At 39.3% G+C, this 144179-nt stretch overlaps 1 protein-coding gene across 3 annotated transcripts; it reads right to left on the minus strand.

Annotated features, from left to right (window-relative positions):
- Positions 1-2046: 2046 nt before the first annotated feature.
- Positions 2047-93855, minus strand: fut8b (fucosyltransferase 8b (alpha (1,6) fucosyltransferase)). 3 transcript variants are annotated; one of them, XM_041976298.1, is made up of 11 exons: positions 93665-93855; positions 92985-93074; positions 46491-47090; positions 38999-39117; positions 37934-38096; positions 33842-33956; positions 27756-27993; positions 18263-18509; positions 5397-5573; positions 5160-5310; positions 2047-3846 (listed from the first exon to the last, which is right to left on the minus strand). In XM_041976298.1, exons 3-11 carry the CDS (start codon positions 46691-46693, stop codon positions 3508-3510), a joined length of 1752 nt encoding a protein of 583 aa, XP_041832232.1. In that variant the 5' UTR covers positions 46694-47090; positions 92985-93074; positions 93665-93855; the 3' UTR covers positions 2047-3507. The 3 variants fall into 3 exon arrangements, with proteins under 3 accessions (XP_041832232.1, XP_041832231.1, XP_041832234.1); XM_041976297.1 differs by lacking the exon at positions 92985-93074; XM_041976300.1 differs by lacking the exons at positions 92985-93074; positions 93665-93855 and adding an exon at positions 66698-66773.
- Positions 93856-144179: the final 50324 nt, after the last annotated feature.

The raw sequence follows: 144179 nt of genomic DNA on the forward strand, positions 1-144179 counted from the left end.
TTTATTTCAATATAACAGTTGGCCAACAATTATTTTCAGTACACGTTTTCTGAACTGCTGAACGAGTTTCCAGAATCAGGTTTGGAACAGCAGCTGTATGGGTATTTATCTAAACAATTGACAACAATGTTAACTAGCCAAACTGCTATTTTCTGAAAATAAATCAACATACCATAAATTTACTGTAAACCGAACTGAAATACATAATTCTTAATGACATAATATACTTTTTACAGCCAGTTGAAGTGAAACTCTCTTAATCCCATCAAATTTTATGTCAGTTAATTAACTTTTATTGTGATTTAGAGTCATGGCAAAAAAGAAAGCTGACGTTGTTCTTTAGCTCTTGAATTTAATTTTGAAAGCATGATAAGTCTCCACTATTTGCTCATTTCAGGGTTTCCAGTATGATTAAGAACCTCCTCAGATAAGGTCATAACAGAGCTGAGTCAATATAAGATGTTAAAATAATGCAGCACACAGACTGGTTGGAGAAAAGTGCCACGTGTTAGCACACCCAGCACCAATGAAAGAGACTTTATGAGACGCTGGGAATACCAAGAACTATTCTTCAGCAGCACTGAACCCTGCACACAGTGGAAGCATTTATTTTTCTCTAAAGAAAGTTGTTTGCTAATTGTTGTACTTGTTTTACAAATCTGTGGGCATGGACTGCAAAACCAAGTTGAGCTGCACCATGCACTGGAAAAGAAAATACAGAAATAAAGGGTTTAAAAGAGAAGGTTGCTTCATAATGAGTACGTGCTGACTCTTTCTCCGCATCTATGGCTGTAGATTCCATTAGGACAAACTTTTACAAACATGGAGCCATCATTTAAAGCCAGGCTTTTGAAAGATTTGACCTTTTGCTCCTGAAAAAAACAAGTTTCCCTTTTAAGACAACTCAGTGTGAGTCACAAAAGACCCAACTAGCAGGACATTAATTAAACCACAAATACAAAGACGAGAACCTGCCTTTTGAAGACCAGAATGCTCTCTATTAAGTATGGTGACCAATTAACTGAATAATTAACTGAACTAACAACTCTGTTAAATGACTGTAACAGGACAGTGTGACAGCAACGAGTGTGTTTTAATTAAAGAGCCCTCCAGTTAGCTTGTGCATTTATTAAGCCCACAAGGGACTCTTTTCCAGTAAAAAGAGATGTTCAATGAACTGTCGTATGTTGCAGAGTGCATTGTGAGCATTTTGTGGATGTGGGCTAAATTGGTTGCACATTGTTGTCAAGCATGGGTGAAAAAATAAGATATAAAAGCTGTAAAACTATTATTCTTCCTGGCTGGCACCAAAAAGCTAATCTCTTCTACTAGAGCTGTGGCTTTCCTTATGGGTGTCCAATAAAGCATGCAGATCAGCACTGAAATTAAAGAGGCATCCGTGATGAAATTCCCAAAGCCCCCAGAGAAGGAGAATAACAAGACAGCCTATAAATAAGACACACAGAACAAGATCCTAAATGATTGAGACATGCAGGTAGTAGGGAAATAGGACAGTAGACAAGAGCAGGAAGTCAACCGGTGCCTTAATGACGTACCTAGAGTGTCTCCAGGGGGGGAAATGTTCCGTATGTGGGGCAGGAATATCCTGTAGCTGTCACAAGTCATATTTACTTGAAAGATATCTCGGTTTAAGGTACTGAGCCGAGTCTTCGCTTTGAGATGTAAATCAATCACAGATTTGAGTCTCTCATTTGAACTGATTTGAAAATGAGTTCCCTTTCTAAATGAATGATTTATAAAACAAACCTCTGCTACTTTTTGAAGTTAGGCAGTAGCTCTAATCCTCAGACGCTTAAATGATGTGAGTTTTAAATGCAGAGAACAACCCCCCTCCTTTTTTTATGGAGTTATCAAAAGATGAACTCGGGTAATGACTTTCTGTTAAAAAATTGATGGATACCCTTCAGGAAATGTTCAAATATGAAAAGGCTGTGACTCTCAGTTTGTGATGAAGTTGATTGCATGAGCAGGTGTAACCAGTTAAGAGACAGATGGTGAAGAGGATCACACTGCAGGGAAAATGTGTTGGTTTCTCAAGTTTATTCGATCTGTGGTTATCAAAGACAATGCCCGAGAACATAAGTTACAAAAAAAAAACAAAAAAAAACAAAAACAAACAAAGCCTTCATGATGCGGAGATTCAGTCTGATAGAACATAGTTTTTTTTTTCTTTTTAAAAGAAAAAAAGCATAATTTTCTCAATTATTTTAAAACAGCAAGGTAAAAAAAAAGAAAAGAAAAACAATGATGGACAAAGGAGACAAAAAAAGATGCCAAAAAAGGACATTATCAGAGTAGAGTGCTTCTTTTGGTGAGACTGAGGACGGCTTTCGTGTCTGTGTGTGCGCACTACGAGTTCACCGTACTCCACATAACTTCACCATTGTTTGCAAATGGTCACCAGCACAGTGACTGGAGTTCATCATTTGTTCCGAGTGCTGCAGGGCAGAGGACAGCCCCCTCCCCCCCGTCCCCACACAAACACTTCAGTCAAGTGGGAAAGCAAGACATAAAAACACACTGCTCACCAATAACCAGGCACCTGGTAGTGACATGGCCCCTTAAAACACACAAGCACACCTGATCACACACATAAACATCCTCTTTCTTTCACACACACACACTCACACATACGCTATACAGTATACAATGCACGAGCCCCATACATACAAAATTAAGACTGTAAAAAACACTTAATAAAAGCACAATATGGTTTTATAAAATTAATTGCACATGAAGAGATAAGATGGAGGAAGCACAGTGAGAAGAAGATGAGGGAGAGTTTTTGAGCATGGCAAGAAGAGGATACAGTACATTCAGTAAACAAAATATATGAGAAAAAGGACTAAATAAAAAGGCAAGATTAGAATCTAAACCACTGGAATGAATTAAATAAAAAATTAACCACTTTTTGCCAGTTTGTCTTTAGTTTTTTTTTTTTTTTCTTTGTCATTGATTTGAAGCCCACACCAGGGGGAGGGAGGGGGCGGCAGTCTTAAAGTAGTCCCAGTGCTGTCTCAGGAGCTCAGCCAGTTGTGTAGACTTTAATTGTTTTCTTGCTTTATTTAAAAATCAATGTTTGTGTCTACATCTCTACAGACCCGACGTCCCAACGTCAGGCAGGGAGGGGGGGACGGCGGCGGTAGGGTGAAGTCTTCCATGTCCTGACATACGCAGGGGCATTTACACAAGTGCGCACACATATTCAAACACACACACACACACACACTCACACAGATGCTCTTACACATGAACACACACAGTGCATTCTCATTCTTATCACCCCTGGGTTCAGGCTTTTTCTTTTCTTCTCAGCTTAGCACACCGAGTGTGCCTCTATCTTCTGTACAAAAGCAGCCTCCTTCCCTGGAACCGGAGACTATACGTTTCTCCACACTCTCTCTCTCACTCTCATTTCGTTTCATTTATTATTTTTTTGTTGTTGTTTTTTTGTTTTTTTTGTTTTTTTTCTTATGTTTTCCTTCTTTAGTTATTTTGAGCATTAAGCAGTTTGTCTGCCTCGGGGTACATTGGGTATTTCACGGTTTCGATTTTCTCCTTGACCTTGTAGGAAGGGTAGAGGCCGGTGCGGCCCAGTTTGCGATTGATGCCTTTGGAATATCCATCCCAGTGGTTCCCGGCTACACCGATAACGTCACCAGGCTCCAGGGGGATGTCCTCACTGTTGCGCGGCTGGTGTGGGTAGATGGCGATCTGGTTGTGGGCGTTTTGACCTCCAAAGTAGTAAATGTCATCAAGGGAGTAGAAGGACGAGGAGGCATCTGGATGCAGCATCTGCATTATCTCATAGGCCACACGGCAGACCTGCCAAAGAAACACAAACAGGGAATATTGATAAATGTCCTGATGATGGACGTAAGAAGTATGCTTCATTTCCTCCCTGATGAAATAAGGATAATACATGCTAAGCAACTCACGCCAGTTAGAGCTTTCAAGTGGGTTAATAAGCTGAGAATGTGAACAGGAATTAAGGGGCTCACATTACTTTTACAACTGGAATCTTCCACTCCATGTTCTAGTTTGCAGAAGAGCAGGACTTCAGAAGCTTAAATAATCATTGGAGTGGATGACAAAAGCTTTTACTGCAAAGTCAAAGCTGTTGTAATTTCTGCTGTCACCTTATTTTTTATGACTTAGTCCTTGTAGATGGTGATGTTAATATTACCCAACATAACCAATGATTATGTAGCTTTCGTCCCTGGAAAGGTGGACGTTATTTTAGTTTGTAAACCTGGTATTAGTTTCTGAATGCATGAAGAAATCGGAAACATCTACACATCCTAAGAGATAACTACTTAGAGGCCATATTTATTCCATTTCCCTTCCATGCTTTATCGTCTACAAACAAACACAGACACACACAAAAAAAGCTGATTGTCTGCTTTCATCCAAACAGCAAATCTCATTTCAATGCCGTCAGATAAAGATGTGAATGTCTTTTTGTATCTTATTAATTTTTATTTATAAATGAGAATATGTATTTTCCTATAAGTGTTGCAAATGCAAATTAAAAGACTAACAATATTTAATGAAAAACTACTTTCAACTACTGTGTAAGTAGTAGGTGCAAAAATCTTTATTATCTGCATCTTCCTCTCATCTATTGTTGCTCTTGCTTGTGGCAGCTGTTTTAGCATCCAGGTGTTCACCATGATGCCTTGTCTAGTAAAAACAGACTTGAGTCAAATTTTTCTTCCTAATTTTAGAAAGCAATTTATTTCCAGACATGAGATCTCATGGTGCATTGTATATCGTGTCATTGTTGGTTGTCAGATATGTTTTCTTTTTCACCCTCTGAGGTGTGTTTACACTGCTTTCATGGCTTAAACTGGTGGGGTAAGGTGAGCTGATAATGTTTAAATGGAGTGGAAACTCAGCATGTGCCGGAATAGTAATAGTCCACACACACACACTTTTCTTTTACTCTGTTATTGACACAAAAATCTTGCTTTGACTCTGCAGGAGTTGGAAGAAATAAACAAAAAACAAAAAACAAAAAAACTTATTCAGCCAAATTGTGATGATTCAATCAGACCATAAACCAGACCACACTGAAAATCTCTATCTTTAGTTTGGTGCAGAAACACCAGCATCCTCACTACGGAGCGTGAACTGACCTGTGAGGAGAAGGTGCAGACCAAGAAGTCAGTCTGAGACAGGAAGTGGATGTCCAGGATGACTCCTCTCAGTGAGTTCTCAGTGTAGCGGTTGTGAAGGCCTGCAGACCACGAGATGGAGTTATCACTGATGAACTCGTAGTCTGGATACCTGAGAGGGACATGAACACAGATGGCCCAATGAAGCAAAACCCTAATGGCAACATCACACACACATTCACACTATTGGACACTGACTTAGTCTTAGCTTCTTGAAGCAGGGAGGGATCATCTGTGGCCAAGTAAACTCTCTTCTTGTCAACATGAACTCGTCTGGCTAGAAGTTGGAACTGCTCCTCCACATGCAGCATGTACTCCTCTATAGGGTGGAAGGCCGCTTCGGTCCCCACTTTATCCGTCCTCCTCACATGGACTCTGCACAGACAAATAGAGACAGATTGTTACAGACTAATGCTTCATCATACAACAACTATTCCTGAATAAATTCCTGCTGCATCATCTACTTATTTGCTAGATAAACAGAAACATGGACAATCTGCTTTTCTAGGTTTGCTTTCTAAGCCACAAGAGAGCAATAACAGATATGACGGTGAGGCTCAAAATCATAGAAAATAATGCACAGTTCTTGTGTTTGGATGGTTGAGGGAACACATTCTGCTTCACAGTCTGCTTAACTATTTATTAGTCAACTTGCAGAAAATAAATGAGCATCAAATTTACAAACTGTATTTTGATGAAAGAAAATATTATTAACAAGTTACATCTCCAAAATGAAGTGTTGTTCTTACTCAACTCTAATATAAATTTCATATCTTTTGGTTTCTGACTGCCTATAACTAGGGAAAGCTCAGGAGGGTCGTCTTCCAACTGGAAGGTCGGTGGATCGATTCCAGGCTTTGCCTGACTACATGTCAAAGTGTCCTTGGGCAAGACACTTAACCCCAGATTGCCTCCCCAATGTATGTACTCATCAAGGTATGAGTGTGTGTTTGAATGGGTGAATGTGACAGGTAGTGTGAAGCGCTTTGAGTAGTCAAGCTGACTGGAAAAGCACTATAAGTACAAGTCCATTCACCATTTGAGAAAATGATGCACTGCTTAATTAATGACAACTAGAAGAGGCTAAAAAGAGTGTGTCCTCTTACTGCTTTAGCCTATCCCAGCTATTATTGGGCCACTGGCAAGGTATACTCTGGACAGGGAGTAAGTCTGTTTCAGGACATTTAGAACAGCCAACTTTATATGCACGCTTTAAGACTGTTTTAGTACCTGGAGTGAACCTGCACATGCACAAGCAGGATCATACAAACTCCCTGGAAATGGGAACCTCCTAGCTGTGAAATGACCCTTCATGCCATTACACAGCCCACAATACAAGTATTGATGAAATGAAAAATAAAAGATGAAGATTTATAAAAAGTTTTGGTATAGCAGGTATTGGATGACTCCTTCAAGGCCAGGAGAAGGCAACCCTGGTCCACAAGAGCTGTGCTCCTGCGGGTTTCATACATGTCCCTGCTCTAACACACCTGATCTAAATGAAAAGGAATCAAACATCTTATCAAGTTCTGCTCAGTGACCCATTCATTTGAATTAGCACTGAAACATCTTGTAGACCAGAGATGCAGCTGTGCCTGATTAATAAACTTCAACGTAAATTTCATAATGGCAAAAAAAAAAAAAAACTATTTGTGTCAGGCACAAAGCTTTAGTAAATCTGGGCCTTAGTAGCTACATTTTTATGCAAATTCATTTACAACATCCATCTCGTAATCCTTTTTTTTTTTTAATTTTAAGGTTATTTATTCTTCCCGTCCTCCTCTGTATTTATATTTATAAATCACCTGTTTTAATCAATTAAAATATTTATGTGATAAAGCAGCCTTAGATCCATATGATTCATTTCAAGTGAAAGATTATGCTGATTTGTTCAAACTAGTTCAGATTTAAACCTTTTATAATTTTAATTAAAAAGTGAGATATCAAGTGAACAGAAGAGAAAATCTTTGTATATAATAGAAGGATATATTTTATGGGCTGGGAGTAGTGAAAAAGGAATATATGATTTACAAATTAATCATAATGGAAGTAAATATCATGATGAAAGTTATTGGCCAATAATGATGACACACACACACACACCGCAGTGAAAGTGAAAAGAAATTACACTGATGTGTGTGTGTTGTTTTTTTCCCCTGTAACTCATTCTCAGACCTGATTCTGGTGTTTTCAAAATGACAGTAAACGGTGTTTCTATACAAAAGGACCGAAAAAAACAGTCCTTTAACTTTAAGAAAATAGTTTTGAAATGTTTCCATTGTTGGTGTAACACACAAAAGAAAAAGATGGGCAGAAGATAAAGAAAAAAAGGAAAATAAAATAGAGTTCTAGAGAAAGAAAGAAGGAAAAAGAGAAATAATCAACCTGTGTTTTTTTTATTTTTCATTTTTTTATTTTTTGGTGTCCTTGTCATTGCTTCCAGTAAGAAGCCACAGCTAGAGAGCGTGCCGTCACCAGCAGAACGGGCGAGAAAAAGAGCACAGCGTGGAAGCTGAAGAAAGGATGAGAGAGAACAGGAATTCCTCCTCTGACACAGAAGCATTCCTCAAACCGATGGATGCTGAGAGACCAGACTTTATTCATCCAGAATTATTCAATTACAAATCTTCCCCGCTACTAGATCTCCTGTTTGACTTCTAGCTTCAGGGAGCAAATGAAATTTCTAAATCTTAGGGTGGAATATATATATATATATATATATACCTATTTTTTCAGCCTTCCCTTTTTGAAGGAAAGTGAGTGTTTGCAATGTTTTCCACTTCCTCAATTGGGAGCTCTGAACACCCAGCTGGTCAAAGTTCTGCAGTGGACCATCCAAGGTCAGAAGCTTTTCAGAAGCAACTGAAACTAAAGAATATTAGTCTTTTATTTACACTTATTCAGGATATGTCAGCTGCTTTGAGACTGAAATAGCTCCTTTACCCTCAAGGTTGCCTCACTTTCCTTTGTGAGAATGAGACAGAAGCAGAAAAAGCGTGTCAAAGGCTCAAAGAAAGAGAATAAACAAGCAGTTCCTAATTTCTACCACTGGCACCGGATCCTGTTGCAGGATGCTCGCCTTTATTTACGTGACAGAAACAACCCAAAGAATGGAAGTGAGAGCAGCAGGGCGAGTAGGCGACATGAATCTTGGAGCATTTCATTTGGACAAAGGTCTTGACACCAGGCTTTTCAGGATCCCTCTCTCCAGCTCCTTTCATGTCTGCACTTCTTTGTTCCTGAGAACCCTCTTTTTGTTTTGCCCCCTTCTCTCTCTCTGCCAGAGCAACACAGGCCACAGCGAGGTACCGCATAGCTCTTAGCAATCTCCTCCCTCCTCCAATCCCACCAGCACTCCACCACACTACCGCTACAATAATTCAATTCATTCCCATTTATTCATACTGTATTTGCAAGGCAGGGCAATTCTCATGGTGGGCGTAAGAGCATACATTAAAACCATCAAACACACCCACACTAGACACAGCAAGTGCTGATTCTGGCAGATTGCGACAATAGCATATAGACCGAATAAATTGCTTGTTGGAAAATGACCTCAGGGCTCTGGCTGCTGATCAGATGCTTATGTGGAGGACAACAGCAACTCTGGGCTACTTGGCTTTCCGACAGCAGCCGTCATCAGAATCTTTAAAAAACAACAGCTTATAATTGTATAGACTAAAGTCGTACAATCACTGTTTATGCAACCTATAACATCAAAACACGCCAGAGATGTTACTAAAATTGACTGTTACTGGTCATAATTATGGATGATGACTAATAAAAAGCACGACACAGTGTTTACATAAGCTGTCAGGGCTAAAATGAAACTCAGAAGAGGATCAGTGGTTTACCACTCCAAAGTTCAGGTATATGGTGTCTATAATAGCTGTTTGACAGGATTCAGATCTTATGAAAACAGTCAGCCCTCATGCCCTGTACAGAGGCACCTAGATTCGTTATGTTTTTCTCCCTTGGACCCTTCTTCCCTGAAGCCCTCTGCACTGGGTCTGCTTGTATTTGTTATGGAACCGCAACTGAAGTCATTTTTCAAAGGTGTCCAAGCATGCTACATGCAGTGAAGGGGGCACCTATTCTTGCCATGACTAAAATGGATGTAAGAATTGTTGCGCTTCGTCTGTTTCAACAAATCAGGGACACCTGCAGGGGTGTGAATTTTTCCAAAACATCAGCTTCACCGCCTCATTGCTATGAGGATGTTATTTACTCTTAATAAACAGGTTGATGTAAAGCGATTCTTTTTTAAACCGACTGGTGAAGAGGGCACAGAGAAAATAACAGCTATAACCAGTTAATTTGCCGGAACATTTTTATGGGTAAAAAGCAGTTAAAAGACGGCTGGAAAACTCAGACTTGTAGCAAGTATGCAAATTCAGCTTAATGGAAGTTAAACTTGATGGATGAGAGATTTGAGCTGGAAGGACCATATTAACTATGTAAATTTTAAAATATCCAAATCAATTTTAGTTCTTTATAAAATCAAAGATTTATTTTGTAAATCAGTCATTATTGTACATTTTATATGGCTCCCTCATACCGTCATAAATGACTAACTTTGTCAAAGTGTGGGGAAACACATATAAGACAACAACAAATTCAGTCTTCAGTCAAAAATAAATAAATAAATAAATAAAATGCCACACGAACAATGACCAAATCTACTCATATAAACCAAAAAACTAACTTTATTGGCGGTTTTGATTGTTTTGTAACTTGGTTTGCTGCTGTCTTGGCCAGGACACTCTTGTAAATGAGATTTGTAATCTCAATGAGGTTTTCCTGGTTAAATATAAACAAACAAACAAACAAATAAATAGTGAAATTTGAAGACCTGGTCAATTTTAAAATAATTCAAAATATGTCCAGAGTTAAAAAAAATAAGAAAAATAGAGGCGATCCAGAGCATGGCTACATTTCAGTGACAAACATGATGATGGCACAAGCTCTAATCTCTGTACTGGAAAGACCAATAATACTAACAAATGATAGGACAGACCTATATCCTTGCACGGAGGAGTACGCAGCCTAATCACTACTCAGCTCTGTGTTTTTTACGTGAGTGGAGTAGAGTACTCTCTGAAGGTCTGCTTGATGTGCAGATTCTTTTCATTTTCGTCACATTAATGGAATAACTTCCTGCTTTCTGTGGATGTCGGCGAGTTCATCACTGACCAACTGTGAGTTTTCCTCCTACTAGTGAAAATATTCCTGCTGCATCTGTCTGGAGAATGTTAGCAGCTTGTTAAATGAGCAGTTAGCTCACCTGTAGCCACAGGTGTGTATATGTACTTCATGGAGACTTTAGTAAGCTCTGCGAGGAGCTTTCTGTGTGCGCATCATGTGCAACACAGAGAGCAGAGGGGAAAATCCTAGAAATTCTAGTCACAATTAGGGATGGGACGAAATATCGTTGGACGAAATATCGCGATACAAAGCGTGACGTAATGCATCGAGTTTAAAAAAAATGGATCGTGAAATAAAGGCCAGATGGCACTGCCACATGATTTTTGTAGTATATAATTCAGTGTAAATGTGCGTGTAGTTTATGGTGGCAGGCTGGCAGCACTCTCTGCGGGTCAAGCAGGAGAAAACTAAATGAAAAAAAAAAAAAAAAATCCGTGAATGGTGCAGTCAGTGCGTTATCACGTCAGTCGGTCACGGCGCGTGCTGCAACAACGCTGTAGGCTAAACGAGCTAACGGACGTTAGCACCACCAACTACCTTGCCCCCAAACAGCCGAAAGATGTCGGATGAGGTCGAAATTGAGGACGCTCCGCCTGGATACAGGTCATATGTCTGGCAGTATTTTGGCTTTCTCATTAAAAAAGACAAAGACAGCAACAGAGTAACTGACAAGACTAAGACTGTGTGTAAGCTATGCTATGCTGTCATTCCGTACACCACCTCCAACACAACAAACATGAACCACCACCTTCAACGTCACCATAAAAATGTGAAGACGGCCCCGGAGAAAACGAGCCTACCAAAGGGACAGCTGACCATGAAGCAAGCACTGACACCAATTCTACCCCCATCAAGTCCGCGTGCGAAACAGATAACCAGGCTTATTGGCGAGTTTATAGCGGACTATATGGCTCCATTTAACATTGTAGAGAACAGAAAATTCATCCAAATGTTCAATGTGCTGGAGCCCAAGTTTAAGATGCCATGCCGAGGACATTTTTCAGAGAAGGTAATCCCGGAAATTTACAATGAAATCAAATGGAGCGTGAAAGAGTGTCTCAAAAATGCAGACTGTGTTGCCCTGACCACCGACGGCTGGACTTCGCGTGCAACGCAGAGCTATATCACCATCACGGCACATGTCATCAATGAGAAATGGGAGAGTAAAAGCTTTGTGTTGCAAACTCGTGAACTAAGTGAAAGTCATACTGGTGTTAACATAGCTCACGTGTTGAGAAATGCACTGACAGAGTGGGAGCTAACAAGGCCCCAAAGGACCATTGCTTGTGTCACAGATAACGCGAGCAACATGGACATCGCTGTAAGAGAGAGCGGTCTCCATCCTCACATCAAGTGCTTGGCGCACGTTATAAATCTGGCAAGTAAGCGAGGCTTGGCTGTATCCCGCGTCGCGCGACTTCTTGGCCGTGTGCGAAGGGTAACTACGTTCTTTCACAAGAGCACCACGGCCACCGCCGTCCTGACCAACAAGCAAACCCAGTTGGACCTGCCTCGGCACAAGCTCATCACCGATGTCCAGACCAGGTGGAATAGCACGTACGAAATGCTCGCGCGCTACCTGGAGCAACAAGCAGCTGTCTCAGCAGCGCTGAGCTGCGCAGAAATCCGAAGGAATGCGAGAGAAATCGACACTCTGGATAACGCTGATATATCCGATGTAGAAGACATAGTAAAACTGCTTAAGCCACTGAAGACCGCCACAACAGTTCTTTGTGATGAAAAAGAGCCCACTGTTTCACTTATAATGCCACTTAAGCACATGATCGAGCAAAGCATGTCACCAGATGAAAATGACACACAGACCATCGCCAGCATGAAAAGCGCCATCCTACTTGACATCACGGGCCGTTACTCTGGGGACTGTAATGACATGTTGCAGGAGTGCGCAGCGCTTGACCCACGATTCCGAAGCCTCTCCCACCTGAATGATGAACAACGTGAGTCCGTCTATGCGAGGATACGGGAAAAAGCTTCAGGACTTCATGTGCAACGCAACAAGGTAGACTAACCTTTTTTGAAAAAAATGGAGCTGTGTTGTGCGTGTGTAACTGTATATGTGTAAGCTACAGCCTGAAAACTTATTTCTCATATATAATTAATATAAATTAATTAGTAGTTACAGTGAAAGCGAGAGGGGGCGGGGCGTGTCTGTGACGGAGTGAGAGAGATGGAGAGAGAGAGTGTGTCTGTAAGAAAGAGGAGTGAGGGATTGAAAGAAATGTTTGAGCTAGTTTTTCTCTTTTTTTTTCTTTTTCTTTTGTCTTTTTTTTTTAAGACCAGTGACACTGATGAAAAAACTAGGGCCAGTGCTTCAACATCAGGGTCTGCAGCAGAGCGGGTCTTTGTCATGGCTGAGGCAGCACAGGGAGCAGAGCAGAGCCAGGAAGAGCCAGTAGAACGAGAAAGGCAGATGCAGGACGTGATCCAGCCTCCCCCACCAAAGAAGACAGCGCTAGAAGATCTCCTTGGGAGCTCCTACACCACTGTTGAGGCAGTGCAGTCCAGCAGAGGGATTGAAATGGAGATACTCTCCTACAGAAATGGGATTCCTATCCCACTTAACAGTAGTCCACTTGAGTGGTGGAAAGTGAATGCATATGCTTACCCCATACTTGCCCCTTTTGCCAAAGCCTACCTTTGCATTCCTGCTACGTCAGTGCCCAGCGAGCGTGTCTTTTCTACAGCAGGAGACATTGTGTCTGCTCAAAGATCACTGATTACACCAGAACATGTTGATATGTTAGTTTTTCTGAAGAAGAACCAGTGCTAGGCCAGGGCCATGACTTAAGAGAAGGTGAGAGAGCTTAACCTAGGGTAAGAGCTGCACAAAGGGAGTGTTCTTGTTTTTGTTTGGCATGTAAGGCTGTGTGCTTTCTGTGTGCAACTGAAACAAAAATAAATAAGTTGTAATTACACAATAATATTTTTTATTTTTTTCTCTTTTCATATCGTATCGTGATGTATCGTTTCGTGACCCTGCCATATCGAGATGCATTGTATCGTGAGTTTAAGTGTATCGTCCCATCCCTAGTCACAATATAGCAGTCACACTTCATGTAAACATCTATATTAAGTGATGCATTATTTCCCCTTTTCAGGCCAGATCTGTCGCTTTGGCATCCAGATCAGTTTGAAGATATTGATCCGAGTCCTTTTCTTTACATTGTTTGTGTGGAGTTGAAGAAAATTCTTAACTCAAGAGTTTACTATTTTTAGATATTTAAAAAGTCAGGCAATTTTTTGACAGCATTAATTTGTGTTATAGATACTTGTTTCTGCTTCTTAAACCGGATCGATAGCCAGAATTGATGATGGCATTGATATCAATAAAATCTTATCAATTCCAATCCCTACCTTTAACTGTCTCAACTCTTAGTGTTTTTGACCCCAGTCTCCTGATTTAATCCTGGTTTTAAACCTCTTACCAACCAGATCGCTGATTACTTTAACTTCAGAAGATCAGCCTCTATATCAAATTGGCCAAAAACACAACTTGAAGATCTAAGATGTAGATAAGCAAATTGAAATAATATAATAGTTTACAGTTTCTCACTTTAATAAGTTTCCCAAAAACATTTTGTTTCAATCAATTCAAGCGTCCATCTTTTACTATAAAAAGCCACCACTTAATCAAAAACACTCTTCCTATTATAATTTTAATCAAGAGAGATTAAGTAATCTTAATAATTGTAAAACCAAATTTGTAGCAGATTACTGAAAATATCCTTCAAGTTAGAAGAAAGGCAGTTTTGTATTTCAGACCCCCACCACCCCCTTCACAAAACAACTTATAGAGTACTCTTTGACTTGTGTTTTGCATGAGCTTTGTTATAAATCCGCCTTGTTTCCATTAGCTAATTTGGAGCAAAAAAGGAGACTTAGCGTTATCAAAGTGTAGGTATATCAGCTAATCAACAGAGTAGAGGGTATAACAATTACTAACACATACACAGACACAAAATATTAGTTATCATGCTACCTCTTATTCATTTATTCCTCTCTAGTGGCAGAAACAGATCATTATTCTTGTTGGTAGATTATTTGTTGGTCTTATTTAATAAAATGTTTCAGTTCTTGTTTTTTCAGAAAAGGTGTCACACTAACTGTGCATAAAAATGTGAAATTAATGTCTTTTTTTCTTAAATTTGGCTGTTAACATTCAACTCTTCAGACATTATGATATGGAAAGCAGACTCCATGTTGCCATGGTAATGATGCAGACACACCTGCAATAGAAGCAGCAATTCCACTTTCCTGTTCTCATACTCTCCTGACCACCATTAAGCAGCTTTAAATTGTGGCATGATGGATCTCTCCTGATGGCTGGTTTTGCTTTATGCCTCCCAGCCTTACTGTGACTCGGGTCCAAAGGGAGCGGCAGACAGAGAGAAAGAGAGGTGCTGATGACTGAGGCGACTAGGGGTCGGCTGGCAGCTGTTGGCCGCTCTGGGGACAACCTACCATCTCTCTCGGCAATCTCTAAATCAAATCCCGTCTTTCCCACCACTGCCACCATATTTCTATTTCATTGCTCTACCTCTATTTCTTTCTACCCCACTTTTACATCTCCCTACACACTTTGTATTGTTTCCCTCCACAGTGCTGATAGAAGCGCACTTCACTGCTTAGAAGAGTGGATGTACCAAGAGCTGAGGAGGTAAGAGGAAAAAGAATAAAAACGTTATTCTTCCCAGCTCTTCATTTCAACAACCCTTTCCCTGGTGATATGGAGGGAGACAAATGGTGGGATATAAGCATGTGTACTTAAGAGTGGCAGAGCAATAGTACAGATGTTTGAAAAATATGAGAGTCAGAGAAATGTGGGAATGGGTGTATGCCTGGGGAGATGAGGGAGAATGGAGGAGAAAAAAAAAACCCTGAAAAATCCTGGAACAAAGTGAACAAAGACAAATGATGGGAAGATATAAGAGGAATGAAAGTAGAGAAGATATATAAAAAAGGGGGCTGTAGGGGGTCAAAAGGTGGTAAGAATAGAGGTGTTGAAAGGCAAAGAGAACTAGACAGCAGGTCAGGAAACCAGTGACAATAACTAAAAAAAAAAAGAAAGAAAGAAAAAAGAGAAAAAGAGAAACTAAGAAAAGCAAAACGCTGGCACAGACGGCAACTGGGCGTGAGTTGTTAAGAGGACAGAACTAATTCCTAAATGTCCACCATAGGTTTTTGCATTTGTACCTGAAAATAGTTTCACATACGTTCCCATGACTGACAGCTCACCAGTTAGTATGTATACTGTCCTAATATGGTAAATCCCCTCCCATCCGATGGGCTAAGTGGGTTAAAACAGTTGCTGAGAATTATGTGCAAAGTCCTATTTGATCCAGGTTTGAAGTGGTGCTGGAAAGAATTATTCATGAGTCAAGGGAAGCTGGCAGAAAGAGGATGAATGTTGGTTGACGGAGCGTCTGACGGACTCAACAAGGAAGTAAACACCTTAACAAGTCTAAGCAGGTTCTCAGAAAACTGCTGTCAAAAGTGGCTTATAGTATTCTGATGATTTGTAATTTCAGACAGGAGGCTCTTGTGGGAACTGACCACCTCACACTGGTGAGTAATTATGCTGCATTGGACAATAAGAAATTCCCAAATCAGTTTTAAAGAATGAGAAGGGAATCTTTGGAGACATCACAGCCTGAGCAGTCAGAAAAATTCACACCTAGTTAGAAACATTTAAGATAACATGTACCATACCAGCAATCATTATCTATGCTATGATACAAGAAAAATAATATTTGGACAGATAAGTGTGATATTTGGAAGGCGAGCTGTAGCCTGTAATGAAGACGAGCACCTAAATGTGAATTTTTAATTAAAAATGGCCGCCTGCAGCTTTTATTTGTTAAATACTTAATTGTTATTAATTCTTGCAACAAGTATTTTTTTTAATTTAGTTTTATTTAAAATAAAAAAAAAAGTGGATTTTAAGTCTTTGATTCAGATTGCTCAATTCTGGTCTCCCCCCCCTCTCAACCAAAAATCCTCAAGCTGGACAGAGTGTCTCTGTATGTAGAAAGTCCAACTGAAAGCAAGCTGCAGTATATCCCCCTTTCTCTAACATTAAAGAGAGAAGACGGCTGCTCTTTTCAGCATCCGCTTTGTGGACGACCCCTGTGCACTCGCCTCACAGCCGGCTGGACATGGAGACTGATGCTATTTAACCAGCGTCTCATTTTGATGGAAGTTAGCTCGTAGCTCGATACCTTACTGCACTTGGAACAAGGCACTGTTTGTGCTCTAGGAATATTTGTTTCAGTGGTTATTGAACTGGAAACTTTGAATCTATGAACATATTAGGAGTTAGTGTAGTAATGTCCAGAGGCATAAAATGTCTCTAGTTCGGCCAGCTCTCTGTATATTGAACTATCATTTTGCACTTATAAAAATTTAACAAAAACCTAAAAATAAAAAAAATAAAACAAACAAACAAACAAAAAAGAAAAAACATATTAAAATGTTTGGGATATCTTAAAAGGTTGTGGCATTAATATGTTAATTGCACATATGATAGAGTTGGAAGTGCTGGTTAGTGCCAATATTCATGAGAGTCAATATATTATTTAATAAATATTATAATATCAAATTATTATACAATATCAAATTTATTATACTTTGGTATATATTCTGTTGCTTACATTTTTTACTAGAATTATGTATAATTATTATTGTTTTTTTATTTATTATTATTGTTGTTGTTATTATTATTGTTTTATTAAGTCTATTGGGTGCTACATTACTCATAATTGCCTTTTTTAATAATATCAAAGGAAATTTAATCTATAACTATATTTGCAAATCTATCTAAAAGCTAAATATTACACAAGCTTGTGTAAAAAATGAAAATGTTATTTTAGCTGGAATATGTATAAAATTTATTATTAATATATTTTCTATTATTTTAGATATGTTTTTGATCCCCCAGCTGCCTGAATAAAACAATTCTTGCAAACAAATAAAAAAAAAAAATAAATAAATAAAAATAAAAAAAAGATAACCTGTTGAATGTGCATTTAGTGACCCTTAAAATAAAGCTTATTGTGGATTTATGGATGACAAACAGGAGTCATTGACTCAAAATGAATAAACTACTTTGATAAGAAAAACAATGCTTAATAATAGCACAGAAACATAAATCAATTTTTGTAACTGCAGCTTTTTTTTATCAGGTGTGTTGACAAGAAGAAAATGTAAAATACTGCCAGAGTTAATTAACAAAGACTACTGAAGATAAAGAACAGCTTTCAGGTCACTACTTCAATGCAGGAATAAAGCTTCTCTTTCTTTAGATTGACTGGTTTTAAAATTACTTTTTGTAATTACTTATTGAAGTGCTTTGTAAAAATGATCAAGTGTAAAGGAAGTCTAGGATTAATGAAGGTAACCACAAAAACAAGACACAATCAAATAATTTGTTATAGAAAAAAAAGAGAAACACTTAGCGATGAGCACAGAATGATGAAATTGCTTCAAACCAGTCAATTTGCATGAGCATGAGCTGGGTGAGTGTAAGCAGTAATAAAAAAAAGCAAAAGTCTTACAAGAATAAATAAAGACAAAAAATAAACTAAAAACATTACCATCAAATTACAGTACTTTTAATATTGCTTTTTTAACCTCGCTCAAAATCAATGTTTCTTGTCCACCACTGCCCTTAAAGCTATAAATAAGTTTTCCTCCTCCATGTTTTCAGCTCTTTTTTTTGTAAAGCTCTTGGTAACTTATTCCTTATAGAAACTAATACTTTATAATTAAAGGTTTTATAAGTACAGGAAAAGAAGAAGGTGTGTTTATACACACAAAAGGAAAAACCCAAGTATCCTTACCCAATGATGGGGTGTTTGAAGCCCAGCTTGGCAGTGCTCTGCTGAATCTCCTTCTCTAACCATGCCTGAGGTCGGACAAGGTACTTGACAAATTGGGACACCCACCAGACAGATGGGTCACCATGCAGACGCTGCAGACGTGGGGCAAGGTCCTCAGGGATCGCCAAAGGTAAGTAGGGTGGCCGAGGGTGCAGACTGTCCACTATGGGCAACTCCACAACTTGGACGTCCTTATCATGAGCCTCTCCTAGAGGGACCACAGAGGAATAGGTGGGAAATATGATATTCAAAGTTTAAGTATAACAATTGATTATATAAATGATTATTGAAGAAAAAATATTTTCAAAACGTCAAAAATTCAGCAGCTATACGCTAATTTGGGGGAAAAAAAACAATATTGTTGATATTAGATATAAATTACCCATTAAAAATGCAGTCGAGAAATATAGTTGAAGAAATTGTACATCTTCTATTTATTGATTTTCTATACAGCTTATTCCAATTCAGGGTCGTAGAGAAGCTGGAGCCTATCCCTGTAATTGGCAGGCGAGAGGAAGGTTACACCCTGGACAGGTCGCCAATGTTATCGCAGGGCGAACATAGACAAACAACCACTCACCCCAGCTGAGGCTGGAACCAGTGACCTTTTTGCTCTGAGGCCATGGTGCTGAGCACCACACCACTGTGCAGTCCTGCCCTCTGTACATATAAAACCTGTAATATGACTTTGCACAACTAGATTGAACACAAGTCATCATATTTTCTAGCATGCATTAAACTAGAGTAAGTAGCTGGTGTTGCCAGTAGCAAACAGACTAACTTATGCTTACCAAAGTCTAGAATTTGATGAGTAGACATTCATGAAAAACACAGCAAATACACTAAGTTCACACAGTGAGACATATTTATAAAAAATGCACATCAGAATTACCCAGTTACAAACAAGGCCTTAACATTGCTTGTTTTGTCAGACTAACAACCCAGAAGCCAAATACGTTCCCTTTACACAAGAAAAAGGCACAGCAATAAATGCTCAATTTGAGGAACTGGAACAGTAAATGTTTAGTATTTCTTTGTTCATAAATAGCTACAACAATACATGGTCCATCATAATTGTAGTTTTCCTCCTGTTTGTCTAAAAGTTTCAATGTGAATGAAGCTGCACAATGTTTACAGGCAGCAGGGTGGTCTGGTAGTTGACACAGATGTTCTTCAGTTTAAGCTTTTTTTTGCAACTGGGTTAGAGTTGTTATTCATGTTTTATCAAGAATATAGCAAATTAGTAGTTTTATCCTTTGCAAATAGAAGTCAGCTGACTTATCGTGTATGGGTTGGGTTAAGAATATGCGCTTGCAACTTGTTGATAGGATAACTGACTTGTTATGGAAAGAGTTTGGAGACATACACAAACCTTTCACTATAATACTTAAAAAAAAGTCAGGTAACTTCTGAAGACCTGAAAATGTGGCTACTTTGGAGTGTTTTATTATGGTTTGTGTCCTCTATGTCACAAAATACTACAAAAGTTTACAGTGCTGAATATTTGCAGAATAACATAATTCCCAGGACAGTTATATTAATTCTTTGCTAGTCACCAATGTCAGGTCCAGGATCCAGAGTCAAGCTTTTGAGAATGGCAGCTGCTCTTTACCTGCCCTTGCTTAAAGGCCAAAGTAATCTTTCTGTCAAGCCAAAAAGAGCCAAGAACAGCTGAGGCAGGGACCTGGACTTAAAGAGCATGGGACAGGGTTACTTGTCATCTGAATTCAGCCTCCCTAGAGCTGAGTTCTGCTTGGAGGAAGCCCCAAGCAGAAGATGGAGCATGGCTGATTGTGAAAGACAGCTCTTTGGACAACAGAAGACTCCCGTGCACTGCCAGACCTCCCCAATTGTTTGCACACAATGATGTACATGCACATAATGCACACCTGCACAACACTGGACACAAGATGGTAAACGTGTTGACACATTGAAATGTTAACAGAAACACTTACACATGAACATGTACAGGGTCTTCTAAACACAAAGAAAAAAAGGTGGTCTGACAATGATAACTAATGCGGATCCAAATAAAACAACAATAAAAAGAAACGTGCATTCACACTTTCAAACACACACAAAGAGCTCCAGCTAATCACATCTCTCCAGAAGGGGATATGGCTGGCAGACACAACCTGCAGTCTTTTTCAGTCTTAAAGCCCGAGCAGAGGTTCTCTTTTTTTGTGCATGTATGCATGTGTGTTAAAGAACCCTTGATTTATGAAAAAAAACAAGTTTGAGGCCTATGCTCTGTCTGACTAAAGTGGCTTTTGTAACTGTCACAGGCAGGCTTAATGCAGCTATAAACAGCCACCATAAGACACTTTCAAATAAATGGAATAATGAGTCATTAAAACGGCTTCTCACATAAAGGATACATAAAAAAAAACAAACAAACAAACAAAAAAAAACTTAAAACAAGGGCAGAAACAGGCTAGAATTGTGTGTCTGTGTGTGTGTTTGTGTATGCTGGAGAATGAACTGAATATAAATTGGTTAAAGCATTAAATATTGAACAGAAAAAAATATTCCCAGACCCGTCTTTGCTTATATAACGGCACTGGCATGATTCACATAAAGGGGAATGGGCATATATTGAGGCCAGCACTTTTTGGCACCAATGTACAAGTTTTCCGTACGTCTTCATCCCACTGCTACCTAATTAGATCACAAAGCTCCTCTAAATATTATCTGAACTCAAAAGCCTCAGCATACATTTCCAGTATGCAACATCCCTTTTTTTAGCACACAGGTCTACACCGACATGGGATTCCTGCGTTGCATTTTAAGCCCATGATATATACAGAGCCTAATAAATGTTTCATAACAAGCTCTAAAGCTGAAGAACTGAGACTGACACCACACAGACAAAATACAGAGCCATTGCATTCATAATACATTTGAAATGAGGTTTATTAACTTGTAGGTCTCTTGGTTCTGGCTTTACATGGCGGGAAGCATTATGTTTGTCTTGTTGCACACAGACTCACATATAAGATTGAAATATTTCTACAGAGAACCTCAAATGCATATACAGCAAAGCCTTTGACAAATTAGCTCTTTGATCAACTAGCCATTGTTCCAGAGTGATTTTCCCACTGTGTTATGTTGAAATTGAGTCTGATGGAGCAGGCCTGCGATGGTTCTCTTCTTTGCTGTCCACTAAATACTTACACTTACTTCTAGACAGTAGCGCTGGGAATAAAAACTTATTTTCTTTACACTGCTAACAGAAATGAATCTTGAGCACAGACTCAAAACGAGGCTAGTTCTGAAAATTTAATTTAATGTGTGCTCAAACTTTTCTGGTTTCTAGCTAAAACCACTTTTGACTTTGTTTCCTCTGTCAAAAAAGTAAAACAAGACATCAATCAAGACATAAAAAAAACAACAAAGTATTGTTTTGAGGTAAGAGGTAAAACTCAGGTCGAACAATGTCAAACCAACTTTTACTTTTACAAGTATTCTCATCACCAGTATATAGACTAGAATATGTTGTTAAGACAAGAGTTATATGAAAACCAGCTATTTGTATTTTGGCTTTTAACACAAGTGCACTCTCAGCTCAGTTAATCTGGCCATTTCATAGGACCACCATCCCTGTCCCTGAACTGGCTGATAATTCCTGATTCCAGTGTGGGGAAAAACTGTTCAAGACATTCTGCCACTCCTTACTTTTCCTGTGGAAGATCATTGCAAATGTAAGTATAGCTCATTTAATGCAAAGACATCTTTAAGTTACTTATAAGGAGATTTTTACCAGACACTTCAGTTATAATATCAGGATTTTGTTAGAGCCTGGAAGTGTTTTATGTGATCTCGTGTTGACACAAAGTCTTAATGAGCTCCTTTTCAATCATGATTCCCCACTGGTTTAGTACTCTGATAAAAGAAAGAGGAAAAACTCATGACTTTTTGTAGAAATTCAGCTGTATAAAGGCCCATTTATGCTTTACCCTGAAGACAGATACAGAGCCTTTCTTCCATTTTCTACATCCTATACATGCAGAATTTGGTCTGTTTTCAGAGTTTGTGGATGCGTAGCCTGACATAACAAATGGAGTAGTACTGCCAGAAACAGTGGGGGCAATATTGAGCAGTAAAGCTGATGTGTGATCAGCAGGAGGAACCGTAATGCGTGTAATGGCCATACAAACCACAGCTGCAACTGCGCTGCCTCTTTTTATGTCTCTTTTTAAGAATGTACATTATCACGACTGTCGCCACGTTTGCTGTTGTCTAACACAGACATCAGAACTCAGAGATGAACTCTGCACTGCCCTCTGGTGGATATATTACCTAGCGACCATACCGAAGCAAAAGACGCATGAGAGGTGGAGGACAGTGAAGTTTGAAACAGGTATACCTATTCTTAATTTAGGGAGCATAAATGAGCCTTTAATATGGAGTCACGGCTGATCACAGGCAGATTTATTTTTTCTTTAAAGTTTTATGTAATCAAGCTGTGTCTGTCTGCTCAGATCCAGCCAAATGTAGCCAAGTTGATGGGAAAGAACTTAACTGAAAAGATGAACTTTTCAGTTAAGAAAATATCAAGGAAGGGCAAAGCCAATCTACTGATCTCAACATGACTGACCTGCGTTTCACTCACCATAGACAAAACTAAAGATAGATGAATCCACAAACAGCAAACAAGTGAACAACACTGCAGTACACAATATTCACAATGCTTGACACAGAAGAAGAAAACTCAATCTTTGCTAATATTCATGGGCTCCAGACTACTCCCAGTCACTGCTTGCAAAGGATTCTTGACGAAGCATGAAAATGAATATTACATGAACAGATGAGCTGATATTGGCCCAATTATATTTGTTCCCCTTAAGAAAAGATAGCTCAACATTTTAAACAGCTGCAACTCCTAAACCCTCTCTTCAAACCGCATCCCTCAAATGAATCCTGTGTTTGCTTTAGACAGGTCAAATCACTAAAACTGTCTCAATCTTTCCTGACCTTATTGTATGTATACCTTCCTTGTCATACAACTTGTCTCGCCTTCATAATTTTTATTTTTCAACTTCACACTTTTCTTTACCTCTGCAGAAGAACAAATCATTGAGGCATATCATGTGTGCTATGATTGTGTCATTGTGGATTTTCTGTAATGCTTTGTTTTTCCCATTATGCATTTGAGGGAAGAAAATCAGCAGGTCCCATAATGACTCCATCGCTATCTTTGATGTTCCCCCCGAGCAATACGTTTTCATGACAAAAATACCCTGTCACAGACGCATATACCATGCATCTTCTCTTGGTCTATAAACGTCTCACATCCCAGGAGAAACACTTAACAGAAAGTGGGCTAGCCATGTAAGGATGCAAAAGGAAATGGGAATTTAGTGAAGTCTTCTATATTAAGTATCAGAAAAGTCCATTTTCCATGTAAACAGAACAATACAAAGAAATAATAGTAAAGTAGCGCCAAAGTGCATTTCTATGTAAGTGTGAAGAATTGCTCATGTTTACCATAAGATGTTGCAGCACTGGAAGGATTTTTAAAGTTTTGAAGTTACACAATAATATATATATATATATATAATGTCATCTAGGTGCAGAACTATCTGCCATCCAGGAATTCAGGGACTTGCATTTGCACCTCTTCATGCAATCAGTATTCACAACATTATACACATTATAACACAGTGATTGCACTTGCATAGGCAAACATTCCACTTAATTAGTGAGATATTCAGCATATATCTATTTATTAATCCAAGGCTCCAGCATCCCTTTGTGGTATACTGCCCAAGGAATGTGCTTGCTTGCACTGTTAACACAGCAGGCATGACCACAGGCATAACCAAGTACCAAAAAGCCTTACATTAGCTATGCCCATCTAGTTAGCTGGCTTGATCATAAGAATTTGTTCCTTCTGCAAACTGTGGTATAAAGAAAACAATCAGAATACTAAAAGGCCTGCGGGGGAGACGACATCTGTGGGAAGATGCCTGTTGGGTGTGAGTCGACATATGGACCTATGAGAGGCAGTTTTTAAACACACATTCCAGAGAAATACATTAAATTGTTGAAGAAGGACACATGAAAGGCAAGAAAAAAAGAGAGAGGAAGCAGTGGGAGAGCAGGAGATAAGCAGGGAGAGCCCAGGAGAGCGCAAGTCAAAATGAAGAGAAAAATGAAGAGCTGAGAGGACGCAGCAGTAAAAACAGGAAAGCTATGAGAGAGAAAGTGGTTGAGGGAGACAGGTAACAGTAAAGCCTCCAAGGAATAACCAATCTACATCTTCAAATGCATTTGTTTTATAAGCTCAGTAAATGCAGCTAAACATATGCAGTGGTTATATCCATTAATATAGCAAGAATCAATTTCAATAAATCCCTTAGCGATTTAGTTCCTCTTGCATTATTAGAAGAACCATGTACGTCTAACATGCGCATTGATCTTTAGTTTAATTTTTGTTACCAGTTAAACACATGGACTAAATTAGGCATGGTGTCCAGTATAAATATTTGGTAAAAGGTGAACAATTCCAGTATCAGGCAATATCATCATAAACTACAAGGCGAGAAATCTAAAGCTCTGCTAGCATCAGAAAAATGAAAAGCTCTTTTTTTTTTTTTTTTTGAGATGTTGTGTCAAGAACTACTAAGCCTTCAGTGTCCTACCTGCAGTATATAGCTGTAACTGTCGGAGAGCTTTTTGTTTGGAAAAGCAGGTAAAAAGACAACTTGAAATACTCAGTTACATTATGGATTTCATACTTTTCTTCAACTGCTACAGACACTGGTTTTGTCTTAATATTTTTACTGAAGAATACCCTGGAATGGAAGTGTGTAGCCACCTGTACAAGCAATAACCGGTGTGAGCTCGCTGCACGACACTGAGGTTCTACTGTTAGTCAGATGTAGTCATAAAACAACCATCTGATGCAAAAATGTAAAGACTCACAATACAGCGTGTGTTGGTTTGTGATGAGTTTATAAGTACTGAGTTCTTTAAGACAATGAAGAGTTCTTTGTTCAGCGATGGCTGACAAGTGTAAAAAACGTTTACGTTTAAAAAACACATTAACAAATTTAAAAACAAATTTACATTTTAGGAAACTTCTTGTGTGCAGCTGAACTACAAATAATTTGTTTTTGCTATAAGTTTCACTATCACCTCTGATTTTTAGGGCATTCCCTTTCTATTAATAGCAGTCTTTTGTTATTTGTTTTGGGTTTTGGTTTGTGTTTTACACTTCTCAGCCACCGTACATGTACTCCTGACCTGTTTTGAGTGGCTGCTTGCCTGATTTCCCCATTAGGGGTCCTACTTGCTACTCCAAACAGAGCTCTGACATGAACTTTTCATATGTAGTACCCACATCCGTGAATAATATGAATCACATGTATTATGAGTACGACATGGTGAACCAAAATAACTGTGAGCTCTAAAATCATTGTGGTGATTTTGGGGAGCAAGTCATTAGGCATCAATAAAGGATTGATATTTCAGGTGTGAATTAAGGTAAGAGGCTTGTTCAGAGCTCTAGAAATCTTGACCTTCTGGTTCTCCAATCCATAAAAACTACTCACATCTAAATTACAAACAAAAAGATTCATCGGGGCATGTCTAGCAGCATTTCTCAAATTATTTAGGGTGTCTAACTTTAGTTCACAAGAATGGATAATGGTATGAAATATATGTAGGGAAAATTTTAACTGAAACTTATAATGTGAGACTGATGATGACATAAGCACATTGCACATTTTCAAAGTGAGTCTCCTGTATTTTGTGTCACAAACTGGAGAAAATGGAAAAATGTCAATGAGCAGCTGGCGATCTAAAAGCTTCTGTCTGGCTCACTTTCTGCAACAGATATCATCCTCGCAACCATCAACACTGAAACAGTATACATATATCTCTGCTCTGAACTTCATATAAAGCCTCTTTAACAGATGAGTGTCTCTCCATCATCACATCTCCCTTCAATGCTTTAGAATTTTTAACAGGGTTATGGTTGGCTGTGGAAACGCAATTAGGTTACAGTTTAGAAACCATATACCTAAGACATCCTGACCTGACCCCAACCCGCTGGCAGAAAAGAAGCTTTTGAAAACCTCAGCAACTGTAGGACGCGTATGAAGAATGGCAACTATGGGATTATTCTTGTAGGCTATTTTAGTTGAAGAACATGATTCATTAAGTGGAGAAAAAGCTGGAGGGTTTGCTCCAGCTAAACTCTCTCAACTCAAGAAAAAAAAGATTGTAAAACCCTTTCCATCGATGAAAAGGTCAAACGGAAAGTATACAGTGCTACCCTCTAAAGAGTAGTCACCAACATAGATCAATCAGATGGAAAAGCTTCTCTCACTTTGGCTGATGTCAATGTTTACAAAACCATGGCAGCATGGCAGGTCTGTGAGGGGAAAGCAACTCCTACATTGTGCATTTATAGAATCATTTATGCTCAAACATGATTTATTTGGTGTAAATAAACTGTTTGGATAAAGGACACTGCAACAATCTGGCATTAGTCAAACATGGTGGTAGGGGTATCATGGTTTGGGCTTGTTTTGCTGCACCTAAGCAGGTTTGTCATTATTGATGGGCCAAGGAATTTTAAATCATACATATAAATTTTAAAGAATAATACCAGATTCTCTGTTCATAAAGGGAAACTAAAGAAAAAATGGGTCACGTTGCTGGGTAACCATCCCCAAACTGGAATTATCTTAATTGAGAGTGGTTGGAAGAATTAACAGAGTATTTATGTTGGATTGTGGAAAGTAGAAAGTTCAGAAAATAACAATGACTATCAGCTAAAAGTATGCTGTACAGAGAAATCAAGTAAAATTCATACAACTGACGTGCAAAACTAAGAAGCAGAAATTTCCAAAAACATTTAGTTGCAAGTTATTGCTCTATGTCTGCATACACTGTACTGAATCAGTTTTCACAGTAAATTAAGAAATACATTTGCTTTTGTCTTGTATTGGATTTTTCCTTTATTCAACTTCTACTTGTGTGGAAATCTAAAAATGCATAAATATAGATAAAGTTTCATAAGCTTTTAAACTCCACAATGGACCAACAACATAGCAGAGCAAACACCATAAGGCTGCACATGGGTGTGTTGATTCAGTTTTAAACAATGACAGCCCAGAACCTGCAGTAGCGTTTGCAGTTTGGAGGCTTACCCTGCAGATACGTCTTGTTTGATAAAGGGGACATACAAGGCTAAATACTAGACATAAATTGACATTATTGGCTGGTTGTTTAAATCCAAAGACTCTTGCAAGACTATTGGTGTATCCAGAAAAGCTAATTTTTTATATCCAATATTACATTAAATATTCATGTCAAAGGTGACTTTTGAGGCGAATGTGTAACGGTTAAATGAGAAAAGGATTGATTATTCAGTAACTGATCATCAATGTCAGAACTGAAACTGAGTGAAGCTCATTGGTTCTTTTAACATCCATGTACTCACCTGACCAGTGTCCGGTGGAGGCTCCAGAGCGGTCAGTACAGGTGTTGCTGACGGGCAGAAAAACGGTCTCCCAGCCACCAGGGGCGTAACGCCAGTTATGAGACTCCAGGATGAGTGTGCGCTGGGTGCCGTAAGCAATCATGAAGCAGTAGACGACATGGTGAAGCTGGCAGCCATAACCACAGCCCTTATTGATGTTACACACCAGCTTTCTTGCCTTACTGCAGTCTGGGGGGTTCTAGGAGGAGAAGGGAAGAATGTTTCAACATTTTTTATTGCTTGACTTTCACCTTGTATCTCTCAGAGACCTGCACTCTGACTTGTAATAACACACAACTGATATTGTTTTGTTTCCATTGCCAGTCTCACACTCGGCTTTAATTTTATGTTGCCAGTTTGCTTTTCTATCTTTGTCTGTTATTCTCTTTTCTGTGATGTTCTTTCATCTCTTTTCCAGCTCATTTTTCATCTTTGCTCCTTATTGTTAAAATACAATATATAACTATGTAGACTCTACAAGGAGTGTACATAGTTATATAATTAAAATTTCACACATATTACCCAGTCTCATTTGTATACTCAAAGATGGAGCATTACTGGTGCACTAATACTATTTAGGCCATCTAAATGACTCATGTTGTTCTGTTTTTTTTTAATAAAAATGACACTGTGGATCATTTTCCATCAAATACAGATATACACTATAGTATGTTAATGTTCAGAATATTACAGCGCTCAGGAAATACATGTATGAGTGATATTTGATAAGTTCACATGCTCTTTACCAGCTGTTTTTGAGAAATTAAAGCGCCTTTTAAAAAGGGGCTGAATGCCAAAGACAAAAACAGATGGACTGACTCATTTTTAGGTTTGCTCTTTTCCTTGAATTTATTCCCACAAAGGAAAAATATAGAACACTGCCGCTTTATCCTTTAATATCTCATCCTCCTTAATCTCTTTTGTATCACTTGCATTTGTTTTATTCCCTTTTGAATGCCTGGTTTTGCTTCCTATTCACTTCCCCGTGTTTTCCTTAAGCTCTTTCTCGATATATTTCTCTTGTTCCCCCACTCATTGCTTCCCACTCTTTGTTCCCTCATATTCTCACTCTCCTTTCTCACACAATCATTCCTTAACTTAAAAATTAGCTTCGATATCAGATAGTCTGAGGAGAAGAATACCAAATGAGAGGAGCTGGGAAAGAAACAATAGCTTCTTTATTTTAAGTTAGAAGAAAAAAAAAGAGTGGAAACCAACAGAGTAGCACACGCTGTGTTGCCGATGAGATGCCGGGCGGGTTGTGATCCGCTCTGCAGCCGATCTGAGCGACTCTGCGATGCTGGTGCCAACCAGCTTCCTAAGCAGCAATTACCAGCTGATGGGAGTGTTTTCCTCATTAGGCTGCTGCAGCTGTGGATGGTTCACAGTAATCAGGCCGCCCGACACCCACCGGCTAACACTGCCTATCATGCACCAGCAGGAGAAGAAGGGAAAAAAGAGGGAGGAAAAGGAAAACAGAAAAAAATGAAGTGGAGATGAAATAAAAAAGATGACTAGGGGTAGTTAAGGGAGGGGCAAAAAGAGAAAATTAGAGAAAAAAGAAAGGAAAGATGTAAGCATCCTTTAGGTGGAAAAAACTGATTAACACCACTGCTGTTCAATAACATGAACAGAGTACAACAGCCGCTGAGCTGATGGAACAAGCCACAAAGGTAATTCCTCTGAGTTACAGGCTGCCACTTCACCACTAACCCCACAGGTGTAAGCTGAACCACTAATAATCTACAGCGGCAATGCAAAGAACCTCCGCCAAGCTTGTTTTCTGTGCAAGGACCTCTGTCACTGTATCTGCATGGGATCATTATATGGCACAAGTCGTGTGGAGTGGAGGCCACCATCAGATCCCGGGCTGTTAATGGTGGAGCTGGAATGAGACACAGTTCAAGGATAATGACGCCAGATGCGTGCACAGGCAGCCACTCAGCACCGCTTTGTACTTACTGTAGGTTAAGTGCCTGTTTAAATGATGTTCGTTTTGAATGTGAAATACAAGGGTGGCTGCAGAGAGATTCGGTTCAGAGACAATGCAGAGATGCTGATTTGGAAATTACATCTGAGAACAAGCAAATCTGACTGAATAAATAACCTCAGGTGATTTTTCAGTGTGATCTGTGCATCCACTAACTTAAAGATATTTTAAGAGAGACTCTGGTTCATCAGAAGGCTATTTCTGTGCTGCTACTCTTAGTTAGCAGAAGCCTTTTAGTAATAAATGAATGGTTCAGCTGTACAAAAGCATTTGTCTCATAAAGGTTTTGCAGTTTCCTCATGGATGGGCTGTTGAGGGAAAAACACCTGTAGAGCACAGTGGCGGATTTTACACTTGAAGGTGTGAAAGTGTTTGAAATCAAGGCGACTGCTTAATTTGCATGAGCTCTAACAGCTCCATTAGTTTTAGTGAGCTGCACCTTCAGAAATTTGAATGTTTTTAAAAAATAACATCCAATCAAGAAGATCTCAAAGTTTAAAGCATTTAATTTATTTAATAGAAAATTATACATGAAGCTTTAGAAGAGAAGAAGGACATTTTAAATTCTGAAGAGGACTATCTGTGCTACAAGGGTGTTCATCTCATCCTCTGGTATTAGTGTATATTTCTGTGGGTGTTAAGCACATACTGTATGCATCTCTAATATGTTCAACACCACAGCGGCTCATTTTGATTGTCGGCTGCTTAGGTGGATGTACCTGTAGTGAGCTTTTAAGACTTTTTTTTTTTTTTTTTTTTTACTGCAAACAGCCTCTTTATATGGGGACAACTTCCAGTAGGGAAAAGTAAATACAGTGAGATGAAGTATGTGAACACGACTATAAACAACTCCTTTCACAAAAATTGCAAATGAAGTGTGAAAGATGCAACTGGAAACATGATGGGACTTGCAAATCATCAAATCCTGCATTCAAATAAATGCCACAAATATATCAAATCTTATAATTAGGTGTTTTTTTTTGCAAATTTATTCTCATTTGGATTTGATGCCTGCCACACATTTTAAAATGAAAGTTCCGACTGAGGCATGCTTACCCTTGGTTGCATCACCTTTTCGTTTAACAACACTCCTTGTGTGTTGGGAAACTGAAGCGACTAATTGATTTAGTTTCAAAGCAAAATGTTTTCCTTTTCCTTGCTTGGTGTAAAGATTTCAGCAGCTTGACACTGCAGGGAATATTTTGTCCAATTTTTTTTCTTTCCTAATGCACCATTTGTGTTCAGCCAGCTTTGCATTGCCGGCAGGTCACTTGTAGCAGCGACTCATGACCTGCAGGTTCAGGTTTAATTTAAAGGTGCAGAAAAATGTAATATATCAATAAATACTAATTCTATTTATGGCATCTGTCATATTTGTGCAACATTTTTATTACAGTGTCTCTGAATGGACAAAAAACTCTGTGTAAAGTAAAAATGCTGTAGTAATATTTGCTTAATGTGGCACAGTCTTTCTGAAATAAGTAAAACTTATACAAAAATGCATTTTTGAACGACTGCACAAGTTGCTTCAAAACCAAATATACAATTTAGTAATAATGTTACCCTCACGCCATGTTTATTCACAAAGTGACATGACCATCACAAAATGTTCCATTTCACCTCAGTCATATTTTATGAGCTTTTTTTTGGTAGCTGTGTTTCTAGATCTAAGTCATCCAGGTCGAGGTAATCTAAAGTGCTTTTTGCTAACATTACACCTCTCATCCAAAAGGTTTTAACACACACTCATCCCAGAGCGGTTTCCCAAACATTCACACCTTGAATCCTGTAACCACAACATCTCACATGCTTGTCAGGCAGGTAAACAACTAACAGGTGATAATGACCTAAATGACCCTTAGACAGTCAGTGTCCTCAAAAACACTTAAAGTGTGAACGTGTCAACAACAGCTTACAAGCCTGAAACTCCCCACTGGTCAGTCAGAACTGAAGAACCCGTTTGGGTCAGAGACAAAAACAAAGAACAATGAAAAGGAATAAAGCTGCCTCCAACTCAAACAATTAGGACTGGCTTACTAAAGGTTTTCAGAAAAAAGCAGGGATTTTCATAATAATAATATATAAAACTAAATGTCACACCTCTTAATATTGTTTTTGATCTTGTCCTTTGTCTATAGATTTCTTTTTCCTGAATATCTAATGACATACATCCTGATTGATGAAATGATCAAATATTGTGCAAACAACCTGTGCTGTTAAGATAACAGCAGCAGCATATTCACTGTCTACTTTCAGCTCTGCTGTGTGTGGCATTCAATGTGGAGACCAATAATACTGAGGATGTTGCAAGCTCTTAACATATTTCATTGTTGAAATATTTCTTAAAAGATCTGGCATAAATGAGGGGTGACCGATAGCGTTGATGTTTAAATGACTGGCAAATCACTGCAATATTCTTATTAATGTTACACACAGCTTTGCAGCATGTTTGGTTCCAGCTTTAATATTGTGGGCTCAGTTTAGTTTTTTTCCCGTTTTTGTTTTGGTTTTAACCAACACTTCAGCCCATAATATGCTTAACATTAATATCACTGGTGTCGCTATGTCAGAAATCAACAGGTGTTGGGACTTTGACATTGGATTATAAGAATTTCCGAAGCTGAAAAACACAAGCTGTTATATGACACTTCTTAAATAAAGGAGCAGAGGGGGCAAGGAGTGAAAACTAACTAAAGGGGCTCTGAGGATACAACATAAGTGACCGAATTATTAAATACTACGGTAATATGTGATTTTCAGCAAACAATACACTATGTTTCTGAAAGGTGTGAAACGAAAACCACAGAACAAAACTGTGTTAGAACAGGATGAAACCATAGAAAGCAGAAACCAGGGGTCAGTCATGTGATCTGTTTTTCATTTAAGAACATCTTTAATTATAAGTTTAAACCTTGCAACTACTGAACACGTTTCTGAGGTGATGCATAATCTGGAAAATTCACAGCAAAAAACCACCAAAGATTAAATATGTAATCTTGCTCACTTCCAATTTATTACTGCTATAAAAAGCTTAAAAATAGATGAAAGCTCGTCTAACAGAGCTCCATGTGAGGGAACCATGGTTACAGAATGTTGTGAGTGGACAGATGGAGTAGATGCCGAGATGGAGCTGGTTAAACCAGGAAGGACGGGAGAAGCTGGTGCGGGTGGCAGAAACAGGAGGACAGGAGGGAGGAATCTGTCTCTGTGTACATATAGACGTATGAGTATGTGTGACATAGCAAGACACGCACACACACACACATATATATACAGGCCGCCTCTTTACGTGTAAGCCTGTGCACCGATCTTGTGGCTGAACGCGAACATTTGTGTGCGGCTGTTGCTTGCATAGGTATGGGTGAATCCATCTGTGCACAGCCGTGTGTGTGTGTGATGAATTAGTGATGGCAGCTGGTAGAGCGGTGTGATCCCTCAGCGCTGGTGACAGCAGCTGTAAGTGGTGCTGTCTCCGCCCAGCCAGACTGACTGGGTCCTCTTCATCAAATACACTGGCTCATTAATGCTGCAGGCCCCGCTGCAGCACCGCACCGCCCCACCAGAGAACACAGCAGCAACAGAGCCAGGGAGGGGGAGCAGCGGGGAGGTTGGGGTGAGTGAATGTGCCTTACGTGCATGGTTGCGTATGTGTGTATCCGTCTAAGCATCAGTGAGCATGCGAGTGTTTGTTTTTCACTGCACAGACATTTTTGCATCCCTGCATATGCGTGTCTGCAGATCTGTCATTTTGTGGCTCTTGTCTATGCGTTTTGCCGTATGCGTGTGGCGTTTGACTCTCAACACGCTGACAAATAACAAGTATCTTGCTTGTCAGATCCGACTGCTGAAAACGGCTGCTATCATTCCCCTCACCTGCTACTTGTGGAAATTGATGCTGACAGTTACAGATGGTGCAAATGAGACAAGCAGGTGTGAAAGATGCCCTCAAAAATACATATGTGTGATTATCCGTGTGAGGGAAACACTTGGATGAGTGCTCACAGTGTAGTTGTGTCGAAATGCATTTGTGTGGGTCAGAGTGGAGGCCTGCAGATACCTGTAGGTAAGTGATTCTGTTCTGGACCAGATCCGACAGGTCTTTAGCCTCCTTCATTCTCCATTCACCAACTCCATCCGCCTGACTGAGGTAGTACAAGTCTGTCATGATGGACCTACAGATGTGAACACAGCCAAAAAAAAAAAAAAAAAAGATCAAAACCCTCAGGATTGATATTTAGACAGCAATGTTTTAATCAAATCAGCAACAAATTTATCAAAATACTTATTGCTAATGTATAAAGCAATATCAATAATCTGTTTATATATATATATATATATATACTTATCACTTCTAATGTTATAATTTAAATTTTGGTACACTCAACATGAAGCTGAAGCTAAATAAGCAACACATAGACAAGGATGGATTATATGACAGCACCAGAGTTGCAGATTGCTTCATTAGTGAAGCTAAATGTGAGTATATTTACCAGGCTTCGTGTTTATCTGTTCAGCCATTTATTCACGAAGAGCACATTTTGTGTTGTGTAGATAATGGCGGTAAAAAAAAAATATATACATATATAGATTGTTAAACAGTTCAGAGACAGCATCAGTGAAATTCATGTGTAAACGGAAATGGCAGATAGTTTGGTTGTTATTACAATAAGAAGCTATAAAGGCTGAAGTCTGGGGTATTTGTCCTTGGTGGTAAAACATGTTAGTTTGATGCTGTTTTTAAATTAAACTGAAAATGCTGAAAAGGCAGTGGGTGCAAACCCTCACAAGTTCCACTGATTTTCATCATTTATTAAAAGATCTTGTTGGCTCTTATTGATGGTGCTGAGTTTAATGTTGAGGTCACTATTAACTGTAATTTTATTTCAGTTATATTTATATGTAGGTTAATGGCTACAATATCTTGTTTCTCTCAGTCTGCAAAGCCTCTGTATGAGCAGCCACAAGAATACAATACTTCCTGTTCTTCTTCTTCTCTGCCTCTGAGAAGCGCAGACACAGAAAGACCTTTGCGGTTTCCCACATCTGCAGAACAAAGTCACCGGTTGAGAGCAGCTGAAGTGAGACATTCATATCTCAGGAGAAAAAGCTGAGACTGTACACGTTCACACATGAATACTATTACATGAAACTAAATTTAGCATCTGCTTTTCAGTTCCTGTACAGAAACTGACAAAAATGACCATCATGTTAACACCTCATTTCTGTGAAGATCCTCTTAAATAGCTACGAGATAACATGCTAACTGTAAACTGTGTCTTAAGCGTTCTAAGACTCAACATTCTTTCACATTATTTATAGAAAAGTGTTGTTTCTGCATTGCTGACTGACGACAGCAGCTTCTCCCTGGTTGTTAAGCTGTTATTTTTTCCAGTTTAAATCTTCCATTTACATCCCACTGACAGCAAATCTGTGTACATGTCACACACTGCCTCGGATTGTGACCATCCACTCACAAACATGCCCAAGGGTCCTGATATATGCGGCTAACGGCAGATGCAAACACATCACACACTCGCACACACTTATGCAAGCTTAATTTATTACTCACTACTCGACCCAAATCAGTCACATCCTGTGTGACTGAAAGCTCCTATACATGTATTCAGTAGCCCATGCAAACACATCCACACAGGAACACACACACAAAAGGAGATGAACGCTCATTTCAGCATGGTGGCATGGTGAAAAGTGCCTTTCTAAGTTAACGTAGACAGTATCATTACTCATTGTCACATTTTGAAGCAGGAAACAGTGTGTGTGAATGGATCTGAATTTCTCCTCACAGGGGAGCCATCACTGACCCTCTGTGGGAAGGAAAAGCACACCTGGCTGGCTGTAAAACATAGTAAGAAAGAATGAGACAAGCCCCAGGAGATCTGGCTGTAAGACGGGAACACCAGACCAACAAAACTCCTGACTATTTATTGTACATGTCTAAATAAACATGTGTGGTCTTTTGCATATGAGAAGCTTACAGGCATCCCCGCACCTTGTCACTGGCTCAATTTGCAGATGTTGAGGCTGCAGCTGCACAGCTCTTTTTTCCACAGATGTTGCACAGGTAGGACAGCAATCAGTGTTTCAAGATCAGATTATAGTTTGACTATAAAAAAGGTCAGGTGAGAGTGTTTCTCTACCACCGATGGATGGGCAAAAACAAAGGAGGGACAAGACGAAGAATATTAAGTTTGAAATTCAGCATGGACTCGGTGGAAACTGGGTGCTGTGGATGAAAGCTGGTGAATGTTTGGGACTAAAATGATTTCATTCTCATCTCTCTGCCATCAGATATGATCCCCTACTGTGATCAGAAGGGTCTGCACTCTTCAGATCAGGGCACTGTGACTGTGATCAGAAGTTTTTAATCCCAGAAACTGCTGAACACAAGCTCACCTTCATCTGAAGCAGTTCGTTTTCATGGCAGAATGCTTACATTTTCGCCTATATCGTCATGGTTATCTCAAAATTTGTCTTTAAAAATTTCAGACATTTAAGATCAATAATTACAACGAGGTTTAGGTTTAGTTTATGTCATGAGTTTTAAGTCATGAATGAAAATGTGCTGTGATATGCCTGAAGACATCATATCCGATACTGAGCTACTGAGACAAGAACAGTACGGATCTTTATTTGCTTTGTTTTCTAACTGAAGTTCTGAGAATTTTTTAAAAAAACTCATGTTTTCTGGTAGCTCCTTATAAACATTATTTCCTAAATATCAGAAACTGGAAGCACTTCATAATGCAGTGATTATTTTTTACTGGGCGAGCAGGTTAGTGGTTGCTTACTTTAAGTGCTCCATTTTTATTTTACTTGGGAAATATTCAAGACAAGAACTGTTCCTCCCCCTCCTTGTGAGCAGAATGTAAATGAAGAAGCTGTGCATCCATTCAAGTCAAACATTTCATTGCTTTTTCCACCTCTACCCCTATTTGTGCCAGCTCGCTCAGCCAATGTCTGCAGCATATACAAATTAATCTGGGAAAAAGAGATGGGAATAGAAAGGGAATGCATATGAAAATCTGTCATATGTGTGTATCTATATATATATATATATATACACACACTGTATATATATGTGTGTGTGTGTGTGTGTGTGTGTAAATGTGTGCTGGGGTGGGGGGGCTAAGGAATCAGTTTTTGGAAAGCTACTTAGGCAGCAATGACTAAGACAATAGGTCTTGTAAGGCACCTTAGGAGGATTACAATGGAGCCACTTGGCTAAGACACACCAGGCTTTTCTCCATTTAGCTTTGTGCAAAGCTGCCATCAGGATAATAGAGAGGGTGTGTCTGTGATCTTTGTCCTTTGCTTCTAAGAAACCTGCACAAAAGCTGTTTTAAAGGACTACTAGCCTTCTGAACTACATATTAGACGTTTTACACTCATTTCAACTATTAACCGTAATGTAAATATGGTAAACTTCATCATTCATCCTTCCAAAGATTGCATTATATCCACATCCTGTTAAAGCAGAGGATTATTCCACTCTGGGTTTTTTTTCACAACCCAAAAATTATGGTTCTTCATTGAGTTGTGCTGGAGCTTGTGTTGCCATATTGTGTGACATTAACGAACAACTTGATCTTAGACAAAAGTCAAAAACAAGTCACAGTGTTGTGGCTAAAAAGAATCTAGCCCCAAGTTGCTCATAATAAAATAATTATACCTGGTGACTCTGGAGTCTAAAATAGGTGCTAAGGAGCAGCTATGTGTGTTGCCAGATTTGTGAACGGCAATAATGTGATTATGTTGCATGCCTGCATAATGTGACTAAGACTGACAAAACTCCACATAGCTTGAGTGGAATATTAATTACTTATCTTATGTTATTTGGGTTGGGCTAATTAGTTACAGGGTGATAACTTATTCATGAACTCTAGGAACCTATAAGCTGAAGAAGATGTTCATTCACTGGTATTAAATTGACCAGTCAGTGGTCCTAATGGCTGATGGTTATGTTAATGACCACCATCTCTTGGATAAAGTAACTGGACATGATTTGGTGACTCTCTGATACAGATTATTTTTTTATTATTAAAAAGGATCATCACAAATAAATAGGAAACATAATATTCATCAACATAATATTTGCTTCACTACCACTGTTTACCACGGACATCCTCACCTTTCCTGGTGTCCCAGGTCCTGCAGGAGTGTGTCAGCATACTTCTGCCTCTCGCTGGGCTCCACATTAGCTAATTTCTTCACCTCGCTGCGCACAAAATACCAAAACTCCTTAACGCCATTCTCCACCTTCCTCCGCAGCTCCTCCTGAGTGGGCCCGGGGCCTGCAATGGAAGTAGAGCAGGGTTTAAAAAATAAAAAAATAAAATAAAAAAATGAGGATGAATGCCGTATGATGAAAACAATGAGTTGATGATGACCACAATGCCCATTGGAAGAAGCAAGGTGGGAAGTTATGTCAGGAAATTTTCCACAATATCTGAGGATTACAGTACAGAATATGTAGTACAGAAAAAACTACTGAAAAATGCATAATTTTGGAAAATAAACTTTAAACTTAACTTCTTTCAAAATGTGTCCCTGGGTATTACTTTGACCTGATTAGGAAACACTTGCTTTTGTGTATCATCTCGCATGTTTTTCACACACAGGAACTCTACACCCTGGCTGAGCCAAACAATGTGGACTAACCCACATGGATAACACAGCTGCCTGTTCTTGTTTCTGTAAAGAGTGAGAGATGAAAAAGAAATCCAAGGAAGGAAAGGATAGCCTTTTTTTCACTTCCTGCCCTACTCTCTCTTCACACCCCCCTGTGTGGAAAAAAGCTGGAGGGTATTTTTAGCTTTTTCTTTCCCTGCGGCTTGATGGAAAGAGTGACCCTATGCTGCCCTCCAAGCATGTCCTTTTTTATTTTCCCTCTGTTCCTTTTCTTTTCTCTCACTCTCTCCTGCTGCCAATGGGGCATTCACACTGCTTCCACTTCATTCACACATTTCCCCGCTCACCTGACAGCTTTCCTGCCCTTTTAGAGTATCAAATACACATAACCCTGCCCATTTACAATAAAGCTCTGTCGTCATCACTGTTGAGCTACATATTGCCAAGTTCTCACTTTAGGCAAAAGCTCAAAAAGGGTGTAAACTTTCAGCATGCAATATAGTATCATATTTTAAAATATCTATGCCTAAATCTTTCCTGTAACCTTGTACCTGGTCCTGCTTACCATCTCCGGTGAGTTTCTGGAAGCTGTGGATCTTCTGTTTGGCTCTGGTTAGCTGGTCCTCCAGGGAGCGTAGCCTTCCTACTGCCAAAGATCCAGCTTCTGCCTGGCCCTCTGGTATCCTAGAGGACAAAAAGAGATGATGTGATTGGTGAGCATGACAGCGTGAGCACATCGATAAAATGAAGAGAGTCCAAAAATGAAGTTCAATGAAAAAAATGAGTGCATCACAAAATGCATGGATAATCAGGTTCTACACCAAATTAACATGGCTGTTTTTTGTCTCCACTTTTTTTCCTAGTTGTGATGATAATGGCTGCTTTGGAAATACTGTCAAACTCTCCTCACAGTATAAAATAGAATTAGTTTGAGAAGAAAAAACACTGCAAGTCAACCACTTTCACAACAACTTTGTTCTCAGGAGCTTGATGAACACCAGCTGGTTAATCTGAAACACATGGGCTGTTCTCATTTTTAAAAAGTTGTGGAGACAAATCCAGATGTGAAGACTTGTATAGTGTGCACTACTGAAAATACTCATTTGCAGGGAAAAAACAAAACAAAACAACAAAGCGCAGCCTTCCAGAACTGGGCCTTTGTGTCTTAGTTCTGAGCTCAATATTATAGTATGTTCAGAATACTGAATCACTTTGTGTTTGTTAGTTTCAGCTTAACTTCTCCAAAATCCAATCGAGCAGCAACTAAGTCTGAACTGAATGCCAAATTAGTGAAACACTAAGTTTTTTTAAATAATAATAAGAAATAAAAATCAAACATAAAGCGAGATTATAATTCGGTTTTGACTTTGGTCCGCTGAAGAGTTTCTGATGCACTACCTATAGAGTTAAAAAGCTTAGTTCATGTAACAGAAACAAATTTAATTTAGTCAGTAGAACTATTTAAAATGAGTAAACTACACTGATTACGATTTTTTGCTGTACCAGCTACCCATAATATAAACTAAACTAAACTAAAGTAGAGGCCAGTTGTTTTGTTGATGTGTGAAATGGACCAGAAATAACTGGATTACATGTAATCAATTATTCCCTAATACACGTGTTTGCCATTAAGGTGGTATTCACACCTAATAGTCTGCTAGACTCAGTTCGATTAATTTTTTTTTTTTTTTCTCACATTGCAGTCAAACAAACCAAACATTCTTAATAACATATTCCCATCCTCGCCTGAGGTGGTGCTGCATCTACAATTGCTGAAGGAGACAGTGAACAAGAAAACTTGCTTAATGCAGCCTGTTGAGAGAGTACCAAGTTAACTGGATTTATTTTATAGCTGGAACACAAGGCCAGGAAGGGGGGGTGTGACTCAAATAAGGGACAAGCACTCTCCAGTCTGAGATAAAACGTGCAAATTAGACTCATGCGTTTCTCTTTATCTCCCTTTGAAGGAGGAAAAAAAGGCATCAAATGACTTGAAAGGATGACATGACAAGATGTCTTTAACAACGATTCCCGTGTGTGTGGATGTGTGGATTTAAATTGGAAGAAAAAAAAAAAAAAAGAAAGAAAAAAAAAAAAAAAAATATATATATATATATATATATATATATATGTGTGTGTGTGTAAAAGCAGACACCATCAGCAACATCACAAGGGTGCCCGACTAAATGATAAACAGTCGTGCTCAAAAGTGTCATATAGAAGTGAGAACATTTCCAAATGAAAGTCTTGGGGGAGATTTGCTGCTTGTTAACTTTGAAATGTTGTTTGGACAGCAGCTGAGGGTAATTAATCAAGTGCAGTAACATATTTTGTGTGCATGTATGTAAATTGATCTGTGATACAACAGCATATTTTATTTTAAGTGTTTAGTCAATTATCTCACACAGATAAATGCAAAAATATAAATTAGCATATTAACTGCTCTATGTCAGTGAACCATGAATGACTACAATAACTACGGAAAACACAAATGAGTCCTCCGACATCCTCTGAACACCAAGTTCACGTCAGTCTGGGGAGAAAGAAAAAAAAAACCCAATGACATGCAAGAGAAGAAAAAAGTATTTAAAACTAAATATGTCCAAATGCCCATGTGCATTCACCATAATGAGTCATCAAGGCATGCAAACTCAATTTGCTCCTTAAGTAAGGAACATCAGTCGCTGGCAGGCATAAAGATGAGACTTTTAAAGTTGCTGCAGCCTCTCTTGCCACACAACTCCCCTTCAATGTGTGAGCCTTGGTCCCTGAGAAGGCTTTGCCTCCCACTCCACTGAGCACTAACTGAGCAAACTGCTTTAAAGCCATGAAAACTTGAGAAAAGGGCTTTTTTTCAACATTATGTAACCCTGTGATGGACAATAGTAAACCTTTGTATAATTACATGGAACAACATTTGCCCTAAATTTAGTTGTGTTTTTTTTTTCTTCCTTTTCATGAAATCTATGGTGTGACCATTACCTGACACAGATCTTTGAAATAAAACCCAGCAACATTGCTTCTTTGAGTATCAGCTATTATCTCTTCTCCAATTGTATTCAACTAGCTTTTCCCATAGGCCACACCTTTATCTTTTAGTTACACTGCTGCACAGGATGTAGGACTCTTTATAAAGTTACATCATTTCCCAGGGGTTATAAGTGCTGCTATAACCGTGACATACAAAAAAAATATATTTCCTTGAACAAGGATGAAAACAAAAGGCTAAATCAGCTCAGGCTAATGAATGGGAACATGGTACAGAGGTTATCTAGAATATAAACTGCAAGTGCAATTATTACAAGTGTGTGAGAGTTGAAAAAAAAAACATAATAATCCTCACCCAAGATATGTTGAGATAACATATACACACACATTCAGCCACACACACACACACACACACACACACACACACACACACACACACACACACACACACACACACACACACACACACACAGGAGAAATACAGCTTTGCACAGAAGCAGAAATGATCCTTTATAGCACCTCTAGAGAAACTGCAGCAGAGACAAAGCAGTTGGATTCAGCAGCATCTTAAACGATACAGGAAAGGTAACAGATGAGAAAACTGAGTTGGGGGGCGGGGTAAAAGCAGGGGATGATGAGCCCCACGGGCACTGTGTACTCAGTTGGAAAGCAGGTGAGGAGCAGCATATAGCTCAGTTTCCTCTGAAATGCCGTCCCAGCTGTCGCGCCGCTCACAGGGTGATCAGAGTTGGCTGAAGCAGTTTTAACTGCAGGGACCGGTGTAACGGTATGGCTTACGCATAACTCTGAGGGAAGATTTAACACAGTCTGGCTGATTTCAAATGAAAACTCGTGCATTGACCTGGAAAGCTATACATACGGAAGGAAATGTAAAGCGTTCTCTGAGGTGTAGATGAAAGACAGCTGCAGGATGCAATTTGCCTTTACATTAAGCTGTAGCTTACATGAGTTTAAACAAGTGTATCCGTGTATCGTTCTGGTGTGATGCGTCAAGGGCTGAAGTGATATTTTCCAGGCTTTTCTGAGAACTCAGTGCCTCTAACCACTTGACTCCAATAAGTCAAGCTGATAAACAGCAGGAATGTGGTAGTCGGAAACAAATAGGTGGAAAAATACATTATTACCATGAAAACCTGAAACTGCTGCTTAGAAACCATTTTAAATACTGCTATGGGATTCTTAAAGAGATAAATACAAAGACTATTTATTGTACTATACTTTGTGTGTGTGTATGATGCTTTTGTACAAATATTCCTACTTGTGTCCAATCAGTTTATGCCCCCTTCCTTTGCTGTGTCTGTGTTATATCCACTGATACAGTGTAAATCCCATGTAAACTGATTCTGAATAGTGCATTCTTGCTTCCGCACATCCACAGCAAGCCGGCTCTACTCTGAGCCCCGTTTGACAGAGATGTCCCGACCACAGACAGCTCCAATAATAGGGCTTGTGTTTGTGGAAGCAGACCTTCATGTGCAGGGCCTGAGCGATGACCAGGTCGATGGGAGTTCAGGTCTGCAAGCGGCAACCGTTTCTGTCTCTATGAATGTCTCCTTAAACATGAGTCAGTGGCCTCATACATCAAACTACACAGACTGTTTTTTTAAATTTCTATTATAACTTGAATTGAAAGATAGGGACCCAAATGAGGGACAAAAGTTAAATTTTACAAGCTATAGCTAGAGGCAAGCCAAGGGACACGTTACAAGGTGAGAATTGAGGTCTAATGGTCAACAATCAACACCATTACAAGACTATTCCACTGAAGCATACAAAAACAATTTGCTTCAGTGCTGCCCCTCTCTCCTTCTGTCCTACATCCTGAGTCACATGTTTCTGTGCATGCAAATAATTCTTTGCCTCTGCTTTAACTTGCAGAACAAATTACATGGGTTTACAGCATGTTGTCAAATGAAAACTACAAACTTCTAGGTAGCCCATTAATCTTTTTTTATGGCTCAGATTTTGATTGTGGTGCACAATAGCAAACACCCTGTTGGCACTGAAGTAGGCTGAAATAATATATAAAGCAGATTAGCACAGTGGCTGTGGTCTCTGCAACTCTTCTCATCCCCTTGGTCCTCATTTTTCATTTCCTCCTTGCTGCTTTTTACTTAGTGCGGTCCTCATGCCATCCATCATGCTCCCACCCCGTTCTCCTCTGCATCATTCCCTCCCTCCCTGCTTCCGTCCTCCTGTTGGCATACTGGGGGGTTTGGGGAGGGGGGATCGATCAGGTCTTCATTGCTCAGCCCAGCTGTCACTTTTGCCCCTGCTTCCCCCCAGTGTCACACCATCAGGCTGGCACGTGTCGTTGTCTCCACAGGAGCAGTGGCTCCGTGCCCGAGGTGACTGACAGCTGCAGTGAGGGCGGAGTAATACGGGCCGAGCAACTCGACCTCGTGCTTACCTCTCGTTAGTGCTGCAGGGTGATTGGTGTGTTGGCGCAATGCCTGCCACTCAAATCAATCAAGAATAGCCTGAATCACTGGACTGCATCTGTAGGCCTGGCCAGGTGATACTAATTTGAATCCAAGTGTTTGACTGATATATTGATTAACTACACATGGCGACTCTAAAAGAGTTCAGAAAAACTGGTTAAATGTGTGTGTGAGGCATCTAGCGGCTTCGACACATAAATGTTTGTCTTCAGCAATTGTGCTAATTTGTGATCAACAAAAATCAATGCTCCACGCAAACTCGCTGTCATAAAGCAAATAAGAGCCTGTCAGATATGTAATGAGTGCACCTCCCTGTCTGATAATGCATCTCTCTAGTACTGCTGCAGTGTAATGACACTAACCAAGTTAAATTTTACTCTGATCTATAAATCTGTCTGAATAGAGCGAGTTTGCAGGGCAAGGACTCAACATGATGTGTAATAATGTCAGTTTTATGGGTTTCAATCTCTCTGAGGCCACTCATAAAAAATGAAGGCACTTGTGTGCTGGTTAAGGCACTTTGAAGGTGGTGAATTGCGTTAGGCTTGTGTTGTACTAGTCGATGAGTGAAGCTAGTAAGTTGTTACATAGTCATTCTGTGACAGTGGAGTCTGGCTAGGTGCCATGCCTGTCAGCAGTTTGCTTGTTGAATGAGAGTAGAATGAGGCAGAGGTGGAGGGGAAAGATGGAGGTTAGGAAGGAGGGAAAGTGGGAGTTGGGGTAGGTGATGAGCAGAGAAGGGAGGAATTGTAGGGGGGGATGATGGGCAGCTCACTAACAGCCTCTTTGCATCTATTAGGGCTCTAATGTAAGGATAAGAGACACTACAGGAGTTCTCTCCTGAGCTTGTATGTAGTCTTATTACACACACTCACATATGCACAAATATACAGAATTAAACAAAGCAACTATTGTCAATAGCTCCTAAAGCTTAATATCAGTTGGCTGCATGCTTACATGTTTTGCTGGATACTTCTTTGAAGCTTAGAGGGACTTGAGAAGGCACTGCCCCAGTAAACAACTGAGGAGACCTCAGTCCCAGATCAACAACTGAACTCAATAACAAGAAACAAGCGTGCAGTGTGTCAGGGACCCATCTGGACATCGGCTGAACATCGAGTGAAAGATGCACTTGCTTTTTTTCATGCCATGAATTCCACCTTTGTTTTTGAGCCAATTTTAAATAATTACAAAAGCAAGGGATTTAATCAGAGACCAGCTGTTTGAAGCAATGCATGTGTGTGTTTTTATGTTTGTGTGCACTGATGAGGGGGCCCCGCATCAAAGTGAATTGGAATATCACAGAGGAACAGCAATGGCAACATCTGAAGCGCTCCGTTAATATGACACACATCCTCTGTGCAGGAAGGCGAACACACACATCCATGTGCAGAGCTACTGTTGGGAGTGTGAGGAGAAACAGCATGCAGAGATAAGAGCAGAACCATCTGTCTTGCTATTACGAATAGTGTGAATGTGTGAAAAATGCTGTGTGGTTAATGGACTCAAGCAATGTGATGTTGTTTTTCAAAACAACAATGAAATCTGTTGAGGTGTGTGACAGACCATCCATCTGTCACACGCAGCATCTATGACACTACTGATCAGCTTTTGGAACTGGAGAAGGGTCAGCTGATAAAATCTTGTTTAACCACGTTTAGCGACGAAGCATGCAGTTTCAGTCATTTCACTGCCACATTGCAGCATTGGAATTATTATTCTCATTGGACTGACAGGAAGCTAAAGGCTGTACTTGTTGGGCTAAGGATTTTTCTAAAATGAGAAGTTTACTGACCAGACAGAGCTCATCAGGTGGATTACATTTGCGGTCAACTGTGTTTTCGTTAAAACGTCAGTTCAAGAGTTACAAGACTAACAAAATTCTGGGAACTGATGCAGTTTAGCAAAGCACTTAAAATTTTGGCATAGTATTGAGTGGTGCAAGAAATTTCCAGTATACACCAAAAATGCAAGCTACTCTACCACACCACTTTTCCAGATGTCCAGAAAAGATCTGGATTTCTTACCAGAGTAAAAAGTCATACATGGAGTTTGTAACATGTCTGCGAACCCTTGTTAATATACAGTGGATTTTTTTTTTGCTTCAAGCCACATGCCAAGAAGAACGAACACAAACTGCCGGATGTCCGCCATTCTTGTCCTTTGCTTACATGCTGCATTTTTCTTTGCGCAGCTTTACTTTTCATACTGCACTTTAAAGCGCTGCTGTAAATGGTAGAACAGATCAGTCATGCTTTATCCTTTAGACGAAATCTCTTTTAAATATTCTCTACACAAAACATTATTTTGCTGCTCATCTGCAGCTTTGAATATGAACCATCTGCAAATAACCGAGCCACCGGCTAACCAAGAGTGATGAAAGGGGAAAGAGTGCTCAGACTTCGGGAGAAAGGTGGACCTGCAAAGTTGTGTTATAGTCAAGAAAAGAAAAAATGGAACACAGCAGACTATAATGATAATTATATTGATATAATTTTAAAACTCAAGATATCGCCCTGCCCTATTGTAAGGCAAGATGGTAAACGCAAAAGAAGGATGACTTAGCTCAAGAAACTCGCTTCTGCTCATTACAAGCAGGTCATTTACCTGAGAGATTCGGCCATGCGCCGCAGGTCTTCATTCTGTTGCTTGAGCCGCTCCAGCTTGGCCAGGATCTTGGAGAGCTCCCGACTGGACCGCTCCGGATGCTCACTGTCTCTCACCAAGTGACCGCCAATGTAGAAGAGGAGTGTGCCCCAGGCCAACAGCACAAGGGTAATCCAACGCCATGAACCCGCCCAAGGCCGCATGGTTCAACCACGCCCACCCAAAAAAGCCTTGTGGGTGTGCTTGTACGCCCACCGGCCCACCGGCCTGCCTGCCGGATGCGCACACGCACTCTGCCCCGTCACCACAAATGCCACAGTGCTAACCGTGGTACTGGCATCTTTGCAAGGATGGTTAATGACAGATGAGATGGAGATGTTGTGCGTTTTGTGACTCAGGAGTGTTTACAAAAAGGCAAAAGGTGCTACTCCAGTGATCAGCCTGTCTTTTCTGTGTGCTAAAGCATGGCTAGCACACTCAGTAGCTTTTTGGCGGTCTGATTGGTGTTTTCACCCTCCACCCAACTCCGTGCTGACAAGCTTATCCAACACTGCGCCGTGTCTTTCCTTTCCCACAGGAATCTGTTATTGAAGTTGCATCCTGTAAAAAGATAGAAAAATATGAGTTAGTTGAGCTTTTGCAAGACAATTTTGATTTAGCAAATACTCCCTGAGCTTGCTGGTCAAAAAGAAGTAATTCTGAAGAGGAAAGCAAAGCATGAGACAGACAGTGCCACATAGAAACAGTGCAAAGAACAGTCAAGATGCTGCTGACTGATCTTGACATAACCCTGTCTCAGCAGCCTACAGGATTGATCAGTATGACACTGCAATTTGCATTTACACAGTGATGCGCAGTCCCTGAGCTGTGCTGCACTGCTGTCGAGACAGCACACACATGTTCCACTTTCAGCATTGTGCCTGTTTGTACATTACATACACACTTGGAGTCACACATGATGAAGTCTCTCAAAATCCAGCCAACCCAGCGCATATTTACAGAAGCAGCCACACCACAAAAGAATCTCTTATTTTCTTCACACCAGACAATGCAACCTCACCCACAGCCAACCAAGACCTAAAAGACCACCAGTTAGTCGATAAAGTCCCACATATGTTCTCCCTGAGTATTTTCCTCCTTTCCGGATGACCACGACCATCCCTGGTAAGCTCTCTGATAGAATGCACTGTCAAGGTGATGCAGTGAACAGAAGGGGGGGAAAAAAACCCTGGATCATCACTCCTTTTCACCCCAAAGCAGCAGGGGAGATGGTGATGGACACATGCTGGATTTATGAAGCAACCTTCGCTGTCAATTCCCAAACAAAGTCCTGCCACACAGCCGAGGCTAGACCTGTGATGGGATGAAGACTGGCAGATGTGTGCAAGCGCATGAGTGTGTGCGCCATCATCTCTGATTCTGTATCACAGTATGCTGGAACAATGCCAAGCATCTCAGACTTTATGCGAGTAGCTCTGGTTAGATAGGTTTGATTGGCATGTCACAAAGTTTTTGCTGTTCATGTCTACAAATGTTCACGACAGAGGTAAATGTTCCTACTGGGGTTTGCCCGACAGCTCACAAGTAGGCTAACAGTGGCTCATGTTCACCATGCCGGCATACTTGATATGTGGGGCATAAATGCTGCCATGCTTCAATACTGTAGAGATGGCTCATGTATCAGTTGTGCACATTGTCCAGAACGCTGCAGTAGAAAATCATTAAAACAATTATCTCTACTTTTTCAATAATTTCTAACTGAATGCTGGGGGATACCTGGAATTTATGCAGATGTTCACTCCTTACTGGTGCCCCTGTTGCAACTAACCAAGGGTGACACACCAGTGGCTCCTCTTTATGCATGAAGCACGACAATGTGCTGAGCTGTGTTTTATTATGGAAAATAAGAGGTGCAGAAGAATAGCACTCCACTAGTTAATGCATGATTGAGACTTCACTAAAAGCCAGGCTGAATAAACCCTTGTCATGGTGTTTGATGAACCATAATGAGGTCTGAGTGCAATAGACTAAAACAGATATAACTGCCCAATAAGACAGCCAATTGCTGTCAGATGAGACTTGGAAAAGAGTTGGAGGTAAAATTTCAAACTTATGCATGAATTTTAAGCCAGCTGTTAGAAAACCAATTGGCAAAAAAAAAAAAAAAAAAAAAAAAAAAAAAACCTCCCTTAAAGTTGTATAACAGTGGCCCCATATCTTTTTATATGCCACCAATTGGTAACGTGAACCTTGTCACAACCTGGCCTGTGAGAGCATAACAACAGTGGAAATGCACCAATTTCACAGGATAATTATTTTATTTAAAAATTTATTTATTAATATTTATTTCAGTGAATCTGTAGTGTAGGATGTGACTGGTAATGAAAGTGGTGCAAAGGAACAAACTAGAAGAAACATCACCTAAAGCTGTTTGTTCTATAGGGAAGAGGGTAGGGCTGGGCGATTAATCGATAAAATCGATAAATCGAATTTTCCATTTCTGGAGATTTATTTTTATGCAAATCTGGATTTTTTCCCCAAAGTTAGTTAGCAGCAGCTCTCCCTCTACACCAGAACGGTGTTTATCTGACAGATTTTCAGTGAAGTGACCTTTCACTCATTCCTGGGATTTAGCTGTGCGTATATTTGCAGTGAGAAATGCTGCTCTCTACGAGATGCAGAAGTCAACTTAACCCACAAACACTAGTTAAGAGACAACCTTCATCAGGGGAATTATTTCTGCAGTGGATCCGGTATGATAAGGATCCAGATGGAAAGAGATCCTGGATGCATTGTGTCACATATTTCTATGTAAGATATGACGTCGTTTATATGGTGGAAAAGTTATGACATTATATGCTTTATTTTTGCTGGCATTCATTTATATAAATAAATAAATGTTTTTAATAAGTTTTTTTATGTTTTGTAAAAGAAATGAAAAAAAATCTATTAAAATCAGAAATCGGATTTGGTTATAAAAAATCTGAGATTTTATTTTTAGGCCATATCGCCCAGCCCTAGAAGAGAGGGTGAAATGTCAGTAGCAGGTATGTTTTAAAGACTTTAAACACGGGGTCCAGATGTTCTTAGTAACCAGTTAATGAACCACTACCAACAAGGTAAGAAGAGCAACAATCAAAAGTAATAATTACTACAAATAGAAAAGAAAGGGGCCATCACAACCAACACCAATATAAATAAAAATCAGGACAGCCTCAATCTGTGTTGGACTAAAATATGTTCTTGTGGCAACTGTTAGAGCCTTAAAAAAATCATGATGAATATTATAATGTGTGTGTGAGTAAAGTTATAAATATTCAGAAAATATAAGACCACAGTACACGAAAAAGCCAAAATATTATGTGCCTACATGCTGCTGATTTTACACAGGAGACACTTGTGAGCCTATTTTCAAAGCAATTCTTTAGTGACCACCTGAGGGTGAAAGGCTCAAATCCATTTCCTGATTTTGACTGATCAGTGAAACATAACAATATTAAAGTCAAAATCCTCAAAGTTGAACAATTTTCAAACCAAAGATATACAAGTCGAAGGGCCGGGACTGTGTATTGAGAATGCCTTTGCACAGAGGACATTGTACATTTTTAATCTTCAGTGTCACAGGATGCATACAATGCTGCCATCACACTTGTAGCAAAATGTTAGACAAACTACTAAATGATAACTGCAAAATTATTTCAACATAAACTGTAGGACAGCATGAGATAATCTAATTAGAGTACTAGAAGCGCACACTGGGTAGAGGTCAGGCAGCTAAATCTGATATTAACCACTTGCAATGAAATAATGAAAACAGCCAATAATCATTATTAAAGAAATGTAGCTCACCTCTGAATGTACAAAACCTGCAGGCTTATAGGCCGACTCTGTTTTAAAAGAAAAGCCTCCTTCGCTAGCAGCACATTATGACCATTATCAAATCCTGTCAATGGCTTCAGAAAATGAGTAAAGATGCTTTTACAGTCCCTTTTCATCATGGCTTTGAGCTTAGCTTTGATGAAGTGGCACAGGAGAGGAGAAACACATTATAGTTTCAGATAGCTGGGTTTTATAATTACAAAAATGAGGAGACATCTATTGAGTCCTGCGTCCGCAGAAAGTGGCCTGATTAAAGACAGAATGTTACTCTGCTATGATACTCTACTAAAATTTGTTCCACTGATGAAGATCTGTCAGTGTAATGTTGCAGTAGAAATACAGTCAAGCGGAGCACTGGAGCTTTTTGCCTTTTCTAAAACCTCGCACATTTTCCCTCAACTCACAGGAGAGCAATTGGGTACATAAATTATGGAAATTATAATAATGCCAGTTAAATAAATAAAAGTTCCCCACTGTGGCACAATCGTTTCTACATTGGACTGCGTGACAGAGATGCTGACAGCGGGATTTTAGAAAAGTTGGCCTTATGGTGCTTCTTTTCTTTTCCGCTTTCTTCCTCCTTGCCTCTCTTTCCTCCATCCTTAAAGTAAAGTTAAAAAGCCTGCTTGCTGGGTTATTGCTACTATATACAACATGAAATATGTGGTTTCATTTGAATGTGCAAACCTGCTACTTTATATATGACTGTAAAACAAACGTTATTCAGCAATTCTTGTCTGCACCACCCACTCACTCACTCACCAAACCCTCCTTATGACCTTGCGTATCAACCCGCATCATTCTCTCTCAATGTAAAGGTCGGTAAGGTGTATGGAGCCCTGCAGGGTGGACTGTCAGCACTGTCACAAAATGTCCCTGTGCTGCAGCGGCATGCAGCAGCCAGAGGGGTCAGCTGGAATGACCCGTTTTTCAGTCCTATTGGTGATTTTTCAGTGTGACTAAGGTTGCATTAGGGGTCATCTATCAGCAGCCTCCGGTCTCCAGACAATAAGCACTGCGATGAGGTTCACTACTGAATTATGCATGCAGCTCAGCTAAGGACAGCTTATATTACACCATTACCGCGCAACTTAGAGGACAACTGGAAGGGAGCATCGCCTACACATACAGTACACCAACATATCAATCTATCTATGTGTAGAGAATACACTGCCACTTCTCATCTATGTTGGTGCAGAGGACTATATTAATGTGTGTTGCTAGGGGCAACCCTAAGGGGATATGTAGAACGATGTTGTACATGTCATGGTACGTAGTGTGGTGGCAGAGACATGTGATGCATGTACTTGGAAAACAGGCAAGAGAGGATTGAGAACAAATGAAAAACAACACTGCAAGAATGCTGATGAAAAAAAAATAAAAGTGGGAAAACATGTAAATATTCATGTCTGTGAACTGTATTCCATTCAGTTTAAAGCCTTCCATCCCAGTATATCATCAGTTTGAGACATTTGATTTTCCATTTCAGGTTATGAACACAATGCAAAGGGGGTTTCTGTTTGGGCTACAAGGATGAAGCATAAGAAACATCAACACCAAGTCTGCCGGCACTTTTAACTGTAATTTACCCAAGGAGGGTCTTGCTGAGCAAGCGGTTCTTAAAAAAAACAGACTTCTTTGTAGCTGTAAAGCTATATTCCTTTCCTACAGAATTCTACGACTGACTGCCGAGCAGCTTTTCTGGTTATTTACTCAGCTGGCCTGGAGGTTAAGTGCAGCGACACTTTTCTTTAGAGCCTCCCTTAAGAGAAGGGTGAATCTAGTTTCAAAGGCACAGAGATGACAAGGCAGTTGATGATGGATTTAACATAAATTAGTAAGCAAGTAAAATAAAATAAATAAAATAAAAAAAGACCCTAAAAACAGATCAGAAAGGAAACAGGGATATTGTAGGAAACAGCATTAGACCCATATATATTTTTTCTCCTGATTGCTGTCATTTGCATCAAAAACATTCAGGTTAAATTCAGTGTAATGCCCCCCCCGCAAGAATACCAGTCTGACTCACCCAGTAGTAGAATGCTCCCACTCCTGGTTCTCCCTCTCCCTATTTAGCTGGCACAATGCCGAAATGCAGAGACACCCTCAGTTTTTCTGGGTGCCCCTGGTGTTTCATATGCATGTGTGCACCAGAGAGATGGTGTGTGGGAGTCGCATGGCTTGTTACAGCTGACTGCATCCACAGACACGCACATACCGGCATACACCCTCACACACAGAAGAGTGGTAAATATTTCATGAGCCGCTGTTTACTTCACAACATTTCTGAGCCGAATGTGCAGGAGTCCATTAACTTAAGCTAAAAGGCAGAGAGAAAGCCAGGCATAAGGACAAGCTTGGGGAAACAGAAGAAAATAGATAGATGGAAAGCCGGGAGAGTAAAGGGCATGATGGCCAAATAAATGAAAAGGGTTTTAATACATAAACATAGAAAGAGAGGCTCACAGCCAACAAATTATACACCGCAATCATGTCCTCTGCGAGAGCTTATTATAAAATAATTCTGTAATTACAGAGAAATTACACATGGTGGGTGTTTAAAGATTGATTGTGATATTGTAGGATGTTTTAAGCAACGCAATTAAAGATCATTTTTTGTCTTTTTTCAGATGATCCTTTGGCCAAAAATACTATGCAGGACAAGCATGGGGGGCCACAAAGTTTCACATTAATTAGAATTTCGTCCAGCTGTTTATTTAACTAATTAAAGCATGCAAATTTGCCCAAATAAACCCAAAAATCAATAAACTTGGCTCATGAATTATTAGCCTGTCTGGATGCTAAGTCGAAATGTGATTTGAAAAGCTTCATTACATTTTAGTTTTATAATGTTTTCACATGATGCATTTTCCCCAACTGTGTTCAATTTATTTTTAATAATTAACTGCAAAGTTCCTAATAAAATTCTAATTTCAGGCAAGCAGAAACTCATTATCCTCCAGTGCTTCCATAAATCAGAACTGCAACATCTGAAGTGTTTAGAAGTACAAGGTGTCAAGTGCTAGGTGGTCAAGGTGAAGAAAGTAACAAAACTACCTCTGAAGGCGTTTACCAACTTCAAGATTCAAATTTGAGAAAAGAAAAATAAATAAATTGCTAAATCTGCTGTTAGTCTCTGCAAGATATGTCTTTCATGATGGTCCAGATCTCAATCCAGAGCAATTCTCAATAACATGCACTCAAAGATTAGTGCTTAGGTAGCAAGCACTGGCCTTTTTGATGATAAAGGACCAACCCCAGTCCCTCCTCCATAGCTCATCCCCTGCATTATGCAGGAATAATGTACCAGTATTCTTTTGGGAGCTGAAGGAATTGTGTTCATCTAGCAATCCGAATGGCTCCTAGTGACCAAGTTGAAGTGCTGGATTAGGACTAATCAGATGACCACCACTCCTAGAAAAGTAACCCCTTATATTTGCAAAATGGAAAGGGAAGAGGTAATTGTAAGGGCAATTGATTTAGATCATAATCAGATATTATGCACACCTGTCAAATGGGATATTTAAGAAACCAGAGAACTGATAGACCCCATGGTTGGTAGTTGAACAGGACCTACAAACATATTTAATTGTTAATTATTTATTTGCTTCTGAGAAAATGAGAATTATCAAGTGAGATGGGAAAAAATATTCAACATATTCCTTACATATAAATGTTGCCAAAGAATTGAAGACTCCCCTGGAAGTTTCCACACTTTTATTATTTAATTGAGACAGGCAGAAATCAGACAAGGAGCTCCATGTGTTCAAAAAGAGACTGTTTCATTTTCCTTAACTATCTGTTCAAGCACCTTAGGCAGCGCACCTCATCTCAACTTCTGGATTAAGTCTCACAGAAGTGTCTGAAGGTCTCAGAGAAGTTCCAGCAATGGCACCGCTGAGCCCGCTGCAGCTTGGCATTCAGTATCACAGCCAAGCCCACAGCCTCTCCTTCAAGGTTATCTCTGCGGAGAATTCGCTGACAGCAGGATGTACACGCACACGCCTTCAAAACATGCACATGCAGTCACAGGGTGTCGCAAAGATAGGTGCACATGCACACTCACACACCTCACTGGCCAAGTTGGGTGTGTGGCGTGACTTGTTTGCATATGCACTGAAAACAAACAACTTTTTAATTGCGACAGAGGAGCATATGATAGCAATAGCAATAAAACATACTCATTAGCCTTCTGTTTTATTACTTTTTATATCCAAATAAAAATGCGGACCTGGGTGGGAGGGCCCCCCGCTGCCACCCCAAACTGTCTACTGACAAGTGATGGTAAATCTCAGGGCTCAAACATGGTCAAGGTCAGCTTTGTAAATTCCTCGTGTCAGTGAAGGTGATGAACTGGCTCTGCAATGGCATGTTTGTGTGTGTTGGAGTAGAAGGAGAAAAGAACAGGAGTTAACGCTGCTCAAGCAGCTGCATGTATCATGCCTGCAGCAATGGAGAGGGCCTTGAATGTCAGTGTTGATGTGCAAAAGCTTAAGTGAATGTTTATGTGGTGATAGATGGGTTGCAGAGAAATTACACAGTGATCACTTACTTTTTATGCACAGCACTGTGTAAAAAAGAAAAAAAAGAAAAAAACAAAACCAAAAAACAATACAGCCCTCTGTGAGAGGCAGAGCGACAAAGAACCTTGACCGTCATTGCATGCGAGCAAAAAAGCAGAAACTCAAGGCCTGTGTTATCCCTCTGCCTTGAGCTTTATTGCTGCTGGGATCCACACACACACACACACACATTTACTGTCTGTTCCAGTTTCTGTTCCACATAATGAGTCCCAATGACAACTGACCTTTCACAGCCTGGTGTGCTAGGGACGGGCTAGAGATGGGGAGGGTGGATGGGACTGTAGTGACCCCATACAGCGGGTGCCAACCTTCATTCGGTCACTTTAAAGCAGTGTAATAAGTGGCTGAATACACAAGAGAGAAGAAAGTATGAAAGGAAGGGAAAATATAAGAAAATCAGTAGGAGAGAGACAAGGAGAGAAGGACAAAAAAAAAGTACAGAGGCTGAACAGCTACTGTTACACTGTCCTTGCCGTGGGATTTTATCCTCTAAATATGCACAGACGTGTTATGTGATACCCATGGATCCACTGAATATGAATTTTGCTAAGATTACAATCAGACGTTTGAAGACAGACTTAGAAGTTGTCAGACTAATACTGTGATTGCAGTCTACCATCTAGTCTGAGCGATATGAAAAAGATGGAAGAATTTGTTCTAAACAGTGTTCAGTTGAAGACCTCGCAATCTGCTCACTTATTTTATTTTAGTACATTTTTCTAGTACTAAGATCTAGCAATAGACCTCATAATGGTAAGCAAAATAACTAGCCAAGGGGAACAAAAAACAACAACAAACCTTCAGCATCATTTTTAAGGGCTTTGTTCTTAGTAATGTTCTGTTCAATCTGCAACAGGCCACACCAGGCTGTCTTTATTATGCCTTCCAGGTCAGAAGTGATGTGTCTTCATTGCGCATTTGTGTCATGAGTGAAAGTACAGCAGCAGATGATTTGCCTCTGGCCCAGTAGAGGCAGCTGTTACAGAGGCAAAAAAGGTACGAAGCATAAGAGTTTTCACAAACCAAAGACCAAACTCCAAGCTCACCTGACCCTTGCTTGCTACGGAAGCGCTGGGCATAAACAAGCCTCGCTCCTGCTTTCTTAGCATGGCTCACCAAACGTAGGAAATTCTTCCTTAACCTTTGCTTCTGCTTTTTCCTAAGAGTTCACTCGACAAGCTTCTAAGGTATACCACTTCCTGACCTTTTCTAGCCCAGTGCTCTCAGTATCTTCAATAATTAGCTCCAATTTGCCCTAAAGTAAGCATGCCTCTCATAGCTTGCCAAAATCTACACCTCTTTGCTTGACGTGTTCTCCTTCTAGTGTTGAAGTTTGCAATTCCTCTTTTTACAAATTCCTGACAGCACATGAAATTAGCTGTATAACCAGGATTGGGTAGTGTATGTTTCAAATAGTCTATGTAGACCAGCGGCTCCCAAACTTTTTGAGCCATGACCCCCAAGATAAAATACGTTGGTGTTTGAAACCAAATATGGATTTTTAATATGGCATGAGTATTATTGTGTTAACAAATTACTGCGTTTTCACAAATCTATTTGCATTAATGTTTTCACTCTGACAGCCTTAATAAAAATCCCAAATTTATGTGATAAAGGTTGGCTATTTTTTTTTGTTTATTTATTTATTTTTTTAAACAATGAACTGGCGACCCTCTGAAATGGTCTTGTCTTGGGACCACCATGGGGGTCGGGACCTCCAGTTTAGGAAAGGCTGATGTAGACCATGCATGCTGTCCGACTTCACCTTTCTCAGAGAGTCGGTGGTACTCTGTAGATTCAGAGCAAATATTCTCAGTCGTAGCATTGATTTTCTTCATGACATGATTTATTTCTTTTATTTATTTTTATTATTTACACAACAAAAAAATCCTTTGAGGGAATGTTAAAAAGCTTAAAAACTTGATTTTTAGTGGGATGGGACTTAAAATGGACCTTAACACATTTAGCCAGTTTGACTGGTTAAAAATGGTAGAATCCAAAATGGCTACTTAGAGCACATTTACACCAAGATAGTTCAGAGGACTCTGGGAATTAGGAAAAAACTTTGCACCTTCCTTTGGCTTGGTTTGCGTTCACAATGCACCATAGGGGCAGTATTTTCCAAAACAACCACTGACCAAGAAGAAATAAAAGCCAGAGGAAGAAGAAAACCTGGTTCATCGACTGGCCGGGACTGAAAACAGCTCTTTTACCCCAAGTAAACAGTGGAGCAACAATAAATGTATGCAGTCTTGGAGCTTCTGTTTTTACTTTGTTGTTCAAACTGAATACAAATTTCACAAGAATCTGTCCAGTATGAGCAGCAGGAGAAGCAGCAAGCTTTGCACAATGTTGCTCTATGGTCTGTTATAAGTCACTTCCTCTCTTTGGTTCACTAGATGATCTCACACTGTAGGCAAGCTGCAGCAGTGTTCACTTACACGTAAACCAAGACCCCCAGTTTTCAAGCTGTTCAAGTTGTTTCTTTGATCCATACCAGAGCATAAATGAGCATTCACACCAGTTAAAAAGAACTGTACTATCCATGAAAGCAGACCAGGGCTTGTTTAAAGCAGACCACACACCAGTGTGAATGCACCCTTAATCTTGGTCTGAGATGTGGCGAAGTAGCCACAAGGCAGGCGCAATGCAAGTTTATTTCAATGTGAAGTAATTAAATGTGTAAAGAAAGGCCTGGATAGCAAAAAAATTTGTTTTTAGTCAGTTCAAGAGCAATCCCTTCTGTAGCAGAGACCAGCTACGTTTAATGTGCTCTAAAAGATTTGATGCTTTGCAGAGCTTCTTAAGACACAAAAAAGACAATAGTCAAAAGAGGCTGAGCGGGGATTCCAGGTCAAGTGTGGCTACACAGCTATGTGAACCAATGTGTGAACATTTTGAGATTATCCATAAAAATTAAATAAAATAAATGAATAAAAAAATGACACTATGATGTCTTGATGTTTAACCTAGCCACAATGAAAGGGGGGCAGTTAAGCAAAAGGTGAGAATAGACAGAGAAAGAATGTGTCTGGGGTGGAAGCGGGGGGTTCGGGAAGACCAGTCCCAGAGGCAGACTATGAGAAAAATCGCTGTGATATTCTATTGCAATTTCCCAATAAAAGTAAGGATTGACAAGAACAGTGGCCTCTTGTGCAATAACTTAAATTTCCAACACAATAAGCAGTACACTCCACTGCAGAACATTTCCTAGCTCTCACATGTTCTGCGACCAAATTTACAGCCAGCAGTTAACTTCCATTATATCCAGTCTTAGGGCAAACACAGCCCCACCCAGCCACAATTTAAAGCATACTCTCTGAGGCCAAGGCCTGAGTCATAAAGCAATGGCAGGGGGAAAAAGAAAAAACAGAAAGGAGAGCTTTAACAGAAGAGACCTAGGGCGGCAGCAGAAAAATAAGACAACTAAAAACAAATAAGTGTGAAAAGGACACAGCTCAACAATGCACAGACAGACCAAGGGAAAAAATGTTCTGGATAAAGGCAAGAAGGGGAAAATGAAAGAAGGAGCATGGCAGGAAAAGTGGAAGCTACAGAGGTGGTAATCAGAAGAAAGATGGCAGCAGTAGACACAAAGACAGAGAGGGAGATGAACATGTTCCCTGAGGGGCCGAAGTCCCAACTAACAGAATGAGACTTCTATAAACAGCAGAAACACACAGCTCCCACAGATTCATCACTCTTTGCTGCATTACCTCCTTTCACTTGTCTTCAAGTCAGCTCCTTAGCTCTGTGACCCTAAATCCCTTTACCCGAAAACACGTCAGCAGTAGCAAGTGACATATTTATCCATCTACTGTTTAGCCTTAAAGTTTTGCTTTTACCTGGATGCAAGAAAGATAAATATCTGCCACCTGCAGGAGACAGTAGCACTATAATGTTCTTGACATTTGCTCAAATGCCTTCCCTCTAAAACAAAGCAGTTTCATGCATTTTAAAATGTCACCACCTCAAAGAAAATTTTCTCAGCATAAGACAAGGCAAATGCATTTTGAGAAGTTCCAAGATTCTCTCTATTTTACTGTATCCAGTTCACACTTCATGTTTCTCCATATGCTCTAAATTTCCTCCAGCAGTTCAAAAAGAAATCCATGTGAGATTAAATTAAACTTTCAACTTTGCCCAAACTTGCATGCATTGGTGTGTCTGTGGTTTAGTGATGGACTGGCAACAAGCATGAATACATGTTAAAGCAGGCTACAAAGTGAATAATTTACTAGTTGAGATGGGGTGTTTTGTGCCTTGCCCCTGCCTGAATGCATCTTTGAGGGTGTTCTACTGCCTTCCTCTCCACTAACTTGTGCTCTACTTCGGTCTCTGGCTTCCTCTTAACTCGGTTTCTTCTTCATCTTTACAGACTTTTGTTAGAGCTTGCCATTTAAATCCAAACCCACTGGGACATGAAGAGAACCGACTTAGGGAGGCCAGTGCTAGATTTTCCCTTTAATTGCAGTACTTTTTGGTTAAGATTGTTTGAAAATCTTAAAATGCTCTTACCCTTCCTTAACAATGTGAAAGGCTTGGATGCAGCTGAGTTTCAGACAAGTATTAGCAGCTTAAGCACAATTCCAGACAAATACCTTGTTTACAAAGTCATCTTTTCCATCTCTCAGCCACCACAGTCTGCAGACATCACAAGCCGTATTGACAGAACTTCTCGTACCCGTCAGGTTGTGTTTTCTGCTTCGAAACCGTACTCATACTTGGCGTTCGCCTGACTTCCCTTCCATCTCTTCCACCCCTGCTTCACGTCTGGAATTGTGTACGTCTGCTCAGCCCATCAGCTTCCACTCGAATGCTCCTTCCACTTGATGTGACCTGTTTGTAAGTCTTTTGTAGTTAATGTCTAGATTGTGTAACTATTTCCATGTGTTTTTTTCTTTTTTGGGGGGCGGTCTAAGATGTTGCACGACAGCAAATTGGCATGATTTCCTTTGACTGGTTCAAGAGGAGTTTATTCAACAACCCTGTCATCATATTATGTCATTTCTGCTTGACTGGAGACATTAATCAGATTCACTACATCTGGCCTTAACCTTCATGAACTGGATACACTTTTGGCTGTTAGTGTAATGAATCGGACAATTACGGGCCACAGTGCAAACATTTCCTCAGCTGCTTCGTATAACTAACACCTCTTTCAGTGTATTTACTCGTGCGTGGCCCTAAATGATTAAATAAATAAATAATTTTTTAAAATGACTAAAATAGAAAAAAAAATTTAATAAAGAAATAAAAAATATATAAAATATAAAAATAAAACATTTAAATAAAACTAAAATAAAATAAAAATTAATTTTAAAACGAAATACCTAAGGGAAACAAAATAAACACTAAACAAAAATAAAAATAAAATAAAATAAAAAAACAGATCCAAGATTCATTGTATGCAAAAAAACGATAAAGATCCCTGTTTAGCTTCTAAGGGAAAATGTTTTAAATGGAAATATTGTCCTACTGTCTACACTTACTCTATTAACAAAGCCACAACCCTTCTCTCCTCCACTAAGCAGAAACTGTTTCTCAAAACTCAAGACTTGGTCCTTCAGATGCAATTGAATCTACAAACACCTACCTGTCTTACCTACTAGAAAGCAGAAAAATAAAAAAAATAAATAAATAAAAAAAATAAATCACATGTTGCTGCAAACAGAAGTATTATTTCTGGTCCCTCCATCCAGCAGGCACCACTGAGGCCTTATTAGTACTTGGAAAAGCCAGAGCAGGAGTTTACACAACGTAACTTGGTAAAAGCTCAAAGTGAGGAGAGAGACTAAACATTTCTTCCACTGCTGGCGGAACATTGTGATCCAACTAGGAGCAGCTGCATTCTTGTTTCAATAATCCACCAACAGCACACCAGCGGCCTTACAGTGGAGAGGATCAGACGAGAGACGTCCTGCGGGGGGACAAAGACTGAGACGCTCTCCTTTGTGATGCTTTAGGACGCCACGGGTCAGCCTATACTGCACATCAGACATCACAGAGACGCTGCACATATGTTGTGCTACATGTGCATCAGTGTTGACTGTTGTCTAAACAACATGTCCATCAATCTTCCTCCAGGGAGGCTACTGGTTGTTGCTTATTTAGTTTCCTCATGCACCAATTGGGTTTTCACTACCCCCATTTCCTTGCAGCTACTATTCTCTGAGTGTATAACCAGTCATTGCGCACAGCTGTCATGTGTCTGATGAAAGTGGTGTGACTGACACTTATTGTTCAAGACTGAATATGTATTTCTCCCTCCAGGACTGACGCATGCCAAGCGAAGGACATTTCCCCTGATTGATGACATCTATTTATAATGGCGCTCTCCCATTTCACTCTCATGCAGACTCCCACTCTATTTCCCTCAATCAGCCATACTGACCGCTGATAGGGCAAGCTAGAGCAACAAACTGCTACTGGAAGGAGATGAACTTCAAATGCCAAATCAAGAGGCATTTAAAATCTGTTATAATTCACCTAACTTCCCACTAAAGAGTGAAAAAAAAACTCTCTCTTGCTGCAGAAACTACTGGAATAGGTGTGTATATTTTTTGCATGAGGGGGTAACTCTTGAGCATCCAGGTTAGATCGCGAACACGATCAATATTGCACAGGCAATTATGTTTCAGCACTGCAGTCCGCTCTGTTCAGTTCCATTCAAGTGAATCCACTCTGAGGGTTTGGCTGAACCTGTGCTAAGTCAACAAGTCTGCATGAAAGATGGGTCTTCCCAAAGGCACTGACAGAAGCAGCAGCAAGGAAGGGGGAAGAAGGGATGATGGCCTGAGCAGATGAGAGGGAACAAGGGCAGACTTAGCAGGAAAACGAGGCATCTGGTTGCCACTGCTGCAGATGTTATGTGTCTTTACAGTTTTTTATAAGGTCTGCAATAGAGATGAGGAACTAGAGTGCCTGTCTTAATTCTTTTCCTAGTTTTTTTTTTTTTTTTTTTTGCCCTGGTTCTCAACAACTTCCCCACAGTAACCTATTGAAACTAACCAAACTGAGTGACAAAGAAAAAATCCTTCCTACTCTCAAGCAGCATCAGCAACTTTATTTTAAAAGTATTTTAATGTAATTTATTATTTTATTGTGATTATGTGTTGATGCCTTTTACTATTCTAAATATCTGTAATGTCTTTGTTTTATGTAAAACACTTTGAATTGTCCTCTACATGAAATGTGCTATACAAATAAACTGCCTTGCCTAAACTCTGCAAACCTAAAACACTGATAGTTAACCGCTTCTGAGTCTGATCTGATTCTGTTTCTCAAACTGATCATTGTTTATGGGTTCTTTGAGTGCATTAAAATACATTTTCTGTGTAAACATGTATCAGCACATGAATTATTCTCATTGCTTTTGCTGATAATCATTCAGTGAGCATAATGAGAAGCAGTTGTTTCCATGTTATTGTTGTGTAGTGAATTGTAATGCAGATGACTCAGGTGTAAGCCTCTGAATGATGGATCTGGTCACTTGTGACATGAATGCAATAAGAAGATATGATAAAACCTTCATGTAGAACCTACTAAACAGAAAACAAAGCTTTGAAATGCATTTTTAAATTGCTTTTATGTTAAATGCCACGGGCAGCGTTTGTTTCTATTTTGTTTTGCAAGTTGAGATAAAACTGAGTCCGATTTGATTGTGTTGGACAATCCTCAGCTGCAATGTTCCCCAATTCAAACAGCTACTTGCCTTGGAAATTATGATTATATCCTTCCAAACACATGATACCAGAGAAAAAAAACATAAATCTAAAAGGCTTTTTCTGTGCAAATTATGAATTGATCTTAGCTCTGCTCAACTAGCACTGATATAATGCCAGGCATGAACAGCAAGCATGCTGCGCTCCGTGTGCTTGTCTCTGTTCTCAGTCTGTCCGGAGGTAAAAATCTCCCCCTCCTCTACAATCCCTTTTTTCGTCCTCAGTCTGTTGGATTTGATCCTCCCAGTGTGTCGTCCATGGTGTCTGCTTCTGTTCCCCTTTCTGTCGGTGAGCTGAGGGCCAGCAGAGGGAAACGTGCTGCCAGCATCTTGGCCTGGTTGCCTGGCTCTCCACAGCCTAGTCATTACTGCTGGCTAACAAGCAGAGAGTGAGGGACGTCTGCGGCTGCTCTTCCCCTTAACTAACAAAGAGAAAGACCTCACGGGTAACTGGTAGCAGCAGCAGCACAGAGGCTCAGGTTCCTGCTGGACACATAATGGGGCTTTCTCATTATAGGCTGTCTTCTGGGGGAAAAAAAAAAAAAAAAGTTGTGCACGCTGGGTTACAGGTCCTTTCAACTATGCACAGTGAGACTGCAGGGGTAGAGAGGAAGGAACATTATGTACACGACCTGTCACATGCCACTGCTTTGAATTATCTGATACTTGAGTGTGTGTGTGTTCTGTGTCATTGTCACATGGCTTCAGCTAAAAATGTTTACACGCTTCCTTAATGTAATTTTTGTGGTGATATGGATGTGAAGGCAAAGGCAAGGAAGTGGAAATACATGGACTCACACAGCCCTAAATATACAGCATATTATACTAAACACAGACACACAATGTGGATAAACTTACAGTACATGCAAGTGTGTATCTTGAGCAATGTAGGGATTCAGGAAGTACATATTTATTAATGACTTTATACGCATAAATCCTCAGTCCACAACTTGTTTCATGCTTGTTTTATCAATTTTCAGTAGTTTGTCTGAACTGAGTCGGCTGCGTTTGGCAGCTCTTTTGTTCACATTTCATTGAGTCAGCTCAATATCTCATCTTTGCAGAAGCACAAAAGCCTCTCGCTTTAATATAAGCTAACGAGGCTGATGTTGTCCAACTTGGTCATGCAAATTTACAAGACTATTATGCTTCCAGCTGATGGTAGGCAGCCCTACAAAGCAAATACAATATACAGTCAATTATGTCTGCAGCTTCTTGTACAAGTCATGGTTCAAGCACTGCCACTAAAATGAGTTTCTAGAGTAAAGTTGTGTCACTAAACTGGAAGTAAAACAAATACCACAATATCTGTAAATCCTAACGCAATCTAGTGCAACAGTCCTGTAACATGCTGGTTTCATAAAGAACGTAACGCTTTCTTCTTTGTTGACTGTGTAGGAGAGTGTTATGATTCCTCAGCCTGTAGTTTGTGCTGATGTTTTACAGGGTCACATTATGCTGTCAGGGTTTTTATTAATCGTTCAGTACAACACAGAGACAACATCATTGTTTTGCTATATGGGAGATGAAGTTGCTGACTGCTACTGAGCAAAGTATTATGATCAGTGTAGTTTTACAGGGCATTTTTACAGCATCCAGGTTTTGAATCTGATAAGGAAATTGGCAACAGGACAACTAGACATGCATTCAATTTATTCTGTTTAAATATCATGTGAATATGTGAAACAGTTTCCATATATATTGGGGCTTTAAAGCTCTGGTGAGAAATATCTGCCAATGTTTTCATATCACAGAAAACCACAGCTGGATGTTCAATGTTATCTCCATGTAATTTGAGACCACACACTGCATGCAGGTGCTTCACTGTTCTCAGTTTCATTGCTGCTAATGTTACACGAGAGCTGTGATATACCAGGATGCAGATGCAGAGTCAATAAGGTAGAATTGCTAAGCTTATTTCATGGTGTGTTTGGGACTTTTTAAAATAAAAAAAATATTTGTAGTATTTTAAAGTGTTGATTACTTTTATATAGAAGTAGGGCTGGGCGATATGGCCTAAAAATAAAATCTCTGATTTTTTATTACCAAATCCGATTTCCGATTTTAATCGATTTTTTTTCCTTTTCTTTTACAAAACATAAATAAACTTATTAAAAACATTCATTTGTTTATATAGATGAATGCTAGCAAAAATGAAGCATATAATGTCATAGTTCTTCCACCATATAACCTCATATCTTAAATTGAAATATGTGACACAATGCATCCGTGATCTCTTTCCATCTGGATCCTTATCATACAGGATCCACTGCAGAAATAATTCCCCTGATGAAGGTTGTCGCTTAACTAGTGTTTGTGGGTTAAGTTGATTTCTGCATCCCATAGAGAGCAGCATTTCTCACTGCAGTTATACGCACAGCTAAATCCCAGGCGTGAGTGAAGGGTCACTTTACTGAAAATCTGTCAGACAAACACCGTTCTGGTGTAGAGGGAGGGCTAAGTCTGCTGCTAACTAACTATGGAAAAAAATCCCGATTTTCAAAAAAATTAATCTCCAGAAAATTCGATTTATCGATTTTATCGATTAATCGCCCAGCCCTATATAGAAGGAACCTGTTTCATCCAGTGGTCTCAAACTCTTGGCTGCACCTGAAACAATCCAATTATAGTTCTCAATTTCCTTGTATGGTCAAATTCTCCAGTTCCTAGCTAGAGTGTTCAATTTATCCATCGCAACCATTTCTGGAAGTTTCTCTACCCCAAAAAGCAATTACTGACAAGGATGGGACTGTATTGCTTTAGACGAGGAGCTTTTGCAAGCCACAAGGAAGATGCTAGCGAGGGAAAAGCAGCAGCACCTGGTTCACCATCACATTTTTGCCTGCACTATTTGACCAATCGGAAAACAATGCCTCAATATACTTTCATTTTCAGGAGAAAGAAAGTCGAGAAGAAAGTTGTCCCTCATCCTGAAGTAACTACAACATATTTAGAGTTATGATGAGTGTAAAAGTAATCTGGTGAGACCAAAGATTAAGAATTAAATAAGTGAAAAAGATAGCTTTAAGTGTTTCCTGTTGCACTATGGTCATTATAAATTTTAATTGCCAATAATATCCTCTAACCAGCTTCCCCACAACCCTGAAGTGGAATAAGCAGTGTAGAGAATGAATGAATGAATGAATGAATGAATGAATGAATGAATCCTCACTCACCCATGCAGCTGCCAACTGAAATGTCTACACGTGCAACAAATAAATAAATAAATTAGGAAAAATGGCAGGCATAATCATATTTCAGTGCAATCACATGTGAATTCAGGCTAATGTGTCAGGTTACCCACAGAGGCCTCAGCAGTGCCGCTGCCCAGAGACCAAGGTTCTGACCCCTAGTAATAGGTCTCCTGTGGTTGAGGTTCAGGCAAGTCTATGATGCTCAATATACTTGTAAACCGGCTCACTCCTCCCCTGGGACTGACTGACTCCTCCATGCTGCAACATCCCAGCACCTTCCCTTCCTCCTCCATCACAATGAAATGAAGTGACGCTGTTGCCAAGGTTACTAAGGAATGGAGGGGGGAGAGGTAAGGTGATATGGATGACATGGTTTGTTATCAGCCTACATTGTTGATGTGAGAAAAAATGTGATGAAAGGTTGTAGAAAGTACAGGAATTTTATGCAAGGAGGGCACGGAGGAAGAGTAAATCTATATTTTTAAGGAGTTGCAAATATATCAGCATATTTAGTGTGCATGTGGTTGCACACACACGTGTTAGCAGAACAGAGGTTGGTGAGGCTGAGCCGACTCTATGGAATGTAAACTAGGCAATGCCGCACTCCTGCATGGCCTCAGTCACACTCCCCACTGGGAACCAGCATGCTGCTGGAAGCCCACATACATTTACACACCCACATTCATCCCCCAGTACACATCCCGCATCATACCTGATAAACTTGGTACCGTCAAGCATTCCAACTGCCACAGTGATTCACTTGCCTTATTTCTATCTCAAAGCACATGCAGATAAGTTGAGTTCAAGCAGAAGCAAGCAGTTACTTACCATACAGTATCATTTCACAGCTATTTGATACTCACAGCGCCGCAGCTATCTCCCCATGACTGCCCGAGGAAGGTTCAATGCTTTAATCTAATCTGATGACAAATGCCTTGATTAGCCTCACCACTGATTAACCTCTTCCTCATCTGCTCACCTATAACTGAGCATGTCTCGTTTCACAGCCCCTCCTCTCACTGAATGCGGCTCGACAATAGCCAGAGTTGGCCGAGTGTGTCGCTGGCTTGCTGCATCGTGTGTGTGTGTGTGTGGCGCGGTGGCCATCCTGTACCCATGCCTCACCAACCATCTGCAGCCCACTGAGGGACACATGATGATGATGGCTGAGTCACCCATTAGCCAAAATTAGACCCATTCTTCCACCGTTCAAGAGAGGGCTGCAGGCGATGTCATGCAGTCAAAGCCATTACAAAAAAACAAGAGCTAAACTGATTTTGCTCTGCAAATACCATTAGCTGGTGCCCTGAGATTATAAATATCCGAACTTCCAAGCTGAAGAAGAAAATGGACTCCAATAGGGAATCATGTTAAGAAAATCCTACATTAGTGTCATGGACTTCTCTGATTGCCAAAGGGCTGCGAGGCAGGCAAAGGCTACAACTAAGAACAAAGAAACAACAGCATTGCTGAGAGGACATGGATGCTGGGCGACTTCTGTGAGAAAGATGTGCTAAAGATACAAAAAAACAACAATATTTTAGCCTTCAGAACAGTTAAATGCTTACATCGCTTTAACAACCAAAGGTAACTGCTATGAAAGAGTTTAGAAATGTAGAGGTCTAAGTAGCTGCTATAATGGTGATCCATGCTGATCAAAGATGGGTGATCCCCATCTTTCACCACACACTCACACAAGCCTGGTTGTCTCCTTTTCACAATCTTTTCCTGAGGATTCCTGTCAAATGCCGAAAACTGTTGCCTAGCAACTAAATATTCACCCTGCAGAAATCCACCAGATTATTTCTTTCCAAGTTTCACATTTCTGAGACAAAAAGAGAAAGAAAAAGCAAAAAAAAAAAAAAAAAAGAAAGGATATCTTTGTGATGGAACGTTTACAAATCCCACTTGTGCACCTGTAGTGGAATGCACTTCAAACCCTGGCAAATGCAGGCAAATTCACAAAGCCAAAGACCTGCGGAAGCATCACACATATTCCAGGTTGAATGTGTTAATTTGGCCAGTCTTACAAAGCAGTATAACCATCTAACCAAAAGCTACAAGGTACACTCCGCTAACTTAAATTCTTCATGCCCTTTGGTTAAATCAGGTCTTTTATCCAAATATCCTTGTGAAAATTTTCCTCTGTTATGGCTGTTGTGTGGCTTTTTTTCTCTGTCTCTGAATGTTTTCAAAACCTTCTAGATTTATGAATATTGAAATAAAAGTCAAAGTCATATATCTACTGACTAGTGAAGTTCCAATGCAAACGCTCAAGAAGTGAACATATTTCTCCTTTGAAGACTAAGTGTGTGCCTGTGGCTTGCCGGCAGTGTGGGCTGAACTCTGGACTCCAAGTAATATCTCTATTTATTCAAGACAACAAAGGCCCTCTTTGATAAATGCCATGAGGTGGGGGCTAACATTGTGGTAATGCATCATTTCCAGTCCATATTTGTGTCTGATTGGATACTGAATGCTAAATATTTCATGTTAAAATATCCCATACTTATTAGAATATATCTGATGCTAATTGTTGTCTGAAGATCTTTTACTCTTGTGTTCAGCTAGTTTTTTTTGTTGCTATATAATGTGCCTGTTAATAAAAGCTGGTGAAGGTTTATTTACTTTAATCATAGGTACAGCAGTTACTCCACTTCATACAAAGAAAAGAAACCATAATGCACCACAGATAATGAAGCCTAATCACAGCTCTCATGTGTATTTGTGCTTCATACAGTCCCAAATGCATGTGTAATAATAGATCTATCAAGTCATACACAGACAAGATGGAAAAGGAGAAGCAAACAACAAAGATTACCAATTTGAAACTATGAATCATTAATTTGATGGAATTAATTAAAAATAAGAAAAAGAAAATGATCAAATCAGTTTCACAATTTGGTGAAGCCCTTTTGATCTCTAAAAAATGTGACTAAAATGTTGGCAAATTCAAGTTATAAAAATATGGACAGGAACTGAAAACCCACCAGCTTTAGTTGGAATCTATCAGCAACACTTATGATCTGATCAAACATCCAATCAGAATAAAAATGAGTCATGTAAACACCTCAGCTTATTCAATCAGCCTCCATCTATCGTATCAGCAGGAATAAATAACCATGTATACACTCATCCTGATAGTTTCTGTGGTGTATGTTTTTTCTGCGCTTGCTTGAACCACGTGGGGGTTAGGGGATGGCGGCAGCAAAACAGAACTGAACTGTGGTGGATACAACATTTTTTTGGATTATGGAGCATTGACGGTCAAAAGTCTTTGTCTTCTAATCCACTATTGTGTTTGACCTATCATGTAAACATGAAACTGACCGGATCAGAAAGTAACTTAATGACACTATGAATCAGTAATAATGAATCACTCTCCCTCCTTTTCCCCATGGGGATGTACTTGAATGTGTCATATCAGAAAAACTGATTGATCAACTTCTGCAAAAAAAAAAAAAAAAAAGAATTAATGAAGAGTATTGATGCTTTCAGTGGATGTATTTGCACATCCACCATCACAACCATGCACTCTGAGAAGTCAGGGAATAAGTGTACCAACACTGACAACTCGAGAGGCTTGTTCTCTTTAATAATTAATAATGTTCTTCTAAGACATAAAATGAGCTCTCTTATCTGATGTATCCTCCATGCAAGGCTACTTATTAGGATCACAACATTTTCAATTTCATGTGGAAATATGAGAACAGAGCAAAAGGATGTGAGAACGCAGGTTTGCCATAGGTAAGCAGATAAGAACTAAAATAATTGTACCACAAGTTCATTTTTAGGTCTCTAGTGATGATCCCATCAACAGAATCCAGCAGATACTCAATCTGGAGGTTATAACCCCATCGGGTACGGCTAGCGTAATGCTCCTTGGGTCCTGGATCTATGTGGATATCAGTAACTTAAAGCCACAGAGGGTAAGAACAAAAATGCAAACTGATCTCTACAGTAGCTGTCACCAAAGCCCACATTGTGCACTCATGCTTATGCAAATATTTATCCGAATTCACACTTCCCTTAATTTGACAAGAGCAACCCAGTCTTGAATGGCTTTGGATGCAAAATGGTAATTACTCTTAAACCGTGCTGCAATAATGAACTCGTTAGCATGCTCAGCCTCCTGGAATTCATTACTCTGCTCGATGCTGCACTCCTGATGGAGCAAAACCTGATCTGTTTTCATTCCCAACTGCTCAAAGGGATGCACTCTGAAGGGAGCTGTAAGACACACTGCAATGTTGCCTGCTACATGCCCAACAGCCACTACAAACTGCTTGTACAGTAAACTCGGATCAGATGTATCAGCTCCTCTAATAAGATTGATCAGTGTTGTCTCTGGCTCCTACTGTCGCACATGATCACATACTTAATGGAAAAGTGTGAGGATGGCAGTAGAGGTAAAACTTGTGCAGCTTACATGGCTCTAAATGTGGTTAAAGGACAGTTTTAAACCAACAGTGACTAATTAAGATTAATAAAATTTTCATTGGAAGCCTTTTCTTTCCACAAAACAAGGAGAAATCCAGCTATTCAACTAGAACTGAAATATCGGCAACATCTCAAAACAAGCCCAGAACAATTTGACTGTTTGCACATACATATCTTTGATTTTCAGTCCTGTTAATCTTGCAAAATTATTACTGACATTTAATTTCAAACGTCAAATAGCACTTGAGTTTAAGCAATCCTTTCTGTAAAACTACATTAAGTAGAAACTAGTTTCTCTTCCTCTTTTACAACTGAAACCAGTACATGAGCAAACATTAAACTAGAGGAATTTCTTTCCTTTTTAAAAGAAAAAAAAGCTGTTTGTGGTTCTGTCGAGAGAAAAAGAATCTGCCGTGCTTTCAGCAACCAAAGTTTGATTTTATAGTTGTTAATCTCAAAATATAGTAGCCATGCAGTTTCCAGTGCGGTACGGTGTACCCTTACCAGGCCGAAACAATTTATTATTTTTAATGTCAATACTATTAAAAAAAAAAAAAAAAAAAACTAACATCAATAGTCTAATTAATTGCTTTGGGGTGCTAATTGCTCTGTGCTGTCCACCCACACAGGGTGAGAAAAAAAAGTTTAATTTGTAACTACTCTGTGCATTTGTTTCAACTTTGTGCTTTTGAGTCTATGTTTTGGTGTCATCTGTTCTCTGTTGCATGCATGAAACAATGTAACAGGTAAAGTGAAGCTATATTGTTGCACTTGTGATTAAAAACTTCCGAACAAGTGTCAATATCTAACAAAAGCAGTAAAGAAAGTGAGGCCAAACTATGTGAAACTGGCAACAGAGGCGAGAATGCACGGCCATAAACTCTGCTGCTGATGAAAGCAATATTGTGGCCAGAGCACCGGCAGCTCTCCTGCTGATAGTTATACAGCTGCACCACAAAATAAAAAGTGGTGACAAGGAAAAGGGACTTGCTTTGCGCCAACCCTGCCCCTTTAAAGATTTCTGTAAAAAAAAAAAGATCCCTGCATCCAGGCGATTATCTGGACCACCCCCAAAATCGAATCACTTGCTTCCTTAATCCATTTAGAAGATTTCCTAAAAATTCATCAAGATCCATCTATTACTTTTGGAGTTATGACAGACAAACCAATGCCACCAAAAACATAAAAATGTAAGAACTCCAGTCAGCATTTGGCCTCTTTATCTAAGAAAAATGCTTGCAGGCACTCTGCCTGTTAGTCCGTTTGAGTCACTCACACCATCAAACTGGTTTACAATCATTGCACATATTGCTTATTACATTTCAGATGGGTGTTTGGGAGGTAAACATTTGAATGGCAGTACAAACAACAGAGTACTGTGACAGACACTCTTCTGTTATTGCCAAGTCTGTCACACAACAGAAACTGTAAAATGATCACACTCTGCCAAATGGAGCTAGACCATTTCCTGGAAGAGGCAGACATTTATGCAATGTTAGCAAATATGACATATAACTAATAATATAACTGCACTTCCTGGAACTTTGGATAAAATTGTTGGCTAAATGGCTGATATCCGTAGAAGAGACCAGCTTTTTACTGCTTTGATTCCACACCTGGAAGTGGGGATGCTTTAATAGGGTTGTAGTGTATCTACTAAAACGATTCAAGGATTAAAGCATTTAATGGAAACAGCTGGGTAGCATGTGGGTTAATGTAATGGATTTGCATGTTGAACAGAAGTGGCTCTAAGCCCAATTTATCACACAGTCATCAACAGGGCAGAGCAGCCGCTCCATCTCTCTGATGCTCAGGCTTGCTGGCCCAGCATCTCCAGCTCTTCCGTTTCACTCCCTTCTAAGTGCCTATCAATTGAGGCAGTAAAGCCATCAGTGCCCGCACTTAGCCTGCTTGTATCATTGCTTAGATGGTTGTATATGTGTAAGAGAAGCTTCAGTCTTTGAGGGTGCTTGTATGGAACCCTCTTGATATGACTCTGCAGCAGAGGTTGGAGCATTAATGAACGTCTACCACAGCCCTGGTTCGTGTTTGTGCATCCCTCACCTGTTGCTCTGGGCATCAGATCAACATGGCCTGAACTAAATGGGCTCTACCTTCACTATTTCCTGTCCCCACGCTTCATACTCTGCTGAATAGAGATCAAGAAATTAGTGGAGGTATCTAATCCTGATTCCAAGGAGCTTCTACAACAATCCACCCACAAGTGATTTCAACAACTGTCCAGGCAGAACTCAAGTCAGAATGTGAAAATCAGAAATAACTCCAGGAAAATGGGTCAAGACAAACTGAACAAAGTAGATTGGATAAGTCCAGGACAATTTTGTTTATTGTTCAGCTGATCATAATGATCTTGCAGTCATAAAAATAAAAAAAAAAGAATGGAAATAGAACAATTAGAAATAAGAAAAAAAATGCTGGCATCAGCTCCACTACTTGCCATAAAAAGAGCACTCAATTATCTGCCAGGAGCATTCCCAGTTTATTTGTTTTCTTGTCTGTTTTTCTAATCAAAGCTCATAAGGATGCTCAGTCACTTGGATGCCAGGATGTACATTTTCACCAATGGTTTTACCAGAATGTGCATCCTGACCCACAGGTGTCTTCTGTAGTGTTCAAATAAACCCAGCATTGTGCAAGTACAGGCAGTCTTTGCAATTGTTTTATGAGGATGGAAAAGCATGCAACGCCTTTACTGCACATACTGCGGTTTTATTGTTAAAACTCTGTAAATAACTTCTGTTTGCTTATTATTGGGTAACTTGTGGTGCACTTGTTCTCCCATGTTTAACTTATAAAGAAGGACAACTCTTCTCCTAACATTTCTAACCTGCTCAAACTCACACTTTTTCATTTGCTCAACTAAGACATTTAGGTATATTAATATTGATTTAGCACCATGTACAGTACGTATCAGGGTTTCTTTCTGCAGTCGAAACTTGAAAGGTGTTTTCTAACTTTGAATAAAAGCTTTTGCTACATGACATAATCTAAATGTATATGTGAATGTAAAAAAAAAATAAAAATTAGGATTTTGCTGCAGGTTTACAACTTAGAACACCAATGTGACTTAGGAATATGCTACCTGTAAGTTTTATATCTTACAAAAGTCCAGGAGGGAGTGTTAGCAGGTGTGTGTAAAAAAGAAAATGAGTGAAGAATGAAGAGCAAACATGAGGCTCTCGCTCGACCCTGCGAGCCATCTGTTCGTCTTACACAAGCAAACTTCATCCAGACTTCAAATGTCCTAAATATCAGACGACTATAAGGCATGAAATCCGGAGATGATATTGGGTTTAAACTAGGCGGACCTATTCATTTTAGACAGAAATGGCCTATGGAGTTTATCTGGCTGCAGTATTGCAAAGAAAATAACACTGTGAATTCTATACAACTCTTAACAGCGTGGCCTGACATGACCGTGAACTTTAACCATGCAACACTCGTAAGTCACAGCTGCTGCATTACCTCTACTGGGACAGATGTGCTCACCAAGCAGCAGTGTGTCCACAAAAGAGGCTCAAAAGAAACTAACATTTTAAACTAAAAGGACTTATTATGAAGGAAGAGATGTCATTAGGAAAATTCACATTTAATTGTTTAAAAGAGGAAAAAAGTTTTTATTTTATTTTGTTTATTTTTTTTTATTTTTAATTGTAAAAAGAAAATAAGAAAGAAAGAAAGAGACAGACTGCAAGTGCAATCGACAAACGACTGCAAGTCATTGGAAGTGACACCAATATGGCAGCCAATGAACCTAAATGGACTTCCAACAATACCATCTATATTTAGTCCATCTTAATTTCATTACTGTTAAATAATTGGGTAAAAAACAAAGTGCTGGTTTATTCTGAAGGAAGGGAGCAAAATTATTGGATTAACTTGTTTTGTCTGTTCAAAAAAACACTTCTTTCTTTTTCTCATGAATCATCTTTTTCCTTTTGAATAAAACAATTTTAGTTGTTTTTACGCATGTCTGTAATTTGTAAATTTAATTTGTGCATTATGGTTAAACTAAGCCTATTTAGGTGCTCAAGGAGGAAAAGTTCATCTAGAGCCTTGATGAATCAGATATGTGATTCACAGGTTAAGTAGAAACAGTTAAATTGGCATTTCCCTGAACAGCTACTAACATACGTGCAATCATTAACGGATTATAACCTTGAATGCAACCCTCGCCGATCTTGACTGCAGCCACGTTTGAGCTTTCGTCTGTGAAATTACTCCATATTATTAAGTCCTTTTGCGTGTTGCATGCTACAATCTACAATAACCTAAACTGCCACATGAAAATCCTCAGGTTTGCTTTAAAACTTTAAAGAGCAAATGTGTGAGAGCTACTGCTAATGTGTGTTTACTTCACAGCATCAACACTGTAGAAGCATTTCAGCCAAAGACTCAGCTCAGGTCAATCTGAACACAAAAATCGCCTCACATTACGCTGTGATCGGGAGTCTACATGACAACAGCACAGACCCGAGACTCAGACATTCGCATAATGTCAACCTGCGTTACATCTTTCCACTCCACATTAGGGAAGAGCACTCTAAATGAATATGCAAGGCTGCAGCAGACACAGCTTTTGTCCTTACTCCCATGTTTTATTTAATGAGCCTGGGGTTGGTTTTGACTTGATTTGCATGTGCTTGTTATGGAATCACATTCACTGCTTGCCCCCCCTCCCCTCCCCCCCTCCGCGCAATATAAGGGCATTTTGATTCCATTTTTCGCTTGGCTTGTCTGTCAGTTTACGAGAGCAGAAGGACCATGACTCAATTTTCCACCAAGGAGGATTCTGCGGGCTTTCATTTGTGTGCACTTTCGCATCAAGGCTGGAGGTTCAGCTGTTCAAAAAGTGTATGTGCGCATGTGAGCATATGTGCCTGTGTGATGTGAGGTGTGTTGTTTGAAGCAGAGTTGTGGGAAAGTGGTTGCTCCCCTTCTGAAGCGAATAGTGCTGATGTGGTCCCTCTCACAGAAAACAGCCTGAGAATACCAAGTAAGGAAGCTACAGGATAGGAATGAAAAGGCCTTGAAAATATCTGCGGCCAGTTACAGTCTGGTTTTGATGGCACACTAAAAAGACAAAGATATCAAAAATCCCTTTTCTGCTCCCCGCTCTGATCTGAAAACGAGGATGAAAGCTGCTCATTGCAGAGTTGGCAATTATTAGCACCGGCGGCAGGGATGTGTCCCATTTTGATGATGTCAATGCTTTGTGAGTGAGGGATGGGTCAGCAGTGGCGTCACGGACATCTGATGCCGATAGCGCTGCGGCGAGATGTCAGTCAAGCTCGCGCCATCGTTGTGTGATGAGGCCTGGACAGACACGCATGGGGGGCCAGATGTGACAAGGCAAACAAAATGGGGATGATTCAACCCTGCAGTAAGGATGGAGGCAGGCGTGGAGAAAAAGAGGTGGGAGGGGGTGTGTGGGGGGGGGGTTACACAAAGCACATGGTGAAGAGAGAAAAAATTGAAAGAAGGGAGGAGAAAAAGAAGAGGTGGAGAGGACAGCGCGAGAGATGATCATGATAGGGACAACAAATGGGATTTTATATACACAGCACAGAGGAATTCACCAGGGGGGTGAAAGGAGGGATGTATTAACAGGGAAGAGCACGGTGTGAATGAGGCTCGTTAATGAAAAGGGGGGGTGCCGCTGAGACGGAGAGCGATCGGGAATACATCTTTTGAATAGTTGAACCTTGTTGTAATAATGACTGAATGGCGAGGCGATGGAAACAGAATTAAACAAGTGGCCCGAATCAAAGTTGAGAAGTGGCAACCAAGTCAAAGAGATGCAGCGTGACTGAGTAGGGCACATGACCTTTTTCTCCACTGTCTCAGCACACACACACACACACACACACACACACACACACACACACACACACACACACACACTCAGTCCAGTCAGCTTCGGCGTAGCTGCTCTGTACTGTAGCATAAGGAGGAAGCAAACGTGCCGTTTCTCCTGCAGAATTCCCCGAGCGAATCCAAGACGCTGCTGTATGCATGCGAAACAGGGCATTACAAAACAAGAGAGCACATCCTCTGCAGACTTTCACTGAATAATTTACTGATCGGTGTTAAAAAATAAATAAATAAATAAAAAATACACGGTTTGTTTATATATTTTCTGTAAGCAGACATCTGGCACAGTTCCATCTACAGACAGCTTATGTGAACTTTTTTACTTTTGATCTTAGATAAAGTGTGTGTGTGCTGATGTTTCCTCTGACAAAATCTGGTGATGACTTCCTTTATTCAGTGAGCTTTGAATCTGCCTCTGAATTAAGTTTGGATGTAGAAATACTAAACGCTGCCCAGCATGAAGCTTTGACCTTTTCAGACTCACTTCAATCAATTCAAGATTAATGTTAATGATGAATGTTGTGGTAAGACATCTTTCACTTCATTTGTACAGCAGAGGGGGTTAGCGATGGGGTGAATGTTAAAAGTATCATGTGAATAAAAGGTGTGAGGCTGACACTGAGGCCATCTGGAAAGGCTAGTGGGAGCTGGGGACCTGACAGAGAGAGCAGACTGTCACCTCAAATGAAAACCTGAGCTTCGGCAAGTGTCTGGCTGTGTGCACGTGGAAAAGAAATGCACAGATGGATCGAGTACAAGGAATTTTACAATTATCATGAGAGCACTGGGATTTAACATTCTAATATAGCTGTACATATTTATCAGCTGCTTGTGTTTATATAACAGGCCATGTGAAAGAAAATGGGTGGAAAGGAAAGGAAGCAAGAGAGACGGTGACAGATGGAGAGAAAATTATATTGTAACTGTGACAGATCATTTTGAAGGGGTAACTCGTGACAGAGCTACTGATGCTTTGATGTTATTCACATGACTTCAGCGTTATGCATTTACAAGCAAAAGAAAAATCTGGATGAATGATTAATCTGATTAGAGGGAAGAAACCCCATGATGAGAGAATACACGCAAAAATTCAAAATCTTGATTCTGCATTAAGAGGCTTTAAAGCCAATAGTAAACCTGTTGTAAAATCAATTTCAGTGGCTTCCTGCAGATGCAAAGAGGTATTTACAGCAAAAGAAAGGGAACAAATCCCTGTGTTGGTTTGAGTCCACATTGTGGATGGGCAGACAGGCAGGCTAGACCAGTCAAATCCCCACGGAAAGCCACGGGAAAACTTCAAAGGAGCACTGGACGTAACCTGAGAACTGGTGCTCATAAAGAAAATCTTAATACTCAAACTTCAGTCTAGCAATTACGTTTTTTTTAGCATTCAACCTTTTTCTGACAATCAGCATAATGCTGGGTGGGAGATGTGGGGAAAGAGAAGCATGGTGCAATGGGAGGAGATAATATACCTTTTACCCTCTGGGAAGGTTCCTTATAGGCAGTGCAGAGAATAATAAAATGAATGAATTAAGGTTTACAATATGGAATAACTTTAATTTAACTAGCTGATCCATTTAACCTGTTAAATTAGATGCAACATCTGAGTATTGCAGTTTCCATCTTTGCATTTAAAGACATGATTTATATGCACCACCAGAAAATGTCTTTTTTTTTTTTTTTTTAAACAAAATTGCTGTTTTGCTTTGCACAGCAGCTTTAAAGGTTCAGCATTTTTATCCCTTTTTCTCCAACATCCTGCGCTCAGCTTTTCCACATTTAATTATTTGGAGGCATTATTTGCTTAGCTTGTTAAGTGTGTATCCTCACCTTCATGGTCAACCACCACCCCACATAGAGAGTCACTAATGGGATATTTAGTTAGTTTTCATTTTTCTTTTTGAAGTAAAATTGTGTGAAGTAGCGTCTTATCTGCAGTAGACAGCGCTCATTTTGGAAAATCGGTATGGATTCCTGATGGAGGAGCCAACCTAACTGCAGCTCAAAAGAGGCACAACACAAGAGCAAATTATCACCAAATAAAACAAGCAGAGGCTCAAACCATTTGTAGCATTTTAGCAAACACAGTGATTTTTCTTTCTATCCTGTATCTTTTTGCATCAGTTATTTACCTCATTTTCTCAAATAAAGAACATTTGTATTGTAATAATAGTACAGTCTGTGGTGCAGGTATTTTGAAAATAACTAACGCATGAGCGAAAAGTGTATAAAAATGTCCTTATCTAAGAATTTGTTTGAGGAAACCTTTTGAAAATCTTAGCTATTTAAATGGCAAAAATGAACTTTTCTTTTGCCCATCATCCAAGCAGCAATCAGTTGGCTCACCTGTAAGGAAACCTCCCTAAAACTCTAAAATGAGAGCTCTCTCAGTATACTGACTACTTATTCTTCAAGTATACTTTGCACAACCCCACTTCCAAAACACAAAACAGCAGCTTTAAGCTGTTATGTTTTTCTTTAGCTGTTACTGACAAAAAAAATATAAACTGTTTCCTATATTTCTATCTTTGAATTGCTTATTTTGTGTGACACACACGTCATTTGAGGCATTGACTAAATTATTGTCACTTCCAAATGAATATATTCAATAACGTGACAAAAAGATGAGGTTTTCAAAACATCTGCTACCAACTGCAGTTGCTTTTCTAAATGTACTAATTATTTTTATTTTCCAGTTTCCAAGAGTCATCCCAGGTATTCTGACCACTGCCACAGGCTGCACATAAACAAACCACACTAAACAGCATGCAGAGCACGTACACAGATCTGCTGTGGCAAGTTCAGCTTTGATTTTATTACACCACTGCCTTGAGCCTGGTTAGAGCTGGTCTGCAACAGTTTGGGTCTACTGCTTCTTGCAGTGCAGCCTAACATAGTAGGTCAATGCACACGTTACGCAATAGTGTCTGAAAACGGGCTAGTATGCAAGCAAACACACACATGCATTGCCGCCCCTTGGCTAGATAACTACTCTCCCTGCTTTCAGCATAATATATGTTGTTTGTTTGCTGAAACTGTCCTAGCAGGCAGCATTAACCTGATGCAGCCAAGCGAAGCTTGCACTGGACACACCCTCTGTCAACAACGGTAAGCAAGTAGTGCGCTGCACTGCCAGAGATATGGCACAACAAATCTATGCCTCTCACAGAAAGTGAGGCTGGATACAGTATGTGGTAGAATTTGATAAAAAGCAAAGGTCAGGAGGCAGGTGAGCGCACCATTTACTTATTCTGACAATCCCGATCCATTGCGGGCCGGGACCGGGCCAATGGCCGTCACCTGAGAGGAGCAGGGGGAGAAAAAAAATGAAGGGTAAAAGGAAAAACTGGCAGGCAGCTTATAACAAACAAAAGTCATCTTTACTGCAGAAGATGAGAAGATATAAGAAATGTCAGAGGTACAGTCTTCTTATCAGCATGCAAAGGACAACCAGGAGGAGAAATGTACTGCCTTCAAGGAGAGCGGAGGAGAATGGACAGGCAATATGGAGAGGCAGAGTCACATATAAGGAAAATTAAAGAATAATACATTTTGACTTATGGCAGCAATCTTGAGCTTCTGGTGTGGAATTAATGTGGGTGCACTATACTGGACAGTGGTGTGGGGAATAAAACTGAGGCAAATAAATGGAGTGGGGTTTTTCTCTTTACCATATTTGTTGGTCTTCATATCAGTGAGGTGAGTATGGGACTCAGTAGAGGGAAACTAAGGCCTTTGTTTTAATTAACAGTCCAATTATCAAGTAGTTAATAGCTTTGTAAATATAATGGGTTAATAACTCTGCAGGCATGATCAATCATCTGATTGGAGAAAGCTCCAATTTAGGCACATGTGAAGAATGTGTGTGCTGTTGTATTAATGTTAAGCATAAAGTAGACGTCCTTCCTGACAAGTTTTACCTTGGTTTGGGGAGGAACGCACACTGATGGAACAATCATATAAAAAGCTTGACTTCCTGTGACCTGATTATCTAAGTTTTAGTAGTTTGTCACGCTTTCTCATAGTTTATGAATTGGTGCACGAGTACACATTTCTTCTTTGAGTTTGAAAGAACAGAGAGAGTTGTTAAGGGAGAGTTAAATGAAGTCTGTCATCATCACAACAAAGATGGGTGGGTTGAAATCTACCTGGCTCTGGTCAATAAAACAGCCTACTCCCACTTCCCTTATTGTGGTATGTGGGAAGCTCAAAGGCTTTGAAGAGTGGGTTAATTAACACATAATAATAATAAAAAAGTACAGTTAGTCCTGAATTTTTGATAAAGATAATATGTGGAATCAGCTGGTGATCCCAGTCTAAAAAAAGGATAGATCCTCCATTTCTCAGGGCATGAAATTCTTGTGCAGTATACTAATCCAGGCAAACACCAGGCGTAGACCCTCCGCCATTGCTGAGGTGGCATTTCTCTACATGTCAAAGTAAAGACAATTGGACTATTTTCTTAAGAATGTCAAGGAAATCTGGAAGGACAGGCACGTTTCTTAGCTGTTTTAATGGCAGTGGAAAACTTTGTAGTTAAAAAAAAGAAAAAGTAAACGTAAAAACTCTGAGCTTTACTTGAAGATTGCTGGTGTCTGTGAGACATTGAAGGGGGCAGTGGTTGACGCCGTTTGTCCACCGATGGCAGTGTGTTCACATCGGGGAGGAACTTCAGACACAGACAGCAGAGGAGAAATGACCTGCTGCCATGGCCGAAGAAACACTGGATTTTATTCCCAAAAACACGAAAAATTTCAGTCATCAATCTGACACTAAACTGTATGTATCCATGTTACCGTCAGGTCTAATGTGACACAAGGAGTAATGTTTGTTATGCTAGTTAATGCTAAAGACTAAGAGACTGGGATGTGGTGTTGAGTAAAGGACTAATGTGGGAGATATTGTGAAATGTAACCTTATTTGCTCTTATCAGGGCAACGTTGTGACAAACGTATAATAATGAGATTTGCTTGTTATATTCTAATGCGGATTGTCAGTTATTAAAATCTGTTTCTATCAGATGAATCATAGTTTACATTGATGCACTGATGTCTAACTAATATGAAAAACAGAATAACTTTTAGGTCTTCAGATAGATCAGTAAACGTAGACCCCTGTCTAGCCTCGTCAAGTCCAAATATCCATGCTGCTGTCCATACCAACAGATATGAGGTAATTAGAGCACAAAACGGCTGCTGGATTATTCTATATGAAGGGAAAAAATAAGAAAAAGTGCCAAGCATTTTAAGCATTTGTTAGAAAAACTGTTTGTCAACTTGACCACAACTCTGAAATGTGCAATACAATTGTGATACATTAACAATGGGTTGAATGGATGTGAAGGAAACGCAGCTCATTTGGCAGAGGAATCTTTAAAGAGGCAAAAAGCTAAATCCTGTCATGCACTGCATGCAGACCAAAACAAAGTGTGCAATGAACCACACCTCCGTCTACCTCTTCCCCCCCAACTCGCCCCCCAACGAAAGCAACACAACATTGATCAAAACAATCTCAACATTTTGTGGAACATTTCAAACTAACTTATAACATTTATGCTATTACGTACTGCCTAGGAGAAGAGCGCCTTCAGTACTATCCTCTATGGAAATACAAGCCCAGTGTTAATCCGGGTTTTGTCCCTTTCTTTATCCAACAACTTCTTCGCCAATGACTGTTGTTTTTTCAGGTTATGTCAGATCCTGGTTGTCTTCTGGTAAATGTTAGTTCTGCTCTCTGCCATTTCACTTAGAAAATAGCGCTGCCATTGCTGGCTGGCTGAAGCCTTTTATAGACGGCGATCCACATGAATGCGCGGCTGGACCGGCTGGTAAACACGAGTCTGGAGATCAACACAGAGAGACATTGTGTGGCGTCATGCTATACTCCAGATAAAATTACACCATTAGTTCTTGTTATAGCCACTTTTTACTCTCATCAATCTAGAAATTATGAATTTATGCTTAATGCCCCTTTAAAGCAAGAATCAATAAAATTCAGTCCATCACAATGCATTGAAGGCATTAAGAGCTGAAAATATAATATTTGGGTCATGTTTGAAAAGCTGGATTCTCAGAAAAGACATGTGTAGCATGTAATACATGTGTGTAAAGGCTTTGAAAGTAAAGTTGACTGAAGCAGTCCTCCTAAATTTTCTGTTAGAAAAAATGTCTAAAGTCCTGTAGAGTTTGGTCAAAAGAGGAAAATTCTCTGTATAAGATAAAGAGGCCAAACGGGGCTAACTAAAAAGTGTTTTTAAAATGAAAATGATGTTGAATCGCTTTAATTTCTAAATACATTAATTCAGACATATTTTTAAATGTGTGGGTCTGTAAGTGTTTGGGGATATGTGTGTGTATGTGTGCGGGCATGAGCCCAATGAGGCAGAAACAGTGCCAGTAGCCTTTGAGGAAGGAGCATGTGTCCAGCATCCACCACTGTTGTGCTGGGTCACAGATGTCACCTGCTCCAGCAGCCTGCCTCACCCCAGTCGCCCTTCCCCACCACTCCCTGCTTGTAAACAGCTCTACACCGAAGGCGACAACAAGAGGCTTGAAGTTTAAATGTTTATTTGGATTCTATTATATTTAGAAAAAAACAGTCATTTAAATCTGGGTCATTAAAAGTTCACGAGAGTCGACAAAAGTCTCTCAGATTAACAAGAGAAATGCTATCTGGAGCCACTGGCTATGTTGTGTTGCCACGACCCTGCCAAGGACTGAAAGTGCAACCTACAGTGAATTAAACACTGCTGGCTGGTGGGTTGGTCGCCTTAAACACAGCTAATCAGCCTGGAAAAAAAAAGTCCTGGCAAAGAATAATGAATGAATGATGGAAAAATACTTTATTTATCCCAGAGGGAAATTTCAAAATTCTCAGATAATGTCAGCCACAAGAAGGAGTGTGAAAAACCACCATCCCATAGAGAAAAAAAGGACATAGAATTATGTGTGTTTGTTTCTGAGAGCATAAAGGCTCTGCTAATCGTTCAAAGGACTTCCCTTGCAATTGTGCGGTCATCTTTTTGAGAGGGCCTGAAATTCCTTTTTGCATGCCTCACCACTTGTTTGCTCACGAAGGCGAGCACGGGTTACCACAGGAATCCTCCGTGGAGATTGCTGATGTGTGCATCTCCCTCCTTCTCTCTCTCTCTCTTTCTCACACACACACACGCGCAGAATGTGCCCACCCACACATCACTGACATTTCTTTTTGGAGAGTCTTTAAATTACCACGCATATTAGTGATGCACTGTGAAGGCAGCTTTTTATTATTCCTCTTAATCTCGTGTGCTTTCAGGGTCAGAGGCTGCCCCTGATCTCCCTGCTTTCACCTTCCTTTTCTCCTTAACTCCTCCGCCACTGCGTTGTGTATCCCCGTCCACCCCTCTGCCAGCAGGAAGAGACAAGTGATTACACCCAGTGTCTCAGAGGAGCCCCCTTCTGCTCTGCTCTACTGTGCACAAATAGATCAGGATAGGTCAGCACACTCCTGTTACATGCCTCCTTCTCTACCCTCACTTGCAACCAACTGCCCACTTGCTCACTTCAAAAAGGCTCACTTCAAATTGTGACTCACTAGGACAGTTTTGCAAATGTTAATGAAAAGAAATATAAAAGAACTACCTTTCTGTCATCACAATCACCTATGTTCCTCTAGACTTATTTGCTAAAGCTGAACAGCCAATCAGGCACCTCCCAATGTTTCTGGCTTTCACTCAGTGTTCATGAGTAGCTAGTAGTAGTAGTAGTAGTTGTAGGATGCCAAAAAAAAATTATATTCTTGTAAGAATCAACCAAGGGTGAAGCAATAGTTCACACAAGCTAGAAAGTAGGGGCATGAGTGCAAGTTGGAGGCCTATGCTTTCTAATCCCAGTTAAGACAAGCTCGGCAGGCTAGCTGACACAAAGGAGCTCAGTCCACTGTTAGTGGAATTAAGGCAAAGCCTCCTCTCTGTTGTAATGCTAATCCACAAGACAATGATTATCTGTGGGGCAACATCACCCCGGTGATAAACATGGCTCAAGAGTGTCTCAATTAGGGCACCAATTACCAGAGGAGAGCAAAGACCGAATGAGGTGGGTGATGCTGCTATATGACTGAGAAAGACGTTTTGTTATTTCAGTGGATGGATCAGCTTTCAAACGGAGGGGTGAGCTTACAGATGATGTGAAGACTTGCCCACTTATTTTGGCAAGAAGTTCAATAGTGTATATGTACTCTCGAATGAGGATGACAGCCATAGGTACCAGAATGACTCAATAGCGTGATCTCTGTGTATGTGAGATGATAATGAGTAAGTGTGACATCAGGGTTGCAGCTTGCCTCATTGATCCTCTGATGTGACAGCACAGCAGTTCAGGTAGTTGCACTGTTTTAGTTTTTGTTTAAACATCAAAAGTTTCAAGACAACATAACAGTGGATTCAATCCTTCATTTGCAGCTCAAATCAAAGTGAGGAGGAAAAGCTCTGGATGGGTGTTTAAAGCTCCTCTCTAAGTTGACGTGCCAACTTCAATTCTTTGCACTTGTCGCAACATCAAAGTAAAGTAAAAGAAAAAAAAAAACAGCGAAGGAGAGGCTGTTTTCTTGAGCAGCTTGTCACACAGTTATTTCAGAGATGCGTGTTTGAAAACCTGGTAGCATCGCCGGCATCACACAAGCATCTCCTCCATCCTCGTCACAGCTAGCTCTGGGCGACTGACACAAACAGAATACATCCCACTGGTTCGGACCAACTCCACGCTGTCTTTCCAGTCCTCTGTCACACTTTCCTGCTGTTTGTGTGAACAATGTTTCATCCTTTATTTTTCTTTTTAGGAATTTGGTCAGTCACTTGCGTTTCCACTTCTCCCTCTTTTCTCATCTGACTTACAGCTCCAAACAGCACAACAGGGCTTGGACTGCTGTGTCATCACACCAAGTCCTATTAGGAGCTTTTATATTCGACTGGCATGTTGTTGTTGCTCTCCTGACCGCAGATTAAACCGAGGACTGGATCTGCCAAACTGGCCCCTTTAAAGTCCGTCCTGCACTGATGGTGCTGGCAATGTGGAGTAGTGGGGTTGCAGGGGATGTTGTACTACATCAGCATGAAAAGAGAGAAGTAGGAGGTGGTACCGTGTGATGTGCCTCAGGCTATCTGACAAGCATGTCGGACGCAAGTAGCTTTGTGCTGGTTTACTCAGGGCTTTGTTTTTTGGTAATTGCCAGTGCTACCACTCTAAATGCTGAGGAAGGACTGAGGGGCTTCAATGAGCTTTTACCAGCAATAAATAAGATGTGCTGATTAGGTGAAAAGAAGATGGTCTCGGAGCCAAAGTGAAAGACTTTATATCCAATAGATGAATTATTAAAAGTTAAATCAGTGTAATACGACCTAAATGGGAAAAAGCTGATGGCTCAGTTCACCCTCAACATTATAGCTTTTGTTTGAACAACAACATGCTGCCTCTTTCACTTCTGTAGTTATTTATTTTAGGAGTGAAATGGAAATTGAACAAACTCCCCCCCTCCAGTTACACAGAAAACCATTGCAACAATGCTTTGCTGTAAGAGTCATTTCATTGAAAACTACAAACAGCTGCAACCTGCACTGCACAACGATCAAACTGCATCTCTAAAATGATATTCATACCTCCACCATGAGCATTATAACTCATTTTATAATGCAATAAATAGCAGAAAATTGGGAATGAGACTTTTCTGGCCAACAGAACTCCTTAATACCCAGAAATATCATTAAGTAACAAAGGACTGAACATCACAGAGAGGTCCAATAAGAGATATTCCAACTGCATTCTAAAGGGAAAGCTCCTGGAAATATTTCAGAATACATCTAAGTTAATTTCACCTTAAATTTATTCTGCAAATGCACTGCAATTGCAATGAGTGTCAAAATATGCTGATGTAATGTTTTCTTTCTGTTTTGCAGATCTAGTAGCTCTGCTATTCAGACTATTTTAGTAACTTGCATAGAAGTATAAATTAAAGTCAACTAGCTTTAAGGAACACTGCAATTTGTTACCTGACACCTCTTGTCCTCAAGCTGCAGAATGAACACATAAATTAGTCAATTTCCAAAGTTTCTGCACTAAGTTGAGAATACTAAAAAAAAAAATCTATCAAAGCAGACTACATTAGCTGCATTTACTTGTGTTGACTGTACATTTGTTAGAAAGATGTTTCATGGCTATCAAATAGGAAACTGTGAAGGTTTAGTAGTCTGTATCCTAAAAGAAGAACAGATGTCTTATTTTTTACTTCCTAAAAAGAAGAAAAAAACAACCGGTAAACAGTTGTCAAGCAGCAAAATGTGTTCAGAAAAATTTACAACATAATGGGGACTATTTGCAATTCCATCACCATGGAGTCACTTGTTGAACGTCAAAGAATAAAAATTGTTTTCATGTTTAATAAAAACAGCTTGATTATGGACCATTTTAAATCTGTAACACAAAACCTGAAATGTTAGGACTCAGGAGTTACACACCTTCAGCAGTCATCCATTCAACATTCTTTTCCTATTTTTATTACCACAATAATCTTTTGCTGATGTCCTCAATTAAATCCACTTCAGTCCAGCTGTATAGTTATGAAAAAAGGACCTAGAAAATAATCTATTCACAGATACTCCCACACTGTTGAAAACCATTAATATCTGATGAACAATGCATTCCAGTAGTGATTGTTATAATTACTATTTGGTTGTACCCACTTTCCTTCAGCTTTCTTCACCTAATTTGACTTCAGTTAGTGATTTCCTATATTTCCCAGAGTGCTTTTCAACAACCACTGGAGAAAGAAGATCTATCAAGCTGAATGGAAGAGGATGTTTTATTCAGCGCTTAGTTTTTAAAAGAATATGTTGGAAAGTAAAGACTGTAAGTACATCATATCTTCATGTACCTACGTCAGAACAAAAAACAAGATCTTTCTCTTTAGTTCTGAAGAGTTGAAATCAGAACTTTGTAGTAAGGGGAGGGGGGTTGTCAAAAAGAGTTCGATCTGACGGGACAACAGTGAATGCTTGCATCAGCAGTGCCTGAATACGGATTTTGCTGTTTATTCACAGCATGACTGCTGTCTGATTGCCACCCCACTGTCTTCCAGGACATCGAGCTGTGCCAGGTGACAAGACTCCTACGACGGAAATCCAATCAGGCCAATCCTCTACGATCCCTTTCAATCCTCTCAGCCGCCGCCCAACACTAACGCACCATCAGTTACACACAATGCAAATGCCACAGTCACTAACAATGAACTCTGTAATAGATATGGAGATGGATACGTGTTTATTAACCACCTCACCTCTTGTGAATTTGGCTTAGGTGGAGGGGGGGGGGGGGGGGGGGGGGGGGGGTTAAACAAAACCCTGAATTTGTTTCAGCTACAATGACGGCACAGAGTAGCTGATCTTACATTATGGCCTCTCTCAGAAGGGGTCATGGAGATGAATTTTCCCTTCAGGATCAATAGTGTAACACCAATAATCCACAAACACTTCCCCAACCACAAACAAAGCCTCCAGGAAGCACAGCAGGAATGACTGGCACAAACAGCCCCTGCCCATGAGCAGGATAATGCACACCTTTCATCATCATCCAGGTCCCACTTTCCAAGGGCCTGGGGTTGAACCCTTACTGGACCAGTAGAGAGGTCATACACGGGCCACTCGATACTGCCTAGCACCGGATCGGATACCCCCGGCTAAATGGAGGGCATTCAGCATACGTGTGGGTAGAGGTTGAGTGGCTGCTGGGAATTTTGGCTCTGTGTTGAAAACAGAATATCAACCCCCCCTTCATGTAGAGGCAGGCTTGTCAAACAACCTTTTTAACCGTGTGAGTAAATGTACCCATTCTGTCAGATGAGCTCATAGTTCTTTTCTGTTCCCCTGTGTGTGTGTGTGTGTGTGTGTGTGTGTGTGTGTGTGTGTGTGTGTGTGTGTGTGTGTGTGTGTGTGTGTGTGTGTGTGTTTGTGGGCCTGTGCATTCTGTGTTCTGATCCCAGAATGAATTTGGGCAATTGTCACTGTGATCCTAATGCCCAGCATCTGGCTCGCTGGCCCTCTTTTTTCATGTTTTGGAGTGGGGAGAGAGGAGATGATGTGGGTGATCTGAGTGCTTGCGCCTCAAGATGCACAGCTGTCTCAATTACAACCACTCTCATCTCTCCTAACCCCCCCTACCAATCTGCTTTGCCTTTTCTCCAAACCTTTGTCCCACGTATCCACAACTGTGGGTTGCACTTTCAAGTTGACTGATTCTGGAGAGAACTCATACCTAAGCAGATTCAAATGCAGCTTTTAGTAAGACACTGTAGGGTGCCACCGCCTAAGACCCAGGCAACATAGTATCTTGTCAGGCAGCTGAGATTTTTTAGCAACATCTCTGAATCCCTCCAGCCCTCCATGCTTGCTCTGATCCTGGCCTGAGCCATGGACTCTCAGGGGCTAAAAGGCTCTTTGAAGGACCATGGATACTGAGTATCAGGGGATTTTGTGGCTATGTGGGAAGCTTTGGGGTGCTGTTTGTGTCCCACAGAGAATCCTTGAGCAACTTCTGACGAGCTAAATATTTTCACTGTGTGTCATTCCGGCATGAATTCAGTTCTCTGTGCAAAGGAGGTGCTAAAAACTTCCATTCTTCACAATTCTCTGCATTTATTGTTGCAAAAGTAGAATAAATACATATTTAAATAAATATAGTGAGACTCAAATTAATGCAAAGCCACACAGGAGACAGTGCAACAACAGAGAGTTTAAAGAACAGAAAGGGAAGAGAAAAAAGAAAAGAAAACTAAGCGCTGCATGTTGATGGGTACATGCCTATTTCTGGACAGCTCCAATGAGCCAAAAAGACCCACTTCCCAACTGAGGCTGCAGTAGCTATAACTCCCTGAGATATGCACAAAATTACACATCTTCTCTGATGTGTGTGCACAGCATGCTGGGCAGCCTGGCTGCAGGGCCAAACAGAGCTGGGGCAGCAGACTGTTTGAGGTGGAATCTGGGTCAGGATCTATAACCGGTCAACAGAAGCAGAGGCAGAACACACTCAGAGTTACCCCACAACCCAAAAATCAACAAACATTCAAACACCCTCCAAATCCCTGCAAAGACAGAAGCAGCTTAGGCATTATGATGTCTAGATACAGTTTCTACACTAATCTGATGCTACATGTCTGGTGGGCAAAGTTTCTATTGTGCCCATCTCACAGATTTCCTATTCAGAACTTCCCATCTTCAATCCTGTTTTTAAACTCTGAGTGAGACAGGCTGGCCAACAGCAAGACATTTAGACAAGCAGACAACAGGACAGGGCATTTTTTGTCTCCTGCTGGAGAATGCTATCAGCTGGATCAGGCTAGCCTGTTCAAGATGAGCTTCAGCACCCTCGCGGGCCAGTCCACTATTCTCCATGGAAACCTGCCTCATACTCACACTGTGATTGGCTGGTACAATCACTAGACAGGCACTCTGTCTTACAATACAGATAATAATGGCCTTCTGGCAAGATGACAGCAGGAGAAGAGTGATGCAGAAGGATTCTTTTTTTTCCCCCTACAGATTTTGCCCTTTAAAAGGACTTCATTCTGCACATATCTACACTTATGCTACACACATAACATGCAAGTCATTTACTCAACATCCACTACCCTTTATGGCTAAGAAGTTCAAAATCCTACAGTTAATTATTATCACATGTTAATGATCTTGTTTTTATCAGTTTATTCCTGAAAGATCAAGTCCCTCAGCGTAAGACTCAAAAATGGGCATGTCCAGGTATCCATGAATATATAACCATTTTGGTCTTTCCTTTCCTCCCAACAGAAACAACAGAGGTAAAAAGCTTCTTTTCGATGGCTTATGCTCTATTTACAGTTTATTGTCTGGGATCGGAATATCCTGCGCAGAGATTAACAATGCCAACAAAACAATGCTTCCAGATGAGCCTTCCTCTTTCGGTAACATTGTTACCAGAGCTCGCTACAAGCATTAGTGTCTCATATAGTCTTCGTTTCAGCGTTCTTTGAGCTTGTAGCAATGAGGCCCCCAAAACTGGAAACATGTCTTCAAAATGTGTTCATTTCTTTCACAGCTCTATTCAGACTTTTTTTTTCCTTCTCCCTCATCTGTCTGACATTTTTAGAAAAAAATAGGAGGATATATCTGGGACAACAAGAGGGGAAAGGGGATGTATACACAACACACTGAAGCCAATATCAAGCATTATACACACACTGTACACTGAGCCAAAACACTGTGATGCTTGAAATTAGAATGGCTTTTCATGCAAACAGAGGCGCTTGCTGTGCAGGTGACAGGCTGGTATTGCAGACAGAAATGAAGTGAAAAACAAATCCAAATGCTATTTTAAATAAAAACTCAGCTTGGCTATGAGTTGCTGCACTAAACCAAATGCAGAAACAGTGCTTGCCGCATGATAAATGCCTACATTTTAAATACAGGTTTAACTATGAAATGAGTCACCACCGTTTTTGCTCACAGCTCTGCATCCAACGTCTTTAGCAGAGCAACGCTAATATGTTTAATGACTCATTAGTCAAAAATGAAGACAGACAGCGGTGTAAGGCATGAAAGGTGAAGGCACAAAGGGCAGAGAAAGACAGAGAGAGAGGAAAATGAAAGAAAATTGATAAGCTGAAGTGAGGGAGGGTGCTTCTCTAGAAAGAAAGTTCTCCTGCATTACACTTGCAGTATCATGTGTCTCTTGAGCTGCATGGTAGAAAAGTCACATTTTCTCCAATGTAATCAGCTTGACAAGCTGAAATGCATCAACCAGTGGTGGTATTCTCCACAAAACTTCAAATCTGGCAAGAAATTTCAAGGGTCACTTTGAGTGTTGTCGCTGCATTTTGGTTTAACTGTTTTATCTAAATTTACACAGCCTTGAATGAATTACTCTAACATAATTATTTGCACTTGGCTGATATGACTCAGTCCACCCTATAGTCCAAAAATGGCCTAATCAAAAGCAAGCTGTTGCCAAAGAGCGAGTTACTTTTCTTTATGTAAAATAATTACCTCTTGACAGTTGAAAGCAGTTCAAATTTAAACAGACATATATCTGAAGCGACAGAGTCACTATAACTGAAATTCAAGACAGAGCTCTCCAACCATGACACAGACTGCTGTCACCACAATATATATATGCCTGTTTACTTATTCATGAATGGATTAGGGCTACTAACTCAATCAATCTGCTCTCCCGGTTACCAAGGCAGACTTTATAAGATAACATTAATGATGAATTAGATGTCCAAAGGTGATCATTTTCCACCTCGTCAGCAGCTCGAATTCAAATTAGAGCACGATGGATATGGGTGCAATTGGATCGAAATGCTGGGATAATTGTGTGGCACTGTGCAATAATAATTTATAGTCAGACAACATGCTGTAAAGGACAGAAAAATCGCTGTGTTTCACAAAGCTGAAATATGTCTTGTGATGACAGCTGCAGACATTAAGCTATATAGTGAAGCAAGGGGAAAAAAATCATACATAATCTGTGTCACATGGTGATTTCATGAAAAAGCAATTACACAATGCACTTAATTTCCAATCACTCTGTCATATTAAATAAGATTAAAAACAGCCTCTTACCATACTCTTCTTTTACAAGCATCAGTACTGTAATCATGACAACATAGCACCCACCCATGCATTAAGTTTGCAATGAGCTGTGAATTTACCACAAGCCATATTGTAGCGCTTTTTACGTGACAGTGAAGGCGCACATCATCTAATGGGTGCTCCAGCTGGGAGCTGAACCAAACACCCACACCCAATCAGTTGACTTTCACCGAACACACAACCACATAAAAAGAAAAGAAAAACCACACACTAACACGTCACTGGACCACCTTTAGCTTTGATTACATCATACACACACTTGCTGTGACATTGTTTTGCATGAGATTCATTTCATCCAATTTCTTTCAAGCTCATGTATCAGGCCTTTGTGTAAAGTTTTCTCCAGTACATCCTGAACATTATCAAAGGGGGTTAAGGTTTGGACTCTGTGAGGTGTATTCGCTTAAGCTTTTAAAATTTGGGTGTTTCATTCACATGGATTGTGTTTTTGGAGCCCCAAAAATACTATCTTTGCACCATTTTATTAATGAGACATGTCTGAGAAATGACACAGTGTAGATGATTCATATTTAGTTTGAGGAAAGAAAAAAAGTAAGACTATATGGTGACAGTTACCCTAACTTTGGCTTTATCAAAGTAAAGGAGTCAGCCAGTGTGCCTCATTTATGGTGAGAAGCAGTTAATGAACGCATAAAACCAAGCATGGTTTCAATATGGGACGGGCGGGGGTCCACAGCTTTCTGGTAGATACATGAAGGAGGTTTCTAAGATAAAATAGGTCGGGAACCACTGTCTTGTGCTCCATGAAACACTGTTTCACCAAATGATCCTGATGAATCCTGACATTGTCATCTTGTAATATGCCTGTGCCATCAGGGAAGAAAAAAGATCTAATGATGGAAAAACTTCAGGTAGTACAGTGATCTCAATATTTTGGGCACCTAATGTTGCCCAACCTAGAACTGACCAAACGTAGCAACCTTAATCAATCAATCAATATATATTTATATATAAAATCAACTTTGCAAGCTGTGTTTAGGAGACAGAAGTCACCCAACAGGCAACCCTCTCACTGCTCTGATGTAATGCAAAAGTAATTTCATCTAATCATCATATATAAGAGGGCGTATTCCACATGAAACACACAGAAAACAAACTCACGCCTGACTGTGGTGATTACTGCAAAGCAATTCTTGATACTGGCAGCAGCGATGAGGCAACACACTGGCAGCTGCTGATGTGCCCGCTACTCTAATAACGACAAAGGAGAGGACTCGGGAGAATAGACATATACTTGGCAAACACCTCAAGTGTTGTGTCTGTTTCCCCCTCGGGTGTAAATTTGAATTTCCCTTTCATTATTCGGGAAAAACTCGTCAGGACACAAACCAGCCGCGCACAGACGTGCAGCTAGCTTATAAGCTACACGCTTCTAGCACTGTTGATGCCCTGTTGATAAATAAGAATTCATACACGCACTCCGCTTCACGTAATTATGCGGTATTAACTGGTGCTTCGTTGTAATTGCAAGTCTTAACGTGGATACACTTTTTGTGGAACCTTGTTTTCTCCAAAAAAAAAACAAAGGAGAATGAAGGGTAGTTTCAAGGAGTGTAACGGACCGGGGTAGCCATAGCCCACCCCTCTCAGAAGATGGGCAAATACATCCACGTAACGATGCTGCTATACCTATACAAGAAATTCGTAACTACCGTGACCGCTATTTGGTCACCGTAATCTCACCAGCGGCGCACTCAACAGGCCGGGATGTAGCGGGGGAATCTACTGTCTCTCCTGCGCCTACGTTTCCGTTATACACACGCTGGGTTATTCTCACCTACCTTGATGTGACAAGCCGGCTTTCAGAGGCATCCAACAGCGGCTGCGGTCTTGACGCAGATGCAACCGAGATTTGTTGCTCCGGAAAACGGAGGAGAAAGGCTGCAGCGGAAACAGGAACTGAAGGAGCTTGCTTGTCTGAATACGGCAGTCCACCCTGCTCTGTAGGGACCTACTGAATGGCCGGTGTCAACACAGAGCAAAAAGAAAGAAGCAACAAACATCCGGTTTCACATTTTCCAATTAAAAGGTGCGGCAGCGTTTATTGACTGCTCGAAGATCAGCTGCAGGTAAATGTAAGATCAGGAAAACATTGCAAATGACTAAATAACAGTTATCTTAGTCGTGTTGACTTTGTGTATGCTGCTTAAAAATAAATAAATAAATGAACAAATAAATAAATAGTTAAAAACTTATATTTACTGTCCACAGTATCGACCTTATTTTATGCTAGTATTTTTTCCCAACATGATTCTAATGTATCAGTCGTGTGTAGATTCCAGCAGCTGCATTTGATCGATTTTGTGCCGTGGTTACTCATTTGATCACTTATTCTGAAGGCCTTCCTGCCTGACTTCCTGTCTGTTTGCTTCCACTGTTGGCTAGCTTGATTTCGGCTGCTACAGACCCTAGTGTGAGTTGTTTGGAGCGAAAGCTGCAGTGCGCACACCAGTGTCAGGTTGCTGTACTGCAGTCGGGCTCATAAAGTGACAGACTCTGTGCCAGTTGGAGATGCAGGGCCCAAGCCTCTCATGCGTGACACTGCATGACCTTCTGACTGGCACAAAGGTGCTGCAGGGAGAAGCCTTTTAGACACGTCCTACACACCGCAGTATGATCGGTGCTAGTTTTTAATATTGTTATTACTTTTTGGCTTCCTCAGAGCTGCACTCTATTCCATCAATCTGTTTTGATTACTGCTTGCATATTCTTTGTTTTCAATCATGATACTTCAGTTTTTTTCTCAATTCACTAATTAGAAAACCTGTTGAATGTTGATATCCAAGTTTCTTTTTCTTTTTTTCTTGCTTAATAAACAAAATGCAGTTGGGAATATGAGATGGGAACTAGAGAGATTAAGCAAATAAAAACCATGTAGAGGAATACGGTGTTGACATTAAGCAAATTTCTTAGTCAGCTTTGTTGTCTCATCCTGACTCAGGATAATAAAGTACCAGGCCAAAGTGTACCAGATAGAAGAAGAACAATGCAGCTGATGTTACAATTACTGATAACTGCATGAGCGAATGATGAGACCTTCACTTCTTTGAGTCTGTATCCTAAAAAAGTTGAAGTGCTTTCTGTCATATATGCTCCCTGATTGATCAGTTTTTTAATAAAACCCTGAAGAATAATTGTTTGACTTGGGACTCTTTCACTAATGCTTTACTTGGTTAATGAACTAACGAATCATTTCCTCAACAACAGAAAACCACCAAAGACATTTAACAGAAATATAAAAATCTACAAAATGTCAACACTGTGAAGCAAACTATTTAAGTAATAAAAAAGTAAAATAAAATAAAAAAGCAGGGAGAGCTTCAAACCAACTAAAAGAAATGCAACAAACACAAATAGATTGCAAAGATGTAAAGAAAGAGATGCAAATCACCCATAAGGCAGAGGCAGCCAAAAGGAAATGCAAAATGAATACAAATACGTGGAAACAAACCCAATGCAAACACAGATTAATCCCTAAAGATGCACAGGAGGACAGCAGGGAAAAGACTGGATGCAAAATTGCTGAAGAGACATGCAAAATAACTGCAAAAACTCAAAACAACCTTAGAGACTTTTCCTTTTTGATAAAGCTTGTAGTCACGTCTGGCTTGGGTGACCATTAGCCACCCTATTGTTTCTGTTGCCATAGACCTGGGCTACTGGGGGAACCCGTGCAGGGGGACTTTGTTGTCTTTACTTCCCACATATGTAAATAAAATTACTGTTGTAAACCCCCCCATACTTGATATCCCTGGCTTTTGTTTGTTTGTTTATTTGTGTCTCTGTCCTTCTGTATTTCTTAGATATGTTTACTTTCTCTGTAAACTGTCCTAAAAGGACTCCTGTTGTAAAGTGGTACTATATAAATTAATAAATTGAACTGACATTTAAAACAATATGCAAAAATCATTAAAAGAAGATGCAAAAATAAGCAGAGGGAGGAAACAAATGAATCAAAGAGATGAAAATTAATGAAGTGCTAGAGCAAACTAAAGTAGTGACTGAAAACAGATGCGTTATACCAAAATGGACACAATAAACAACAAAACAATGCTGTAAAATGACCAGAAAAACTACAACGAATAGATACACAAAAAGACCACAATGAGAGAGATTCACAACGTATCTGTTTCATTTGTCTGTAACTTTGTTTGGCTGTATTTTGGATGTCTTTTTCTTTTTTTACCCATCTTTCCCAAGGGTCCATGAATAAAGAACAACTTAAAGGGTGAGCAAGCCTACAGAAATCAGCTTTCTTGTAATTTAACATGATGCAATTTCTCCATCTGCACATGTAAACTATGAGAGACATTGATGTGAAGCGCATCCACTAAGATTATTTAAAAGCAGAAGCAAACCTGGGTGGACAGGGCTCCCTGATCATTCATCAGTCACACTCCTTTAAAGCACTGCCGTAAAGGTTACACATAATTATATCAGCAAGCTGTGAATACCTGCTTATTCAGTAATTCTCAATCGTGGTTCGGATTAAAGAAAAAAAAGGTAAATTTTTTTGTACAGCAGAAGTCTATTAACTTGAAACAAGACTTGACAAAGACATGCTGTCTGTCAAACATTGTTTCATGTCTCTTAATAATCCCTTGTCAAAGCATAGGAGACATGTGAGCACAGTAACTCCTATTTTGTATGCATAAATATCAATTTACCCTCATAAATTGACCCCAGTTGGTGTCGAATGTGTTGACAAGCAAAGAAAAGACAGACAACATGCATGGATGCATGGGGACAGGTGCTGTGGAACAGTAAACAGCAAACAGTCTTTCAGGTAGTAATTTGTTGCCCTTAAACATATAATTTACTGCACCACTCTATGAACTACTGGATGTTTTTCTCCCCCGTTTTTTCTGTCTCACTTGAGAATTAAGCCACTAAATCAAATTCAGAATACCCACAGGCTTTTCGTTTGTTGCTGCTTTTCCATCCACTTTTGAAAAATATCCAGTGCGCCTTTGAGAGGTCTCTCTCCTGTGGCAAGGAGCTGAATCATAATAACAACCCCCACCAACATTTGTTGCATGCATAGTTTCTCATCTTACTTTGACCTAAAATGCTGACTGCTAATGCTGATGTAGTAGTGCCATCATGTGGCACAAGGATTATTGTGCAGCATTGCAAAATAAACCATTTGTAGGCCTTTTCTTTGTTTTCCGGATCAATAATGGTAAGGCTCACAAAAGCTTTCTCTTTTGTTCCACCAACTAGGTCTGAAGCAAGCAACACACACACACACAGTTGAGATTAAATCACTTGAAAGGACATTACAATTATGAATAATATTAAATTAAACCTAAATATAATCTGATCACAGTCAGACCTCTTTTAATCAAAAGGGGCGGATTTATTTTGTCCAAAAAGGAAATGGGAAAATCAGTAATGATAAAAAAAATGGATAAGATAAAATAAGGAAAGGCTTTCAGGTAATTTTGTTTTTAAAGAGATTTAGAAAAGGTAACTGACTCTGCTGATCTGATTTCCTCAGACAGTTTGTTGAACAGCTTACGGACTTTGACTGCCATTGCTCTGTCACCTCTGGTGTCCACTGGCCAAAGATGTGTAAACTCATACAGTACTAAAAGGTCAGATAAATAAGAACCTGAGAGGCCACAAAGAAGCGTAAAAGTAAGTTTTAAATCGGTTCTGAAAACTCTTATAGGTAGTGCAAGAAGGCAATAGTAGTGGTGATGTGCACATTTTTCTCTTTGTTCTTGTTTTTTTACTTTATTTAAAATTCCACCAGCTCATTTCTGCACAAACAGGAGCTGATTATTGGATTTTTGGTAGAAACAAGTGCAGAGGCTGCTGCTATAGTCAAGGTGTGAGGAGATGAAAGGATGTAAAAAGGTCGGCATGTGCTTAAAACACAGAATCTGTTGGATTGTTTAAATAATTTATAGTTGATAAAAACACAACTGTACAGAAGTTGTGATGTGTTGCTCATGATTGAGATTACAATCAAATAAAATACCAAGGTTCTTTGCAGGAGGCTTGCAGATAAAAAATTTTATTCAACCACTTAATGGGAAACTCAACATAACAGGATCCTAGAGGTAAATATAGCTGTTATTAACATAACAAAGGAAATAAACACCATGTCTCTGGATAATATGCCCCAAAGGAAGCATGGTAAAAGAAAATAAAATAGGTCCCAAAACATAACCCTGAGGGACACCATATTTACAAGCGAGGAGTCGTGTCTGTACTTTATCCAAACAGAATAATCTTTTATTTTGTTGACAGGTTTAGCACCCAAAAGATGATTAAAATGAGAAAACACCTGCACTCACACCCACCTACCTGATCACATACAAGAAAAGGCATCATCAGTGTTGTTCCCAGCAGGTTGGAGACAGGTCGATTCCTCCTGACCTTTTTGGTTTTGGTCTCTGCTGACCTTTTCAAATCAAGTTGCTAAAGAACATGTGAACTTAATTTGCCTGGAGTTTGGTGATATCATACACAAAGTGTCAGATGCAGTATTTTGCACAGTCATATGAAAAAAAAGCACATCTTTCAATTCCAAGGTTTAACATATCAATATATATAATAAAACTCATCTGTCCTTCAACAGGTTTTCAAATTAGATAAATCTAGTTACATATCAACAACAAAATGTAACATATTACACACTATCAGCCAAAACTGAGAAGTGTGTAGAAAAATACACCTTGTAGCCAGCTGCTGCTAATCAAATGCATTTGATTAAAGACTGAATAATTAGGATTTTTTTCCTTATTCACTGCAATTACTACAATTCACTACATCAACCAATGAAACACAGTCACTTATAATTTAATCACATAGGACAAGTATACAAATTAAGAGTGTGCAGTACATGCATATGTGATAGGGCCAAAGTGCATGGGTTTTATCTATTTATTGAATGGCTTGTTTGGATTGGATCAGCATAAACCCTGAACTAAATTAGCCCAACAGAAAACAGGTATGAGCCCTCCTGCAGGATTTAGGTGGAGCCAAGGGAATGGCAGGCAGACACTGCTGTTGGAGTATGAAACACATCACTGGCCATCAGGAGAACTGAGGCAGAATCGAGACCCTGAATTGCAGCAGCTGATCTGGGATCTGTTGGCTCAACAACTCAGCCCTGGGCTGTATGAATTCTGTGTCCAGAGCAATCCAGACCCAGAGCAAGAGGCCAGCTGCGGGGCCAGGAGGGAGTGATTGGAGGATTCTCCTGAGCAGTGGACTGCAGCATGTTTTTTTTTACTTTTCTTCTTTTTTTTTCCAAATTCTCTGCAGGCTATTAGGATGTGTGGCATGGATCAAGCCGAAGTGTACCATTCACTTCCGGCTTGGACATTCTCAAACTGCTTTTTCTCTCACCTCATTAATATATTGAGGCCCCAAAACACATAACCACTTTGCCCTGCTTATAAGATTCAGTTTTCAAGCCTCACATTTACAGTTTTTATCATAGTGTGTCCAGAAACAAAGTTATTAATGGTGCTATTTTAAAAAATCCGAATTTGGCTTCATCTTGGTGAGAAAAGTTGATTTTGGTCGGGTAGGTGCCTTGTCACAGCAATCCCTTGAACAGAAATCACTAAAAACCCCTTTATCTTCCTAACATCATATATGAGGCCAGAGGTGTTTATCTTCCTCAGTTTAAGCATCACAGACAGCTGCCTCTGATAGTTTTCATGTTTCCTTCCCTGTAAGTTTGATGTGAAGAATTTGTTTGTAATTTGATTGGTAAAAAGGTGCATGTAAAGAAAAATGCTTGGGCCGCACTTACATGAAACTTTGATTTCAAATTTCAAATAAGGAACCACAAAATAGCATCCCCTGGGTTCTCAATTGACCTGCAGGTTGCAAGTTTGAGTCTCATTATCTACAGCATCATTATGTGGAAACTCTGTTTTATTTCATCTTAGCTAGCCTCTAGATGGTACAGATTTAAAGTTAAACAGCATTTTTATTGTCAGATAGAACAGCATACCTCAACACTGGAACCTCTTCCTCTTTTTAAAACTTTCTGGAAGCCGCTAATGAGTGCTTGGATAAGTTGTTGACTCTTTCAGTATTAACCTCTACATGACAAGCCCCACCATAACTCATTCTTCCCCATCTCAGAGCAGGACAGGTTCTGACCAGGTCAATCAAGCAATGAGAAACTAATAAAGGTGGGGGTAATCATATTTTTCTGTATCCATTTACTTGCACAAGGAAAGGGCACCAGTTTTCTTTATTTTTATTAGATTTTTTGTATTTTTGATGTCTCACAGACTGCAGTGCACTCCTCATACTCTTTGTCAACTTCAGTACAGAGGGAAACATCATGAGAAAAATAAGGATCAAAACAACTGTCTCAGTTACTTGGTCGACATGGTTGCACCACAACACCCTACACCCACCAACAAGAATGACTAAACCTGACAGCTTATTATAGACAAGCGTAATTGGACAATACCATTCCCACAGGTTACCAACAACAGCTATATACAAACAAATAATGAAAATATTAACATTAAAAGTTTCAAAGAGACTATACACATATTTACACACACCTGAACTACTCAAATAATCACACTAAATAACCCAACCAATGATTAACCTAAACTATGGAAAGTTATTCCCCACAAAACCCCCTTAATCTAATTCCAACCTTGAGTTCCCTCCCCTGGAACCAATAAAAGGTGCATGAACACCTGGGGACATCTTTTTTCTACACACCACTCCTGGGAGACAGAAACAGCCAGAAGTATGTACAAACATTAGATATAGTTTTCTGTATTTTTACTTACTACTCTGCTTAAAGCATCAGGGCACCGTTTCTTAGTTTCTTAGCCAAATCAGTCACATCTACCTTATCTTTGCAGGTGAGCATAACATGGAAGACTCCTGGTTTTTGCTGCACATGCACACACATACACACATCATGAACCAATAAACTGGTTAACATAAACTGTGTAATCATTTAACTTTCATCTTAAGAGATTAAAATATATTTACCATTCATCCGTTATGTTTGCAGTCGTACCAACAATGAGGTAACAATGACTTGTTGTGACACTATTCTCAGATGCACTCTTAACAAAAGTTATATATGTATACATTATACATGGGTATGGATGATGGACGGATGGAAACACTGTGCCTTTAAGCCCCATCGGCCTACTAAAAATATTACAGACATAATCATTTACAATATAAGAATAATAAAACAGGACAATGGTGTTTACTTTCACCTGTTGTTTGAAGACCTTATAGGTCATCAGTGTGAACGGAATCATTGTTGTCATGGTGTTATCTTCTGCCACATAGGGCATACAAAATGGCAAGGATGATTTAAAATCTGACCTCTATTTTATTGCAACTTACTTAGGCATAGCAACACACACAAACTTGTCAACATCTGGAATATCTTCTCCAAGGTTTCCAAATTAAGTTGAAACTGGTAAAAAAAATAAAGTAGCATAATTAAAATCCAGAGTCAAGAAAAGAAATAAAACTGCAGGAACTCCTGAACATGCAGCTTTTGGCCACATGCAAATGGTGACAACATGGAAAAGTGTCTGGAAGCCATTTTTGATAGTAAACCCTAGAATTAAAGCCAAATGAATGAACTATTAGAACTATTACTAATAAACTAAGATAACTATTACTAGAAAGAACCAACATCAACTTTATGGTGCGATCCTCTTTAATCACAGCTTGAACTAACAGTGTAACAGCCTATGTCTGCTTTATAGAGGTGTACTACTTCATTTGGTGGAAAATACAACATTTATCTTGTTTGATATAAATAATCAGAGACAAATACATGCTGATTGATTTACTGGTATGTTGTGGAAATACTCTTCCCTCCCCACCGTGAGGCTCATTAAATCCTGTATTGACATTCAGGATCTTGCCAGACGAGCACTGACTGTGTAACAAAGCGGTGTATTAGCCTTTGATGGAACTACTTTATTTATATTATACTTTTAAAACTTATCAATTTAATTATTTCCGTTAAACTATATACAAACATCTCTATTTTTGTTGAGTATCAAAAACTGGCCAGATGTATTCACTATTATGTTTTAGGCTACAATAATTAACTGTGCATCTGTTTAGATAAACGACAAACATGTTCAGGAAATTGATTCTTGTTCTAAGTGATGGATTCTGTGAATGTTTTTACTTATTTATTTATTTATGTGTTTATTGCAAAATGGGACACTATTTTTGATGCTATTGTTCTTCTGAGTAGTTGAAGGATGCCTCTTTGCTGCCCCCTGCTGGCAAATTAATGTCAGTGCTGCTCTAATCTTTTCTGATTTATGTCTTTCTGATTTCAACTTGATGTTGTAAGTCCTCTCTCTCCCTCTTTTGGGCTCTCATCACTCAGCATTTTTTATGTGAAACATTTTTAACCTCCATATTCTTAATTTCCTTAAAATCTATATTATCTATGTCATATGTTGACCATGCACAAATCTCAGTGTCACAGTTTTGCCCCTGATGTCTCTGCACGTCCAATCTAACACCAGTCATTAGCCTGTCCACAATCTATCCAGTTTGTCTGGTGCATATGATCAGTTTTCACACTAGAGACACACTTAAGCGATGACTGGATGTTATTTAGCTTTCTTCCACTGTTCTCTGTTTGTCACTCATAACTCAGCATCCCACAATGCAGTAGCACCCCATCTTGCCAAATAACACCTGCATATTTATAATGTTGCTGCTTAAATTGACCTTAACCATATCATTTGCCAATTTTTAACCATCAAGCTTAACATATCTTGGCACTAATAAAACTGCATCCTTTTAAAAGAAGATATCATTAAAATCTTCCCAGCTATGCATGGTGTAGCACTGGGTCATTCTCATCCATCCAGTGCCAATACAGCTTTGCATGAGGCTTACTGTTCACATAGATGACTTATTGAATAGACTGAGTATCTGTAATACTCTGCTTTTGTTATATTTTATTTACTAAGGACCCCAATGTATAATTTATCCCTGTTAGGAATTCATGAATTACTGAAATGCATTCAAATTTGACATATGATCTTTCAAAACCTGAATGTAAGGTAAGAGGTGCACTGAAGTTAAATACTCAGTATTTTAACATTTAAAACACATTTAAATAATATTTCTAATAATATGAAACACATTTATACATCATCTCTACAGTTTTATCCTTTTTTTATTGAAGCCCTACTGATTTTTCAAATGAGGACATCGCAATATGAACTGCTGCAACAAGAATAATTTTTACTTTTCAGTGTTTATTTAAAAAAGAAATTCCAGCCGTGAATGTCTCTGTGTTTGTTTTGCACATCGGTAGAATTTGAAGTGGCAAACTTATAATAAATATCCAAAGAAGTGCAGAAAAATGGTGTTTTAAGAAGTCTTTCTTCACTCTGCTTTGGTGATAGTTTTCTTTAAGTCAATATAAATTTGTAAACACTAGATGGCGACGTGGGATCACTTCTCAGCACATTTCAACTCATTCTTGTACATTTAAAAAAATCCAACAGTACACAGCGGCAATCAAACATGTGGAAAATTTGTATTTACATATTGTTTTATACTTTGTGCATGAGTTAATTGATATGAAAATGTTTATAACGTGCACTCTGCAGTGCCTGTTTATTTTTCTGTTTCACACTAAGCACCAAACCCTTGAGATATGTTAATATGTCGGGTGATTGAACTCACCAGGGAAGGAATGTGACACCTTCCTGCTGGTCAAATTTAGATAAATATGGTGATTAAAGACCAATCATGCTCACCAAATGCACCAGCAGGTGCCACTGAAGCCTTCTTGCAGCAGAGGAAGCTGAATCTCAACACAGCAGCTCTCCACCTTGCTGTTTTGTCCATTCACTTACCTCTATCCAATTCCCTTGCTCACTACTGTAATCATCATCATCAACATCAACATCATCATCATCATCATCATCATCATCATCATCATCATCATCATCATCATCATCATACATTCCCAAATCAAGTAAGAGAATCAGGATACCATACTAATGGCAAAATTTCCATCAGATGTAAAGATGGATTTGTTTTTGAGGAGCAGACATGAGTGATGAAATAACAAGTGGACTTAATATTAAAATATCAACACAAATCCATATATAGTACAGGCAACAGTTACATTTGCGTTAACAGTGGCACAAATGGTATGTAAATCAGTTTAGATGGCACTGTTACACACTTCTACAACACTGGAAACATACAGCAACCAACCTGCTGCAGTGACAGGATTCAGGCTTGCTCTGTTTCCACTAAAATGTCATTTTTTAATAGCCTTTTTAATAATAAAAGCTGGTTAAATTCCTCAGGGCTTCCTTTAGGAAACACTGGACCATCATCTATGAAAGGAAGGGAGATAATTCTGTTGCACAATCCTTGTGGTACTGAGTCATGTAGGTAAATATAAGGATAGGATGGTGAGTGTAAGCCACCTGTGACTGCAATATCTTCCACATTTGTGGCTTTTCATGTCCTTTGTTGAATTACCAACTTAAAAAATTAGGGTGATACTTTATATAATGCTGTTATGTTTATATGATAAATAAAACTGAGCCAAACAAAGTGCCTGATGCATAATTTGTAAAATATTTGAATGAAAGTGTTGTGGAATTATTCTTGCACTGTAATTATTTATCATACGTACTTATACATTTCTCCCATCTTTACTTAAACTTGTGACATTTCCAATGCAGCAAAAGCATAGAGCCAAAGAAAAGACTGTAGGAGGTTATTTATTTGACTGTTCAACCAAACAAAGTCTCCAGTCCTCAGTATTGCTAGATGCCAGTAACTGTGAGGGAGTTGTTATGAGGAGTAGAAGAAGAAAGCAGTTGTCTGTGCTGAGTCTATAAACAAACCCCAGTTGAAGGGCTCATCTCTGTGCCACTCTGCTCTCCAGCGGTTGCTAAGATCTTCAGCCATCGTTGTGTTTACTGTTGTGTTCATTTACTACCTGTCCTTCAACATGACTGACAGGAGAATGAATTGTAGACATAAAGAAGAGAGAAAATGACAGTGAACAGCACTGCTCCTGACTGAGGACATGCTAGATGAGAAACAAAATGGTTTTACAGCAGAGTACAGGACAACACGGGTGCTTTAGCACTTTCTTCCCATTTTCTTTATTTTATTTAATGCATGGATAGAGTTTTTGATAGCTTTTTACAGATTTTGTTTTTGTTAGTTGCAACCTGTTATGCTTCTGCTCTAGTGCAACACTAAGGCTGTACACTCACTGGTCACTTTATTAGGTCCACCAGTTCAATTGCATGTTAATGCAATAGTTAATCACCCAATCACATGACAGCAACTCAATGTATTTAGGCATGCAGACATGTTTAAGATGACTTGCTGGAAGTTCAATAGGCATCATAATGAGGAAGAAAGTGAATTTAAGAGACTTTGAATGTTGCATGGTTATTGGTGCCAGACAGGCTGGTCTGTGTAGTTCAGAAAATACTGATCTACTAGGATTTTAATACACAACCACCTCTAGGGTTATAGAGAGCGGTCTGATTAAGAGAAAATATCCAATGCGTGGCAGTTTAACACTCTGACATCAATAATACCTCGTTGATGTCAGAGGAGAATGGGCAGACCTGCTTGAGATGATAGAAAGGCAACAGTAACTCAAATAACCACTCATCACAACCAAGGCATGCAGAATACCTTCACACATGCAGTAGTCCAACCTTGAAGCAGATGGGTTAGAGCAGCACAAGATCACTACGGGTGCCCCTTCTGTCAGCTAAGATCAGGAAACTGAGGCTAAATCTCACACAGACTCACCAGAAAAGGACAATAGAAGATTGGAAAAACGTTGCCTGATATGATGAGTCTCAACTTTAGTTGCAACATTTAGATAGTAAGGTCAGCATTTGGTGTAAACATCAATAATAAACAGCATGAATGGGGTAGTGGCAGCCTAGTGCTTACAGAAGTGGGCTTGGGTCCCTGGTGTGGCAAAAGCGGGTGGACCACTGCAGGCCCTTGAGCAAAGTCCATCTTCTGATGGGTACACTGTGGTCAAAATCACCCATAATCTCTGAGTAATGTTTCTAACACTGTGTTAAGTTTATGTCATAAAGAGTTAGGGCAGTTTTAGGGTCCAGCCCAATGCTAATAAAGTTGCTAGGGTGTGTAAGACTTAAAAATATATTAGCATGACAGGTTTTGTTGGACACGGTAAAGTTAAAACTAAGAAACATTCAAACTGATATGATAGTTGATCATTTTTATGGGTAACAAAAGGCTGGTTTTACTCTCTTAAATGTGAAGATGCACAACTTTTCTCTATCTTATATTCTGAATCTATAATTTTTGGACTGTTAGTTGACAAAAACAAGCAGTTAATATACTGGACTCAGAGACTGTAATTAGAAATGTTCAAGGTTTTCTGGCATTTGTTTGTGTAGACATTGAAAAATACTGGTATGAATGAACTTGCATCCTTATTTAAATCTTTTTTCCGTTTTCCATTTTCCACTGCAGAACTCTCAGCATTATCAACTATACTGAAAGATTTCAAGGTTTATGGGATTTGATGATCTCTACATTGCGCAGCTGACATCTGCTCCCTAATAGTTGTACCTTTGTCACCTCATGGTTGATGGCACTACCTGTGTTTAATGTCACAAGGACATTGAAATGACTCCTCTCCTCCATCTGTAGCACAGCCTGACATTTAGGCTTAATGAGGGACTAAATCTGGGCAACTATGAAACTCATCAGTAGCTACATTCAGTTTGGAAATACCATCCATTTGACTACATTGTAAAACAAGCACGCAAGGTCAAGCTCTGCACATAAGGGCCTTTTCAAACTAGGAGCTCTACTCAGCAGTCAAGCTTTCCTCTGTGGAAAATCCTTGTCACTTCTACCAGAAGATTGCTCTAAAGCACCATCTCCTACTCAGCATGTCAAGTGGAGATTTAAATTGAATCCTGGTGGTTGTGACTGTCACAAATCTGCTGCTGTGAAAGAATGCTGCTGAGTGACTATTCTAATTTGTGAGATAGTGGGTTATCTGGGAGATCTTGTGCTGTAAATGGGAGATGCAGCAGCCGTAAATGCTTGGAGAGATATTGTAAAATTCCAATAGACACAGAGTAGTGAGCATATATTTATAAGTTTTGTTTTGTTTTTTTTGTTTTTTTGGAATAATCTAAAATGGCTCTCAAAGAGAACCCTTACTTGGAGCAACAACAGATCTTGTTTGATAAATATTTGCTTCAGCTATAAAAATGTAATTTTCAAAATACTCTACTTTGTTTAGTTTTTATAAATTTTCAATTAATTTCACTCATATGCCACCATTGTTATGCTGCAATGCATTCTGTGTAATGATGTCACATGGTTGCAACAGTCTTGAACCATCCAGCAGTACACTGGCTAAATGTCTTGCAATTTCATTTCAAACTTGAGTGCATGACAGAATAATGATGAAGAAATATCTCAAAATACACTTGAAGGTGAGGATGATCAAATGGATGAAGTGGACAGAGTGGACCAATAATCTGCTGTTTGTGCAGAAGCTGCTTACCAAAGCAAAATAAAAGAGAGAGCGTTTGCTGCAAAAAGCTCTGCTTTCTGTCAGCAGCTGTTTACAGTAAGCACTGGGATCAAATGTTTTCTAATACAGATTACAGTTTTACTTGTTATATAATAATTAATACTAAGCATTGTGTACAGGTACCTCGTGCTTAATGGCACATGAAAACGTGGAGGCATTTGCTTCAGAACTACAGTCCTCAGTTCACCTGCATAAATATGATCCAGACTTATTAGGTACCGTTGCATCCAATATCCTGTCATCTGTTTGAGTTACAACATCGACCATAGTTAAAGAAAACTACACACTTACAGATGGCAGAACTAAATAAAGTGGAAGGTTGTTGGGTTCCTCGCTGTCCAGAATTGTGTCTGATGGTTTACACTCAGACCCTGTGATGGGGGAGCAGATTGTTAACATCTAAGCAGAAGGGCATATGGTGTCTGTCCCACTGATAACCCACCAACCTGAGGCATTTAGGTGACTTGTGTAAGAAAATTGTTGACACTGCATTTGGTTTCAGTATTCATTTAAAACCACCAACCCCGTAAGCTTGTTTTGCAGCAACAGCCTCACTGGCCACCATGAACATTCATACACAATCATACACCAGCGATGCTGATACTGGAGGCAAACATGCAGGGAGATGAACTTTCTTGTCCAAGAACACAACAGATTGACTGGGATAAAGCAGGATTCAAAGGATCCTGCTCTACCACCTGAGCCACTGCCACCCCATTGAGAAAAACTGCAGTAGTGCCGCTTTAATGGAATGAGGAGTTTTCACATGTCATTAACAATGAATTTTAGTAATATAGAGCAAAAACAAAAAGAAACGTCAAGACCAGCAAGTGCTAATAGTCAGAGTTCCCTGCATGGCAGCTTTAAATTACTCTGTAACTTTCAGGTGGGGCTTGAAATACTAAACATTTCTAATTGTTTCCACTTTTCTGTTCTAAATGGCAAACATGTAATCTCCACCAAGTTTGTAAAATCTGTTAAATATGTAGGTTGTACTGCAGCTCTGCTTGCTACTGTTTAAAAAAGACAACATTCAAATTGTTTTGTACCTTTTGTTGAAAGAAAATCACTGCCCCATGCACACTACAGTGGTGGAGAACACAAAAGGATAACTTAAAGAGAGTTAATAATAAAAAAGAAATGTTTACCTCTGATTGTTTCAGAGCAGTTTTATTCTAAAGCAAAAACAGCCACAACCCTGCAGAAATTACTGCAGCTGAAGCACACCTTCTCTCTCAGGCTCTGTCTGTACATTAACTGCAGAAGTCTTGTGTTAACCAGATCATGACCTATATAAGAGACTATTTCTGGAATAACCCTTTAAGGAGTAAGACCTTTTTGCACACAGCTGAGAAACTACATTGCTTACGCTTTTATAATTGCATCCAAACTCTTGGGAACACAACATAAACACTGTGTGTATCAACCAAAAATGGAGGAAAAAGATTGTTTGCCAGTCTTTCCAACTGTATAACAATGATGTTTTTAGGATTTTGATTAAAAAACAAAAATAGGCAAGCTATGATCACCTTTGTTTTCACTCGACCGCTGGTCAATAGCGGCTATTGGTAATGCGCCAGGAAACACAGCAATCAACTACCAGCATAAAAGAAACACTGACTGCACAATGCACTGTGATGAGACACAGTGAATATATTTAACAGTGTTTGTTTACATAAAAACCCTCCACGGGGTACATTTAAAGTAACCATCTGCTCCCACAGTATGAAAAGCCTCATTAAAACCCCATGCTTTCACATCATTCTGTGTTCTAGACTAGAAAGGCAGAAAGTATTCCTTTAAATCTGTGGCCACAACATTCCCAGTGACAAAAACCCTTTGCTTTATTTCCAAACAAATAGCCAGCTGAGCCTGAGCAATCGGGATATTAAGTAAAACAGCAATTGATTTTCCTCCTGTGGAGTACACAGAACTAAGATCAACCCGCTTACCAAGAAATTCTGCCCACAGCTTATCACACAGCTCATTCAGCCATCTCAAAACACACCTAACTCTACAACACTGAAGACAAACAAACCTATCAGTTTCAGACAAGGAGTAGGAGTGGCCACATGTTTCATTTCTCTCTGCTATCTGCCTTCCTTTAATGATAACAAACCAGGGAGTGAGAAACATGGATGCAAGGGTGGCCATGCTGGCTGCAGTCTGCTAGCTAGCAGGATGGAACACAGGGTTCCTCTCCCACTGATAGCTATGTTAATGAGGACACAAAAGCATAAAAGTAACAGGCCACCTACAGTAAAGCACCTTCTCATAGAAAGATAAGCTAAGTGTGTTTGTCTTTGACTTTGGGATATTGATTGAAAGTTAGTAGCAAAGCAATATTAAATTCAAAGTAATCCAGCCAACTGTCATTTTATAATGATTTCAGGGCCAAAAACAAATTAACCGTGGCATAACCTCACATAATAAGTGGACACACCAACTTTACCTCCCATCCTTGCAACCCCATTTCAAAACAAAATCCCTGCTCACAAATTACTGTGACTCAGCACAGTGTCAGAAGATGTGGTGTAAGCATACGCAATGTCAGTGGAGGATGAAGTTGTAAATATGCGGATGGAGGACATCACTGCATCTGCCTTGTTTGGCAAGGACATCTCCTTCATCTGCATGAGGACAGAGGCCACTCAATAAAGTCAGACAGAAATCATGAGCCTAAATTCAGCCATGCCCTGGCATCCGACAAGATGAATTTACTCAATAATGACAACAGTTAAGATTTATGGGCAACAGCGAGGTGAGGCCCATCTGTTGGTCCACTCGCACACAATATCCTCCCTGTGTGTGGATGTTGCACCTTTTCACTCTTTTCTACACTGCTGGGGCAGCAGGGGCAGTTTCTCCTTTGAGCTTTGTGTAGATCAGACTTATTTGGCCCTTTTGCCAAAGAGACAAGACCCTGTAAGAAACATGTGGGACAGCTATGGCAGAAAAATACCCTCTTTGTGATCACTTCAACAAAAAAATCCACCTTTACCAAGTAGCTAAATATAGTATACTCAAACATTGATTATACCCTCAGGAAACAGCTTTTACCTGGATTATATTGTTTTATACCCTTAAAGTAAACAGTTTTGCTCTTAAGTGAGTGATTTCTCATCTTAGAAAAACAGTTTCAGAGCAGAAACTTGACCCATTTGTGACATAAATTGCTGTTGTCAAAATCCCAATAGTCGACTGTGGGCCTCCGAGGAGTTGAACAGCAGATGTGTAGATGTGTGATTAACAGGAGAACAGCATAAAAAAATGCTTTTCAAAATGTATCATTTCTTATTTATCTTCCTTTTCTAAAAAATACTATCTTTCACTCCTTTAAAAACAAAAAAAACATTTCCTGTAGGTACTTTTCTGCTGAACAGAAATTCAATTAATTCTTGATTAACAAGACTTTGTCAGTCTACACCATGCTGCAGGGCAGTTCCATTGATCACACTTGCTGTTGCCACATGTGGTCAATAAACCCAGATTTTGATCACAAAGCGATCACAGCTGTCTCATGGCAAATCATTAAATAGGCTGTATATATATATATATATATATATATATATATATATATATATTCTATTTCACTTAACACAGCCTTAATAATAATGTATTTTATCTGCTTGAATGTTATACTGGACTCACCTGAAAAGCTAGAAATAGAAGACTTCTGATATGTAGGGTCAAATTTTAGATGATGTCAGCAAATAAAAACGGAGGTGTGAAAGTGAGATAATTAGATGTGGGACACAATTTGGGTCCCCAGGATGATAGTCCTGTGTGTATAACCACATTATACAACATCAAAACATGGACTTTTTTTTAGCTATTAAAACATTGAAAAACATGTTCCAGAGAATGCTGAGTGTGTGTTCCTATATGTGCATGTGATATGCATCAATTACCTGCAATTACAAATTGTAACTGTATAATGTTTCTCCCATAAATAATTTGTTGTTACTGCTCTGTCTTGGATTTCTCATTGAATTTATTTCTAAGAGGACCCAGCAGCATAAATTCAGGCCTGTCTCCATTTATGATTGTGAGGACAGCCGTTGGCTGATGACAATGGCTGACATTAGCCACCAGCTAACATCACAATGTCAAATTTACTAGTAGTTGTTTGATGCACTGAATTATGAAATTGTTTGTCAATTTTAAGACTCCGTGAAGTTGAATTTCCATTTAACTTTGGATAATATGTTTTAAATACCTTTTATTTTTTTATCTATGTTTTTAAAAAGTTTATTAAAAATTGTTCTAAGATGAATTACGCTATTAAGTATTTTATTTGCACTGATGTTTTTTTTGCTCTTTTGCTTTTTGCTGTGATGTGTTGTGACTGACTCTGCTCACAATGAGACTAGGGATGAAAATTAGCTCTTGCTAAATTTTGCACATTTTACATTAATAATATATAAAAATGTGCACCGTCTCTTTAAAATAAAAGTAATAATAAACTCAGATATTTACTTCCTAAGTAGGCAAATGTCATTGTAATTGTGTTTTATATTTTATTGGCTTACAGTTTTATGCTGTATTGTATAGATTGTTGTCTCCAAAAACAACCTCATTAGTCATATGTTAGTTCAGGGAAAAAAGTGACCTGCAGCACTGGTGGTCATCAGAGCAGCAACCCATGAAGGGAAAAATAAAGTTCATTAAGGAGACAGTGGCGCAATGGGGAACATGTATTTTAGTCCTAAGAGTAATTTTTAATATCCTTAACAATTACCTTTTTGACCCAAACTAGGTTAAGTCACTACCTGAAGACAGGAATTTTTGCCTTATTTTAGAGAAAAGAAGAAAAAAAAGTTGTCATGTGTTGGTCCCACAGTTGATGGTACATGCTTGAAATCATTATACATAACCACACAGTTAGTCTCCCTTTATTCCGCCTCATGCAGACTTGTTAAAGGAAACACTTGAAAACATATTCATGTGTTGTTTACCTCCTGGGACAAAAAAAAAAAAAAAAAAAAATTGTTTGAGGACATTTTGAATCATTGGCTCAAACTGTATTGTCAAACTAATAATTGTTTAAACATCATTAGTGAATTTCTAAGTTAATTTTATACCGCTATGCTTGGACTTGCATATGGTATTCAGATTTTGTCATGTCTTGCATGGAGTATACCAGCTTCTCACCTTCAATAAGCAATTTACAGTCCCTATTAATTTAAATACATTTCAGTCAGTCAACTTATGTGAATGTTATTTGATTGAAGTGAGGTGCCAGGCTCCAGTCCCATCACTCCTTGTGTATATGCATTCTTAATTCAGTGTTTGAGTGATGAGAGACACGTTGACCTGGAGCCTGCAGATGGAGGCTGGGATGGTGGGCGGCTGAAAAAGGATGCAGTATATTGTGTTGTAGTGCAGTGACAGCAAGCATGAGGCAGAGAGTGGACAGGAACTTTAGACCCCCTCCACCCAGATTAGGCGGGTGCGTTTGATATGTTGCATGTAGAGTGTGAGGCTGATCACATGGACAGCAGCTAAACTGCTTGATTTTTGCTTGATCTATCTATCTATCTATCTATCTATCTATCTATCTATCTATCTATCTATCTATCTATCTATCTATCTATCTATCTATCTATCTATCTATCTATCTATCTATCTATCTATCTATCTATCTATCTATCTATCTATCTATCTATCTATCTATCTATCTATCTATCTAAGTGCAGCTCTCGCAGCCCTTACCACATCAAATGAGGTGTTGCTCACATAGAAAGGCTGGTGGACTGATCGGCCCCACCGGACCACCTCCTTGCTCCACTGGCCCCTGGACTTGCCAACCAAGGCCTCCCATTTCCATTTACCAATGTGGCCAGAAGCCAGCTGGTTTTATTGGAGTTTGTTTCCTTTTTTGTCTCTATTTTTCTTTTAAAGCTTTAACCTCTAACAATTATTTTCTATCTCAACACATTCAACACAGCTTTTTTTTTTTCTTTCTGCTTCACTTGATCTTCTTTTCTCACTCATCTTCATCTCTGTGCTGTGTTTTTTTTAAAAACTCCTTCCCCTCTATTTTTCCTTAATCCTTCAACTTATCCCCTGTAGCTCATACCAGTGGCTCAGTTAGGCCTGGTTTCTTTAAAACCCATCTCATACAGAAAATCAACACTGCCAACACAAATGCAAGTTTCAGCCATATTAAATTCTTCCCCTTTCCTCCACAGTCCTCAGAGAACTGAGGCCTGCTCTCATCTATTTAGATCTAATTTAGGCTTCACAAACTAATACAAACACATTTTGCTGTCTGGCTCATGTCGAATAAGAGACCTGATACTGAAGAGACTGCCCTCAAATTTTTTTATGTGCTTTAATATTATTCTGCTGGCAGCATCTCCCAGGGCAAGGTTGTGGTCAGCAGCTTTCTGTGCAGCCTCATCAAAATAATTACCATTAACAATTGAGAAACCACAATCAGTGCCGTGGGGTGTATTAGACAGAGTAATTCTCTCAATCTGACTCAGTTTTAGTGCTCTCTTGAGTTCACATTTTGGGCATTTATTACAACCATTCAGACTTTATTCTGCAGACCACATAACAGCAGTTGTTTTACTCTGATAGCAACCTAATTACCACTGGTGCTCGAAAGTGTCATGAGGCCACCATTTGACTCAGAGAGCTGTATACATAAACAAATTCTTGCCAAACGAGATGGGGTATGTCTCCAGCAGAATTGCTTGGGCATAAATTTCTATATCATTAGTGGATAATGTGTCCAAATTCTGCACATGGGCATTTCATTTCGCCTTGCTTAGGGAAATGAGTACATCTGTAGGGGAATTTTCAGGCTTTCTATGAGGAAAACAACGCAGCATCTGTGTTCTTAGAGAAGCATATCCAAAAGGAAAAGAGCCTGTTTCAAAACCCCCAATGAATCCTTTAAAAAGAAAAACAAATTGGGATGTCATTTGAAAGATAAACTGGCTTGATAATTCAATGAGAAACTCACTTAATGCATGTACAAACTGGAGCTCTGTAACTAACCCTTATGTCCTTATGTCATGAGTGATATTACACTGAGATGAATGGTTGCTATGATTGCTTTTTTTCTCACCATAACGTTTGTTTCATGATGGGTTTAGAGTCTTTAGGGCTGTTTCCCTGACAGTGGGAAGAGCTACTACTCAGCTGTAGTATTATTTGTCTCCATTAGTGTTAAACCACCACCAGTTTCTTTTCCCTTTGATTTTAGTTTCATTTGTACTGTAGTTTATTTGCTTTTCAGCATTTCACTATTAAGTCATTAGCATCTTTAGTAAAAGCATTATCATATTCCCTTTGCATAATTTACAAGGACTCCATCAGTAACAATTTGTTCAAATGTAGATGGGTGATAAAAACAAAGTGTCACAACATTTTGGAGCAAATACCTTAATTAAAATATGTGCTGTTGTTTCAGTAATGTTTTCAGAAGACAATAATGCAAGAAAATGTTCTAAGTAATTGGCAAGATAGAGTAAGTCACATATGAACAATGGGTCTACTGTGTGTGCAAGTTCAGGTTAAAAAAATTAAAAGCTGTGATGCTGTGTAAATTGTAAATAAAAACACACTGTACAGATATGCTAATATTAGAAACAGATATATTAATTATAACAGAATACAAAATATATGAAACATTGAAAGTAAGTAAAAAGGAAAGAGGTGCATGAATATATTGCAAACAATTAAGCTTACTAAATATAAAAAGAGCACCTGAAACAGGTAGAGTCTCTTAGAAGTGGTAGCGGTTCAACTATTTTTAAAAAAATGTGGACCAATTTCAGAATTATCCTCCTCAAATAGAAATTGCTTGAAAAGGCTTTGATTATTATGTCTCTTATTATCATTTGAAGATTTTAAAGAAGTGTAGATATTTATCTAAAAGGGACTGAAAATTAATAATTTACAGTGATCATTAGACCCTCAGGCGGCACTGCATTAAAATTAGGCAGAATTCTTTTATGAAAATCACTGCTAGGACACAGTCATTGTCTAGTTATTCAGTTAACAGTGCCATCCAAAAATACAGGTTAAAGCTTTATCATGCAGAGGAAAAGCCAAATGTGAATGTAATCTAAAAAATTTCTATTTTCTCTTTGCCAATTTAAAATGGATATTGAGGCGGTGGAAAACCTTTCTGACAGACAAATTAAAATTTTATTTTTGGAAATTATGGACACTACATCCTTTGGACTAAAGATAAGAGGAAGAATCTGTTGTTTTTTCAGTGTTCAGTTAAAAAGTCTGCATTGTTGATGGTTTATGGTGCATTAGTGCCAAATGGAACTAACAACTTGGAAAGGCACTATCAATCATAAAAGCTATTTACAGGTTTTAAATAAATCTCTGCTCCCATTTAGACAACATCTTTTTCAGGCAAAGTCTTGCATATTTCAGCAAGACAATGCAAAACTGCCTACTGCATTACTACAACAGAATGGCTCTTAAAGTTCCAGTAGCTGGTCTTGTAAGCTCCCTGTCTATGTGCACTGTTGTTAAAGAAGAAGAAGTAGTCCACAGTGAAATACATGGCCCCATTCCAACGTTTTTGAGCAAATTTAAAGTCTCACGTCAGTGTTTTTAATTTTTTAAAATTAAAAGTATTAACTTTATTCTTAACTAAACAACACAATTAATCCAACATAAATTTCAGACACTTCAATGAAAAGGAGAAAAGAAAAGCTTAAATAATCAGCCTCTCTTACACAAAAAATTAAACCAATAATGAATTGCATTTGTTGAACTAATCAAAATTAACTATAAACTGCTGCAGACCAACGTGCTGCTGATTCCAACAGATTCTTCATATTATAAACATTTATTATCTACACAACACCACCGAGCAAAACACAACAAATCAAATTAACCTCATTCATTATATGTTCTAAAGAGTGTCTCAAACACTTTTTAAATACAATAATTAATTTAGCTTCTTCAGTTTTTATCCAGATATTTCCATAAACTGACTCAGTACACTGTAACACATCGCTCCGACACTTTTGTTCTGAATATTGGTTTTATAAATATCTTACATCCTTTCAAATTATAATGAGTTTGTCTATTTCCAGATCTTTTTCTTTGTAGATTTCTTGGTAAACAGATCTTATGAGCTTTGTACATTACCTGAAAATACTATAATCAACCAGTTAACAAAGTTTTAATAATAGTAACTTAACAAATCATGGACTGGATGAAGCACCATTTCTATCTCAATTATTGCTGTTTTTGTAAAATGATAACTGGATTAATGTATATTTTACATGTAGTTCCTCAAACTTCCCTGTAATAAGTTAGATATGGAACAAATACTTAATAATTAATAACAGACATAGTGTCATGAGACAGTTCCACCCAGTCTCTCTGGCATTGCTGCACTTCCTGGTCTCACTTGGCTTTTCCTGACTCTCTGCCTGCAGCTGCGCCTGAAGGATTTAACCACATCTATCCCTCATCATCCTTCTTCACTGATGCACATAAAAGCCTGATTTGTATCATGTATTTCTGAATGTTCTGTGGAATTATTTGGAAGAGTTGATGCTGCGGTATCCTTTTTTACTACAGTATTTATTATTCCCCATGTAGCCTTTATATTATTTCTGTTTTTTATGTTCTAGTTCAAATAAAAAAATTGGTTTATGAGATTTGCAAACCTTAACATTCCACTGCAATTTCATTAACATGCTATAGTTTCCTCAACTCTTAACCCAGCACATTTGCATTTCACATAATCTTCACAAAGTTATTTTATATTTGCTTCTGGCAGTAAGGAACATAATTATACAACAGTGTGTGTTGTTTTTTGTTTCTGTTTGTTTGATTCAGGTTTTATAAATGTGTTTCACTTGCATTGCAAGAAAAATGTGATTCCAAGTTCAGTTTAGTTCTGCTGCTGTACTGTTAGTGTTTGCAGTTGGGACTATTACATGACTTTAGCCTGACGTGACTAAATATAGTGGGGCAAAAAAGTATTTAGTCAGCCACCAATTGCTCAAGTTCTTCCACTTAAAAAGATGAGAGAGGTCTGTAATTTTCATCATAGGTAAACCTCAACTATGATAGACAAAATGAGAAAAAAAAATCCAGAACACTGACTAAACACTTTTTTGCCCCACTATAGGTACAGTCATTTAATGTTTCTTTTACTCAGAATATTGCTATATAATGTGTAAAGCATCTATAGTATCTAAAAGCAGTTCCTATGTTTTAATCTTGCATCATCCTGGACATTAACAAGCCTTATGTGGAAAATGGATAATACTTTGACTTAAGTGTCTAAAAATATCCCAGGGTGTCATGCCTGCTCCTCCTCCACCAGCACGCTCATCTTCACCGGCCTACTGATCACCGGTCCTAAGACTACACTACCCAGGATTCCTCTGTTCCGATCACATCAGACTTCACCTGTCATGCCTGCGTCTGTGTCCGCCTTTCAGCCGATCCAACCTTACACAGGGTAAAGCACAGTGTCGCCTCTACCTCTACCTTGATTGAATTCATGCTTGAGTCAAACTCCCAAAATACCAGAATGAGAAATAAACTTGGATGTGAAAGACAAATATCCAGCAGCTCAAAATAACTGGTAATCTTATAATATTATCATGAAAATCCTTAATACCTTTATCTACAACTCCTTTGTCATCATTATATCAGTCTTCATCAGGCTCATTACCACCATCTCCTTTCCATCACAATTTTATTAATGCCATTTCTTCTGGTGTACAGTGTTCACTTATTCTTGATTCATCTTTTCTGTCCTACGACTTAAACTGTGACTCCGAAAGAGCCCTGCACAAGAATTCCAATGTACCTTGACTTTTTTGGTTTTATGTACAAATGGCAAATAAAGAACTTTGAACTTTGAACTTTAGTGACACCAGTGTTATTACTTTTTCATCATAAGCTTACATATTACCATCGAGCTATTTGTAATGAAATTTATTTCTAGCTTTGTTACAAACATCATTCAGCAAAAGAAAAAAGGGCAGCAGCTGGCCCAGAGAACTCTGAACAAGCAGCAAGGATTTAGCCGAGGATTTAGCTGATGCAGCTAAGTTACTTTTTGAAGGACATAACTAGTAACTGTAACTAGTTACTTTTTTTTCCGTAACTAGCACAACATTGGCTGACAGATCCATTATGACTGAGAGATTAAAAAAAAAAAAAAAAAAAAAAAAAAAAAAAAGATTTATTCATTTAAAGGTAACAATTGAGCAAATGATTAGTAAAATAATAAGTAAAATGACTATGGCATTATTATTATATTTTATTTTGATATAACATACTATATCAAGCAATCATTTTCACATAAAATTTGCATTCAAAAACTCTTTTGTACATTTGTTACTGTTTGAAATAGATTTGTTAATCCTAAAATTGTATGTATTTTTATTTTTTTAATTCTGTAGATTGCCAAAATGTAAATTATGATTTATTATTATTATTATTGTTATTGTTATTGTTATTATTATTATTATTATTATTATTATTATTATTATTATTATTATTATTATTATTATTATTATTAATAATAAGAATTTAAACAGGGCTTCAGCTAAGATAGAGGGGGAACAGATCTTGACTGGGAAACTGGCCTCAATACAGCACTAACCATTGCAAGCCAGCAACCCTCCCCCCTGCATTAACGTGGCAAGCCCTAATATAAATTTTAAACATGACAGAAAAACAAAAAGCATTTATGATGGAGGGTGGACAGATCTGCAACTTAAAATTCATACTCTGTGCATCTACATTTAAGGTAATCAGTCAGCTGACTGCTAAAAAGCTAAAGAAGAAGTCCTGATCCTGAAGTACGAATGAAACAATCAGCTAATGCAAGCTCGACCTCAGGGCTCTGCTTGGACCACCTCTACGCTCCATTTATTCACAACAATTCACATTTGCACTGTTAACCTAATCATCATCACCTTCAATTCTTCATCACCATCACTGGTTGTGGAATTTGGATGTGTTCGTTTGCCCGCAGATGGAGACAGAAAATATTTGCTTGAAAGTGAAGTTTTATCATGATCCTTTCATGATAGCATCTGCTAAACAACATATTGTGCTTATCATGATAGATGATAAAGGGGAAATTAATTAATGTGACAATGTTGTTTCATTAGATACTGTCAAGGGGTGTGATATACTAAACAGGAAGTGAACAGTAATTTTGAAGTTGATCAGTTGTAAGAAAAAGAAAGACATCTCGCTAGGATTTGACTATGTTAACAGCTTAATTCTTTATATATTTTCTATTTTTAATGCAGCCGGTCTTTAGGATCAGTAGTAAGCATCGATCAAAAAGTGGTCAGCAGTTGAACAGACATTAGAGCAACAGGTCAGCCTTTCTGTTGCAGATGGGAAGTGATGGCTGATCTGTATGATTAAATCCCACTGAATACATAATACAACAAAAACATCTGGCCGGGTCTGATGAATTGGATCTTGTGGGCTGCTGGATGCATATTCATGGTTTACCTAGGGAACAGGTGCCAGCAAGATACACTTTCAGAAGAGGCTGTGCGATTCTCTGGGCTAAGATCTGCATGGAAACATTCAATTCTAGCATCTGTTTAGATGCTGACACTTACAGCCTTTTTAAATATGGTTGCAGATCAGTTTAATCTTCACAGTAACAGTATTCCCTACTGGCAGTGGCCTCTTTTAGCAGGATAATAATGCACCTATACTAAAAAGAAACTGTTCAGGAATTTAGAACATGTGCAACTTAATATTGTTGTCTTCTGTAGGATGCACTAGTAACACATATGTGGGGTATATGTAATTTGAGTAAACAATAGGACAGTTTTTTTCCTGGCTGCAAAAGGAAGTGGCAATTTTTAGTTTTTGTTCAAAATCAGTGTTCCTAATACATGAACAATTTCATCGTGTTTTTTTTCCATGTAGGCTATAAAGTGTTATTTTTAAAGGTTTCAAGATGCTTGTCTCTAAGATTTCTGTTGAGTGACACAGTCATTCTGTTTCTTGAAAGGGACATGGCTGGTACATCTTTCAAACATAATTTTTCCATTCTGTGCTCACGACAAAAAGGCATCCACCTCCATGGAACTGAAGGCAGAAACCTCTCAGACAAACATGTCAAAACCTGGGTTGAGAAAACAAGGCTATAAATCTTCCAGACTAAAAGATGTTACCAAAACAATTTATTTTCCTCCCCTTTTGTCTGAACTAGGTCTTTTATATTTTAAAAGGAGAGATATAGAATTCCCCCATATTAACACTGTCAGTGTTGTTTTGACTGTTTCTATTAACTTCACGATGACAGCCATAATGAGATCATCAAAAGCTTTTCAATGTTATTTCATTTGCATCAGGCTCTTCCTTCCCATCATCATCGACTCTATCCGCAACAGTCTGCAGAGATGCAGAAAAATAAAATGATTTTTCTGTTCCACGTAACAAGGGTGGTGGTGGAAATGTCAGAGTAAATAGCCTGCAGGAGAAAGAGAACAAAACAAACAGGGGCGAAAGCAAGCTTGATCTGCTATTTATGAGAAAGCGGAAAAACAAAGAAAGACTATGAAATCAATAGCTTCCTAAATCACCTAGGAGAGGGTTAGACGAGGCACCCGGGCAGCCCTCCAGCTCAGGGACAGGCAGTTTATGGATCTTCCATCGCACACACCCACATATACTGTCTATGCGTGCACTCAGCCGACCTTCAAATTCTGAAAATATCATCATGTATATCCAAAAACACGCTCATGCGACAAACATACATACATTTTTTCCCCCTCCTCATAGTCACACACAGTTTAACACTCTCACCTCTTGCACACATACATATATGCAGTAATCCCTATTTCTGTCACATATGCACACACGCTCTGACATCCACTGTGACAATCCCTAAACAAAATCCAGAAAGCACGTCTCACTATCAGTGATGCGCATACACCTGCAGGAGCATATGCTTTCTCACCCACCCACACGCACACACACAAACACACACACTCAACTCTGCATTCAAACAGAAAATCATAAATAAACAACCCTCCCTCTCTCAATCTATCTTTGCCCTCTGTCACACACAGACACGCATACAGTATGTACACGCCTGCACTCAGTGACATGAATAGCTGCATTCGCTTTCAAGCAACCTGGTTTGACACTCATGAAATGCACTCCAACTCATGTCCAAACATGAAACCCTACTGAGATGCTGTAAAAGAAGAAGAAGAAAAAGAATAGATTACACCCATATTTTCAGCTAAAAGCTGCTTGTTGAAATATGACATGGGGGAGGTGTATATACACAGCAAACTGCAGCATGGAGATATACTGAGCAAATAAAAATGATGTATTCCACTTTTGATTCTAACTTGCGGTTGTGCACTGTTTACTCACATTTCTGCTATAAATAGTTTAGCTGCTACTTTTTTTGTCTTTTAAATTACATTTACTGCCGTGCCTCAACACAGTCTTAGTGTTTGAGGAAGTGGAAGCTGATAACATTGATGGGTTATTTCAAAAGAGAGAAATGTGCAAATCAAATTGACCGGACCCCTCTGCTGTGTGTTTTTGAAGTCTCTTCCTTTTCATGTGCTTTTACATCTGCTGTGGAACTCCACTGTTTACCTTTTTATTTTAATCGTTAAGTCCAACGAGGCTACTTATTCAGCATTTTGCAAGCAGCATCAAAAAGAAGTTCAGTTGAGCGTATGGTCAGCTAAGTTTAGACTTTTGCCAAGGGGGAACACTTAATTCATATTCAAAGACTCATCTGCATATATTAGCATGATCAGGACTGACACAGAGCATGCTTCCACGCCTTCCTAGTGGGTGGTAATTACATCCACAGGACTCGCTGTGTCCCAAACAGAACGTGACAGGTTAGAGTAGAAGAGAAGGATTAAATGAAGCCCGACAAGATGTGTGGAAGTAAAAGAAACACAGTTAGAGAGAGAAACAGAGAAGGGAGGACAATCATGCTGCTAGATTAACAAGGTGGAGGCAAGATGTTTGTTTAGCTTAGAAGATGCTGAAAATAAAGTGAGAAGCTGTGCCTGTATTCTGCATAATCTACAGAACGTGCCATAGAACCTTCTGGTAGAAGAGCAATTGTGAATAGAGAGAAGGGGATGATGAGTGTGAGAGAGTGGAGGACAGAGCTTTTTTTCTCCTGGGCAGGAGGCAGGATGTGAATATCTAATCAATACCTGTCAGACACGAGAAGATTTATTTTGTCTTGTGCTGCAGGACCCAAACATCCCAAGGCAAACCATGCAGTCAGACCAGAGCAATGGAGCATGAACAGCCCAGCATAGAAAGTCACTGCGATACAAATAGGGAAGGGGGTCTGCAGAGGATAGCTGAATGTCTTTTTAAATCCAGACCCCTGCACACTGTAAGTTGTGACATGACATATACAGTTGTGCATCTTTGGAAGGCAACCAAGCAGAAAAACAATCAGTGACACAGACAGCCAACCACTAATGTCAGCCCTCCCCTGTAGTTTAAAAGCCAGAAATCAAGTCTGACCCAGTAAGTCTTCTTAGACTTACTGGGTCCAAAACAACCTTGGAAGTTCAATAACTGATTAGATTACACAAGTTTCTTAGAAAAAATAGAGCTGAGCGTCATCAACAGAATGGGTATGAGATGGGCAATCAGACATTGTAGTAAGAATTTGTAGTACAGAAGCAGTGTGCTGGGGGGTATGGATTATGTGTAATTAGATCAATAATTTGATAGGCTAATACTGGTGGCATTAATAAGCTGTAAGGTGGATTGTGAACTTTATTTTTTACTAATCAAGTCAGAAAGAAGATAAGAGTAATTTGCATTAATTCCTGTTTTACAGCATGGCTCTGTTCTGGTACCTCTTTGCCCTCCCATGAGCTTACATGAATACCTGAGGCAGGAAGAGCAGCATGAAAGACTCCACAGAGTACAGAACACAGCAGGCATCAGTGACATCAGACATGACATTGATTAAGTCATAAAAGTAAAAAAAGAGGAGCAGAAGCAGAGGTGGGTTGCAAAGCAGCTTGCAGAGGTGGTTGCGGGTTAAAGCAGCTTAAGTATTGTGCAATATAAGAGATGCACCTTTCAAATCTCTGCAAAGGAATCGGTTGAAAGATCAGATGCTGTAGGATGGCATTGAGATCAGATTAAATGTGGGCTAGATTTGACTTTAATTGGGTTTATATAAATCCATCTTTTAACTTCTGTTCTATATTCTTTTGGATTTTCAACTGCACCACAACATACCAGTCTGACTTTAATAAAAAACTAGAGTACAGTTATACATTTTCTATTAAAAACCAAAATGTATAAGGTTAAAAAAAAAAAAAAAAAAAAGCATGACATTGCCATTGTATTGTATTGCACTGGAATACAAAGGCGCTTTAAATATTTAATAAAATCTGAATAATCAGTACTATATTGATAAATCACCATATCAAGCCATCATTCATATGAGTTCCACTCTGACTAAAGTTAATAAATGACTTGCAGTGTGGATACCACAAGCATTTGCCCATGTACTGAAATTGTGGTAAAAAAATGTTTTTGTTTGGATATTGCAAAGATATTGCTAGAACGTGGAACTGTGACCAGGTATTGGGTCAATATGGAAAGATATGGAGTTGAGTAATTAACATTTTCAATGGGTTGTTCAGTGTGACTAACACATAAGTGATAATTATTGATAATTATTAGTACCCAGCTTGTGTTTGTGAGTGTTTACATAATGTTTTAATGCAAAATCAGCTGTTATTCACTCATAACAGCACCACTATCTTGGGTTTTCTGTGGATTTAGCTCGGCTGCTCATGTTGGTTTAAACACATGCACCATGAAAAACAAATCAAACCATAAGTAAATGGATTGGGTTCATTAAAATTTCATGCTTGATTTATTTTAACCTCCAACACTTACTACGCAACCAAACATGCATCACCCTCTAAGCATTTTCATGTATTGACACCCCTCACACCAAATACACCCACCTTCAGGCCTGGAGCGGCTCCAGGAGACTTCTCAGGCCACGGCAGAGTGGCCTTGACATTTATGCTGATCTAGCATGGCAACAGCAAATATTGCTCTGCACTCCCTCTTCATATTGTCTGTGCTTGGCCCTACACAGTTCACTTACTCACCGCTCCACAGTCTGGCGGCAAATAGACTGTGAACATCCAGACTGTCCATCATGAAGAGGAGTTTGACAGTTCTCTGACAGCCCTGCTGAATTGATTCTTCAGGCCCGCTGTTTATTTTCCACAGCTAGCCAGCCCTTTGCTCGGCTGACTCGGGACTCTTGCTTGGCTGAATTCAAGGACCAACTGCTCAACCCCTCCTCCTCAAGCCTCCCAACTTATCCCTGTCACTGCACCACACAACTGACACTGACAAAATAACAGGGGTGTGTATTTCCCTCATGTTTCTAAAGCTATTTTCAAAATGACAATGAGCTATAAATGGCAGCAGTTGTTAAAAGAGGAACGTAGCATAAACTGTGAATTTGTCACACACTTCACACAATTCACACAAAAAATGTTTCACTTGTACAATCTCTTCTCCCACCCACCTTTCAAACGTAGTGGTTACAAAGGTAAGCTTGGGTCTGTAGGACCCATGTTAAAGTCCCAGGGCTGGCAACAAAAGTGAACTACTAGGGGCCCTGAGGCCTGTCAACCCCCAAAGACTCCTCGAGGCCAAAATGTGGCGGCTCACTAGTAAATCTACTAGAGATGAGTAAAATGCAGGTGTAAGTTCCTGAACGGGAATAATAAAGTAAAAAAAAATATTATTATTCTCAAAAACTAGTTATGTCTTGAAATGATATTGGCTCATAAATTATTTGAACTGGCAAAAGCATTTAGAAAGAATCACATTTCTCTGTGTATTACTTTTTTATGCAGCCTATATGCAGTTAGAACACGTCTGTAGTAAATGGGTCTGAAAACTGTACATGAAGCCATTTGTTGTGCAAACACGCATCACTTCAGAAAGCCCTGCAGCACCTGCTGCTTGCAATTTAACTTCCTCCACTTCGTCAGCCTCCTCCAGCACTCTTAGTATTAAATGTTACCTCATGACAATTTTCTTGTGCATTCATGTTCTTGAGCATTGAGGTTTTGTAGGCTTGGGGACAGAGTATGTCAAGCTTGTTTGGGTTTGTTCCTCTGGTTTGTATTGCATCAGCTAAACTAAAACACAGATATCTCTAAAAACTAATGAGAGATCTGACGGAAGGATGAACGGTTTACATACACTTGCAGAAATCTAAGCAAGGCTAGACTTTAACTAAGTTTTCAGTTATTTATTTTAACTGCTTCATAGCAGTCATACTTTCGAGAATGTGTTGTTCTTTGTCATGAGACTACTCTTCTTGGCAAAACTGGTACTGCACAATTAAAGTTGTTGTTTTGCTCTGGCACATAACTAGTTAAATGACAATGCATGTCTAGGTTCAAGTACATTCATCCATTGTCTATACTCACTTATTCCAATAACGGGTCATGAATGGGATGAAGGCTGTCCTTGCTGTGTCAGAATGAAATGCAGGGCATGCCCTGGACAGGTCACCAGTACGTTGAAGTCCATAGTTGATTTCAGTCTGCTGTGTTAACTTCAAAGCCAACTTTAATGTATATTCTTGTGGATTTTTCAGTTAGAAAAATCCATTTTTGTCCAAGTTTATTATAAGAATTTGAGTTGTTCTTCTTTCTTTCTTACATGGTACAATCTAGTTAATATATCAAATCAAATTTTAAAATGTCTCTTAAAGAAGGATGAAATATATACATATATCTCTTGTAACTTTGGGGTATACATTTTCTCGTTTTTAATCATGGGTATAAATGTAATATATCCTCCTGTCTGGTTTAGCAGGGTGTGGATTTCAAACTAAATCTTCTCATCATCAAATCTTCACTGAATTCCCGTATCTTGATCCTATGATCATGTTAGGAAGTAAATAGATCTTTGCAAGCTGTAAGAAATGTTTACCATTACTCAACAGAAATGTTTAATCTAAGTAAATTATATAAAGTGGTGTATTTAAACCAACTTTTAAACAGACACATTTACATTTTTTGCTGGTAGACTAAATGATTTTTCAGCTTCATTTTACTACCATCTCTGCCTCTGGAAAAGAGCATGAAGAATGATTGTATGTGTGGGAAACTCAAACTCTATGGTTAAAGCCTGGAAAAGATTGCAGCCTTGGATAAATGCAAGCAAAGTCATCACCAACGTAAAGGAAAATACATAATGTGCAGGATGTCAGCAATTTAAAAATATCGCTCTTCCTGGAGAGTAAAAGACAAAACAATCTAAGTAGAAGTTACTCTGAAACTACTGTGGAAGGCAGACTGGGTGTATATAAATATAAAAGAATGCAAACACACACAAGACTGAACATAACCCCTGACATTTCCCTCATTCACACAGAAGTACACTCTCTTACATAGTTTTGTGGACACACATAGAAGATTAACTAAACATATTTTTGCTCAAATAATGTATTCAGATTGAGTGTAGACAATTAGTCTAGACAGTTAGTCCCTGTCCTGTCCCAGGGCATCAGGTATGCATGAGCAAGGAGAAGTTTTAATATATAAGATGGATTAACGACATTCTCAGTCAATACAGTCTTCAGTCAGTCAGGCCCACAATCATTAAACAAAAAAAGTTAGTGTTATGGCAGAGTCACCCTGTCCTCAGGCCTATGTCAGGTAAAAGATCATTGATTGTTGTTGGCTGCACCACCGTTTTCAGCCTCAACATTTAGACAGGCTTTCAACAAAAGAATGACATTTATAGGAACAGTGATGTATGTATATGTATTATGTATTGTATAAATAAACTTAGAAGAAAAAGAAATAAAATGTGTGTTTGGCCAAATAGTTCTCTGCTTTAATAATATGGAAGCATGTGGAAGATTCATATGCAGCCAAAACAGCTTGGCACCTGCTCCTCATGCTGGTCACCAGTGTATTAACATTTTGATGTGGGATGGCTCCCATTTCTTAACCAGAGGTTGCTGAATCAAAAATTTGTGTCCCTCATTGGAAAATATTACCATCATTATTGCTGTTGCCTAAAACATTTTATTGAGTCCTTGTATGGCTGTGTTGTTCATCTAAATTACTTGCGAATTTTGGCAAAAAACAATGTTAACCTTCGGGTGCATGAATTATTACAAAACAGAACCACATTTTTAAAAATATTTGACCTCTACAGACATGCACATTGACGTTCTTCTATTTTAACTTTTACTCAGTGTATTGATTTTTTTAAAATTTCATCTATGAAAATATTTATAAAATATCTTGTAATATTAATATAATATAAATTTTCTATAAAAACACTTGGATCATTTTCTTGTCCTGTTTATCACTGAGGCAAATGTGGTAATTGCAATGCATGTATATATACTAAATCAAAGATAATTATTCTTTATACGTGTCAAAGTATTGGGGCCTTATTAATGTCCAATGAAGTGGTTAATGTACTATCCACACCCATACATACATTTAAAAACAGACTTTAAAAATGTGTCCACTGTAGTGGACACTATGCATCAAAGGGTTAATATGATAAAATATTTTAAAACTGAAACATGACTGAAACAATTTTATTGCCACAAGCTGAACCTTTCACTTTCACAATGAGGTGGACCTGCGGGAATTCTGGTTGTTTTGATGAGTGAGCAATGGCTGATGTTAGATGCAATCCACCAGAGGGAAGTAGAGCAGAATCTGGCTGTATTTGAGAAATGCATGCCAATGAAATTGATTAGATTCCTCGTGATCAGCCGTCAAGTGTCTAGATAAGCCCAGGCTGGGGGATAACTAATATCTGAAGGCACATTTTGTTCAAAAGCACCAGGAACTAAAAGATTATTTCAGCATCAAGAGTTCTGTATTTCCACTAACATCTAAGGTACAGGTTAGATTAGGCAAATTAAGTCTGTTGAAGTGTGAAATGTATGTCCTCACCTCTCACGGCTGTGTCAGGATGCAGCTTTCACAGTACAAAGATGCTGAGCAGTCAAATGAGAAAGTGAGCTTCCAGCTCAGTCCCTCAAAAATCAGTTGAAGTTACACATTTCTATGGGTTGTGGGTGTTTTTATTTGTATCATAGAATGCAACTGCTGTGAAACTAACACAGACTGAAGTTTTATTGCTCTGACTCACTACTTTATTGTCACGATTGTCACTCCATTTCCACATTTATTCTCAGCCTTGCTCCACCACTGCTTTACTCTCCCAAGCTGACTGAAGTGGGCACGGATGGCTGAGTCTGAACATTATCTTTACAAGCAGCAACAACTACTCATGTGGTATTACTTAAAGAAGACATACACACACATATTATATGTACACACACTCTCCCTGACCTTTAGAGCATATATGTAGATGTCTTTGTCTGAAACTCATGGTGAGTGCCTCTGCATAGGCATCCTGATTCTATGCTGTACTGACCATTGTTTCTCTTGTTCTTGCAGACCCCTGATACGTCTTCACCCCACAGCCTGCTTATATTCACTCTGAAAAGTACTGGGATCATATTAAGCAAGTTAAACTGAGCCAAAGCCAAGATTCATAGTGTTGCCACACCACAGAGCTGCATTTCACCCAAATATTCTCATACTACTTGAGAATAAATCCACCTGAAACTACCTACTCTTTCCATTTCTGTTTTGGGTCCTGAACTTTATCCATGACATTGAAGTTAACTGCCAACTTAAATCATTTTCGTTAGGTCATGAAAATGTCTTGTTCAGTATGTTGGTCAGAATTGCAGTGGCCATGTGTAATATGTACATGAAGGCAGATAAGGACTGTAATGATGCAACCTCTAGTGGAAGGTAACAGTGGTGTCCATGATGGTGCAATAATGCATTATCGCTCTAACCATGATCATACTCTACTTCTTACCAACTGATTTCACAACCTGAATCCAACCAGGAAATGACAAAGTTTGGATGCAACATGTTATGTTGACATGCAACCAAAGCAGCCTTTAAAATGGTATAACAGCTACAGTGGCATTGCATTAAGGATGCATTTTAGCTCAAGCTGCCTTGTAGTTACACCAAAGAAATGTTTTTGTCTAAACTGAACTAGGAACTGAAAAAAAGTGTCTTAGTAAAGTGCTGTGTTACTGACTGAAGCATGTTGTCAGGGTTCTAATTACAAATGGGCTTTGAGGCTCTTTTGGGGTATGCACCACTACTTCCCAAATCACATGCATGCACATGTATATTAGTGCACAGCAGCAGTCAGAAACAGAAAGATCTGTCAGGTGCTGAACAATCATCCATCCATTTTCTTCTGCTTATCCGGAGTCGGGTCGCGGGGGCAGCTGCCTAAGCAGGGAAACCCAGACTTCCCTCTCCCCAGCCACATTCACCAGCTCATCCGGAGGGATCCCGAGGCGTTCCCAGGCCAGCCGAGAGATGTAGTCCGTCCAGCGTGTCCTAGGTCTTCCCTGGGGTCTCTTTCCGGTACATGCTGAACGATTGTTTGGAAAATGTACTGTATTAGAGCTATTCTTTTTAGTTAAAGAAACATCAGGAACTTTATAGAAAAAAAATAAAACTTATTTATGAGTGAACGGTTTTTATAGGGTTCCCCCTTAGTGTCACGGACAAGATTTTTCAGGGGAGGTTATCGTTTCAGGGGAATCGAGCTTCCCTTAGCTGCAGTGTAAATCGAAGTGCACATGTTGGTCATAATCTCACAGCACACAAAGGCCTGTGGTTGAAAGCGCTGCAAAAAAGCCGTCCCTTTCTTCCTCCATTTGCAGACTTTGTAGCTTGTCAAACAATAGACTTGACAGTGACATCTGCTTCAATGCTGAAACATTTAATTGAGGCATATTTCCTTCATGTTGCTGGCAAAGGTGGTAATTTGAGGGATAGAATTATGAGTCGTGTTGCAAGGTATGAAGAAATGTCTAACATGACAGTTGTTGACATTACTCTCCAAGCTCAGAGAAGAAATCCTGCCTCCTCATCTTTACAGTATCTCCACCAAACTTCAAATTATCCTGCAATCACTTTCCCTTGCATTTGGGAAGTTGAAACTCTTTTGCTTTCTTTTTGCTTTTTTATTGACAGGACAGTAAAATTCTCATCAGCAGGTTATATAGCTTACTAAATAATAACAATGCTGCATAGTTCGGTCCTTGGCAGCTGCAGTCCTTCAAGTTTCAGATGTTTTCTCTTTCAACACACATGATTCAAATGAATAAGTCACTGAGTGGACCTTGATAAGGATCAATTTAATTTGAATCCGGTGTGTTAGAGCAAGAAAACAATCTAAAACCTGCAGGACTGTGGCTCTTGAGGACTGAATGATCCTACTGAAAGTGAGGAGTCCAAGTGCAGCAAGAGCACATTTTTAGCTTTATCTTGCCCACCAGGAACATTTTGATTCCTCAATCCACTGTGATCACTGTGTAGATAAAACACTGACTACGTCTTAGTATTTCATACAACCCCACTTTAAAAATACCCAATCATATCTTTAATGACTATCTAATGAAGAATTGCTGGAGATTCATTTTAGAATCAAATGGTGATGGACCAATAGATCTGTTTTGCTACCTCTAAAATTTCAGAGAGGTTTCTGTGACTATGAAGACAGTAAGAAATAGGTCTGCGGATAATTTCTAAAACAATAAACTTCATTAAAGGACTGACCAAACTAACTAAAAATCTCCTCCAAGTTGATTTGAAAGCCTTGGTGATGTAAACTCCTGGGATATGAGGCAGTGTTGGCAGCTTTGCCGGTTTGGTTTTCAGTCTCCCTCCACAGGGCTACATGCTGATACTGGCAGCATGGATCAGTCTCTGTTTCGGTGCCATTGCTATTTTTACCCGCCATCCGTTAAAGCTGCTTCTCTCTCCAGAGGGTTCTGTGGATGAGGGCTTCAATCCCTTTGCTGCAGCTGGTAGCATCTGCATTCAAGCCTCTGCAGCTACATCCTCATGTTTCCCTGCCAAAGTACACACATACACACTTCCACTATTAGCAGAAAAATGTATTTTTACAAAGCCCTAACTTTGTTATAATTTGAACAAATGCTTTACAGAGCAGATAACTGGATCTTGTTTCTCATGTGTTCCCTGCCTTTGTCTCACTGGTTTGAATCTTTGTCTTGCCAAGAACAATATATGCTACTTTGATGAAGAATAATAACTACTCTCTTTACTGTTCATCCTCCACTGATTACTTCCTCATGCCTTCTCTTCGGTGACCGTCTTCCATTCTTTCCAGCCCTCTAGTCATCTCTCTTTATCCCATGCCTCACATATTCTCCAAGTAGTAGAAGTTTTAGTGGAGGCTGATCTAGACTTTGAAGCAAACACAAAAATTTATTTGTATAATATTTATTTTAAGGCATGATTTCTAAACCTTTAAAAAAAACTTAGAATTGAAATGTTAGGGTACTTTATGCTTTTTTTGCACCTCCTCTTAGAGAAGGGATCGTTAACATTGAAACTGTAAGGAGAGTTTAGGTTGTGTCACTCAGAAGAGATTTTTAATCGGATCTACCCTGAGTCCTCTAGGCTCAATCACAAGTGAAAGGATAATTCTAGTTGAACAGACTCTCCAGTCTTATAGCTGTTACAGAGGTAACAGAAAGACTGATTACCATTCCAGTGTTATAATAAATTGCCTTTTTGCAGATTGTAACACACAGTAAGCGTTTGAAGGTTTTTTAAAGATGCAAAACACACACATGTACTAATAGACCAATAAAATGTTTGGTGGAAAAGTTATATTTTGTTGTGCCCCATTGAACCTTTTTTTTTATTAGAAGTTGTGTTCTTGTTTTTAAAGCTAAAAGCAAATGGCAATGCTTTATATTATAGTCCTTGTAATAAGTTATATTAAGAAGTCAATTTATAAGCATAATTGTGTGAGTTAAAAGATCGGAATGTGATATCAGATGATGTGAAAGCAGCAGGGTATTGTCAGACACCGACGTAAAAGTATGTGAGGAGGCAGATTATCTTTCTTTTTTAATTTATATCTTAGGTGAGTTGCTACAAAGCTTAAAAAAGGATTGTAAATTAGCGATTGCTTGCTGTGTTATTGATTGCTGTTTTTCTGCTTTCTAACTTAAAAATAAAACAAAAAAACAAAGTTGCTGACACACACCAAACTTTCATATCAACAAACTTCCAACAATTTGTGCGTTTTGATACAGCATCATCCTCCTTCTGATTCCTGCTTAAATAAAACGTTTCTCCCCTTCGTTCACAACAGAGATTTTCTCATTGATATTCATCAAAAACAAAGCTAGCACCCAGAGGCAAGACTCGCTTTGTGGACCACAGGGACTGACCACTTCATCCTCAGGAACTATATGCAATTCATTCATTTTATGGTTGTTTTTTGTGTCTTTTCTCCATGTATCCTGCCACAGCCTGGGAAGGAAGCCGGAACATAAATAAAGGTTTCCTGTATTCTTTTGTTTGTGCTTATTTACTGTCAGAGCATTTGTTTGTATGACTAATATTTGCATGTAAGTATGTATTTGATGCAATGCGAATTCTCGTGTCTGTGCCTCAAGTACACCATGATCTCAACGTCTAAAAAGCTACAGAACATATTTGAAAGTACTTTGAAGGATGGCATTATAAATAACTCAGCAATGGAGAGTAATCTCTCTTGTCATAGTACATGTTCAAGCTGTCTTGTGACTTTTGTGTTAGATAACAGCCATCAGATGCAGAGAGATGCAACTGCAAGGCATTACAACATATACAGTATACAAATTCAAAATGCTGCAAAAGAAATAGAAATAGACCACGATGGTGGAAAACGAAGACAAATAAATCCGGTGGATACTACTCTGATTAGGGAGTAGTATTTTTAAAAACAGCAAAATCAACATGATTTCAGATTAAATTAAATGCAACAAAGACTGGAACAGCGACCAGCTGCAGGGTCATGGAGGGAGCGTGGGAGTTTACACAATCAGTCTACATGTGCTTTGTGGACTTGGAGGTGTTCCCTCAGAGAATTCTGTGGAGGATGGTCCAGGGGTATGGAGGACCAGACCCCCTTGCGTGACCTGCTCAGTCCCTGTATGTCTGGTGTCAGAACTTGGCCTGCATTATCAACAGTAAGCAGGATTAGTTTTCGGTGAGAGTTAGACTCTGCTAAGGTTGCCCAGTTTCATCTGCAGGGTAGCTGGCCTCTCTGTTAGAGAAAGGGCAAGAAGCTTGGGCATCCTGGAGGGGCTCAGAGTAGAGCTGCTGCTCCTCCAATCGAAAGAGACCAGATAAAGTGGCTTGGGCATCTGGTGCAATGCTCCTGGACACCTCCAAGGAAAGACCCAGAACATGCTAGAGCAGAGGTGCCAAATTCTGTTCCTCAGGGGCCGCCATCCTGCAGGTTTTAGTTTTTCCCTGCTTCAACACACCTGACTGATATTATTGGATCTACAGTAAACTAACTAAACTAAATACATATTTTTTCCACTGTTTTCAAGGAGTCCAGCTTCAGTTATAATGTATTGTACATCACTGCTATAACAAGACAACTTAATGTCAGATTGCTTTAAAGTCTCTTTTTAAAAATCAGTTCTCACTTGTAACAAACTGATTCAAGGTAATTTTATACACTGAAGGCCCCCTTAAGCAGTACTTCTGAACATGCATTGTTTCCTGAACTAGTAATATAACATTTGTGGGTAACTTTGAAATGACAACTTTGAAAATGTAAGCAAAGCTTTTCACAGTCTGGGAAAGAGAGATGGGACATACATCATACAATGTCCGTATTTCTCCAGGGGTTTTGTTCAGGACTCTTTCAGTGGCATGTCTTAATGTTACTGGATAAAATTACAAAGTGGTCTAACTTAAGCTGATCTATGATTTTATCAACACCCTAAATAAATAGTTTGGTTCTTAGTGACAGTGTGGTGGACCTGTCTCCAATGTGAACAAGTTAGTTTACATTGGAGACACATTGGAGTTCCTCCAGCCTCTTAACACAGAATCATTGCTCCAGCTGGAGCATTGATGTATCAGTGCCAAATGATGCCTTTTGGCTTCTGGCTTTGGCAAAACGGGAGCATTTGATGACCATAGATTCAGTGCAGGTTGCTTGTTTGGATTAATGTCACATTTATTATCATTTTAAGGTGATCATTACCTCGCAGAAGTATGAAATCATTTAATTTCCTATTTATCATGGATGCATGCAATCATAGATTGTCTCTTCAGTTGTCAAAACTTTGACTTGGAAAAATCTTGCAAGCACATTGAACTTGCATGTTTATTTAAAAGCCTTTCTATTGAGATCAAGAAAAGACCTTGCTGTTTTAATTTTTTAGCTTTTGCGGTTTATTTGGTATGCATGCTCCAGGTGAAACAGCTCAGTAATAATTCCATGCTTGGAGCTGGATCCCACAGGTTTTTACTGCTGCTTGTTTCTTTGCACCTGTTAACATTGCAAAGCCACTGTTTCTGTCACATCCGCACCCGGCTCTGCTGCGGACACACCCACTCCAGCCAGGCATCATCGTAGCCGATCCCCTGAATACTAACCTGTTACACCTGTGTGCAATCTGGCCACCAGGCTTTAAATATCCCAGCTCCCCGTTCATTACCTGTCGGACCTCGTTTCCACGTAGATGGACTCTCCTCCTTGCCCTTTCCCGGTCACGACTTCACAAGATCTCCGTTTCGATTCCAGTTGGACGTTCCAAGATCCTCCTGTTCAGTTAAGCTTCCTGTTCACGATTTGGAATAAATCTGTTCTTACACTCGGCTTGGTCTCTGTCAGGTCCTTCTTAAAACAGTTTCTCAAGACTGATGACATCAGAGGATCCAAAACCCTTAAAAGTCAGCTTGGCTTTGACAAAGAGAAAATAAAAGGAACAAACAACAAAGGATGAATTTTGATTTGTTTCAGCAGTTATCTGGAAATAATGTGAGTTCTGTGGCAGCTGACAGAAAAAAAGAAAAAGAAAATACATGCCTACACCACAGCCCTGTCTTGTATTTAACTCTTTCCTTCTTTTTATTTGGTACTTGTTTTTCTATGGGGCTATACCCAATGCAATACCAATATAAAGCTCTATCCTTTTTTCTGATCTATCAGTAACCAGAGGTATTTTATGCTTTGTTTTTTTAATACTCTGCAGATGTCTCATAAGATCTGGCAGTTGAAAAGCAGTGCAGTATAAAGCATGGCTTTTGTCTAATTCTTCTACCTACATACCATTATCTGTAGATGTAGTACCAGTGGGAGAATAAGAGCCTCTAAATACACTTATGAAACATGTATATAGCAAATTTATAGTTATTGGTTGAGTGTTAATGACAGCACTTATACCAATTACAGTGTGCAGGGAGTCAAACAATGGCATCTTCTTTGCAGTCCTCCCACCTAGAATCGTTACCTCAGCGCTCTCATTTCATTGAAGTCACTAATATTAGTGAGTGCTGCACTAATTGCAGGTCCATCATGAGATTCTCTTGAATGTGGAATAAAGCCAATAACCTTGCTTCATGCCACAAGAAACCCTCACTTTTATGAAATATTATTCATTCTTTTATCTTTTATTGATCCTTTGCTCTTTTCTTTCAGCGCTTAGCAACCGCATCATTTTGGGCTCGCTTCTCTGCTTCCCCTGTCCTTTCTACTCTTTTTATCATCTTTCTTTGCTTTTATTCTTTCCCCCCACCTCCTCAATCTCAACATAAATTGGATGACAGGCAATTAAGTGAGTTGTCGGAGGGCTCGCTGACAGCAATTACAAGGTGTGTAGGAATTCATGTGGAGACAAGACGCCCTGCACTTTTGATTTCTAGACAGATGTCTCATTTTCTCCCATCCAGTGTAGAGATAAAAATTAAAAGATGGGAGGGAAGAAGAGCAGGAAAGGGGGGCTCAGGATGAGCTTAAGTGCGAGAAGGATGAAGAAGAGGAAACGTAGGTTGTACATGTGGGAGAGACATGAATCAGGAGGAAGGTAAAACCAAAAAACAAGACAGAAAGGCAAAGTGATCAAATCCTAAACAGGATGTGGCTTCAGGCCAACTCCTAGAAGAGGGTGGAAATATCTGTTCTAATCAAAGCACTCAGAAAACACGGACAAATGCTCCTGTTCAAAACTGTGATCATTCACAATTTTTAAACTTCTGCTAAGAAGGGAGTTTGGTGCATTTGGAAACAGTGGTAAGATTTAGCTCTCCCACATATTGTACAGGCACTGTTTTGACACCTTTTTTTAAAATTTTCAAAGTACATTGTGTAAAATCGACCGAGACTGGAGAAATGGGAAAATAACCACGTTACAGCTGGATTTCTCTGTTAAGCTTAGTCCTTTTAACTTCTAAAAGCAAATTTTAGTTGCTCTAACAGTAAAGAATAATTCTTTCAGTCTAGATAGACTAAATGAATCAGATTGGATTTCTCTTCAGCAATGTATAACTTTATATAAAATATTAAATACAATTGTATGAGCTTAGTGACATAATCAAATGAATACAAACATAAGCTGTCTAGAAAGGGATTCATGGCATAGCGGCAATTTAAAACTGTAATTTTGCATAGGGGCAAATCTTCTTGGCTGTGGAAGAAAGAGCAAAATGTCTCAGACAAATGTATGAACAGCCAGCCAGTGTGTGTGCAAATGATCTGTAGGACATAATGATGGAGGAAATACAAACAAACACAGAAGAAGCAGTGGCTTGTGCTTCTTATGCCATTTATAAAAGTGAAAAAAACAGACATGGATGTAGAGCTCAGGAAATCTGCTTAATAGAGTAATAATAAAAAGAAGCTGGAATAACTTCAAATCAGTTATACTTGAATGAAGGTTTTAGAAAAGCAGATTCACATTATCAGCAAACAATTGTAGTTTGTTAGCTTGAATTAAACTTTTGTGTCAAGGAGCCACACATATTTATCCACTAGACTTGGCGGAATGAAGCTGAACTCACAACTGACATTTTTATGTAAAAAATCAATGTCATTAAACAGGTTTAGCAAAGTTTAGGCACACTCACCAAAAGTTTTTACAAACTAATATGATAACTGAACCTGACAGCTGTCTTGTAGAGTGGTAAAATTAGTGAATCTTATTTTGCTTTTGTTCACAAGTCAGTTTCCTTGTGCACCCAGGTCTTATTTTTTTTTTTTTTATGTTTCCATCAGTGCTGAGTATATGTAAGTGTTGATGGTAGAGAGTCATTTGACATGAGACTGAAAAGCACTGAAACACTTTTCATTTGGCCTCAAAAGACAGATGTTAGTCTCTGTTAGTGATTTTTTAAAAACTACATAAAAAAAAACTTATGTGATTGCCATAAAAGAGCTATCCTGTGGTAAAACAGATATTATTTGTCCTCGAATAAAAATCTGACATGAATGCTGCAGAAATTATGAATACAAGAAGCCCAAGAAAACCTTTAGGTTACTTCCGTAAACTTCTCTGAGTAGCAATCCTCTGGGCATAACCTCATTAGAAGCTCCTAATGCACTCTTCCAGACAGGATCGGCTGGGGGCATGCCTGTCAGTGCCAGGGAGGGGGGAGACCCTTTCTCTATATAAGACACTCACTCATGGTACACAGAGAACTGGGATTACATAAGAAATCTAAAATTCTTCTTCATAGCATTTGTTTCTTGTTTCACTATGGGAAAATACTGACTCCCTGATTAAGTACAGAAGGCTATGGGTAACCTGCTGTCATGCAGAATCTGTCACTCACATCCTTCTTGTGTGGTTGGTGCCAGACTGGGCACTGAACGGGCCTGTGGAGCCATCCTGACATCTTGCTTGTAAAACTGAGTAAAATTGTGAGGACAGACTCAATTTGCACAGAAAGGAAAGTTTGCACAGATCTCCTGAACTGATAACTACCCAGGAGGTAGGAGGGCTCCTCCAACCCTCTGTGGGCTGTAGCCCCTTGAATCTGTAGGCCAAAGAGGTTGCACCAACAATCCAGTGAGAAAGCTGCTGTTTAGACACAGGTTTCACCAAATGAGCTTTAGCCCAAGACACAAAATTTATCACTTTTCCTAAAGGTTCTATCCACATAAACATGCAAAGTTCACGCCAGGCAAAGTATGTGTAACTTCCGCTGCTCCTCAGACATGAAGGGCAGGGAACTGAAGGACATCAGGTCAATTGGGGAGCATGAACACTTTAGGCAAGAAAGCAGGGTTCATCCTCTGTAGAGAACCTTGTACATGCTGGCTATTCTGAGTGCATAGATTTCAGCCACATGGGTGGCTGAAGCACCAACAGTCTTTAAAGTTGCCACTTTAAGATTCATCTGTTCTAGTGGCTCAAAAGGTAGAAAAGTGAAAGCATCTAACACCAAGAGGAGGTCCCATGATTGGCCAAGGGCTTCGAGACAGGCAGCTTGTGGCAAGTTCCCCTCATGAACCGAACAAAAGGTTCTGTCCCACAATTTTCCCCTCAAAACTAATGTGGCAAGCTAAGTGTGGCTAAATACACCTTGATGGTAAATGGTAAACAAAGCTTTCCCTTAGTCCATCAGATACTGAAGGAAGGAACCCCTTGGTATTCTGCCCTTACTGGAATTTTGGTATGACTTCTAGCTTCACAGACAGGTAACAGGTTCTTCAATGAACACCCAGGAGGCAGTAGGTATAAGTTAAAGATGTTTATTAGCAGCACTGTGAAATTGGAAAACAAAACTACAAATGTACATATTATTACACCTTAATTGGCTGGATTCTAATTTACACATGAACAAATATAACTGCATATGTTTTTATGAAAAACAAAAAACACAGTAACAGGCTGAGTTTACCCATTAACCACACATGGAAAACTAGTGATTAGCATGAATGCTAACTTAACAGTGAAAATTCTACAGACAGTCTAATGCGATCAGCATAGTTTCAGCTTTAAAATGTTTCTCACAAAAATATTCTTCCAAATGATTATTACTTAATATTTACATCAACATAGAACTTTAATCATCACTTACAGACATATTTTTTCAGGGTTATGCAGAAAAAATGTGTAAAAGATAATGAAAAACATTCAGCTGCTCTGCAGGAATGTTGCACTGCAGGAAAATACTACAAGTCTGAAAGGACAAACAGCACTGCGCAGTTATTACTCTGCCAGTTCTTTTTAAAGGGGCAGCACACTGGGTGTTCTCCTGGGATGCAAAAATGTCCACAGATGGTTGACTGCAATGTTGCCAGACAAGTCTGGCCACATCTGGGTGGAATTTCCACTAGTTTGCATACAGTTGACACTCCCTGGAAAACAGATGTGTACCCTGGTTCACAGCCCCTGGTACATGACTGGCCCTCAAGGACAAAAAAATCCTTCTGGCCTAAATGATCAGCTTTATAGAGATGCAGGCAAAGACATCTCAGCCTGTTGTCGGTCAGAGAACAGCCAATGATTCCAGGTAGTTTATACGGGCAGAGTGCATGTCTTTCCCTTTCACAGCTCTTCCCTACAGGATGCCCCCCCACTTCACAACCTGAGAGGGAGGCATATGTATAATCACTTTTCTGCTCTACACAGATCCCATGGGCACACCCAGAGCCTGTCAGCACCCTTCCAGGGATGTACTGCAGCTACAGACACCCACAGCAGTGCACGAGCTGAGCCTCTCAGAGGCTTCCCAGCCTTGGATCCCCCTCATGTGCAGGCGACCCAATGGGAGCACCATCAGCCCTGACACCATCAGTCCTAACAATCTTCATCATAGTCCGGGTGCGACCTACTTTCCCTGAGTGAAATAAGCGCTCAGCAGTCTACCAGAGCTTTAACCCTTTCTATCATCAGACTTACTCTGGCTTGAACTGAATCCATAAACAGACATAAAGAAATGTTCTGAGATGGAAGAAACCCAGATCCACCATATGGTCTGATAACCACTTTGTGTGATCTGCTGCATCCTGGTGAGAGGACACTGCGGTCAACCAGTTGTCTATGTTCTTGACCACTGTGACACCCCCCTCTCTTGACAGGTGCCACCACAGCTTTGGTGCATTTTACAAATAGCGGTACACTTAAAGAAAGACCAGATGGGAGCACAAGTTATTCATAGCATATCTCTTCTAATGCAAACCTGAGGTGCTGTATTTCCTAAATGGTGAATGTGACTATGAATCACGATAGCTGTTGGTGATAAGCTGATCAGCTGTTCTGTCGCTAGTACCGTCTTGCTTGTTGCTTTAGTTTATTGTTTAGCTGAGAAGGTGGAAACTAGCAGTTCATGGTTCACAATGGCACACAGCTATGCAGGGGCAGGTCTAGGAAAGTTTTGATGGGGGGCCAGGCAGGAGCACTGGCCAGGTAAAGGGCTGCATACATAACACCTTTTTCTAGGTCTAGATTTGGTAAAATATTGAACTGAGCATTACAACTATGAGGACAATCTTATTTTTTAAAAAAAAAGTGAAGAAAAATTTGTAAAAATGGAAGATTTATCAACAGTTGTTTACTTTGGCTGATCCTGTGTTGTAGGACTTTTATTACTGCTGCACAAACACTTTCACTTATCCATCTTCTGCGTTGAGCATAAACGGGCCTTAACGCTGACAGGCTTGCCCCCAGCCGTTCCTGGCTAGAAGAGTGCAACAGGAGCTTCTGAAGAAGTCATGGCCAGAGCGTTCCCAAAGTGAGATATAAAATGAATGCTATGAAAGAGAGCTACCATAACGCCTGCCTAAACGTGAAATTATTTAAAACTTAGAATGCATATACACTGAGAAGACATAATATTTCCTTATACAAATTACCCTGATTTGGACCAATTTTATTGAAGGTTTTAAATCTTGAAGAGTATTATAAGGTTGCAGGTTGATGAGCCGAGAGTGATTAAGTTTTGGACCTTTTAAGAAAAAGGTAAAAAAAAAAAAAAAAACATTCTGAAACTTTCTTCATTGGCTTTGGCTTTGGTTGATTGCGCGTACAATGGTCCCTCGTTAATCGCGGAAGTAATGTACTAAAAATAACCCATAAAAGGCAAAATCTGCCAAGTAGACAACTTTATTTTTTACAATTATTATAGAGGTTTTAAGGCTGTAAAACCCCTCACTACACACTTTATACACTTTTCTCAGACAGGCGTTAACATTTTCACACTTTTCTCTCTTGTTTAAACACCCTCAAAGTTCAAACCTTTGTTGAAAAATAAGTTCAGTATTATAGAATGAAACTGCAGGACACAGAATACAATGCGCTTAAAAAAAAAAGCATGCAAAATTGAATTAAAAAAATCTGTGAAACAGCAAGGCTGAGAAAGGTGAAAGGTCGCATTATAGCGAGGGACCACTGTATACAAATTTTAAGGTGGTATTTTCTACCTTGTGAAAAGCACAAAATTAAAAGCAGATATCATTAATTTGAAAGAGACAAGTCTAGCAGTTCATATGACAAAAGTAAAATAATGCTATCAAAATGTTCGGGTCTACTATCATAATGCTCGGGTCTTATTTGCTATTGTTGACAGGTTAACCATCCCTCCCTTGTCAGTAGCACCTGAACTTTATTTTAACAAGATCTGGGCGTCATCTTATGTCAGCTGAACTCCTCCTCTTGCTGCTTGGACATCCTGCACACAGGTTTCTTCAAAAAGGTCCCAAAGACTCTAGAGCCAGATCTGTTACAGATTGTGTACTTGTCTTTAATTTCCGGCGTCTTCCTAGAACTTCTAAAAACAGCTGTAATCAAACCTCTGCTAAAAAGGGACAATCTAGACAAGACACAAACGAGCAACTACAGGCCGATCTCAAATCTAAGTAAGATAATCGAAAAAGCCGTTTTTCATCAACTGAACGACTTTTTAACACAAAACAACTGCTATGATGTCTTCCAGCCAGGTTTTAGACAGCACCACAGCACTGAGATGCTCTGACCAAAGTCATTAATGACATATGTTTGAATACAGATGATGGAAAAATGTCAGTCTTAGTCTTACTGGACCTCAGTGCTGCATTTGATACAGTTGACCACAATATATTCCTTAAATGACTGGAGAACTGGGTGGGCCTCTCTGGTACTGCACTACACTGGTTTTAATCTTATTTAGAGAATAGAAAGTACTTTGTGTCAATAGGTAATTTTACATCTGAGCAGACAAGAATTACATGTGGAGTTCTGGAGCCTCTTCTGTTTAACATCTACATGCTCCCACTGGCACAGGTTATAAAGAAAAACAAAATTAGTTACCATATATACGCAGATGACACACAGATATATATTACAATGTCACCAGAAGATCAAGGCCCTGTACAGGCTCTTGGTAAATGCATTGAGGAGATTAATGACTGGATGCGTCTAAACTTTCTTCAGTTAAACATAAACAAAACTGAGGTGATTGTATTTGGAGCCAAAGAGAAACGATTAAAGGTCACCACAGAACTTCAGTCTATACACCTAAAAACCACCAACGAGGCCAGAAATCTGGTTGTATTGATGGACTCAGACCTTAACTTTGAGAAACACATTAAGGGAATTACAAAGTCAGCCTACTATCACCTTAAGAATATATCAAGGGTAAAAGATCTGATGTCTCAGCAGGACCTGGAAAAACTAGTCAATGCTTTCATCTTTAGTCGGCTTCATTATGGTAACAGTGTCTTCACAGGTCTACCTAAATAATCAATTAGACACCTGCAGCTTATTCAGAACTCTGCTGCTCGAGTCCTCACTAAGACCAAGAAAGTGGACCACATCAGTCCAGCTCTGAGGTCTTTACACTGGCTGCCTGTTTGTCAGAGAATAGACTTTAAAGTTCTGCTGCTAGTCTATAAAGCTCTGAATGGTTCAGGACCAAAATACATCAGTGACCTCTTGACGCAGTATGAACCTGCCAGAACCCTCAGGCCATCCAGTTTCTTCTCAGTTCGCAGAGTCAGAACCAGACATAGAGAAGCTGCATTCAGCTTCTATGCTCCACATGTCTGGAACAAACTCCCAGAAAGCCTCAGATCAGCTGAAGCCCTCAGTTTATTTAAACCCAAGTTAAAAACCCACCTGTTCTCTGCTGCATTTCAGCAGTTTTTATTTAGAAGTCAAAATCTGCTTCTGGTTCTTTTAAGCTGGAATCATGTTTAATATTGTCTTTCCCCACACTGGAATTTTATTTCTTGCATTGTATCTATTTTATTTTAGCATCTCCATTCTGTTTTTATTTCATGATTTGCATTTCTTTTAATCTTTGTTTTTTTTTAATGCACTTGTATTGCTTTCTGCACCCTGCTAAAATGTTTTATGTAAAGCACTTTGAATTGTCTTGTACATGAAATGTGCTATACAAATAAATTTGCCTTGCCTTGCCTAAAACACAGACCTGTCCAGCAGTAAGGCATAACATTTTATCATGTAATTTGGGAAAGCTCTATACTGGCCAAACCTAAACATAGAAACTTACAATATTACTTTGTAATATGGGGATTATATTCCTCTACAGAACTCATGATTTTTGAGATGACATCTTACCAAGTAGTGATATTGTTGTTAGTATCATGAACCATTGTTGTAAACCTTCAAATGAATAATTCTGATTTTCCAGCTCCACTGACACTGTCTGTATATTAACAAGATGACTGAGCTTTGTTTTGATATATGGAACTGTGTTGGCATTTTCAGTCAGATTGTCTATTGAATAAGGCAGCTTTCACCAGGGTATTTGTAAAACTCAGACATATTAATGCAGAGTGCTGCCTGACCTCTCAATATGTCACGA

This window comes from Melanotaenia boesemani, chromosome 22 (genome assembly GCF_017639745.1).
Source record: "Melanotaenia boesemani isolate fMelBoe1 chromosome 22, fMelBoe1.pri, whole genome shotgun sequence".
Lineage (NCBI taxonomy): Eukaryota > Metazoa > Chordata > Actinopteri > Atheriniformes > Melanotaeniidae > Melanotaenia > Melanotaenia boesemani.

Bases quoted from the DNA above. Each gene is read 5' to 3' on its own strand.
- fut8b (XM_041976297.1), bottom strand. From the start codon at position 46,693: ATGCGGCCTTGGGCGGGTTCATGGCGTTGGATTACCCTTGTGCTGTTG. The intron at 39,118-46,490 runs GTAAATGACCTG...TTTGTCCTCTAG, and splicing joins CGCATGGCCGAATCTCTCAG to GATACCAGAGGGCCAGGCAG. The intron at 33,957-37,933 runs GTGAGGATGTCC...TCACATCTGTAG, and splicing joins GACCTGGGACACCAGGAAAG to GTCCATCATGACAGACTTGT.